This window comes from Macrosteles quadrilineatus, unplaced genomic scaffold (genome assembly GCF_028750875.1).
Source record: "Macrosteles quadrilineatus isolate MER2022 unplaced genomic scaffold, UCM_ALF_1.0 Scaffold_5__1_contigs__length_97177068, whole genome shotgun sequence".
Classification (NCBI taxonomy): Eukaryota; Metazoa; Arthropoda; class Insecta; order Hemiptera; family Cicadellidae; genus Macrosteles; species Macrosteles quadrilineatus.
The window spans coordinates 75462688-75606866 of record NW_026542598.1 but is presented as its reverse complement, the minus strand read 5'-3'; the positions used below and the strand labels follow the sequence as shown (position 1 = coordinate 75606866).

Sequence of the window (144179 nt, the reverse complement as noted above, 5' to 3'; positions counted from 1 at the left end):
TCTGAGAGCCATCTCCTTCTCATTAACCCTCTATAACGTAGTGAAAGTCTTCTGCGGCTCTTAGGCCTCCGGATGAATTCTGGAATTGTCATAGCTTCACCCAAAAACGATCTTTGGGCCCTCACTCCATTCTACTAGAGCCTGTCTGGAAGCTGACCAGGATGAACTGAATTGAAGATCACGTGTTTCTTTACTCTTGGAATTGAATGAACACTGAAGCACATTGACTGACTGCTGGTTGCAGCACAGACAATGGTTGTAGTCAGTGAGATGTTTCATCACCGTCATGCAGTTGTGACAGGAGGGATGTTTACGTTCGCGCCAAAATTAGCAACTCTCAACATTCAAACACAACATGTCAAAACGGTCAGTTAGCGATCACGTGTTTTTGCACTTGTAGAATGTCAGAGATGTACTAAATACATTTAATAATGGCAAAAAACAGTTTTAACCGTCCCCGGAACATCTTAGCGGATTAAAGTTTTACAAATAGTCACAGAAAATACAGCTAATCTTGATAACACTTTTGTTAGAAATAAGTTACTGTACAAGAAGGTCTTATTGCATGCCAAATGTATTGTATAAAATCAAATTATCGAATATTTTACACATGAGCTTGGTGGGTTGCCATGTTGATAAAAAAAACAACAACGATAATGTAAACATAAGAATCTAGTATCTACTTAGATTAGTAGCGTATCCAGTAAAGTGAAGTATACAATTTTAACATATACAGTAACACAGGCTGCTATTAGAATTACTGATGACTTCTACCCGAGCAAAGTCCGTCCCTTAGTAACTATTGTTTTAAGTAACTATACAAACACACTTCAATTAATTAATTGTGTACAACTAATTAGATGTTAATTTTTATTTTACCCTTGAGCAGAATCTCTCGTATATTTGCAAGCATAAAACATTCGCAAGAGATAGAGTCGGAAAACACCCTAGCAAATAGTTTATTCCAAACGAAAACTTAACCATATGTGTTACCGGTAGCTTATGAAAATTACATCCACATGGCATTAAACGAGGTAAATATAAGCCATTTCAAAGACATTTTTGGTCGTTAAGATGAGATTCAACACTAGAGGTGTAATGTCTCTCCACGACCGACATTAGCGCGGGAAGGTTGTCATTTTTGGCGGGTGATATTTGGTCAGCTTCCCAGTGGCGCTCTCTCCCACCCACTTACGTAGGGCCTATATTGGGTGGGACCTCTCTGTTTACATTGCTTGTTGACTTGTGTGTGTTTGGGGGGGGGGGGGGGGGTAAACATCTCGCCTCTGAATTGCCCGAACTTAATTACGTATGTTGACATTTCACGCTTAATTTGGGTTGGATACATTTTGTAATATGTTTTTTTTATTGGTAGTGCAAAGATTACTGCAATTGCAATGCACTTGGAGTTCTTTCAAATTCCAGAGTGAACTTTTACACGAAATTTCAATCAAAACTGAAGCCTCTTAACCTCCTTTTGGCGCAAACAGTTATTTTACTACAAAGTTCAGAGGTTACATTTAAAAATGTACTCTCAATAAACAGCTAACCCATGTGATTTGTCACTTTCTGATAGTCTTAGGTCAAACAAAATATTTAAAAAGTCTAATAAAATCAATCCATCTCTAAAAGTTGTAATTGTAGCTACAGTTACAGACTAAAGGCTCACCGCTGTATTGGTTTATCCGAGTTGACATTGTTAGCACGTTCACCAACCATATTGCAAGTAGCAAGACAGGTACATTCTGTCTGATACCTAATACAGCAGGGTAGAGTAGTCGCTCTATATGCATGGTTATTGCACTATGTTGATGGTGGTAGGTTAGTAATTATATTGTTAGTGACTTGTCTCATAGGCGACGTCTGAACCTTTATTCTTATTCAAGGAAATCGTAGTCGTGCGTTACCTAATTTAAAAATCTGTTATCGTAAATTGTCTGATACAAACATCGAACTGTTGTATAATATTTTAATTGGTCAGTTGTTATGGACAATTCAGTTGGATGTTTGAACAGTGTTTGTTTTAATAAGGGTGATTTTTATCACTGTCTAATCTTCAAACAAACATTAATTGGAATTTTCATTGTTCACTCCATAAGCGTTTTAGAAATATTTAATGTCACGATATATTAATTATTTGGATTGAGTCCAGCTGGTTTTGCCCCTCGAATTATTTGTTTAAATTTTGTTTCCTGATATTAAACGTCATCATGTCCCTACGAAGTGAAGTGCAATATGCACTTTTCACGTAGTTTTGTGTATTGTCAGGTGGGTGTGGCGCTAACCGATGACGTCACTACATAAACCAGAGTTATCCACCGTCTATCGGTCACGCCCTGCTTTACCTGTTGTGCCTGTATTGTATCTTCTTTGCGAAGATCTGCTTTCCAATTCGCTGAGTGATTACAGAATGACGTAGTTTGCCGATGTCAGATGGAAGAAAATCATGCAACTCGTTGTCTAGGATTTATTAAAATTTAAATTCATTAAGTTGCTGGTTGGGTTTATCACGCTATACATTGTACTAAAGTACTTAATTGCACATTTTGGGTAGTAACACTTATTCAAAGTTATTTTAATCGAAAAAAAGAATCTCTCATTTCTTGTAACTACTGTACCATTGATTAAGGAGTACTAGAGGTCGTCCAGTGGTCGAAAACTTGACCAAAAAGATGTAATATAGAGACTCGTCTATTTTCGCCCCACACTGTAAATAAAACTTGTGATTGGAATTTCTTCAATTTGTTTTGATTTTCTGTTTATCATTCGTTGTTATTTCGTCACCAGCATGGCAATCCATAAGGGCCATGTTATTTTTTTTTTAATTTTAAATTCATTTTTGTGTTTATTTTTGAGTCTATTTTAATTTTTATTAAGTGATTCTGCACATCTACAGGAAACTATCTTTCCAACAATAGGCGTAGATTTTCCCTGCGATGCACACGAACTCAGACAAAAAGATTAAATAACATGCTTGCCTACTAATATATAGATACTGTACTCTTAAGAGTACTCTAGGAAACATACACTTCACCTAATGAGAGTGGTTGCAATGATTTTATTAAACTTATATTATGACTAGACGAAAAATGGTCGTAAGGGAAACGTAATTGTTTTAAATTTACAATTACTTATGCTATTTTTCGTTTTTAATTACCACATTATTTTGCTATGACACATTTTAAAGTACGGAATTTGGACATCTTCTGCGATACGACTATTTTTTAAGTTATCTTCTCGCAATTTTAAATTTATTTACCTTCTTAGTGTTAGGTTTGGTTGGATTAGGTTAGGTTAGGTTAAAACCGATAACCTAAAACTTCTATTGAGCATCGTCACTTTCAAGTTATATAGTGGTATAACGCTTCCTGAAATAAGTATAGATACTATTGTACAATGTTATTTTTGTATTTGTTACTCTAATTACATCCACCACTCTGCAGATGCATTGCATTGTGTTGTCGTCACGGATGATCGAACAAAGCATTGTTCGCAGTACAGAAAGATCGAGTTTTGTGATTCGTACACTTGTCCATTGTCAGTACTAGTTTAATGAACGCCTGAAGATAATGTCGGGTTACTTGTCGATTCCTTTGTCTTCTTGTACAGTTATTATTGTGAGAGGCAGTCGGTGAATCAGCAAGTCCAGAGTCGAGATCTTTTATTTCCATCAGCATTTTCTTGTTGAAATTATACAGGGCGTCCCGGACCTCTCTCTACCGATATTTTAGACATTGTTACTGATTAAGAAATATATCTTAATTTCGTATTCAAATTGCCCGGAAGTCCTTAGTTACTCACACAGCTGCCATTTTGTTTTGTTTTTTTTTTACTTAGGCCTGTTATTTTTTTCTAAAAAAATGGTTAAACGCACAAAATTTAAACAATCATGCAGAAACGGCCATTTATAATATTTTTTATAGCTCAAAACCCGTTTATTTTACAAAAATTGTATTTTATGGCCGCCATTTTGTTTTATAGGTTTGGAAAATTTTCAATAATTTTGTTTAGCTTTGTCTAGTTGTCATGGAATGTTTCTGCAAAGATTAGATTTCGTACGTTTAACCTTTTTTTATCATTAAGTGATAAAAACAAAATGGTGACTGTGTGAGTAACTAAGGACTTCCGGACAATTATGATATTAAGATTATTTTTCTTACCCAGGACCAATGTCCTAAAATATTGGTAGAGAGTTCTGGGACACCCTGTGTAAACATTATACATGACCACCATACTTATTCTCAAACTTACAGCTTTTTATCTTGTCTTAGCGAGGATTATTATCTCGACGATTTAGAGTGCATTAATAAAGATCCTGACAAAATTATTACGAAGCGGTTTTTGTTCGGATTTAAATCAAATCAATCCTGACAAAATTTACGAAACAGGTTTATATGTGAGATAAGCCAAACACACCTGCTAGCTTTGATTAGGGTTTAATGGAATAATTTGCATAACAACTTCATTGTACTGAGCCTTGTCTGTTGGATTGGATTTACTCTGGATGCCATATGTTTTTCTATTTACGCCGTATGTCTGGGGTACACGATGATGGTACATTCTGATGTAAATTAATCACCAGTAAGTGTAGTCTATGTTTCTGTTGTTTATAAAACCATATCGTGAGTTCAAATCTTGGTTTGGACGCGTATTCACGTTTAAAGTGTTACACACAAATCGCTTCATGGATATTTTCAGTACCTAATTTTCTTGTACCTAACTTTTTGAGGGAGCAAGCTGGTCTAGTGGTTAGAGCACAGAAGTCCGGTTCCTGGGTTCCCGGGTTCAAATCCCGCCAAATCACCAATGGATTTTATCTAAGTGATAATGCCGCAACCACTAGGTCTAGCCTAAAGTAATGTGAAAAAACAATTCCGGGCTCGTGCCTAGCGTCCTAGGACAAAAAAGGTACCCAATTTCAAAAACATACAGAATAAAGGAGTGTGCAGTATAAACGTCTTTATTTTGGTCCTTTAATTGTATTGCAGACGTTGTTGCGCCAAGTCATTCCGTTTCAAGACAAAGTAGTTTTCTTTCTTGTTACATAAGGAATTTCTTAATCTTAATCTTAGGCTTAGCATAGCATAATTATTTTGTGTAAACATGAGATTGTTAATCATTTAAGGTAATAGAGTTTTGATAATAATTTCAGGTTTGATGAATTTCAAAAATATTTGAAGGAGTTCGATACAAAAGGAATTTATTTTCTTAAATTTATTTGCTTTTCATAGACGTTTGATAATTTCTGTTGTGTCGTGCCTTATTTTGTTAAATAGTTTGAAGAACTGTAGGCGTAGATTTTCTTTATTGATTTTTTTTTTAATATTTCTGAATGTTCTTTTGAGTCTGTGTAGTCATAATTTTGTTGTATTAAAGTTTTGTTCTTTAAAAGAAACGTTTGTACTAAATGGAGTTATTCATCATCATAGCAAACATTATTGTTTGTTCGTTCCATCCTTTACATTTCCCTCGATGTTTCCTGTATATTAACAACTCTAGACTCATAAATAATTCACCGCAAACCGCATCCTGACGAGTTACCGCACTCCGTGTTTTCTATCAACCATTGTTTGTCAAATCACTGGATTGCAAAATAACTAGCGTCAATCTTCCGCTGGCTGTGGAAAATGAAGGTCAAAACTGCCGCACAGTAGCTTTAAGTAACCTCATACAACAGCATAACAAATAAGTGCGATATGAAATTGTTTTATCCTAATTTGTGAACTATGCATGCATTGGGTAATTGGGCAGTTGCATCCACATTCCAAAAAGACCATAAAATTCGTTAAAAATATTAATCCTATTATTTCAAAAATGGCGGCAAACTTGAAAAGTGGAAAACTGTGTATTTTATGGTCTTTTTGGAATGTGGATGCAATTTTAAGACTTATTTGACTTATTTACTCTACGTATTTTCGCTATAAACCTACTTGTTTAGGAGCTACATGATGTAAAATGTACACCGGAAGACATTTTCCATAGGCTGTAACTCCTAAACGAGTTGATTTATCGAACAAATGTCAAGGATAAAAAAGTTGTTAAATTGATAAAATATAGGGTGTTCCATAAGAAATTTCAAAGTTGGCCGCCATTTTGGAAAATGGCGGCTGAATTTTGAAAAAATAAAATCATATTTTTAACTTCCACAAAAAATAAAGGAATGTCCCCCATTTAAAGTGTGCTCTAATTCTTACCGTTTCCGATATCCCAATGGTGGCCACCTTGAGTTGAGCACCCTGTATATAGATTAGATATTTAACGCGTTGTACAATATGTGCATTCATTCTTCAATGTGTTTACTACGAGAACAGACATGTGTTTTTAAATCTATTATAAACTAGATTTGAGGAAAATATCTCACAAAATAACCAGCAAGTAGCTATTTTGTATGTTGTTGAACAAATGTTGTACATCCGCTCGAACATGTTGATCCAAATCCCAAAACTACATTTATAAAAATTACCTACGTCGTATATTTACTATGGTAGAGCTTTTAAAACCATGTTTGTGTTAAATTGTCATGGCATGTTTACCATCAGCATACATTATACACGCCGCACCCGTGAACGTGTCCCATAGCCGATACACCACACTGTTTGTAATGTCAACACCTAGATCCATACAGACCTTAGTCACCACTCTCCTGTAAATCCTTGTTGTTGGTTGACGACAGCACGTCTGTTTATGCCAGTTAACACGTCGGAGCAATGCGCTGTGTAAAGCAAAACCTGCTATATAGCAGATTTGTGTAACATCTAGCAATGTTATATAACATTTGCTAGAAGTAGAAAAAGTCACTTTTCAAAAGTGCTATATAACACTGCTATATGTAGCAGATTCTGCTATATATAGCAAAAATTGTGCTATCCATCGGGAGTCGGTAAAGATCAAAAGAAATGCATGCTATATCTAACATTGCTATATGTAGTAATGTTATACAAATATTTTTCGTCTAGCATCTGCTATATGTAGCATTAAGTGTCAACAGTTCACAAAAGTTCACAGTGTTAGCCTCATGTGTACGGACGTTTTTGCTCGAGGATCTTTGTTTGCAATGGAAGGACTATAAAGCGACAGTGCGTGGGATCGGGATGCTATTATAAACTTTAATTGAACTGTTCCGTGGACAACCGGCGTTGTGGTCATACGTAAAACATTTTTGAATCTACCATCGTCTTATTTCGCGTTTTAATTATGGATCGCTTCCGTTTCTGACTTCCGATCACCGTGATAGCTGCCTCGAACAATGTCTCTTCGGCTCGATATTTTCGATACAGAATGTAAATGAGGTTGTGCTACATATAACTTATAGCACGGGCACAGGAATCACAAAATTGTATGTAGCTTTTTTGTATAGTAAAAGTTATATAGCAATGTTATATAGCAAAAGTTATATAACAATGTTATATAGCAAAAGTTATATAGCAGTTTTTGCTACATAGTGTAAACCCGGCTAAAGTGGTTAGCTGTGAACGACTGTTGTTAGAATTAGGACGAACAATATTATGGTCGTATGGTAAAAATTAATAATATTAATGAACATACATAATGACGTTTTCTGTTTTCGATTAGAACTGTTGTACATGTTTGGAGGTTGAAATGGCATTTATACAAATCCTGTTTAGGGTTAGGTTATGCTTGCTCAGCTAGAACCAAGATATATCCCAACTCCGCGCGGTGGTCACATCGGGTCCCTGGTGGATCATGACCAACTCCGTGCAGTGTTAAATAAAGTCCGTGAGAAAGAGTGACACATGTTCCAAAGTCTACAATACATAATTATTAACATACCCTAACCAAATCTAACCTAATCTATCCTGTCATATGAATAAATTAGCTATGAACAAATAAAAGTGTAACATTACTAGTTGGACTATCCCTAGAACTGAGACATATCCTCAAACTTCGTTGAAGGGTTATACGAGTTTGTTGTGCTCGTGTATGTAAAAGGGCTCAATAATGAACATGAATTTTATGAGTGAAAACATTAATTTGAATTAATTTACAATTTTTCATTGCTCTGAGTTACATTGAAAATAAATTATCTATTTTTTATGTGATATTCATTAACTTTATCACTAACTTGTAATCTTTTAAGCAAACCCTGAATATAACATTGTTATTAGATTTTCCACAACTAATTGACCATACTATGAAAACACAAAGTCTAACGCAAGTCAATTTCTTTAAATTTCAAACAAATTCATATCACTGTATTCTTGATTGTACTTTTAAAATTTTGCATCCATAAAGTCTTAACTCAATTCAGTAAAACTTATTAAACACAGGGGAAAAATACTATATTGAATCGTTCAAATGTTGTAGTCATCAAGAATGATGGTGCAGTGGCATTGTTCATGTGATGGCTAATATAACACTGGACAGTTGGACATGTCAGGGTGTGTTGGGACGTGATGGGACTGGACTGTACAGTACTGAGGCATTGTCAGACAATCAATACAATGAAGTGCTTAGTATCAGACGGTGTCCACTGTTCCTACAACACACACATCACTTTGACAAAATCCAAAACTGACGACTCAAATGATAGCTAATAAAAAGTCAACGTTTGACAACATCAAGACTAGAGTTTTGGATATAACCTAGACAAAATAAGTAAAAAGATTGGCAGAGATAAACACAACACAAAATAAATAAACAAAGACTGTATAGCTAATTCAATAAGAGATGAGAGATTGTACACGGGTTTGCCTTTGATAATATACGGCATTTGATAATAGGCCTATTACGACTTTTAACAATGACGATTTTCAAACCATATCATATGTTGACAGAAGACATATTCTCGTAAATCATTGCATTTCAACTGTGTGACAGAGATAAGTTGCAACAAGAATAACTTTAATACATATTGAATGCAATATTGTCAGCTACATATTGTAAATTTACTACCACGTCACAGTTTTTTCTAAGAAGTGCAAGAGGTGGGATACAAATGTAGGGATTGTTATGGACATAATTTGTTGGACGTGAAATGTGATTGAAATCAACAAGTTGTCGTTACCAATCCGACTGATATTTCCACTACAACGTCAGAATGTATTTGTGGATTATTGGTGGGAGGAAGGGGGGGGGGTAGTGGATGTGGCTAAGCTGATAAGGGGGATTGAGGGTTGAAAGTGGCATATGTCCAAACGTCTACATCATTTTGCACTGATTTCTCCTTTTGTTTCAAAGTGTTTATTTTCGAGATTTATTTTATAGACTTCATGATTTTTTTGTATTTTTCTTCACACAAAGTATATTTTATCCAAGGCCTATTTTTATGTGTTTGTCAATAAATGTCGAGTGTGTTTTTTGTTGTGGTAGTTTATTGAAGTAAAACACAACATTTGTATATTGAGTGTTTTTTCTATCAGTCCAAATTATGATTTTGGCTACACAGTATCTAAAGTCGTTGCCTGGTCAACTAACTTAAAGGAATGACAAATTGCTTCTTTGACAGGGATTGAACCTGAAACCTTCAGAACGAAAGGTTTTTCTATCGTATATACATGGGCTTAGGTGGTAAACCTATACCATTTCAAAGGCAACTTTCGGTCTTGCTACAGATGGCCATCTTCGAAGCAGTTCGGAGCTGCTGTTTCTTCCAATTCGACACGTATCCCGAAAACCACGATAGTGAGAAGAAGATGGTCATCTATAGCAAGGCAGAGGGTTGACCATGGAACTTTAGCACATCTAATTCTAGGTCTCGCCAGTTATTCTATGCTTCTAGTGTTTTTGTGTGTGTTCATAGCACCTCAACTTGACTTCTGTTTGCAGGTCTGAAGTCAGACACCCGTCCAAAGTACGAGTAACGTTCTTCGAACAGGAGAAGCCTCTGGTTGTGAGTTCTCCTGAGCCAGAGTTCTCCGACGACCTGGATGCTCCCTTCGTCCTTAGCATGACGTCACCCAGTCCCGTCGCCGACCATGCCGCCCCCTACCACAGACAAACCAGGTACGTTGGTTGATTTAGGGACTATGAATTCCATTCTTGTACTCCGAGACTGTTAAGTACTTCAACCTGAAGTACCTAGACTGTGTTCCAGATCAGAGATGCTTCAACTTTTTTTCACTCCCCAAAAACGCCCAGCCCCTCCAATCACTCCATTGACTAGGGTCAGACAGAGCAACTCATTTTTTTGCACTGTCACATTATTTATATTGCATCAATGAATAATCTGTCATGTTTAAAACATAAACTAAGCGATTTCACTACACATGGTGCTATGGAGCCGTGAAAACCATGTATGCTTTTTATGTGGAGACTTTTTGTGAAAAATTGAATCTTTTCAAACACCTCGACATTGTCTGATGGTGATTGCTTCTATATGTTTTTTTTTTACAATTTACCACCGTAATCTACCATTATTATTTCTTAATTTACACGTTTTGCCAACATTTTTCTGATACACGGAAACCCATGTCTACCAAACGTCTGCAATATAAACACTACGTTCACTGTTTCATTGTATTCCAAGCTTGGGGCATGTGTGCCATCTTTCTCTTTACATAATGAGATATTGTGCTATGGATCCTGTACTACAGTAACAGCCTAAGGGTGGGCAGTCAGAGAGAAAGTTCTAAAATCAGATAACCAAACAATGCGCTGTAAACTGTAACCGCACCACCCGCAATGTGACCACCATCAAACCTTGAGCAAATCTGAAAGTGCAGTCTCGGCTCTCTCACTTATGTAAATTATTGTTTTTGTCAAAACCTCTATAGAGCTTTCAATAACCGTCACTCTATGGGCTTCGCACAATAGTCTAATGACGTATGGACATCGCAGGAACCATTACAAGACTGTTTAGACATTTCTATAATCGAACAATTTACCGTACACTAAATGGAATTCTACTACCGCCTGGCAATAATGAGATTAAATACCTATCAAGGAACTTAACTTCCATTAACATTCAATCATCGATGTTTGATTATAAGTGTGGGTGTGCTACTCAACGGTCAAGTTTTTGGTTTGCATGCAAGTGTATACATTTCCTGAGTTCCCCCTAAGGTTTTCCTCGAATGAGCTCAATAATTCATGCCCCGCTTGGCAAAACCCAAGCAGTAAAAAGCTGCACCTGAGTGTGGCAGTACATAGCTAAATGTGTCCTACAAGTTTCTTGTTTTTATTCTCCAGTTTACTTTTATAGGCATACAATTTTCTTTACACACCAAATAGTTGAACTAAGTTAAGGTACATAGTTTTTTGTGAAATGTACTGAATAATTGGGGGAAATTACGCTTAGACTCTGAAAATCCATTACTGTACTATTTTGGACTGTTTGTCGTATTTTATAGTGTTTATTGACGTTCTATTGGCTAAAATTATATTGTTTTTCTTTAATTATCATTTTTTTTTCTTTTTCACTTACAGTGCTATTGGTATATAGTTACCATACAGTGCTATTGGTATATAGTTACCAATAAGATTAACACCTGCTTTTTAAGACAATTTAATCGTAAATTTAACTTCCACGCTATTTCTTTGGCCAGTTACAAAATCAACCTGAAAAGGGTATTTATCAATTTGTCAATACAATGACCGCTTTACTGTTTATTATACGCAGTGAGGGACAGGTCATATCAAAGATAAGTGACAAAGAAGAATCTGTGTTAAACAATCTGACCTTTGCTGCCCACGGCGACCGATGATGTCATCATTTCACATGACTCTGCGAAAGTCACAACTGTATTCACTTAACTTGCACGTGTAGTTCACTAGGGTTTTGTTGACTAAATGCATCTTGAACCAATCAACAGCTTATACTATGCAGTGTATCGAAACAATTAAATGAGGATGTCAAATTATGTGAGGTTGGTCAGACTATTTAAGAAATTTTAGTCGAAATTTGTATTTTGGAATTAAAAATATTATAGCATTTCATTCAACATTTATTTTTAAAAAAACTTGCCAATTTTTTACGGCTCCATTTAACTAGATTACACAATTCTCAATCAAATGTGTGGACATACACTAAGATTTTCCCTAAACTGATACTAACCAAGTATTAACTTTTCTTCCTTCGAGAATGTTTATAACTTTGAGTTGTTTCTGTGTTTGATGATTCCCAATGACGTTTGTTACAAATATATTCCTAATTTAAAGAAATCTCTGACAACCTGTAGCAACTGAAAGACAATCAAAGTCAAACAGGTATATTTTCGTTTGGTTAGGGTAGTCCAGGAAAGATTAACAAGACTTTTAACATTTTTGTAAATGCAAATACTTGGAAAATTCTTGTACCAACCAATACTCTACTTTCATATAAATTTACCTTGAAATCGTCCAATATCTCAACTGACTAGCTTAAAAGACTATCTTAAAAGACTAGCTTGACCCTAGATCGAATTTACATTTAATAACTATTAATGCTGGTAACTTTGGGGCTAAATCCTAACCGATTATGACTCAACATTAACCTCTGCCACTGTCACTAAATTGGTCAAGCATGCTAATTTCAGCCATGACTAGGATAGATACAGTTTTGCAACGTGGACATAGTAGTGTGACTTAAGTTTATTTGTCGAACTCGTTACCAATGAAAAATCGCCTACAAATGATATACCGTACAATCAGTAAGCCCCCAGCCATGCTAGAGGCTGACTGTAATGGAATCAACGGCGATCGGCGATACCGTCGTCTCTGCCTCGGATCAATTCTGCGATTGAGTTTTAATTTCCCCGAGCTATCCTTCCTTCCGATCCTGGGATGTTATTGGATGTTGACTCCTTCCTACACAGATCCCTTCACTTCAGTTAAAGGATAGGGGATGTTTTAAATTTAGGATAAAACGTGGTATTTAAATATAAAGTCGAAAATATTAAAATTAAAAATATTACGAAGGTAACGTAGCAAATTTGTACGGATGGTGTTTGGTCTCTAGGGATCTCGAAACGAAAAATTAAATCGGTCCCGGGTCCAGGTCTCACCATGAGTACTACGGTAAGCTTATTCCCTATATAGGAAATTCGCTAAAACAGTTTTTGTTCCTCGTTTTAGTTGAAGAAAATCTAAAACGAATCATTGACTCTCAAAACTATTTACAGTATATTGGTCATGGAAGTTTACAGAACTTAAGTTACTATTATTTTATGAAACTTTTAAAACCTAAACCTAATGAAACAACTAGAATTTTTTTTCGTCTGCAGATTCACTGCAATGGGAGTTTTTCCTTGTATTGTCAACAGTGGTATGAAAAAATTATACTACTTTGTTTAGTATTTGTCTTCCTGAATATGTGAAATAATCTCCAAATGAATCAAATACATTTCCGTAATTTATCAGTTAACTGTAGCGCGTTACTGTATATACCTCATGCTGGTTTTCGTTATGCACTGTTGAACCCATCAGACGTTATTGCATTTATACAATTTCCTAACTACTTTCTTTATCCTTGAAGTAATCCGCGTGTTATTATCTTTCTCACGTACTGAGCGCTTCATTGCTTTTTGATGGGCTCTGCTAGACATGCATTACACTTTTACAACAGCCGAGAAAATGCAACTGTTCCGTTGAGGATAATGCAAGTAAACTTATTATAATATCTTTTGCTATGTGCATACTATTTAAAGTGCATCAACTGTTTGTTAATGGCGACTAATTTTCTCCTCTCTTTTTTGGAGTATCCTCAAATTTCTTCTGTTGTAATATTCAATTTGCAACTTATTTAATCGCAGCAAAACTGAAAATATTTGTAGGATTAATTGTTTTAACTCTTGAACAAATCAAAACACCTCTAGCAATGCTCGGCCCCCTGGTACTATATCATTAACTAAACCAACACTTATGTCTGGTGAGGATAGTTTAAACATTCCCGTCAAGACGCTGCAGTTTCTGGAGAGGCTCTCGAGCACCTCTTGAAGAGAAAGAGTTTTCACCCCATTAGTTATCATCTCGTTTTTTTAACGTTGAACACTCTCTCGACTGTTTTAAGACGTTAAATATAATATATGCGATTGCTTCATCGTTGTCTATTTAATTTTAGTACGGAAATAGTTCCATAATTTAAAAGTTAATTTTGAAACCGTTTAAAATATGTGTAGGTTTTTTTGGGCACTACTGCTTTTGCTTGGTACAAAGCTAAAATTTCATTTAAACAATAAATACACCAGGGTTGGCAAGCATTTTTAAATAAGTTAGTTGATGTGTTATGGATGTTCATTATTTTTATTTTATGATTTATCTACTAGAAAATAGACTTCCACTGATTGTGTTGTCGTGCATAATTGACGAATCAGTCAAACTGCTATGATTTAATAAACATTTTCCCCATCAGGTTTTCCAGCTTTAGGTTCCCAGCTTTAGGTTTTCCTTTTTTCAATCAACTGAGCTCGGCCGGCACTGCCAGTCTGCTGTGCAAACAAACAGTTCAAACATGGTCTACGAACCATGAAAAACAAAGAGGAACAAATATGAGCAATCCAAATATCCCGTAGATTGTAAAGCAATTACTTATGTTATTACAGTTTAGATTTTTTAGTGTGCTGCCAACTACTTTGTTTTAAGTTAAAGTGCCAGCCTTTGACCTAGCCGACAAGTTTTTTTAAACTTGGCGAGGCCAAGCTGTTGTAATTTCCATAATAAATATATTTGAATTCGAATTATGTTAGGTAAAATACAGTCATATCCAAGTCTTAATATAATGTTACATGTGAATTCTTAATCATTCAATTTTTAGTGTGAGATCGTTTAAGATATACAAAAACCAGTACACTCATTAATAACCCACCACTGTAGTACATTTCTTTGTCATTTCGTCTCATTTCTGTTGTACTGTAGTGAATTGAGCACTCAATTGTCACCCGTTTAAACTTAATTTAGTTCACTAATAGCCGCCATTTCCCCAATAAAAGGCAAGGCTGCTATTGCGTCAATCGGTGAAACTATTCAACAATGGCACCGGAAGTTCCGGTCAATCAGGTGACTAGGATGGCTACCGGACGTCCGGTCTGGATCCTCCCGTCTGTCATTGGCAACAATGTAGCTGGTCCAGCGGTCCAGCCTCTCTGGGCACCGTCATCGGTGTCGTTGTTGTGGAGAGTGAATAAAAAAAATAAGCATTATTAATCAAATGTAGGTTAGTACCAACAATGAATACAGGACCTTATAAGGTTCTGTAATTCATTGGTACCAACGATGTACCACACCATAGATTAAAGAAGTAGTTTACCTACTCTACTGTCTATTATTTGATCTAAGGTACTCATCAGTAGTCTTTACTTCGTAGGTAGCAACTTCTAACTCACTTCTATGTAGTACTGCATTTCCATACGTCCTGGTTTCCCAGTTTTGCTACATCTGCTTCGGTGTACAGAAAAATGTCTATCAAGACGGTAAGGAACTCGTAAACTTCGTAAGTAATTGTTACGAATAATTAACACGAATAATCGTAAGTAATTGTCTCGGACTCCAAAAGAAAATACTAGTAGAATATCTGAAATTATTTTGCAAACATGATGACCTTTTAGTTGTAACAGATTAAAGCGTTAAAAGTTTTACCTCGTCTTGGTAAATAGTTAATGTGTATATTGCAAGTTTGGAAAGGTTGCGTTTTTATATGTTTCGTTTCTGAAATACATAGATTTTGTAGATAGTAAAGGTTTTATGTTGTCAATATTCATTCCTGGAGGCAAAGATGAATAAAGTAAACATTTTATTTAGTCGACGAGTAAAAAGGTGTAGAGTGTTTCTATAGTATTTATATTAATGCTAATTATTAATTTAAAATCTAAATGTGGGCACATGTATGGACTCCTATCCCTAAATTTCTAAATTGTGTGAATCATGCCCAGTTATGTTTTAGTGCTTTGGTGTCGACTAATTTAATTAAATGGTATTTTTTCCCATATACACTTTGTTTGTTAGCTACGAGAAGTCAAGCTAAGTAAACAAATTAGTTGAGGGTTTTCAAATTCGACAATTGGCAAAGAAAGAAGGTATATGTAGGCCTACAATATAACAAACTCTACGCATAGCATACACATACAGGATATGTGTATTCCATGAAGCAATAATTTTATAATAAAATATGCTTTGATATGTAACCTAAATAAAGCATTTACTTTATTCTCAGTATTTCTTAGGCGCAAAATATTACATTTCCATGTAATGCTTGAGATAAGACGAAGATGTATTGCAAAGCTGTAAAGTAAGCCCGGTTTACAACCCACAATACGTTTTACAGTCTGGAAATGTGAAGTTATTGCATTTACAAGGCGTGGCATGTATTGTATACATTTTTACGGCCGTCGTCTTAACCCAGTTTTCCTATCCAATCTCACATATTATCACATTTTAGTTACATTAAATATTCAATGTACATAAATATAAATATGTATAATAAATATTTAAATATATGTATAACTTGTAGTTTGACAATAATTGGTTTAGGGCTCTTTTAAATTGTAAGCAAATTAATGTTCATCAAAACAACACCCACAATTAATTACAAGTCTCGAAAAATTGTTTATGATCCTAGAACACACAATAGCGTTGCACTATTAAACAAAACGTTTTATTTAGTCTTTCAACAACTTTGATTTCAATGTATGAAAGGTTTTATTTTTTATTTTAAAACACTTATAAAATAAACACATACTTATAAATCCATGCCAATATCACTGTAGAGTCATTAATATTTGAAAAGTGATCCATTTTGTTATAGATTCATATACAATATAATTTACAATTATTTTGTTTATAAACATAAATAACATACAAAACAGTGCATACATTTTATTTTGTTTCAAAACCCGCACAGTAGTGCTGTTGTATGGTGTGCTTGGGCGGTACTCAGATATGATGGATTGCATTAGCTTGTTTTTCTTGTGAGCTTCACAACGTAGTTCAGATAAAACAGCTGCAACCTGTCTGGGTCAAGTGTTTATGTCAGATAAATTAAACCAGAAACCAGAAATCTATTGTGGGTGATTTTAACCAGCAAAATTGCACTATAGATAATGTACAGATGTATATTTCAATACAATGATTGTTTAATCACACGGGTTTTTCCATAGAACATAGAAGGGAGATTTGGCGTGTCGGTGACCTAAGCACAGAGAACATACTACTATAACCCAGAATGCCAACCGCATGGTAAAAAGCGTTAAGTACTTTGAGAGGGCTTTGCCTGTCAATTCGTACGCAGCGCCACCAGCGTTGCTAGTAGTAAGTTTTTTTGTGCTATTAGCCAGTAGCTTGTGAAGGCGAGTACTACAGGATGTCCCCAAAACTCTACCGACCCTTCAAGATATCATTCCTGGACTAAAGACAATCTTAAATATTACGTTAACAATTTCCAAAGTCAATAATTGCTCGTACAGTCGTAATTTTTTCACAACACGTTTTGTCGTAAAAAGAAACAATTTCATGGATAAACAAAACTACGATCACAATGTTTAAATTAGAAATTTTTCTTACAATTCTAACGAAACAAAATTTAAGAAAATCAGTTAATGAATAAGGAAGAAAACTAATTGTTATGATATTGTGTATATCAATATTTGCGCTGATTAGATAACTAACAATTAAAAAGCTGATTGTTTTAGCTCATTAGTAGTGATTTTACCCAAAGACCACAGATATTGGTTGATACACGGTATCATACAAATAAGCTTTCTTCCTTATTTATGAACCGATTTTCTTAAATTTTGTATCGTTAATTGTAAGGAAATTGCCTAAATAAAACCTTGCGACAGTAGTTTATATAATAACCTGGGCGTAACTAGAATGGAAGTGGACAAAATCATAACATAATGGTTCCCAGGAATCGAGGAATCTATACTCTGCGCCAAAGCTGGTGGCGGCTGAGGGATTAGGACCGCCAGGTAGGACTACATAGGTCGGACCTGCTCACCGACCTGGCCGTCCTAATCCCTCAGCCGCCACCAGCTTTGGCGCGGAGTATAACGGTCTACAGACAGATTATAGACACAAACAGACTAAATTACAGTGTCAATGTTTCGTGTGTTACATTACCCACAATGCAACACGCATTTGTAAACGTGAGCTTCGCGTGTGACGTGTGAAGGTAGTCACGTGATCGTTTATGGCACGTGGAATCTCGTTTATGACACGTGGAATCTCGTTTCGACTGTGGTGAGTAAACCTATTCCAGCCCTAAACTTTGTTTGGTTTAAGTAAAAAATATATAAAATAGGTAAATTAAGTTAAGTACCTTGCGGTAATGTGTAAAAGAACTTTTATTTAAACAAGAAAAACAAACAATGATACTAACTAGAGTTACTCTACATTTTCGTAGGCGTAAAACGGATAGAATATAGTTTGCTTGCTGATAATATGCTAAAGGGTGTCGGATCTAATTAATCCCATGAAACCACCTGTAACACTTACCGTGCTTGGGGATTCTCTTGACGTTTTAATATCAATCGTACTAGGTAATATGTTTAGTAATAAAGCAAATGATGGCAATTTCTTACAGCAAAGGTTGACTCTCTATGGATATATGTGTATGACCAGGAATACATATTGTATGCTAAGTTATTTTAGTTTTATTATCCATATATAAAGCCCAAAATACCCATGAACTTTTGGGAAAACTACAAGGAACACCCCCATAAACCATATACTTAAAATGTGCGTCATGACGAGACACCTTGCGCAAAACCACGAATACTAGAAAAATACCGGTATTGGATCATAAACTTAAACAAATGACGTTTTTGGCCCGAATATAAACATTATTTAACATTGCTTAAATGGAACTGCCAAAACTTATGTTCAATGCTATTAGTATAGGATTCGGGCCAACAACGTCATTTGTTTATGTTTATGATCCATACCGGTACTTTACTAGTATTCGTGCGCAAAACTATCCATTATTTCATAAATTGCCCTATAAGGCCGTAATTGCTTTCCAAAGGGAACTTTCCATATACCTAATGTTCAAAATACCTCTGCTGTACTTATTTGTCAGGTGTGATTATTTGTTTGCATTACTGTATTCTGTTTTGTTTATTTCAGCTTAACTTAACCAATCAATAGTGTTATTAATAATTATGAAGTCAAAAGTGGTGAAACCCATGGGTAACAGCTACTTAAAACTAAATATTGATTTAGTTTCTTTGTTCAATACACTTTGGCATCCAAAATAAATTTTCGTTCTTCGACCATGGTTAATAAGAATGGGCTATTTCTACTCCGTGCCACTACCACAAGTCTTAAATTTAAATGTTTCCGGCACAAAAAATAAATTGCCTGCAAAAAGTAATTTTCGTGTACTGTCGTGTCGTTCCACCCAGTGACATTTAAACTGCAGTGGCATCCTAATGGGTGAGGAGAGCTAGGCTAATGCCTGCTACGTCATCATCGCTCCGTGCTCGACGCCGGCTCACCTACCGTGAAGATTCCTTTCTCTGCTTGTGGAATCTCATGGCCAATGGGTCTCATTTTAGGTTAAAAATGCAGTCTAATTCCTTATGTTGTCCAATGTCCTAGCTAACAATAATATTTGACCATCGAGATGTGATAAATAAGTGTTTGAATTTTGTTCATATCATATATAGTTGTCATTTCAATTGGCTTAGGTGATGTTTAAAAACCTTTATTTTTACCTCTTTATATTTACCTTTTTGGGGAGAATCGAATACCTTATAGTTCAGTATCCAAGCTTCTTTTAGGGCCGTAAACTCGGTGATAAGCGCAAGTATTATTCAGGAACGAAATAATAACAGCGATGATACTTTCACATGCCAACTGACAACATTTTTGCGGCAGATGATGATGTTATAGCCAGATACTGTAGTTAAGTCTTCACGTTTGAATGCTCAATACTTACGAGAAATTTAAAGATGTATTAGTAAACTTTACTTCTTCTTGCTACCCGCTGTCGTAGTAAACTCATGATTCATTTCTTGTTCATTCCTAATGGCAGCCCTTGTTTTATACTCTTAAACTACTATGGTTTATTTGGCAGGTGACCTTATAAAATTACATAAAACATTTTGTTTTGGGGTGATCAGTAAAGACAGCGTAATATGCCATCAAAGTGACCTCAATTATAAATCTGTCCTGTGACACTGTAGTGCACTCGGTCAGACCGGAAGTGCATCTAATTGCATTCTGCATCTGGACCAGTCACGACCGCAACACGAACATCCACCGTTGCACGACTTGTGATTATATTGATTGAGTTCTGAGTCGTAGGTTGGGAGTTCAAAGATCAAAGTGTTGTTAAAAAAATATTGGAATTAGTTATTTATACAAAAAAACAACAGAATACCTGACACAAACCGGAAAGAACTAACGAAGAAATTACCCCATGGTAATGTTATATCCACGAAGAAGTGCGTTTTAAATTTATTTTTTTAGATCCCATAGATTTTGATGGTTCTTGAAGTTTCTTTCTATACTTTTAGTACAGTTGTACACCCCAAACTATCCAAAGCGTTAATAAAACCAAATAAGATTTAGAAGAGTATTTAACCATCAAACTGTTTTATCCGCCAGCTAATAAACCCATTATAACTTCTTGAAGTTAATTGCTAATCCTTAAGAAGACTTAACAAACTTGATAATTGCAAGTCGCTGTACAAATACATTAATTGCAGTGCCGTGCCTCCGTGTACGTGGATGTGGTTGGATCGATTCTGGTTGTTCAGCCGAGTTGCGTGATAATCCTGTCTTTATGGAGGTTGTTGCATTCGCTACAACGGCCATATACATGCGTGTATACTCCTATGTTGATAGCCGGTGCCTTTTAAATATATGTACTACCATGGAATATAGTGTTATTGGTGTCCCGTAAAGGTTTTTTTTACGTTTGGTTGTTATGTGTTTATTCGGATCAGTATCGTAAACAACCTCAGTTAGTATTTTTTTCTTAGGATCACTATCGAAAACAACCTCAGTTAGTGTTTTTATCACTATCGTAAAGAACCTCAGTTGGTGTTTTTCTCTTCGAATCACTATCGTAAACAACCTCAGTTAATGTTTTTTCTTCGGATCACTATCGTAAACAACATCAGTTAGTGTTTTTCTTCTTCGGATCACTATCGTAAACAACCTCAGTTATTGTTTTTTCTTCTGATCACTATCGTAAACGACCTTAGTTATTGTTTTTTCTTCCGATCACTATGGTAAACAACCTCAGTTATTGTTTTTTCTTCTGATCACTATAAACAACCTCAGTTAGTGTTTTTCTTTGGATCACTATAGTAAACAACCTCAGTTAGTGTTTTTCTTCGGATCACTATCGTAAACAACCTCAGTTAGTGCTTTTCTTCGGATCACTATCGTAAACAACCTCAGTTAGGTAGATTTCCAGTCGCGGGCTGTTTCTCGAACGTGTATAAGCCCCGCCCCTCGTGACGTCAAAATGACGTAGGCGTTTTTTCACGGGGGTAAATATCCGGGGGTAGAAATCCGCTACCCCACATCAACAATGGTGCTGCCAGGTGCATCACAGAACAGTCGCCGCTGATGTATCGTCGTCTGCACCACAACCAGTGCCAGTTCCCGCCAATCTTTATGGCAAGTCCCACCAAAATAACTTCAACGTCATATATCTAGAGATTACACTTGGCCAGCTGTTTTGTTTGTTTCCCAGATTTGTATTTGGGTCATGTCTCTTCTGTGAATGATTTGTACAGTGTTAGCCTTCTGTTTTGGAGCTTTATAAATAAACAGTGATGGTTTATTTGGATAAACAGCACCAGTAGTGTGTGTATACGAACCCTCAACATAGCGAAATTTAACTTGGTTTGTCCCTTTCCTTGAATTTGTTAAGTATATCGATTTTTTGCAGAACGTTTCCTTCTGTAATGTATTAAATATTAATGGAACACAAAGTATATCGTAGTTGGATCCCGTTATTTTTAACGTGGTTTAAACTAAAATTCTGGGTCCAAATCCTGCCAATCACTACTTTCCATGTGCTAAAGTGTGGTTATGTGGTTTAAAGTCTACAAAAATTAAATGCGATACAAAAAACCCTACTATCGATTTTCTGAACCAAGATCTGTTGTGATTTCAAACCGTTAACTCCGTCTGTTAAGATTATTGACAGATAACAGATTATCCCACGCCGGATACGCCTCGCAGTTCGCGTGCTGAGTCGGCGCTTCTACCCGCTATCAGCAACTATCAGCAGTTAATGCACCTCCTTCCTCTTTTAATTATCTAGTCATCATTTGCTCACCGCCCAAGTTACCTTTGTGCTTTTCGCTCTTTGCGAGTTTCAAGTGAAATAAGAGAATTTGGTCATCCAGTGGTCTATTCTTTCAGATGTGCTAAACGGTTCACTGCTATTTTATGGGTATGTTTTTTTGTCATTTGAGAAGTAAATACCTAATAACGATCAATAGACTACTATTAAAAGAATTTGAATGCACTGTGTGAAACATAATTTTTTTTCAAATACGAATTTACTAATAGCCTAATATCCCCATTGTGGAGTTCGTAAAGGAATAAAAATGAATACTCTCTAAAATATTCTGATTTATACGAAAATCTGGTCTACACCTAAAAATCTTATCACAATTTATATCACGCTCTACCATGAACTATATATTTCAAAATATTTTCCTCCACTTTGTTGAAAATATTTAGCAACCAACCAAAAATTTATGTTAATCTTTATGAAGGAATCAACAGATATGTCAATAAATACATTCCAAAATATTTAAGAACAATCTGCTTAAATTGTACTGAAACTTTAAGTATTGGAAGTCTACCATGTGAAGTTATCCATTATTTGTCGAGGAAGCGATAAGTCTCAATGTAGCCGTCAGATGCAATGTCGTGACGGATGACGGATAGTCGCCGTGTCCGGATGAGCGAGGTTGGACGTCGTAGCGTGTTGTCAGTAGTGGGGCCGGTAATGACGTTCTAATGTACTGTGTAAGTATTTGAAGTCTACCATGTGAAGTTATCCATTATTAGTCGAGGAAGTGATAAGTCTCAATGTAGTCGTCAGTTGCGATGTCGTGACGGATGACGGATAGTCGCCGTGTCCGTCGGATGAGCGAGGTTGTAGCGTGTTGTCAGTAGTGGGGCCGGTAATGACGTTGTACCTCGTGTAATTAATGGTTCCGCCATTGTCTTCACTTCTAGTGTAATCTTGAAGGTGGGAAGTAGGAAATCGCCGGAAACAAGAACTCGATTTGTCTGGAATCGTAATTAGTGTGATCCAGTTTTCGACACTGAATAATCATACACCAATTTGCATCTTACAAAACATCTGTATAACGAGATGGTAATGAGGAATACAGACAGTTCCTGGTACAAAGAATGTTTCCTCCTTTGAAACGTGCGTTGTCTTTCTTGGATTGTTGTGTAATGCATTTTTTTATATAGATTTTCACCATACTTGATAAGAACCATTGTGTAGCTTATAGCTGAACATATTTATATTGTACAACTCACTCATAATATATTTTCTGTTGCAGGTAAGAAAGAGTTGATCACAATTACAATGGAAACCTTGACACATGTAAGTATTGTACGTAATAATTCCTTAAAATTTAAAACTACAAGTTGGGACTGAAGTACACAATCTTTTGTAATGTCCTGTTCCATTAACAAGATATAAGGATTATCTAATCCTCTCTCCATAATTTTGTGATTTTCTTATTAAGTTGCATACATATTTTAAACCCAAACGTACACTATACAACCAGTGCTACAGTTACCGCTGTGGTGTACATTTATGGGGTGATTACGTTCGGAAAAAAATTATACAAATTTTAAAAAGCAATAATTAGAAAATATCCAAACTTGTGTCACTTTAATAAAATGTGTTACAGGGTGCAAAAACTCAATAAAATATAATAACTTTCATGTGGCATATTTATATTTTACGTGGAAATTAATTAAGTTATGTTTGAAAACTATTTTCCTGAACACATATAGATTGGTTGGGTCCAAAAGATTTGATCCATAGACCAACATCGATTTTTCGTTTCAAACGCTCTTTTATACCTCGTAAGTGCTTGTAACATCAAAATCATACCGCAAAAATAAACTTCGGCGAAGATACATCATTCGGTTCTCGCAAAAACAATCCGAACCGTTGTAATATTAAATAGTCAGAGATTTTACAATGTGACACGAGTCGATGGTAGATTTATCGGTCTACAGACAACCGCACCTGTGTATTGTGTATTGTGTAGGGGGGTTAACTAATCATTCAACTGTCCAAGGGGTCGTGCATGATGAATGATAGCCGTCACGTCATGCAAATGTTGCCAAGGGGTTGCATGACGACAATTAACACGGGAATGATGTAAGAAACCTAAAGAGAGGTTATTTCTTGGTATTCTTTGAGAACATGGACGAATGCCATATTTGTGACGCAGTTTTAAACTCTGGTTCTTGACTGGACGTGTTTATGAAATGGTTTAAGAAATAGGAGGAACTATTTACGTCCTTCAATTTGAACTATTTCATTGTACGTGAAATCGGTAGCTAAAGTCATAGCAACATTATTTTGTAAAAATGTTAACATTAAGTTATGTACACCCTTCATACAAATTTGAAAGCCGTTAACTCCTATCCAAGTCTTAAAATTATTTATTAATCCATCTGTACATGAAGCAGATCCTACATTGTATCGTCCAATCGGTATTTACGAAGTTAACTCCCCTTCCCCCTTCACAACAACAACCAACAACAACGCTTCTAAGTTGATAAATGATAGTGGTATACATCAATATTATTTTGGAGATACATCAATATTATTTTGGAGTAAATATTTACACCTAACCTGTTAAATAACACAATACCTTTACAAAGACAATAATGTAGGGGTTTTTAATTTTGTCTTTGAAGCTAATAACTTTTTATTGTTGTCAATATTATAAAAAAGGGATTGTGTGTATCTATGACTTAACCATATGATGTGAGTTTTTTCTTCTAATTGTTCAATAATTTCCTAGTCGTTTGTGGTGGTTGGGTAAAATTATGGTTGATGCTTACGTACATAAATCAATGTTCGGATATTATATTTATTTACTTTTTAAATATTTTTTCAAATATTTACTACTTTTCCGGCTAGTGTAATGCTCATTGATAATACATGTCATAGAACCATAGAACAATGGTTTCGCAAGCAGTTCGCCGCTAGCCATAGCAAATTCAGCGGAACGTAATGAATAGTTTCGTCCTGGCAGTTTGCCACTTCATTAGGCTAAAGATGGACAGTTATGCATTAATTAACCATCCGGCTCGAGGGACCAGAGTGGTGACGTAAGCGTCTGGTTGGTTATGCAGGCCCCCGCCAGGGCCTCTTGTCGCAGTTTCGCGCCAATGCTGTTAACTACGCGCCAAAACGCGCCGCTTCCTTCACAGAAAATTGCTCAGGATGTGACAATAACGGCGTGAAGATCACCGGGGGTGACCTCGTGGTTGCTTCATTGTTGAAACTTAATACTGTCCGAAATACGTCAATTTTAAGACAGTTGTCTTGTTAATCAATTTAAAATTAGAATGCTACCTACTAAACCATACCTTAGTGATTTTTAATGTTCTTAAGTCGGCGATAGTTTACCATCAATGTAATTATACTTGTTAATTTGTTGTCCCAAAATCTGTATAAAGAAGTACTTACTTATCCTTGAAGAAATTTTGTTATCCAATTTCCCTTAGAAGGTTTAGTGACTTTTTCAAATACTGTTCAAAGAAATAGCCGAATACCCTGACTGTAAGTAGTATAAATAAGTCTGTGGCAAAAATTAACTCACAGGCAACTCATTGTTAAATAAATTGTTTAATTAAGTAGGTCAGTGTTCTGTAACCTTTAAACTCGTTTTCTAACATTCTGATTAGACTCAGTTTTTACTTTGAAAATTCCCTACCTCACACAAAGAGAGCCTTGGTCAGTAGCGAGTAGCGCTCAGTGACCGAGCCCGTCACACACCAGTGATCTCACTTATCACTGCATCGCTAGCCTCGGGCCTCTTCTCTGTTCTTACTGTGGATATCCTACCTCACACAAAGAGAGCCTTGGTCAGTAGCGAGTAGCGCTCAGTGACCGAGCCCGTCACACACCAGTGATCTCACTTATCACTGCATCGCTAACCTCGGGCCTCTTCTCTGTTCTTACTGTGGATATCCTACCTCTCACAAAGAGACCCTTGGTCAGTAGCGAGTAGCGCTCAGTGACCGAGCCCGTCACACGCCAGTGATCTCACTTATCACTGCATCGCTAACCTCGGGCCTCTTCTCTGTTCTTACTGTGGATATCCCTACCTCACACAAAGAGAGCCTTGGTCAGTAGCGAGTAGCGCTCAGTGACCGAGCCCGTCACACGCCAGTGATCTCACTTATCACTGCATCGCTAACCTCGGGCCTCTTCTCTGTTCTTACTGTGGATATCCTACCTCACACAAAGAGAGCCTTGGTCAGTAGCTGGTAGCTCTCAGTGACCGACCCCTTCACACGCCAGTGATCTCACTTATCACTGCATCGCTAACCTCGGGCCTCTTCTCTGTTCTTACTGTGGATATCCTGAGTGTAGGAGTTTTGCCAACGGCTATCAGGTAGAAAGGGTCCCCATCCATGAATTCCACATACTGCGGAATTTTGCCAACGGTTGTGGGTTGCGTGAGAGGGGGACGGGGAGAGAGAGAGATTACACGTGACCGTGAGGGTGGTTTCCGCTAGGGGTGGACAAACCAGGCAGGATGCTGACTGTGTTCAAAGTAATGGAGTTATGCACCTCTGACTGTGAAAGGAAATGTATTGAATTTTTAACCTAACCTAACCTAACCTAACCTAACCTAACCTAATCTAACCTAACCTAACCTAACCTAACCCACTGCGACACGCGCATAACTGCCAAGCGTATACAACCCTGACAATCGCTCTCCTTCCCTCCGTCACACTCTTTCTCCCACCACCACCGTTGGCAAATCTCCGCACTAAGAGGTGGCCGAAGGCATCCCCCCCATCTACCTGACACCCGTTGGCAAAACTCCGGTTCCCGGATATCCTACCTCACACAAAGAGAGCCTTGGTCAGTAGCTGGTAGCTCTCAGTGACCGACCCCTTCACACACCAGTGATCTCACTTATCACTGCATCGCTAACCTCGGGCCTCTTCTCTGTTCTTACTGTGGATATCCTACCTCACACAAAGAGAGCCTTGGTCAGTAGCTGGTAGCTCTCAGTGACCGACCCCTTCACACACCAGTGATCTCACTTATCACTGCATTGCTAACCTCGGGCCTCTTCTCTGTTCTTACTGTGGATATCCTACCTCACACAAAGAGAGCCTTGGTCAGTAGCGAGTAGCGCTCAGTGACCGAGCCCGTCACACGCCAGTGATCTCACTTATCACTGCATCGCTAGCCTCGGGCCTCTTCTCTGTTCTTACTGCGGATATCCCTACCTCACACAAAGAGAGCCTTGGTCAGTAGCTGGTAGCGCTCAGTGACCGAGCCCGTCACACGCCAGTGATCTCACTTATCACTGCATCGCTAACCTCGGGCCTCTTCTCTGTTCTTACTGTGGATATCCTACCTCACACAAAAAGAGCCTTGGTCAGTAGCGAGTAGCGCTCAGTGACCGAGCCCGTCACACGCCAGTGATCTCACTTATCACTGCATCGCTAACCTCGGGCCTCTTCTCTGTTCTTACTGTGGATATCCTACCTCACACAAAGAGAGCCTTGGTCAGTAGCGAGTAGCGCTCAGTGACCGAGCCCGTCACACGCCAGTGATCTCACTTATCACTGCATCGCTAGCCTCGGGCCTCTTCTCTGTTCTTACTGCGGATATCCCTACCTCACACAAAGAGAGCCTTGGTCAGTAGCTGGTAGCGCTCAGTGACCGAGCCCGTCACACGCCAGTGATCTCACTTATCACTGCATCGCTAGCCTCGGGCCTCTTCTCTGTTCTTACTGCGGATATCCTACCTCACACAAAGAGAGCCTTGGTCAGTAGCTGGTAGTGCTCAGTGACAGAGCCCGTCACACACCAGTGATCTCACTTATCACTGCATCGCTAGCCTGGGGCCTCTTCTCTGTTCTTACTGCGGATATCCTACCTCACACAAAGAGAGCCTTGGTCAGTAGCTGGTAGCGCTCAGTGACCGAGCCCGTCACACACCAGTGATCTCACTTATCACTGCATCGCTAGCCTCGGGCCTCTTCTCTGTTCTTACTGTGGATATCCCTACCTCTCACAAAGAGAGCCTTGGTCAGTAGCTGGTAGCGCTCAGTGACCGACCCCTTCACACACCAGTGATCTCACTTATCACTGCATCGCTAGCCTCGGGCCTCTTCTCTGTTCTTACTGTGGATATCCCTACCTCACACAAAGAGAGCCTTGGTCAGTAGCTGGTAGCGCTCAGTGACCGAGCCCGTCACACACCAGTGATCTCACTTATCACTGCATCGCTAGCCTCGGGCCTCTTCTCTGTTCTTACTGTGGATATCCCTACCTCACACAAAGAGAGCCTTGGTCAGTAGCTGGTAGCTCTCAGTAACCGACCCCTTCACACACCAGTGATCTCAGTTATCACTGCATCGCTAGCCTCGGGCCTCTTCTCTGTTCTTACTGTGGATATCCCTACCTCACACAAAGAGAGCCTTGGTCAGTAGCTGGTAGCGCTCAGTGACCGAGCCCGTCACACACCAGTGATCTCACTTATCACTGCATCGCTAGCCTCGGGCCTCTTCTCTGTTCTTACTGTGGATATCCCTACCTCACACAAAGAGAGCCTTGGTCAGTAGCTGGTAGCGCTCAGTGACCGAGCCCGTCACACACCAGTGATCTCACTTATCACTGCATCGCTAGCCTCGGGCCTCTTCTCTGTTCTTACTGTGGATATCCCCACCTCACACAAAGAGAGCCTTGGTCAGTAGCTGGTAGCGCTCAGTGACCGAGCCCGTCACACACCAGTGATCTCAGTTATCACTGCATCGCTAGCCTCGGGCCTCTTCTCTGTTCTTACTGTGGATATCCCTACCTCACACAAAGAGAGCCTTGGTCAGTAGCGAGTAGCGCTCAGTGACCGAGCCCGTCACACACCAGTGATCTCACTTATCACTGCATCGCTAGCCTCGGGCCTCTTCTCTGTTCTTACTGTGGATATCCCTACCTCTCACAAAGAGAGCCTTGGTCAGTAGCTGGTAGCTCTCAGTGACCGACCCCTTCACACACCAGTGATCTCAGTTATCTGCATCGCTAGCCTCGGGCCTCTTCTCTGTTCTTACTGTGGATATCCTACCTCACACAAAGAGAGCCTTGGTCAGTAGCGAGTAGCGCTCAGTGACCGACCCCTTCACACGCCAGTGATCTCACTTATCACTGCATCGCTAACCTCGGGCCTCTTCTCTGTTCTTACTGTGGATATCCCTACCTCACACAAAGAGAGCCTTGGTCAGTAGCGAGTAGCGCTCAGTGACCGAGCCCGTCACACACCAGTGATCTCACTTATCACTGCATCGCTAGCCTCGGGCCTCTTCTCTGTTCTTACTGTGGATATCCCTACCTCTCACAAAGAGAGCCTTGGTCAGTAGCTGGTAGCTCTCAGTGACCGACCCCTTCACACACCAGTGATCTCAGTTATCTGCATCGCTAGCCTCGGGCCTCTTCTCTGTTCTTACTGTGGATATCCTACCTCACACAAAGAGAGCCTTGGTCAGTAGCGAGTAGCGCTCAGTGACCGACCCCTTCACACGCCAGTGATCTCACTTATCACTGCATCGCTAGCCTCGGGCCTCTTCTCTGTTCTTACTGTGGATATCCCTACCTCACACAAAGAGAGCCTTGGTCAGTAGCTGGTAGCTCTCAGTAACCGACCCCTTCACACACCAGTGATCTCAGTTATCACTGCATCGCTAGCCTCGGGCCTCTTCTCTGTTCTTACTGTGGATATCCCTACCTCACACAAAGAGAGCCTTGGTCAGTAGCTGGTAGCGCTCAGTGACCGACCCCTTCACACACCAGTGATCTCACTTATCACTGCATCGCTAGCCTCGGGCCTCTTCTCTGTTCTTACTGTGGATATCCCCACCTCACACAAAGAGAGCCTTGGTCAGTAGCTGGTAGCGCTCAGTGACCGAGCCCGTCACACACCAGTGATCTCAGTTATCACTGCATCGCTAGCCTCGGGCCTCTTCTCTGTTCTTACTGTGGATATCCCTACCTCACACAAAGAGAGCCTTGGTCAGTAGCGAGTAGCGCTCAGTGACCGAGCCCGTCACACACCAGTGATCTCAGTTATCTGCATCGCTAGCCTCGGGCCTCTTCTCTGTTCTTACTGTGGATATCCCTACCTCACACAAAGAGAGCCTTGGTCAGTAGCTGGTAGCGCTCAGTGACCGAGCCCGTCACACACCAGTGATCTCACTTATCACTGCATCGCTAGCCTCGGGCCTCTTCTCTGTTCTTACTGTGGATATCCCTCCCTCAAACAAAGAGAGCCTTGGTCAGTAGCTGGTAGCGCTCAGTGACCGAGCCCGTCACACACCAGTGATCTCACTTATCACTGCATCGCTAGCCTCGGGCCTCTTCTCTGTTCTTACTGTGGATATCCCTACCTCAAACAAAGAGAGCCTTGGTCAGTAGCTGGTAGCGCTCAGTGACCGAGCCCGTCACACACCAGTGATCTCACTTATCACTGCATCGCTAGCCTCGGACCTCTTCTCTGTTCTTACTGTGGATATCCCTCCCTCACACAAAGAGAGCCTTGGTCAGTAGCTGGTAGCGCTCAGTGACCGAGCCCGTCACACACCAGTGATCTCACTTATCACTGCATCGCTAGCCTCGGGCCTCTTCTCTGTTCTTACTGTGGATATCCCTACCTCAAACAAAGAGAGCCTTGGTCAGTAGCTGGTAGCGCTCAGTGACCGAGCCCGTCACACACCAGTGATCTCACTTATCACTGCATCGCTAGCCTCAGGTCTCTTCTCTGTTCATACTCTTTGTTTTATCGGCCAGCAGATCTTCAACAATAATTTACTGCATCGTGGCTCCGTTAGGCTTCAGCAGAGAATTGTGAACGGGGATCGATTAAAACGGGAAACCTCGTCGAAAATCGTTTCCTTGTTGATCTCAGTGGTTATTGCTGTTTATTCCCTGTTATTTTGACTTTCCGCTTGTTTCATTGCTTGATTGCTTTTAAACTCGTAAATTGTCCTGTGGGTAGTGTTTAGATTGGGATTTCATTTAATTTTCTCTCGCATAATTGCTGATCTCATACTTTAGAATTTGTTTAAAGTACAGATGTAGCGTCAAATCCGTGATGAATAATTATTTTTGAATGGATATCGGCATGATTATGTAAAAATCACGTTGGTACCGGAGTGTTGCCTTTGGTTTGGAATATTAATTAAAACATCTAGTTACAAATACAACACACACGAGCTTTATTTACATCACAACAAATTTACAAATACAGTATTTTGTTTTCAAAAATATGTCGTATAAGATTGCACCACAATTGATAATCAATACATTTAAAAATATTTTTTTTATATTATTGATACTTAATATAAATTTAATGATCTACTAAGTGACAAATTATTCCTACATATTACCTAAACTAACAAATTATGATACAGTACTACATTTTTACCAGGTAGCTTATTGATGTCACTATCTTATGTTTCATTAATATCGCAAACCACATCTTCTACGGAACTTAAGTTTTGTAAAAATTTAAGCTATCATTTATTTTAACTCCCTAGAACGCAAGGTATTTTGGGATTACTTATATGAATCTGGTAATGCGGATTTTCTAAATCGCATAAGGTGCCATTGACGCAGTCAATAGTCGTCAAAGCGATTTGTCAAGAAGATGGATTTTCATACATATCACTTTAGGTTCTCGAACTCGTTTGTAAATAAACTGCTTTCAATGTGATGAATAACACGAGACAATAACAAGGATTGATTTATGATAGTGATGAGGAATGTGCAGGCTTCTTCATAATGATATTCTTCAGAAAAGCTTCGTCTTGTCTTTCTTTACCCATACATTTATTTTTACACTATCCTGTTGTACTTCGTGCTTAAAATTACCATTAATCGATGAATGAGTTTTGGCTTCCCCCGGAAACCGCAACCGCTTAAAAAAAAATTCTAGATCTCAAGGTAACTTTAAAAACCCTTAAAAATTATCAATATATGTTTAGATGAACAGCGCTAACAGTTTGATGTTATAGAACTCGATGACTTTATTATATTTGATTAACACCAAAGTTTCACATTTAACTGACCAACCGTCAATATGTCAGGCAGGTCCAGAGTTGGAGGGCGTTGTTCTGCCCTATACCCCCCTTGCCGGAGAAGAGGGATTTGACAAAGTCTCGATCTCCCCTCACCAAGTTTGGAGAACTGATGGCCAATTCGTTTCCGTTTTGCGACTTTTGGATGACAAAAAAGTGCAAATCACCCTCCAACTTATTTGTTGCACCGGGAAAGGGAGGGTGTTTCGCAATTGTACAAATGGACCTAAGAAGACGTTACGGGCCCATTCAGTAGGAGGGTCCGTCCTATATACGTGCGTTCAACTAACTCCGATGTATTATGGTTTCTTTGGTTTTACGTTTGGTTAGTCAAATGTAGTTTTTTTGCTGAGTTTGTATCATCGTCAAAAAATATTTATACAAGCACAATACAAGACAAAACAAAGACGAATTGTTTATTTTGACTTTAAAACAAGAGGAAAAATTGCAATCGGTATTTAATCAATCATTGCACAAGGTGTAATTACATATATCCCGTTAATGCAGTATGACTCCTTGCCAAGCAGATTCAACGTGAAAAAACCACGTCTTGAGTTTTTTTTTTTTTTTTGAAAACCCATAAATCGTAGTGTTAGTCTTGAGTTGTGCTTAATGGTGCACACGAACGATCAAATTTTCACTCGATTTAAGTTGGTAGAAGCTGTGTTTAACATTTCATCTCTGGACGTGAGAGTTTTCACGTGATACAATATTTTCCGTTTGAAGCATAAGAATAGCGTGATTTGGCTCCATTCACGTTCTGTAGTTTATCTTTATGGTTTAACTAGCTGTACCCGCGGGCTTTGCCCCGTTTAACTTCATATGTGAGCTCGTTCGCATGGCTCAATCACGTCCTGGTTAAAGTTCGTTCGCTACGCTCACTCACCTTAGGTTGGGGCTCGCGTTCGCTGCGCTCACACGTCCTGGTTGAAGTTCGTTCGCTACGCTCACTCACCTTTAGGTTGGAGCTCGTTCGCTGCGCTCACTTGCCTTCAGGTTAGCTCGTTCGCTACGCTAACTCGCCTCCGGGTTGAAGTTCGTTCGCTACGCTCACTCACCTTTCGGTTGCAAATTAGCTGTTGTCATAAATTTAAAAAAATAATAGTGCTGCACTCTGTTGGTAATCCTTGTAACTTTAATGCTCTTGAACATCACAGAACAGAACCAACTTGTTTAATTGAAACAGCTGTTATGATTCATTAATTCCATTTAAATATGAGTATTCATTAGGTTAACATGGGAAACTCCAGAGCCACTGGGGCGGAGCCCGAGAGTCCGATCAGAATAAAAACCACTTAGTTTTCCTATTTAATGCCTAACGAATCAGTGTACCAAATTTCAGCCCCCTAGGTAAGTGGGAAGTGGGAGAATTAGTGATGAGTGAGTGAGTGAGTCAGTCAGTCAGTCAGTCAGTCAGTCAGTCAGTGAGGGCTTTGCCTTTTATATATATAGATGTGTGTTGTCTTCTTCTTACATAGTATGACGGCATTTATATATTTTTTAACTTGAAAAAAGATTACAGTATCTACATGATACTGGGTTAATGTCTGTACTTCTTTAACTGACAAAAATAAAGGAAACTGACTTAAATCTGGTCGTGTGCTATTTCATATTTGGACCTCTTGTTTTAAATATTTCCCATAACGACAAATTGCATTTGGGTCCTGTTGTATCGATTAATTGAACAATTCTTGTCGATAGCATTATTTGAGGTTTTTCTTTCATGGTATGAAAGCAAATTAAATAGAAGTAATTTTTCCTACATACCCTATGGCTTAAAAATGCGTTTTCCTCTTGGCCGTTTAGAAAAGTAAACTTTCCAATATTAATACGTTAAGTTTAATTGACCAATGAGCATTATTGATCGACTGAATTATTGATGAATATACGTGCGAAAAGAGTGGTTTTCCCAATTAATAAGCCTACACCTTCGTGGTTTAAAAATTATTATCCTCTTATAATTTAATAATGTAGTTTGCTCAAGACAGCTTGGTAGCTGAGTGTTAATAGTCGATGCTATACAGTACAGTATATAGCTCGGGTTACTGTGGGTCAAAGCGCTCGTCTAGTAATCAAAAGGTCGCTGATTCGATCCTGTGAAAAGTGGTTAGCTTTTTGATACGTTGACACTTGATTCAGCTGTCTTGATCAGTAATGAATAGCCCAGGCCGAAACAGCTGATCTTTAAGTAGTCGTGTCGTGATCGTGAAGATCCAGAGGGCTGAAACCTTCCCAGGCTGTGTTATAGAACTACGTCCTCTTCTTCACAGACTTCATTATATGCCCCTTTATTCATATTCAGCTGAAAATATGCACAAAATTGTGTCTTTTTCAAAAATGTAATTAAAAATTAAAGATTTTTCCATTTTGACAATCAAAACTATATCATTGACCCTCAGGAGAATCATCACCGCATACCTCCGCTTATGAAAGCCCATTTTCTCCAGAGTGCATTTCGCATTTCCCACATGAAGGTCGGTGGGTGTCGGAGGCGGTGGGGGCGACGGTGGCGCGCTCAGCGGCGATCGATGCAAACACAGTCGCTCAGTCTGTGTTGTGGTGTGTCGGTGGCTGTGTCGGAGTGATGTTATGGTAATGGCCAACTCTCACGGAGGCCTGCTGTACTACGTAGTGCAGGTGCCCAAGGAGGAACATTGGACCGCCACCCATGGATATCTGGAGGAGAAGCACACCGTCGGGGTCGCCACCTCCACACCGGCCAAGCGGGAGGATAGGTGAATACTTTGTGTGGTGTTTAGGGAGGATAATATACAACCCTTTAGTGCTGAGGATATAGCTACTTATGTTAGGGAGGTTTCTTCGTGCACCTCAAAATTTTTAGTTTTTTCATTAATCTCATTTTGGTAGACATCATCAAGTATTTTATATTATTCGTTTAATGGGGTAAAAATATCGTTCGATGTGTCAAGTTCCCGAATAGGTGCTGTTATGTGCTATACAAATACGTAAGGGAGGTTTTTTCGTACATCCAAAACGGTAGCCATATTGTGTATATTTAGTTATTCTGTTAATGGTAATTCTGTGAAATTGCTCACATTATGTTCCATTACTTGTTGGTATGGGGTTAAAAGACCATTCGTTATGTGAAGCTCACGAATAAGTACTATATCCTACACAAAACCTTAGGGAGATTTTTGTTCCCCTAAAACAAACTGTTGGATTTAGTTCCGTCATTAATCAGGATATTTTTCCGGGCACTCTATTGGCAAATTTGTTTCAGTATTATTTAATAGTTGGATGTGTGGAAATGTTCACCTATCAGTAATTAGTTGACAAGGGTAGGTAGGAAAACGTTTTCATCTAGAGCCGCCATTGTGGTGTCAGCTGTTTACGGAAACGCCCCTTTCATTCAACCCCAGCTCAAAGTTACCCCTGTACTTGCTAAATCGTTTCTCGTTGTTTTAAGAAGTGTGTTTGTTTTAATAGTGTAAGAGTGACCTCAAAGAGTTTTTTAATTTAAATTATTTTTCGATTTGTTTTTTTTTTTTAGAGGTATCCTGTTAATGTAAATTCAGTACTTGATCTGCCCTATATTAGAGTACGTAGGCCTATTAATAATTTTAATATACCCTTTAATGTTCCAATTACATAATACTTTATACATAATAAGGCTCTTATAAAAAAAGAATTAACTTGAAAACTACAAAATTAAGCCAGTCACATTATACGCATTATATTAATATAGAAACAGTAGGCCTAATTTCAAACACCTTTCTCTGTTATTTTAAGTTAGGTTTTTTATAACTACCAGACCAGCACTACCAACACATATTGTTCGTATTATATGTATTGCAAAACTAACCCATTTGTGTACATTAAAAAAACACACACACAAAAACTTGGTTTTGATCACCTATTGAATAATGCCCGAGAAATCATATTTTTGTCACATTTTTTAAGGATATGTTCAAGCGATACTTTATATTTCAGATTCGAACACGTAACCTAATTAATCATATTATTCAAACTAGATTTTACATTAAACCCTAAACTTTTACTCATAAATTATATTATTTTCCATTAATTCGCGCCTTTGACATCTTTAAAAATGTTTAAATTCCCACAACATTTCGAGTGCCAAGAGCCAAGAGCGTGTAGAAGTGAGCCAGGTCAGGGGCAACTGGTTATTGATTCATTTGGATCCATCGTTGGCTTTAGTCCATGTCCTCGAGTGTACGAAAATTGTCAAGGTTTAATTCATAGAATCAAAACATAAAAAATTATTTACCTTCTTCAATACACACCAAAATTTTAACAGTAGAGTAAAAAATACATAAGTCAATTATCGACCTATTTCCAGACAACGTGTACTTGCATTTGAACGGTTGACGTAAAGGTGTACCTTATTCGTCTAATTAAACATTTCAGGAGCTACAATGAATTACTATTACCAGAGGTATCCTTCATAATTTTGCAACTCAAAATGGCAGTCAATACAATACTGAGTTCATATGTAGTATAAGACAAACTTCTTTAGTCATGCAACGACGTTATCAAGGCTACATAAACCATGTAATTCGCACCATTGTTCTATTGTAAGTACAGCATGGTAATAACAGACTTAAATTCACAATCGCTGTATACTTTTATTGTTCTGTGTTTTGAGAACGCTGCGTTTTTTTTCTTCTTTTTTTTCAAACAATATGGGTCTGGAAAATATACAGTACAATATTGAACCTGGCAAACCTTGAATAGTCTCAACAATTTGTTAATTTACAATGTTCTGAATAGAAATATCAAATTACTACTCGAATATAAAATTTTTATTTAATTCAAATCCTATTTAACCTTATTTAGTTCAAACCAACGTATCCTAAAATACATTCCAGGTTTTATATCATATAGCGGCATTGTACTTACTTTAAGGTTCAGTACTAATCGTATTTTCGACACGAAGCCTTTTAAGTGTAGCCAAGAGCAAATTAGATTTTGGAAATATTTTCCTGAGTCAGTCGAAATCGAGTTGTTATATATTTCAAATTGTATCTAAAATATAATTTTGTCACATATGTAATCTATTACCGGTGATGCAACACTGAGGGAGGGGTGTGGTGTTTGGCTCCCTTTGTGGATGATTGGAGGGGTTCCCAAATCCGATTGTCATACAGGTTACTAGGGCAGTGTATCAAATCTTATTCGTTGTGTACAATCTGTGCTAGGATTTTGCATGATGATATAATTTTGTTTCTGTAAAATATAATTCATTCTCAAGTAAATATAAGCCTTTAAAAATTTTCAAGGGGGTACTTAACTTAGTTTTCGTTTTCCACACCCCTTATAGGATTTGTCAACCTTATTAATTTGCTAAACAAACTTCAAAATCATATCCTTTTACATCTTACATGGACGGTTTCTTGAATTTTATATCTTTTTTTCGTTTATCTCTACATGAATGTGTGTTTAAATTTTGAACAGTGGTTTTGCAGCTAGGAAATTGAATTATCGAACCAGCCTAGAAAAAATAGTTCGCAAAGTTCCTTCGAGTAGTATTATAGTTTACTCATTACAGCATGGTGTAGTAATAGTGTGGTGGCTTAGCAAAATGATCGTGACCTGATGGATTAAAGCTGCAGCTTTTGCACATTTCTTCCATACCCTAAATACAAACAATTTATGGGGGGGTGCCCGATTTTTAGGTCCGCCATCTTGAAATACGACGCCATCTTTGTTTTCTTTAGAGGAATTGAACTATTCATTGAAAATGGCCTAATATCACCCAAAAGGACACATTTACGCCATTTTGTATATAACATGTTTTGTTCACAATTAAATTTGCTATAAAATGAGATAAAAACCACTTTGATAACTTAAATAGTATTGAAGATATAAACTGTTAAAGTTGAAAATTTTATATATTCCTCTACGTTACATGTAGTTTTTGCTATATATCACCCAAACGGTCAATGGTACGTTTCTGTTATTATGATATATTTTATTCGTAATTAAATTTGCTACAAAATGAGATGAAAATCTCTAAATTAACTTAAATAGTTCGGAAGATATAAACCGTTAAAGTTAAAAGTTTCTTTAATTTCTGTATGCAATAGGCCCGTGTTTCTGAAAAGTCCCCGCGCCTTTTTTCTGCACGTATTGCGTCAGAAGACTGCAACTTCACACATCAATATTGGACCTAAAATAGTACTTTTTAAAGTACTTATTGACTTTTTTCCCCTCAGGGGGGTCGGCCCACAAGGAGTAAGTTGAAAATCTTAAATAAAAGCATAGGCCATGATGCATATCAAATTAAAGAGATTAACCTGTAGAACACTTTACCACAAACTGCACTTTAAAAGGACAAGTGGATCAAAAGTTATACAATTTTATAGTTTTGCTTATTTATTTATTAATTAACTGTCAACACAATCTTTTCTCATTGCATAACATATAACATACGTAACAGAACTTAACAGCAAGGATCATACATAACCAACAATAGTATTAACAAGCAAAACAATGATCAACAAGAATAAATGTATAACAAACTTAACGAGAATTGAATAAAAAAGATGTAAATAAATCTGGATTTTCATAAATTGATCGGTTTAAAGTGATAATATTTTAGAAATTCTATCTAAATATTCATCAACATTTTAATAAATATGAAAGCAAACAAGAAATGTACACAAGAATGTAACAAACTAAATCATAGGACCACTCTACTGTATAATGCACCAAGGATTATGAAAAACAAGCAAGCAGCTATTTCCTAAAAGTAATAAAACTTGAGGAGAAAAAGTCAAGATTTTTAGGAATACTGTTTCCCAAACGATGTAGTCTTGGTAGCGTGCTGTTGTAGGCCTATGCTGTAGAATGATATCCCGTTTCAAATATGTCCTGAGGTCAGGATGGTCTGGAGCAGCGATTTACCCTGCTCAGCAGCTCAGGAGAGTCAAGTTCTGCAATGAGAATCTTCCTCAGGGAAACCAGGTCAGCAATACGCCTTCGAGAACTCAAGTGGTTTAGCCGAAGATGCTGTCGAAGATCCTCAAATGGGTACATCCCTGAATGGGTATCCCAGACGAAGTCCTACGATTCTACAAAAAAGAGCTGCACTCTTTGGATGTCCTGTGAAAGACCAACTGTATAAATGGGGACCATACAGGAGAACAATATTCCAACAAGGGGGGTACAGCCCACACAGAGAACCCATTTCTGGATAATCTCAGAATGAAACCAAGGGCTGAGTTTGCTTTCCTTGTTAACCTGTTAACTTGATCATTAGGGCTGAGAGATGATGTAAATGATACTCCAATTTCGTTGACAGAGGTGGATCTAACAAGTGCGTTCCCATTTGTTGAATAGTTAAAAAGAGAGGTTGTTGAGGTCCTGTTGAATGAAACTATCATGCACTTGAATTCATTCAAAAGCATTTCATTTTGCATAAACCACATTGAAATTTAATTTATGCCCTGCTGGAGGCATTTTGATTCTGAGAAGAACTTTCTACATGGTTTGCGTTTGGGCAGGGATAAAATTGTTCGTACAGCCCATTTTTGGAATTTAAATAGAAATTTAGTTTTTAAAATCTCTTAGTCCCATATAGGTATAGCATACGCTATAGGAATAGGCTATTGCATACGCTAAATGAACATACATTAGTCCGTAATATACGGATGTTAGAACTTCGAAGGTAGATGTGTTCTTTAAACTACATAGAACAAAAATTTCAGAACTGACTTTTCTTGAAATGTGATCTGAGAAATCAAGATGTTTATCTAGTGTCAGTCCCAGAAATCTAACACAGTTAGTTGGATGAACTGTTGTGTCGTCCAGAAGTAGGCTGAACCCATAACAGAGTCTCTTTGAAATAAAAAAGTGCAAAAGTTGGGGGTTTTTCGGCATTGACGGAGAGAAAGTTGGAATCAAACCACTCGATTAAGTTACTGGCTTCCCGAAAAGTAGTGAGCTCCAAGCTTCCGATGTTGCGGCTGGAAATGGAGAGCGAAGTGTCATCAGAAAATAGTGTTAGTTTGGCGGTTGATATGCAAGATGGAAAGGTGTTAATGAAGAGTAGGAATAGGTTAGGTCCTAAAATAGAGCCCTGAGGCACCCCTCTCGAAAATGGTGGTCTTATCAGAGGAATAGGAGTGAATGAATCCGGTTGTTTAGAATCTTTGACAACGTCAGCCATAATGAATATTGAAAATAAAATTGGTCCCAGTAGAGATCCTTTAGGTACACCAGAAGAAGCTTCAAACTTACAAGACTTCGCTCCAGCAAATTTCATTGTTAAAAAGTGATTCCACAAATAGTCCTCAAATCATACGAGTATGATTCAGTGAACCCGATCCACCAAGCTTTGCCACGAGACAAGTGTGACTGACACGGTCGCAAGCCTTGGATAGGTCCAAATTGACAGAATCGTCCTTATTGACACGATGACATTGTTCAAAGAAAAAGAGAGTCCATGAAGTTAAGCAAAACTATAAAATTGTATAACTTTTGATCCACTTGTCCTTTTAAAGTGCAGTTTGTGGTAAAGTGTTCTACAGGTTAATCTCTTTAATTTGATATGCATCATGGCCTATGCTTTTATTTAAGATTTTCAACTTACTCCTTGTGGGCCGACCCCCCTGAGGGGAAAAAAGTCAAGAAGTACTTTAAAAAGTACTATTTTAGGTCCAATATTGATGTGTGAAGTTGCAGTCTTCTGACGCAATACGTGCAGAAAAAACAAAGCGCGGGGACTTTTAAGAAACACGGACCTATTGCATACAGAAATTAAAGAAACTTTTAACTTTAACGGTTTATATCTTCCGAACTATTTAAGTTAATTTAGAGATTTTCATCTCATTTTGTAGCAAATTTAATTACGAATAAAATATATCATAATAACAGAAACGTACCATTGACCGTTTGGGTGATAAAAAGCAAAAACTACATGTAGCGTAGAGGAATATATAAAATTTTCAACTTTAACAGTTTATATCTCCAAGACTATTTAAGTTATCAAAGTGGTTTTTATCTCATTTTATAGCAAATTTAATTGTGAACAAAACATGTTGTATACAAAATGGCGTAAATGTGTCCTTTTGGGTGATATTAGGCCATTTTCAATGAATAGTTCAATTCCCCTAAAGAAAACAAAGATGGCGTCGTATTTCAAGATGGCGGACCTAAAAATCGGGCACCCCCCCATAAATTGTTTGTATTTAGGGTATGGAAGAAATGTGCAAAAGCTGCAGCTTTAATCCATCAGGTCACGATCCTTGCCGATATTGTCTCTAAGCCACCACACTATAATCCAAGTTTAGCTGTTTTAACTGCATATTTGGACACGCTCGTGTAGCCATCAATCTTGGAAGGTCGCCAAAGTCCAAAATCTAATAATTATGCAGAGCTGCGCCACGGTTGCTTAATATCCAGTCTGAAATACAGCTTGTATTTCTCCCTTCATCTTGCTCTAGGGGCAAAGTCAGGAATAGAAATACCGATGAAATTTGTAGAGCCGTCTTTTCACTTCACAGTTGGCTAAGGGCTACGTTTGGAGTAGTCAGCAGCATAACTTAATGGGTAAAACTATCCATTCAAAGTCCATTCAAAGTTGTAGCGTTAAAATAAAAATGGACGTAATAGAATTGAACAAATGACATAAAAATTAAGTTGTTCTGTCGAATCGCTAACTTTTAAATCAAGTCAGACCGAAATTAAATAATGTTGGAAACGATGGTTTATGCTTTTATAAAATCAACTATCGCAGTAACAAAGTAAGGCTAAAAATACCATTTTATACATTAGTACACATTGAGAGCATCACATTCAACTAATGAATGATTTTGTTATGTTTACTACAGCTGGTCCATTTTAATGGATGTCTACCCAAGTATTTAGTCAAGTAGTCTACATCGACAGTAGAAGTCTCACTCACCCTTATACATCCCAAGATTTGTTATATAAAGAAAGGTTTGACTTGAATAATCACGCATAAAATAGTCTATTGCCACTTAAATTTTCTAAATTGAATTAACTTGAATGAATTTTTTATTCGTACAATTTCCTCGATATTTTATTAAGACTTAACTTGACGAAAAGTTTTTTAGTCACAGCTGTATATTAATTCATCATCAAAAATCACTGTAAATTATTTTTCACAGTAAATATTGCGTCATAAAATACTTATTGGTTCAATTATGGCAACATGCGTAACAATGCACGTTAGAAAGTAATATTTATGCATCAGTAACAGTTTATCCAGATTGCACTTTACTCCTGGAAAGTAATAATTAACTGTCTTCACTGAACGCGTTAATTTCCGCAGCTCAATACAGTAATTGCATTGTTGCATGGGAAAAGCCTGTATTGTCTTCCTTCTTAATGACGTTGTTGTTGGCATTCCTTTCTTTGAAATGCACAATTTCATTTCACAAACAATTTATGAATACTTAGTATTTTTTGTGCAGCATTAATCGTCAGTTTACAAATTAAAAATAATATTGATACCGGTTTTTGTATCTTACGTTTAAACTGGGACGGGTGGCATCGTCCTGTAATCCAGCTACTAGGAGGTTACGAATTGTGGATACTGTATTGATAGGTATGCACTGTGGATGCGATACTCCTTGGTGTGGATTAATGTCCGCACGAGTGAGTACTACGACTATCCGCAGTATCCTGATAATTAGACCAATTTGTATATACCAAGGCAAAAATGTGGCTCGGATTCCACTATAAACTGTAGGTCCCTTAGTTACCATTGGCTGTATGGGCTATTAATTAACAGCTGTGTCTCAGGAATACGTCGGCCTTAGTCAGTAACAAGACTACAATATCGCGCCACTCATCCTACACTCATCTCCATTCATACTTGGCTTAAAATACATACTTTGTATGGTCACCATTTCATAGAAAAGTATTAAAGTATTAATTTGTTGGTGTAAACTTTTTAAATCGTCGATACAACCTCTTGAAAATACTAATCACAAACTAATAACTTATCTAGAACGTCTAGTCCAATATATCCTAAGAAATTGCATGCTGGGAAATGTACTCGCTGGATGAGATCTTGCATACTCTTAAGTGATCAGATCTTGAGGGTTAGTCACGTTTCAGTCCTTCAGAGGATCTAAATATTGCAATTGATCGGTTAGACGATTTACTTTTTATTTTTTGGTTTTAACATGTTGCAATAGGATAGAAAATTTATCTCTTTTTACTTCTGCGCGTCAACTACCTTACTGCACTTCGTTTTAAATGTACCTCTAACCGATATTTATCACGCATCCACACACTTAAACATATACTGTTTTAACACTGAAAATGTTTACCCTACTGTCTGGCAATGTGTACATTTAAACTGCACGTTTGCTCTTGGCAATTAGATGTTGGCTCCACTGTACACTGGCCTACGTCCAAAGACCCAATTCCCAACGAATGCGAAACATTCGAGGTATAAATATCCTACTTTCCGTTTTATTTATTTCGTTTTCTAAAGCTTCGAGTCAAAAGTAATCGTTTCAGAAGGGATGTCTGCATTGCATGAGTTTAAAAACATTACTTCATTGTTATTAGTATATCTACAAGTGAAGCCGTTGTAAAAAAATATTTATTATAACCATAGACAAAAAGAATTAAATATAGACCGTCAGCTCTACTGCGGTTACCATAGGTTCAGGCGCATACCGCTGGGAGCGCCATGTAGTTACGACTTACGCGCTACGTAGCTATACGACGCTCCCAGCGGTGTGCGCAAGAACCTATGGTAACCATGGTAACCACAGCACCACTAACAGTCTATATTTAATTACAGTATAACTAAGAATATTAATTTGCAATATTTTACAATTATGTTTGGTAAAATGCTAAATATTAATGCATAAGATGATGTGATCTGAATTTATTGTTCTCAAATGAAAGTTGAAAGTACAAGTATGCATAATCCGAATCTTCAGTTATTTTGGTTAGATAGCACACCTTCTTTACGTAATACTCATTACTAACCCCCTCTAGACCTAATTGGAGTGAACAGAAAGAAATACTTGGTCATTAGTGAATATTAGGTAATAATATTAGATAATCCGGGCTATTATTGAGGTATAAAAGCAATCTGGCCCCCACTTACTAAATTAATATGCCGTAACCTTTATAATAACTGCATAGCATCATGATTGGTCATTAATTCTGGTGAAACGTCATTACTGTACAATAATTGTAGAAGCAGTATTAAGGGATACATAAAAATGATTGTACAATAAATGGAAAAAACCTGGTTCTGTGATACATATATTATTATCGTTTAAAAATTAAAAATTTTCCAGGTGGTATACGTATAAATCGTCGTTAAATAATCTTTGAAATAGTCCGGCTTTCGAAAATTATGTTACGAAAGTTATGTTTATGATTTACGTAAATTATGGCATTAGCCACATGGGAGTTGGACCATGCTATGGTTGGACGGACTGTCCATCGGTAAAATCGGATTTTAAACAAGTAAATCACATTTGGAACTAACTAACTGACAGAGTGTCACTGAGCTGGAGTTTTTTTTATCCATTTTCATTATTTTATGAATTAAATTAATTGTGAGGTGACATTAAACACGGTAATATTAAACACAATACCATTGTAAAATGCTATTTGTTTCATAGCTTGAGTAAAAGTGAGTTGAAGCAAAGATTAAACTAACTCCTTTTAGGCATCATTTTATGGACCAGTTGAAGACAATAATTGTAAGCTACTGTCCGGTACGTAGAGATCGTTCTGATGTTTACTCCCTATTTAATGTATCAAGTATCAATATGAGAATGAAGAGTCTAATCTTTATTCTGTGCTATAACGAGAGAAAACCATTTTGTTTATAGCACATACAAAAATGTCAACAAAATTAAAACACAGAACACTCCTCAATACAGTAGGACGACAATTTATTTTTGCACTATTTTAAAATCAACAGGTTAGTGTTACCATATACAAAAAAATTAGATATAGTCTGTCAGCCATGTTGTGGTTACCATGGTACCATAGGTTCTGGCGTACACCGCTGGGAGCGCCGTGTAGTTACGTAGCGCGTACGCCGTAACTACATGGCGCTCCCAGCTGTGTGCGACAGAACTTATGGTAACCGCAGCACAGCTGACGGTCTATAATTATTTTTGTCCATGGTGTTACGCTCTTAACCTCTTCCTATCACTCCTATCGACCAACCCTGGGACGTTGTTTTGGTGGTTTAGCAAGGCTATGTTTGGAGAGCGTGAAGGTGGCCTTCGACTATTTGTGGTTTTACTACCATACTGTGACGCCGACCATGTTTACAGCCAGCTCGTTCTGCTTTTATATGACTTCTAGTTGACAATAAAGTCAAACCACGCAACGGTTTGATACTGTATAGTGGCTATTTTAAAACCTTTTATTAGCTCGCTCTCTTGTCTGTTCGGTACTAATTTTGCGATTTTAAACTAACTTCCTGATGAGTTAGAGACTCGAAACTTGAAACATAGCTCACAAATTAATGACACAATATTAAATAATTTTATTTTTATGTTTCCCTTGGGCTGCGCCCCATGGGCTTCCAAATTTTTAATGTTTAAAGTCATATTATCAATTGAAGTCAGCTGTAAATACTTTAATTTGAAAGTTTGTTCAAAGAGCAGAGGTTAAGAGGTACAAGATTATTCCTGAGAGATTTAAAATAAATAAATAAACATTTAAAAGTTTTATAGCTTTGTTAAGTTGTTTCTTTGACCAAAATCATTTAACAGCTCATCGATCAAGCACATCTGGGTTACTGTTCCGTTCAATGAAAATACCCTTTGCCTTATTTTGTAACTGGTTAGTTGCAGAAATACATGCCTAAATTTTATGGGTGGCCGAGTAACTATAGCCTTCAAATCTGAAGGTCGCTGGTTCGATATCAATCGAGAACAATTCAAGATTCAAATGTCATCAATCATTCGGCTATCAGTCAATGATGCTATCAAACAAAAGGTATATGTTATATACAAACAACAACATGAATTTGTACCGTTCCCTCGCAAAAACAAAATGCAAAAGACGTAGATACATAAACAAAATAAAAATACCCCACATAAATAAAACATTCAGAATACGGAGACATGACAACATTAATTGTTTCACAACATATACAAAAGTATACTACATTTGTGAAGCTTATTGTGGGCTACGATTAATTGTGCAACTATACGGTACACGAATACTAGAATAGACACGATACGAAACAGAAACATAAACAAATTATCTTACCTGCCCGAATTATGTGTAATTAACCCGAAAGTAAACATTATTTAACATTGCATTGGGCTCCACAACTAAACCATAATGTTAATGTTATTAGTATAGGATTCGGGCCATGAGCCATACCGCTCTCTAACATTCGTGATAACGACGGGGTTTAGGCGATGGTAATGCACATTCTACTTGTACACTTTGGTCACGACTAGATGCTGGCACGAGGTGTTGTACACTATAAGCGCACTGATACACTATACACTATACACTATAGCCTCGTCGTGAACCCTAAACACCGCCTCTCACGTTTATCTCACCTCGTGGGAATGACCACGGAACATTCACCTAAGGTCACGCGCTCCAGTTATCACGCTTTACACGGTTTGCTAAATTATTCCGGAACTACTTTAAAGTGATACGGATTTTTCCCACTCGGACGCTTGTCTCGGTTCGTTTCACACATTGCTTCGCTAGGCCTTGAAGTCGTGGTTATCACATAGCTGAAGGTTATTGGTCACTGACTGGATTTGAACCTTTAAGTCTCACCTTCACAGCCCAGGATGCATTTCTCTAGCCTGGAACAGTTTTACACATTACTTCAGGCAGTCCTAGAAGATCGCGGTATTATCACTCATTGTTGCCGCGCTTGATACAACCTAGTCGAACGATCAACGATTATATCATCTCTACACATCGTTGACGTCAATTGTAGGACTACTCTACTCGAATCAATTTCTCATTGACAAGTTGCCGTGTTTAGAAGACCTGTTCGGTCACATTCGATCTTCGTAGCTTTCTCCCCTTCCGCGGTTCGTTTCGCAACATTCCATAACCGCTTACCTCACCGCCAAAACACACCCACGAACCACTGGGCTACCGCGTCGGTACCGCTTGATATGCAGGCCTCGTAGCGGTAGTGTCCGCCCGATAAGTGGCGGTTACCGCGTGTTAATACAGCTGGTTACGAGATATGCGTTACGTGTGTAAAACGAGTTTTCTAAATACTCAATGTATTTGTTTTGTTTAAGTTTGCGTTACTAATTGTGTGCAACCTATTGGTGGTTTCTTTCGGTCATTATATCATTCAGATCGAGCTGGTATTGTGTTAGAGCACGGAGCTCAATATTTTACTTTACATGGTTTGACTCGTAAGATAATAATCATGAACTTTAATCCTCACATACAAACTGAACTGATACTGATAATACCTGAGGGGAAGATTACACTGCGACCTGTAACATCTATTATTGTGTCCCCCAAACTAGTCTCCAGTCTTTGCCTAGATAACCCAGCGGCAGAAGTTGGGAGAGGAAGAGAGCAGAGATAGAAAGATGAAGACCGTTGGCCCATGCTTGGGAAGAATAAGAAAAACATAAAATGAAAGGACAGACCCTGCCGAGTTGAAGAGTAGGGAGTCAGGGAGGCTGATTGCAATGGTTAGCCACCGGGCGATGGGATCGACAACCCCTACGCCGAAATCAATGCTAACATTTTTTTTATTTATGCAGTAACACCTGAAATACCATGACAAAAACTTAAAAGTCAAAAATCATTATATTTCTTGTCTTGCCAGGGAAAAACTAACTGCGTTCAAACAACTTCGAAATAGTATGTTATATACACTTGTATACATTATTTTCATTTAACATCAATAATTAAAGTTGTAAAAGTAACCTACGTAGCTATATCAAAACTCGTTTATATTGTTTTAAAAATAAAGTAATAATGGTGTGAATGAAGGAGATCACCGCGTAAATAAAATACAGTCGAGTAATCTCCTTAACGGCTACCACTGAGAGTATTTAGCTAGGTTGGTTTGAGTGTTGGGTTTTTATTTTAGCGTAGGAGTTGCCTTTGGATATTTGCATTTTACAATGCCACAATTGCTTCAATGTGGTTCACAATTCATATTCAGGTTAACTTGTTCAATTAAATTAATGTGTAGGGGTTGAAATTGTCGATTTCAGGTTCTTCCTTGAGTGCTTCCTTTTTTGTAGCTGCAAAACTTTCTAGCTTTCAGGTTTATACATATCGAGAGGGTAACTCAAACAAATATACACTTGGTGCATTTTTAACAGCAGGTTGAAATAGTAATAGCTTATAGATTGACAATATACTCCCTTAACGCTTTATCAACCTTATAGTCATAAACATACACAAATTACGTCACTGCCCTTAAAGTAAACGTTATTTTATTAATATTTAAATTGATTGGGGGTCCAAACCATCTGTTACAGCTCTGTAACAGTAACATCTGTCAATAGTGCAGTAAAAATAAGAGAAAAATTCCATAAACCTAAAAAAAAATTAGCACAACCGGGGAATTTGGTACAGATGTTGGGTGTACCTTCCTTTTGAACATACTAAAAGTCCCCTAAAATTGAAGCTGTGCTACGGCCGACATATTGGAAAATGGCGGCATATTTCTGTATTTTTCGCTATAGTGACTTTATTATTAGAGATACAGGAAAAAGCTAAATATACAAAATGTAGGTAATCTAAAAATACACATTTTTTGTACTTACCATCTTTCTCTAAACCCAACGGTTTTTGAGTTATTTGTTTATTAAGTATAGATAGTTTTTTCTATTTATCAAAAATAGGTGAAACACATGGAAATTGTCAATTACTTTCAAGGATTATGATAATTTATCCTATTTAGTTAAATATTGTGATACTATAAAATCTTAAAATTTAAGCTTATTTTATTAGTAAAACAACTCCGCCACAGCAAACCTGCAGACTCAGCAAATTTCCTTTTGATTGGATGTTTTATTAATTGTACTTAAATAAAATCAGATTCAACAGGTACCTAGGTTTGCTACTACAGGTAGGTTATTATAGTGTGTTTTTTTAGTAAAATATCAATAACTTAGTATAAAATAATTAATTTTCCAAGTTTGATCATAATAAATCTATAAACAAACAAACTGCAACAGTTAACTAATTCATAATAATAGCATGGTAGCTTAAGATTTACAATTTACAAATTTAAATATACAAATTTTTGTTGTGTTTACTAAAAATATAGCGATTATTCGTCACGATTCGAATACTAACCGAAGGGGTTTTCAAAAGGAGATGAAGCAAGTAATTTAAGTACTGTAATATTAACTCGTACCAAGTATCGGAAATATTGTATGGAGTGAGGAAATCAACCATATTTTGTAAACTATGCATTAGTCATATTAATATTTTATACTCATTTGTACCCATTTAATAAATTAACATTTTAATATTGTTATGGCACTACCACTATCACTCTGATATCAACTAAGTGGGATGAATAATTGTCGTAAACCTTGAAAGTAACCGTCGATTGCGATGGGTTTCACCGATTTTTGATAAATAAAACTAACTATACCATGCTTAATTAGTCACCAACATGAACTAGACACGAAAAACACCCTTCCAAATTTACAATGGGATGTCAAGTATAGTTAGTTAGTGTGGTGGTGCCATCAAAATACTAAAATGTTAACTATTAAATGGATAAAAAATAAGATAAAATATTAATATGACTATTGCGTACTTTACAAAATACGGTAGATTACCTTACTGCATACAATATTTTCGTTGCTTGGTACGAATTAATATTACTTAAATAACAGGCTCCATCTCCTTTTGAAAACCCATTTGGTTAATATTCTAATCGTGACGAATAATCACCATCTTTTTAGTAAACACAACCAAAATTTGTATATTCAAATTTGTTTATTGTAAATTTAAAACTCCCATGCTATTCTTATGAATTAGTTAACTGTTGCAGTTTGCTTGTTTATAGATATATTTTGATCAAACTTGGAAAATTAGTTATTTTATAGTAAGGTATTGATATAAAAAAAAAACACTATAATAACCTTCCTGTAGCAGCAAACCTAGGTACCTGTTGAACCTAGTTTTATTTATATACATTTTTTAATAAAACATCCAATCAAATGGAAATTTGCTGAGTCTGCAGGTTTGCTGTGGCGGAGTTGTTTTACTAATAAAATAAGCTTAAATTTTTAGATTTTATAGTATCACACTATTTAACTAAATAGGATAAATTATCATAATCCTTGAAAGTAACGGTCAATTTCCATGTGTTTCGCCTATTTTTGATAAATAGAAAAAACTAAATATACTTAATAACAAAAAACTCAAAAATCGTTGGGTTTAGAGAAAGATGGTAAATACAAAAAATGTGTATTTTTAGATGACCTACATTTTGTATACTTAGCTTTTTCCTGTATCTCTAATAATAAAGTCACTATAGCGAAAAATACAGAAATATGCCGCCATTTTCCAATATAGCGGCCGTAGCACAGCTTCAATTTTAGGGGACTTTTAGTATGTTCAAAAGGACGGTACACCCAACATCTGTACCAAATTCCCCGGTTGTGCTAATTTTTTTTTTGGGTCAAAACATATTTTTACTGTACTATTACTATAGACTTTCGGGTCAGTGACGTAATTTGTTCATGTTTATGATCCAGACCGTTTCATTTCCAATATTCGTTGGGTTGGGAGTAGGTTATCCATACCCATGCCATGAGCCGATGCTTGCTTTTACAGTCCAATACATTGGGCAGATGTCACTTGATGGCTCAACATAAACCAGCTGTTCGGACACACCTGTTGCGAGCTACAGTTTAGGCGGGAACTAAACTCTTTTACCGTTTACCAAGAGGGAAGTGTTCTGGAACCATTGACTATGGATAAAACTAGACATTGCATTTCCACGTAAAAGATGTAACAAAATTTAGACTAAAAATGAACGTCACTCACAGACGGCGCTGAGGGAACTAAAGTTTTGCATTTATTAGCTTGTTCTTATCAACTTGGATTGTTGTAAATTCGTGCATCCTTTTGAGCGAAAACGGTCCAAAATCATTTGGTCGAAGAAGAAGAAGAAGAAGAATCAGGCAAAATCAGTAATGAGCTGCAATATTCCCGTCACGTTTAGACCTTTAAATGTCAACGCGACCTTCAAAGTTCACGGTATTGTTGGAGTGTCTTGTGCATTGTTTATTGTTTAGTATTGATGCTACTTGCTCGTACGATAATGATGTTAAGGCCGAATCTACGTCACGGTGATTCGTGTGAAAATGTAGCTACAGTATCATGATGTTTATTGTTTACACAGTTCCTTCTATACTTCCCAAGTGACTTTTGACTTCTTTTGCGTCTTTCAGCGTTCGCTCTGTCTGTAACCTTTTACACAAAATCTTTGAACATGGATATGGTTATTTTAGTATGTAGTATAGAAATTCGACCTTTGTATCGAGAAAGTATTCTTGTAAAATTTAAATCTTTATATCTCCCAGCAACTGGAAATAAAAATGATGATGATTACTAAACTGGCTACGGTTGGTTTATTTTGATGCGTCTATCGTATAGGACATAAATATTAAATTATTTATAAAGCCAGTCTGATACAATTTAAACTTATTCTTTTCGAGGTCTCAGTATCAACCTTCCCTCTATCGAAAGCGTTCGTCAGGCTCAACAAAAAAACAAAAAAAAAAAAATTGTGAGCTTTTGATAGATCCGCTCTGATCTTACATATTGATTAATTAACCCAACTTTTCCTTTTTGAATCCTATATATGCCCCAGTTTTAGTACATTCAGCCTAGCGTTATTTAACGTCACTGGAATAAGTAACGTTTTGTAAGAAAACTGTCCATACTGTCTGTGTTCCTATCCATCTTTGTCCTTTTGTTAAAAAAACATCATTAATTAAATGCTAAATGGTAAATGACACAGAAAATGTGCCTCTAGGAATTGAATCAGCAACCTTCATATTTGAAGGCGAGCATTACCACTTAGTTGCATTATTTTATTTAAAAATTCTTGTACAATGGTAATGATTTCACACCAATTCTAACATGTAAAATCAATATTGATACTCTATCGTATTTATTTTAAATTTAACATTTATTTGATAAACAAGCTCCCTCCAGAAGTGTTTTCTCTTTCAAGTCAAGCAGACGTACAAGACTCATTAAACATACAAGCGAGCCCTTACAACGGCGGAAGCCACATTGACATTGTAAATGGAATCTTAAGACGCTTTGTATGCAAGCCCTCTCCGGGCGCAGTTTGGAATTTGTTAAGAATGTGTGTTACTGAAATATAGAGGGGTAAGTGGTCCACTACCCCATAAAATAATGTTGGTAAATAAGGCCAAAATGAGCATAAGAAGTATATTTAGATCGTATTCCATATTTTGCCATATAAGGTTCCAAAATATATATTATTTAATCAAGAACAAGTGATTAGGTAGGCCTAATTTTCCCTACATATTTGATTAAAAACGTTGCTGATCAATTGTTAATCTAACTCCAGCCAGATGTAAGCATTGATAATGTGTATCATCCTACGGTCAAATATAAAGCTTGTTTTTTATGGTTTCAAATCCATTAACATTGCAATGTGGCGCCAACGACTTAGTTTGTCTCTTAGATTGAATAGGGCGGGTATTAATTGCGCCTACTGACCTGAGTCGGGTAGTCGGGTATTCCTGAATTGCGCCAACTACTCCAGGGAGCCACCCGATACGTTCCTTAACAAGCTAAGCGGCGGCCGTCTTTGACTGTATAAATTGAGTAGGTTAGGTAAGGTTAGGTTAGGATGACATGTAAACAAGGACATTCGTTCTGTCGGCAACTCAACCCTACCTGGCTCGGGCTTGGTGCAGCTAAGGAACATTTTTTGGGACCCTTTGAAGGCTTGGCGCAATTAAGGAACTCTTTGGCGCAACTAATGGACGACCATTGAATATTAGCGCGTGCTTTGTTATTTGATGAAAACATCAACCGACAAACAGGATTTGACACATTAATATTTGTTCGCAGTAGTTTTTAAATGTAATAGCAAGCTAACTATTTATATTAGGCTACTACCCTACTACCCTGTTAGGTAAAAGAATTCATCGACGTAATTCAGTAACCTGATTGGACATGATCATACCAAAAATTACCTTTAAAATGTAGCCTGTTGCATATGATGTAAGTTGGTTGCATTCGTCCCCTAGAGGGTAGCGAAGTCACGTCAAATTGACATTGCAACCGTTTATATTACTTCGTCTGATGAATAATTAACCCACAAATTAAGCCTGGGCACATAACTGAGGGAACTGTTGGAATGTACTATTGCAATTAGCATACAACTTGGTGTTTGGTTTTGGGTTTCCTTTCACTATTTTTTACAATTTAAATCATGCTTGGTCATTTATAACAAAAATAATTGACTGAAGTTACTCAACGAAGTGAATAACATTTTGTATCCAAAAAATTCCTACTTGTTTATTATTTTAATAATAATATTAATAATAATAATAATAATATTTTCAACCTTTGGTTTTTGGAAAGTACTTAAGAAGCTGTCCTACTGTACGTTGCATGAGAGAAGTTAGAGGAATAAAAATATAAATTTAAGTAGGTGTATTAGTTTGCATTGGATACGGAAAGTAGTCTTTTCAACTAGTTGTGTAAATTAGGTTTATGAATGTCACGTCTGGTTCCATTTGAATTCGCTTCTACAAGCTAAATGTGTTTCTCTTATTTTAGAGTAAACTTTACAGTAAGATTATCTGTTTCCTTTTTCATTCAAATACCAGAAGAAGAGAAAATCGTTTAGGTTTGTTGTAACTTTAAGCTGTTGAAAATGACGCTAAGCCTTGCAATTATTAACGTTTAACCTTTTTCGGACATAAATATTCTTTAAATTTATCTTCAGCTTATCCATCAGAAATATAAATACATAGGGGTGATGTTTAATCCATCTGAGTTACTAACGCGTCATTTTGTATTATAACCAAAAGGTAAACAGACAAATTGTAAAATTTACTCAATAATAACAGAAACAAAATTTAGACATCGAAGTTCACCAACATGAAACTCACATAAAACAAGTTTGAATTTTACAATAGTCAACTTGGGCTACTCAAAGTCACTGTTTTAACCTTGCATTGTTGTGCATGCAACCCTGCATTGTTATCTGTTAATTAAGTATAACAACTACGGACGAGTACCATTTAACTGTCCAAATCAATGAAGCTTCTCTGTCCGTGCCACTGATCCGAATATAATCCGTTGATCGCGCTGTGTACTGCCATCATTGGCCAGCCAATCTCTCATATTTGTTTGAATGAAACTCGATGTTTAATCATTTCCCTGAAATGTACATTCTATTCCTAAATAAAAGCCAATTCGCCAGCCATTTAACTTGTACATTTAGGCTAAATAAATTTGTATCTGTTGCAGCAACCCTGGGTGCACTATTTTTATCACTAAAGTCACTACTGCTCATTTATACCGTGATAGTGAATACTTTACCTTTAACAGATCACCTCATATAAGTGTAGTCCATGTCTATGATAACAGAAAATTTGGACACCGGTTTTAAATAAGGAAGGAAAAAGTTTTTTTTTTCAAATGAGACCCGAACGTGTACTTGAGTCAAGGGTTTCTACGTTGAATGGTTTGTGAGTAGAATAGGAACCCCGCTGTGGTGTTCTGTGTAGGCGTATTTCACTAACGGCACTGGCCATTACAAGGCCAGACGTTCTCCGGTTCACCGTTGTGTTGTCGGTTTGGCAGCGGAAGTCGTCGATGTAGATTGTAGACGGTAGACGGTTTTTGGAACGGCTAACGGACACAGTTATATCTGGAGGTAGCATAGCTGGTGTTAATAAAATCTAATACAATGTCAGACTCCTTATTGACGTGAGAACTTTTTAGGAGATACGCCTCTATCCATAGGCTGATTTATTGATTTTTAAAATTTGTTCAAAAGTTACATTTTTTGGATTTAGGATATTATTCTGAACATTTGTATGCAATTTTATGTCAATCTGTCAATATTTTTACAATAGAAAAGTCTAATTGCACAATTCAAAGTTAATGCTATTTACAGATTGACTGTAGCTCAACGGAGCCGCCTCACTATTGAGCTGCTGACCTACATACAGTAAAGTATACACACACACTCCATTGTTCTATGTTATCGCGTGTCATGGCTTGTGTGTGTTTAGTACTCAACTCTCACAGTCGTGCAAGAATGTTCTTTGATATGAACAAGTGAACGTGATTTGAAATAAATATCGTATCGTCGACGTTCTTTCGTCAGAAAACCTGCAGCTAATAGACTGTTAATACGCACTTGTCGGTTGAAGATGGTAAAATATAATGACCAAGGTAGTTGTCGGCTCTACCCTGAATTTGAAGAACCTCGATAACAAGACTCATGGGGATTTGAATAAGACTTGTTATCAAGGTTGACTTTTCATCGATGTATAACATGTGATTAGGGGTAAAATAATTCAAGGGGATTTGAAAATGACACTTGTTTTGAGGGTGACTTGTTATCGAGGGCCTTGCTATGGAAGTTCCACTGTAGTAGGTTTTTGATGGTATAAAATTAGACCCATATGTCCAAGAATATTGGGATTATGGTCTGGCAAAAAAAGATGATCTTAGTCAGTTCTTAAACTGCAAATATCATTTTACTCCACTTCTATTCTTCCAGTTCATTCCTATTCAGTTTGAAATATACAGTAATAGTATACACAAAGCACGTTGTTTTCCAAGAATTGGTTAAGTTGTTCCCGTCCAATACTCGGGCATTTCATTAATATTGGACAATTATAAAAGTGATTTACTTTTCTTGCGTGTTTTTATTTGAACCTCACATATTTTTAACTTTTAGGGTAGGCATAGATGAGAAGCAGACAAGTTATCCATTACGTTCCCAGCTTTCATGACCTCAAAAGAATTTTTACTTTCGAGAATTGTCGGAAGTTAGCAAATGTTGTCAATTTCGTGTTAATCGAGACATTGACTGCACAGTGTACAACGAAAGTGTAGAGTAGACTTGCAGACGGTCACTGCTATATATACCTCGCTATGTACATGCACGTCCGCCAGGATAATAATAGCCGTGATGTGTTCAATTGCGGTGGGAACTTCCCTGCCCTTGACTGCCACACGACAAGATTGATGCTCTGACTGTAGGCATTGATTATATATACATTTGAATGTATATAAACTTTGTATAGTCAGTGTTGGTCACCTCGTCAGTGATGGAATGGGATGTCAGTGTAAATAAATGCATGAAATTTGTGGAAATTAGCGTTTCTTACCTGTTAGGAAAACTTGCAATGATGCAATAACCTAAGAATGGTGAAATCTTGGTCTTCAGAATATTACGCGACATTAAATTTGCGAGAATTTTGACCGAACGTCGGTCAGTATTTTGCAGTCTTTAGTCCGGGAAGCCTTACTTTTATTTAAGAAATGACCCAACACATTACATCATTTGTTTTAAATCTTACAATGTTGGTGGTAAAGGAAGGACTTCTTGTATTGTACGATTAATCTTGGATGCCTCCTCGATAAGTCCAAAGCTATGTTTTTAACTTCACTTTATATGTGAGGATACAGTTTACACCCTATAGAAAATCAGAGGAAAAGTATTAGCCAATTCAATATAGTTTTGTTTGGTTGATATGCTATAAAATAAGTTATTTGTCTATCATAAATTGACTCGATGGTTATAATAGTCCGTAAACACCTTCAACAACATGGTTACGGTACTGTAAAAATTGTTTTTCCGTTGCCTATTTCTTTCTCCAACCTTTTGATGGTGTGGAGTGGATCACTCTCCAAGATGGCGTGGAAAGTGGAAAGATGAATAGAAGGGTTTTTTAAAATATTATGCGGTTCCGGTTGTCTTCGTCTAAATTTCAAATGAACATTATAAGCTACAAATATAGGATCCTTTCATTCTAAATATATTCTTATACATTTATTTTATCTACAAATGTCGAATCTGAGCGTATTTCAAAACGCCTTCAAAAACCGAGATGCAATATTGGTACATATATGTGTCCAATTTGCTGCTGGGATTCCACAACGTATTTTCAAAAGCAATATAAATTTCAGTACTGTACAGTAGTTAATTATAATATTTTGTTGATTTAATTTTTTTTATATAATATTTTACCTAACAAAGGACAAAAAGTACTTTCGGTGGGTACAAAAAATGTTTTATAAACATAAAACTTACAGTCCAGGGCCTTAAACTTTAGTTGTTTATTGCTACAGTATACAGTGTACAACAACTTTAAAATATCTATCGGCTGGTAGGGACATAAGTTCCTAAAAAGCTTAAATGTAAAACTAATTATTGTAATAAATAGTATTTAAAGAAACGCATAGTCAAATTTACTCTTTTATCAAATATATGATCGGTCATACATAGTTATACAAATATTTTACTTGTTATCAAATTTTCTGTTAAAATATTTAATTTCTAACTTTATATTTTTTTATGTAGCTGTTTACAAATTTACAAAGTACTAAATAATTTATGAATTAATGTATATACAATATTCTTGATTGACTACAAAAATCAACTTTGCAAAATACCAGAACCAAAAGAAACCCTTCAAGTACAGTAATGTTTAGCCTGTTAGCAGTTGAAGCAAGTAAACAGAAATATACTTGAAATTTACATTAACTTGATACTAGTTTGTCAACTTAACTTGTTTATGAATGTGACAATAACATTGTCTTAATATACAGGGTTAAGCAAATGTGTGGATACCCGCTCATAGCTTTGCAATGAGTTGAACCAGGAACACTAAACTCTGCACACTTTTACATGTTATAAAAGGGCACTTTTTGGTTGGTATCAAAATTTTACCTGGGACTCCAAAAAGAGGTATTTTGGGATCAGTACAAACATGTTAAATTTAAACCCCCCATCGGGTGACACATACTTTTAGAAGAGTGTCAGTGAAATCTAGAATTCTTAATTTCAATCAAGTATGGACAATGAACATTGTGGTAATTTAATGATGAATTGCAAAATTTAACAACCCCATTAGGGGTGAGATCTCTCAGGAAAATAAAAATTAAATTGAACGTCATTTTACTTTGCCTTCTTTGATTTTCTTGATCCTTACATACTGGTCAATTTGGATGGGAAAATTTAAGGTTGGAAGAGACTTTTGACTTCTTTTAATATTTATCGTTGTAGACACACCTAGCTCAGAAAAAATGAAATAGCGTTCACAAATTTGAAAAAGCTTTTAGGGTGGAACAAGTGTGGAGCTTGCCCAAGTTTGGTCATGGCAACACAAGTTTGATGCTATGTAACACAAAAACCAAGATATTTCCAACCTGTGTAAAAGTTTACCTTATTTATCTAAATTTTATATTAGTTCCATTTATCTATACATGCTACTTGATATAATAAAATGTTATTTACCTATCCTATCCTTATAAGAGCTGTTTGTGTTTCAGTACGGATAGTGGATGGGACAACCCGTTCCGGCCGGACGGAGATCTCTCAAGAGAGGCAGACGAGATCGTCGAGTTGATAAAGGGCGGAAAACCCATCACACCGACGCCAGGGAGTGTAGCGCCGCCTCTACCTTCTGTGGACGTCGCGCCACTCGGCGCCGCCCCCACATCACCCAAGGGCGCCAACGGCACCACTCCCAGCAAACCTGTGAGCACCGGGGCGCCGGGGGCGGTGGAGCTCCAGCGAGCTACGGTCTCCCCAAGTGACGCCAGCCAAGTAGAACATGTGGTTCTGAAGAAGAAGCCCAAGTGTCGATGCTGTGTGATACAGTAACAAACCGACTGATCCGTGGACCATGGTGCATATTGAGTGAGCGAACAGTGATAGCAATCTTTGCGATGATCCAAAATTTTTCAAAAAAATGTTTAGAAGTGGATGAAAGATAAAATTTACTTAACGAGTTGAAAACCTTAATCTGTGCGGGAAAGTTCCGATCTGGATTTAAATTGTGAGAATACTAAAACTAGTCAATTCGGCAGTGACATGCTGTGAGTGTTCTTCAAATAGGGTTCAAATCCGCTTAACTGCGCCATAGGCCTAGTTTAGAGTTATGTGCAGTGGTTTAAAAATCTGTGTTCAACTATATTTTATGTTTTAACTGTTGTGATACTACTTTCCGTTGCGTAGTTTAAAACTTTATAACAATTATTTTAGTTTACTTATTTTCTTTTTATGATCATTGTTGGTTTGCTGCTTCATGTGAGAGATCAAATGATTATACCGTAACCTGAGAGTTTATCCGAATAAATCGAGTATTTTTATATCACTTAACAAGCTGTTGTATTTGTCAGATAGAAGTATTTGTCTTTTACTGCTACTGCTTTGTCAGCTAACAGGTAGAGAACTCAAAGTTTGACTTGTCTTTTTATTCCATGTGATATTTATATTGTAATGTGATAAGTCATTAGAATATCTCTGCCCAAACACTGCACATACTCTCCTCACTGCATCTGGTCGGTGCGTTTAGTCAACCAACGACTATCATTGTTAGGTTTTGTTTAGTATCGCCTAAGTAAGTGTAATTAACAAATTTATATTGTCGATCGATCATTACCATTTTAGCCTTTTTATATTTTTAAGGATGTAAGTAGCTCTGCAACGCTGCATTGTCAGTAGGAAAGTAGGAATTGTGTATTTTCAATACAAGGTATGAATGTGAACAGCCTTAATCCAGTATTATTGATTTCATAAGGGTTATTTTTTAATTTACGCTACTACCTGAAAGGCAGTTTTTAACTTTAGTTTTTAACTCAAGATTATTTTGTTGAAAAAATATTATTATGACGATTAAATCTGAAGTACAAACTGTAATCTTGTTGATACAGAATCTTTATTTTAAAATTACAAAGCTGGAGAAATGTTTTGTTTGTACAAAATTTTAAATATATATTTATAAATTTGTGTACATATTGTATGTAAACTATCGCTATAAAAATTATAACTTTAATTTATTCAAACAATCATTATACAGCCTGTCAAGATGTGTAATTTTTGTAGCTTTTCCTTGGTTTCTTAAAGTTATTGATGTGTATATATATTTTAACCTCGATGATTGTAGTTGATATGCCTATCGGTCAAGTTACGATTGTATTATCTATCGCTAGATTATTCTTTATATTGACTAATACTTATGATTATGTTCGAGAAATCGCGTGTATCATGGTGCGTAACATGTTATTATCCTAAGCATTATTTTATATTATGTGTAAATAGTAAAACTTATTGAACCATCCTTTTTTAGTTTTTTAATCACCTCTTAATCACAAACTCCTTAAAAAAACTAGATGCAAGTGCATCGGCCATCTAGGTCTATATTTTATATTGTGTTTCTTCATTAAAACCCTTTGTAGTTGAATGGCGAGTATAGGTCGCCCCCTGCCATTTTCCTAAACGATAAAAAATGGCAACCTACCTATACTAAAAAAAAAATCAACAAATTTGACCTTTGCGGTTGAATGCGGGTATAGGTCGCCACATGCCATTATCCCGAATTCTCAAATGGCGACTTACACTCGCAAAAAAAGGGAAAAAAATTGATCTCAATGGGTTTTAATAATATTTGTTTCACTTTAAGTTATTTTTTATGAATAATTTTTAGCAAAACCAATTTCTCGCCTATTTGTTGGGTAGGAAATTGAACTATACAGTATAAATCCACAGATTTTTTTTTTAAATTAATGCAGTGTTACTTACATAACATGAATATTACTTTTATTTAAAACTACAAGCTAATAAATGCTAGCCAGTAACATTGGTGCTTTGGATTGTTTATCAGCCATGAAAATTACTTAAGAAACTTTTAAATCTGAATCCAGATTGCGAATGATCACAAATGAGTGTGCTGATATTGACTAAATAAATAGTTTTATCTACACTAATTTTAGAGTAAACTAGGCAATGATTTAGTCACAATAATTAATTATGAAACTAATGAAAATGCCACAACCAATTATAGTAAATAAGCACACTTGACATATACCTGAAAGAAACATTCTTTGGCTTCAGCTTATCTATAATGTGAAAAACAGACCTTATAGATGGTAAAAAGCGTAAATTTTGTATTTATAGATGATATGTCTCATTCAAAGAAATTAAGATATATCATATCCCAGTTAAAAGAGTCTTAATCATCTTACCTATCCTGGGTTATCTTATGAGGCCAGTTTCTCTATGCATGTGTACAAGGTGAACAACTACTGTGCTGCTATTATTTGATATCTCAGAAACTACTTATTTAACACTCCCAAGAAAACATTAAATGGGAGACCCCACCAATTTTTTTACGATATTAAAAAAATTAAATCCATAATTCTTAAAAATAACTGTAATTTTTTTTTTATGTGGCAATCTTATACATTTATTTTTAGAACCCTTACACTGCATGACTCATTCAGATTGCATGTATTTTATGACTTGATATTCTTTGCTATTTCTTTATATTTTTTTAATGATTTGATCCATTCAGAAATATTAAAAGGATATTAAACATACTGAATAGGAAATACATGGGAAAGTTTTTATCTTCTTTAATTTCTATGGTTAATAGAGAATTAAGCACAGAGAAATGAAGATATTTTCAAGATTCGTATGTGGTGGCAAAGGTTAAGAGCAAAGTGGGATGGGCTGTTAATGTAATTAGAAGCTCAAGAATATAATTAGAAGCTACAGTATTCCAATATGTTTGACCAAATTTGGAGAAGATACCTGCTGGAAGCCAAAATATCTGATTGAAAGACCAAGTCAATAATGACATTACTTAATTACCGCAAAAAGGCCCCTTAAAAGTCAATTAAAATTATTTTTATTTTTTTTAGTAAAGTAAGAGAATTGTTTGATCTTTTCTTTCAATCCAAGACTAAAGTGGGCTCATATAGGAAGTCTAACAAAAATTTGTGAACAGAACTCAAAGTAATGACTGGTATACTCCCGAGTTGTCTGGGCTAAAACAGGACATGCTCGCTCTGAAGGATAGGTTTTGTGAGACCAACCAAGTGGCAGAAAAGGCAGCCTACCTAACCTCACATGCTCAAGCTGAGGGCTGTGGAGGAAGACACAAGGTATAGGAACAAGTAAGTGGAGGCGGTGCATTGGTTAGGATGTGTTAGTAGGGACTCAGACATGGAAATAAGTAATATCATAGATAAAACATACTTCCTTAGTAGATTTCTCATCCTTATGGAACAGCTGAAGACAATTTTATTGTTAGTTCTGTACGGTTTATTGTAGAGGTCGTGTTTTGTTTACAATTTTTTCCCGTTATTACAGCCATTTAAAACCTCGTTTAACCAAATTATACAAACAATAACTTGTCCCCTAGTTATATAACCAAACAGTAAAGCACAAATCAAGAAATTAACCCTAAAATAATAGAAACAAAGCTTCGTCGACACTAGCACCCATGTGTCACGTACATGAACTAGACACGAAAAACGTGCTTCAAATTTACAATGGGATGAGAAGTCTTCTTGTGTTGGTTAGTCTATGGTAATATTCCACTTAGGTTGCAGCTGCAGTCTTGTATGAGCAAAGGGTTGGGGGGGGGTCCCTGCAGAAAATTTGGGGGAGCTCTAACCTTGTTCCAGAGGTCAGGAAAAAGGCCCTTCCTTTTTGTTTGTTAATGTATTGAGCATTAACTGTTTCCTTGTTAAAATTATTAATCAAGATTTTAACTAACCATTGATTAAAAATCTTAAAAAGAATTTCCATTTCCTACAAACTGATTGAACATATGGTTTGTATTATGTTACTATGATAATGATTTGATTATTTTGTTTAATTTTACTGTTGATAAACTAGTGCTAGAACATACACAATTTTAAAACATGTTTATATGTGAAATGTTTAGATTTATTGGGGTTTAAGTTTAAAATTAAATCAATTTAGTATTGGTCCTTCCCTGAATAACAATTTCAAGCTTTACATTGTGTCTTCTATTTCTAGACACAGAACATGCAGTGAAGCATAAAATTTAGCTAGGCTTGTCAATTGTAATTTTGTCTTCTGTTGAAAAATAATGTACAACTACAGATTCCCATTGTTTGACGAAGAGTTTTGCAAACTTCACGAGTGGTATGAAAGTAACCATATTCCTCCTCCAAGACCTGTAGATCATCCAAGGTCATATAGCCCATATTGTAGACCTAGCACCTCGACTCGTGTCCAAAAACGTCCCTGTAGAACCCAGGCATCAATCTACTCTGAGAAGCTCAATGATATGTTATATACACATGAATCCAAACCTTGTGCAGTTGAGGTTAAGTTACCTTTTGAATCTCAAGTTCACTCCAGCGGTAAACCCCATGTGAGTAAATTGAAGCAGTTTTTTACTGAATGGAGCCTAAATACAAGAAATCCGACGCCACAGTTTGATCAGTACACACCTACCTCAACTTTAATTTCTGATTATTGTAAGCTTTGTGATGTCAGACTGTCATCCACATGGGACAAGATTTTACACCGCTCAGGAGTCACCAGAAAAGACAATGAGGAGGGTTCTGTCAATATCAGAACAAATGGAAATTCCTGTGGTATCATGAACCTATCTCAAGCAGATGCCCAAACTAATGCTTACGTTTTGTCTGAATCCAAAGCAATATCCATATCCAATGGTGTTAAAGTGACAGGATATTCCTGTGGTTTGTGTGACGTCAAAGTTCCATACCTAGAAGAATTGAACATCCACTTCAATGGGAAGAAACACAGAAAAAGACTTAGAGAGGAGCAAGAAAGATTGCTGCGACCTGACAAAATGTACAAATGTGACATATGCAATGTTTCTTTTAAAACAAGACCTCTCTTCAATCTCCATTTGAAGAGTGATGAACATGAAGACAAAATTGATTCAGTATTCATAGAGAAGTCTTGTGAGTTGTGCAAAGTCGTCTACCCTACGTACAATCAATATCTAGATCATACAAATGGAAAGAGGCACAAGATGAATATTCTAAAGATTGCCTATCAAAACATGAGTAATGATCAAATGGAAACTCCGGATAGGTAACCCTGAGGACATGTCAAAGGGCATGTTGATTCCCTGGGAAATTAATGGGCTTTGAAATTAGTCTTCTTGGTCCCTTTGGTGGACTTAAGAACTAACTTCTGTTGTCTTGAAATTCAACAATCTAATTGTGTTTTCAGGTCAAAATCTTTGTAAGTTCAATTAGATGACATCGCTAAAACCTTAAAATTGTCAAAAGAAATAAATTAGTAAAAATCTGAAGAATCTATCTTGTAATCAATTTCTTAATATTTCAAAATGATTGTATCTTATTGCAGTACGTAAAATTTAGAAACCAAATCTAATGAAATCCAAAATCAATAAATGATAAAACAACGTGTTGAAACTGCAGTTTATATTTAAACATTTACAATTTCAGTTTTATAAAGTTTAAAGTGGTTTTATATGGCATCCCTGTTGTATTTGGTTGTAAAATTGATTCATCCTCAGGGCCTTACAAGACAAAGTTAAAACATGCTCTGTCCTGTTATTTTAAGTCACTTAGATCTCAAAGTTTTATATAGTGGGGCATTTTAGGTTTTTGTACTTCCGGGATGTCTGTACACTGGTAATACCCCGTAGTCAACAAAACTACCCCAAAGAAGTAAGGTAGGTACAGAGGTAACTAACTTGCTTATGGGACGACAGTGCGCTTTCAGTTCTATTATGTTGTGCTGAAAATATTCTTTTGACAAGCAAGGAACAGCCCATTAGCGGTGACCACTGAAGAGAAATGTCTAAGGCACAGGTCTTATGCCTGCATTATTCCATACATTGCAGTAAGTATATTTTATTTTAAAGAATAATACAAATATTATACAGAAATTCCAAAACAAAAACAAGATGTCAAGCAGATTTTGTTAGGTGCGACTGGTTCGAGCATTGACTATTGGACCAAAATAATCAAAGGTGCTAGCTTTAAATATTTTGTTGAATTAGACGTCCCATCCCAATTGTCGTATGTGAAGTGAGCCACTAATGATTGCACTGATGTAAATTACTGATTTCTGTCAAATATTTGGGCTTTTGAACCAAAAATCTTATTCAAACTTATATGTAGGCTCTAGGATTATTTAAAAGTAAAATATATCATAAACAAATATGAGAGAAAATAGAGCTTAGACCCTAAGCACAATCTTACACAGGCTCACAGAGATGTTCTTATTGAATGAAATTTTTGCAAAAGCTGATCCATATAGATTATACGTCTTCTTTTGTACCGCACCTATCCAAAAAGTCAATGGTACTTAGGCATGCCATAAATAATTTATGGATTTGTCACTACCTCACAGAAGTCATGTCCAAATTGTCATTCAAAAAGCACCTGTGTCAAGGTTACTCCGAATAACCAACTCATTGGCAAAATTCATTTTTATATTATTTTATCTATTCATAAAACTTGTCTTTTCTTCTTATTAAACATACCTACTACTACCGTAGATAAAACCATATAAAACATACTCCACCTACATTATATTGGTACTAATTTTATGTTTTTTTTCACACCATTATTCATCTGCTTTTTTGGGGGAACGGTCCAAACATTGGACATACTTGGATGGTCTATGGTTCTAACTTTGGTCATGTTGCAAGGCAGCAATCAAATCAATGTGCAAAGCCAGTATTAGCATAGATGAAGTAATATAATACTTCATCTATGGTAGGTATTAGTAATGCTAACGCACCTCTGGATTAACTATTTCTATTAACTAACAAGCCTATGCAACTAATGGTTAAAAAACCAGGATCAGTCAAATGACACCGGCATGTCAATGTAGTACTGATATACATCCCCACCACAACAAACCTGGAGACTAAGAAAATTTGAAAATTGGCTAGATTTTCACAAACATTTTCATTCTGATGTCTTGCCTATTTAAATAAGAATAGACCTTCATTTATTTATAAGAATCAAGAATTTTTATTCATTGTAAAGCGCTATATAAGTGCTTAGATTAGCCTAAAAACCTAATAAATTGGACTTTTAGAACCTCCTAGCCCTCTTAGATCCGACCCCCACGGGTAAGTACTTTTAGTTAAAGACCCTTCCCTACAACTGTAGCAAATTTGGCTTATAGATGAATTTTTCCTCCATTTGGTACATTTTTCTCTTTGTTGCCTGGACCTCATTCAAGTGATTCAAGATTCATGAGATTTATTATACCATTCAGTAATAATAATAAATAAAATAGGTAACGTCAAATACTAAAAATAAATCAAACCAATTAGTATAAATAAATGAAATTTTTACCATTAAACCATGCTGAAATTGGTTAATCTCACACAGCAAACCATGCAGTTATGGCAAAAAAAATGAAATTGTGACACATACCTAAGTTTATAAATAAAATTACAAATTAAAACAATGGCCAGCCTTTCAGAGCATCATAAAATTCAACCGATTCATAAAAATGATTCCTTTCTAGTCAATCTTTTACAATTTTGGTAAATTTAGACTTCGGCAACGACCGAACACTTTCTGGGAGAGCATTGTAAAACTTTAACAGTAATTTTGCCTGTAACAGGAAAACAGTTATTAGTTTTACTCAATCTATTTCTACTTAAATGTAAATTGTTTTTGTTTCTTGTGAGATATGAGTGGACATCCTTGTTGCAAACAAGATTTTCTTATCTGATTTTTTTTTCTTTGTAAATATAGACATTCACAACATTCATAATGTGAAGTTCAGCGAACAAATGCCTACAATGCTCCAGACAGTGAACCTGACATATTATACTCAGATAGCCTTTTTCTGAGCATGCGGGGAGTGACCCCACAGGAGTGTGCCATATACAATATGGGCCTGTAAAAAAGAAAAGAAAGCAAGTCTCCGAAAGTTAAAAGGTAGTTCAGAGGTCATCTATGTGGTCATCCCACGCAAGCTCCGAATCCAGGGCGAAACCCAGCAATCTTTCAGACTCATCACTGGAAATATTTTTACTAAGGCTAAACATGATTTCTTGAGTTTTGGCCGCATTTAAGGCCAATTTATTTCCATCAAACCATTGAGTCGTTTCATTTAACAATGTGCTAATAGAATTTTTTGCCATAATATGACCAATATGTGTAGCAAAAATAGTGATATCATCCCCGTACGTACATCAATATATCATTTGGGACACCATAATACAAGTCATTCATGGCAACAATGAATAAGAAAGGTCAAAGGATTGAGTCCTGGAGGACTCCATTGCTTAATCGCTAGAGATTTTGACTCATCCCAGCCCAGGATACAACCTGAAACCATAGATAAAACATATGTTTTATCTATGCTGAAACCTATTTTCAAGGTAGGACTCAAACATTTTGAGCACACAGGCTCCAACCAAGGCCCCACTGGGTCCTTGCTCCAACACCATACCTTGAAAGATTTTTGACAAGTAGGTCATGCGGCACACAATCAAAAGCGCGTGACAGATCATATAAAGAGATCACATTGGGAAGTACACTTTCTTCTGTGACATTACACTTCATGGTACGACTAGTACCATATTTATGTTGAAACGACGAAATGATGACATTGCATTGCAAACATAGATTAAACATAAACTTACTCCCTTATTGCAACTGCGTAATCGGACCAAATATAGATCAAAATATTCCAAATATACTACGTTTGTGTAAGTTGTTGATTTGTAAGTATAGAGCTGCATGGCACTAGTATTTGGCCTATGCACATTTATTGGAGGAGTGAAAAAATATATATTAATTTTTCCCGCCAGTTTAGTTTCATATTGGTTTTGTTTTGTTTTGTTTTTGTTGTTTCGTGTTATTTTATTTTGTGATGTGACAAGCAGTTTTTAGGTTAGGATATATCTCGGTTGTTTTTATTTTTGTTTATACCAAAAGATTGAAGTGGAAACATATTATACGGTTATTTTTACTACCAAATATTTGTATCCATACATATTTATCTTAATTTAGTTTGAATTATTTAACTTAGTTGTATATTTAGCCAAAACAAGAAAATGTGTCAATAACAACACCAACACCAGTGATAGCATTTCTTGGGACATTACATTACCATATTAATAATGAATGAAGGTGCTTCAACTCGAAGGTAACTTGGGGATTTCCCTTTCTAGGCATCAGTTATTGGCCAAATAATTTAGGTTTTGATTTTGGCTTTAGTTTGCACCCGTCCATAGTTTTAGATGTCGAAAGGTTTGCACCTAAGTTAGTTCATTTACTGTAGGCTATGGGTAGACTTCCGTATCTGTTGTCAAAAACAACCGAATAAAAATATAGATTGATATACCTATTATTTCATTCAACAGATACGGAAGTGTACCCGGCTATATCAAGTCTGTAAAACCCCAGATTTCATATCAGTCAGAATTACCTATGCAATATCCATAGGCTATAAAATAAGCTTGTTCTCCGCCCAATTTTACCCTGTTGCCCATTTCAAAGTCAGACTCAGTAAAAATTAGAGAATTTTAGGTCTAGCTTTTGTAAAGGCCATTTTGAACCCAACCCCTAACCTTACTGATTTTACCATATAAATGTTACATTGAGACGTTTTATTCTTACCTAGGCCAATTAACTTAACTTTGAGCGCTTTGGGGATTTTGTAGCAGCTGCAGGTTAGGGCCTATCTCATTTCTACAACTGCTTTGCTGCTACTAGGTCTTGGCAATTGCCAAAAACAAACAAAATATCATACAAACACTGACAAAAAACTTTTTACTCTATATTCAGTAACTTAAGGAGAACATTAACTAATTGTCAAGTGATGGGAAGATAGTGGACCTACCTTAAGGCAGTTTTTAAGTTATCTTGTTGTGTCCCACTAAACTTAAGCTTACCACATTGTAGGTTCTTTTACAAATTGCATTTATTAAGTTATTTGATAAAAGCATATGATTGGTACTTCTAAAGGTCAAGACGCAAATGAAACAAAACTGAAAGAATATAATTGCAATGGAAAATTTGGGAAAGATTGGTGATAAGAACAAGGTTAAAGCAGTAGGCCTACTTACTGTGGCTACTAAAGTAGAACCTCAATAACAAGACTCTCATGGGGTTTATATTAAAAGACTTGTTATCGAGGGTTGACTTCTTATTGAGGTTTGCAGTAACATGTGATTCGGTGTAAAATAATTTCAAGAGTATTTTAAAATTGCACTTGTTATCAAGGGTGGCTTGTTATCGAGGGTCTTCTTATCAAGGTTCCACTGTACCATACTTACATGCATACGGCACCTTTTGAGTACCTAGTCTAATAAATTCTGTCAGCAGATTTGCCGGCAGACTTTTTAAACTAATCTACAAGGTAGCCTAACATTGGGGATTTAGGTTAAAAATTATTAGGCTATCTACAGTAGAATGTATCAAAGTAAGGAAGCCGCAAATAATGGACACACCCCATCCTTGAAGCTGTAATGTTATGGTGGGAATACCAAATTATGCTAAAGAATTACAAATATCAACGTGAAATTTAAAATGGAGATATAGTTGCCAAACTTATTTAGTTTTAGCCAAAGTTATTTTTCCAGCTACGTCCGCAATGAGGAAGATGTTAAAATTATGATCAAACATGCTAAATTAGAAGAAGAAGATTTAAAGCCACTTTCTCAAGCAATTTATTTTTCAAGCAAATTTGACGAGTATAAACTTTTAGAGTTAAACTCTCAAATATTAAGTTCATTAACTGAAGGCCAGAGGTAAGTTACCTGTGATATTTAAGTCTTTTCTCCTTTGTTATTACCTGTGCAATACTAGTAGAGCTCTAAAGAAGAATAGTACTTAAGGTTTTGTCATACGATATTCCCGCATTTTACATTTATCAGAGAAGATAGAACCTGATTTAAGTTAGTTTAAGGAATGGTTTGGAACCAGTAGCCTGTTAAACCACTTCATAATTTAGTTCGAAGTAAGTTATACTAAAATTTACAATTTTATGAGTGTCTTATTTAGGTCTACCTACGTTTTTGTATTTACCGATTTTACAAGTCATTATCATAGCAGCTTTAGCTTTGCAAATATTGATTGGATTTGCACGATGCCAAGACAACTGGGTGGCTATTTCATCACAAATATGAATGTTGAACGGATTAGATGACAGCTTTGTCATTGACTAGGATCAGCTAGTTCATTAGCTAGGATTAGCCTATTTATTAAAAGCCCAATGACCAAAGACAGCTGGGGTCCAGTTTCGAACGATTAAAAATATTTGGACTTTTCTTAGGATCGAACTGGCAATCGTTTGATAACTTTGCGATTACTTAGCTACCTAGCTATATGATAATAATTTATTAAATATTTATATTCTATTGGTAATACCAATAGAATCTTAATATCCTACTGTTATTCTTACTTAATAAAATGTAAATTGCATTTAAAAATAATTTTTTGTAGGTCTATCAATTTTTTTCATTTACAGAGTCGTGTTTCGGGGTTGCAAAGATGATAAGGCAGTTCTTTGCACAAATGATAAAACGTTTGAGGTGAAAGAGGCTGAGACTTCTAACTCGTTGCTTCTTTTACCAACATTAAAGCTTGCAGTTGATTGTGAACCTGTTTCTGAAGATGGGAGCAGAAAGTTGGAAGAAACTGAGGTAGGTCTTTTTGGTTAATAAAAAACATAGGGCATTGTTCATCCCATGGAGTCCTTGTCCATCAGGAGTAACATTACAGAACCTCCAATTAATAATACAGTAGAGTCCCGTTAGTCCAAAATGGTTGGGACCGGGCCCATTTCCGATTACCGAATAATTTTTTTTTTGGATTAAGCGTACTTTCGGATTACCGGTACGGAAGTTCGGATTATCGGGACTCCACTGTACTGTATATATGTGAGCAAGTCACCAAAAGTTGTCTCCGGCCAGGAGACAGTACTACAAATTGAGAATTTGAGTACCTGACTCAGTCAGGACTGGTGTGCGACTCATGATAAGTTCACCAGTCTGCATGACAGAGCTTGGTGGATCCGCGCACCTAAAAAAGTTGTGGTCAGCTCAGATAGAATTAACAAAATAGGGCCTAGGCGGACTCTTTGAGAGTCACTCCTCAAATTAGGCTCTCTTACTTTTGCTTATTGTGTACAAATATTATTTCAGGCAATAAGAATTTGCATTGTCAAGTACAAAAATAATTGAATAAAACAATAAAAGGGATAAATAAATCAATGAATAATTCCTTAAGATTAAAGGGTTGTTGTCTCTCCCAGTTATCGCAAACATGGCAAACTAAACTTATACAATAGGGCTCCTTTACATAAATTTGTATTTAATTTGTTGTGTTTTCTACTCATTGACAGTTTAATGTCTTTTACTAGGGAACTGTCCAACCCCTGGTCTTATTCCTAGCTGACTTAAACTTTTTGCTGGATAGTACCATTATTTATAACCCAATGACAAATGGCAAACAAAACCGAATTACAATCATCAGATTTTAATGCAAGATTACTTGGCTACACAAACAATTATAGGCAAATGATTGAACTACAGGTATTTTCACCTTGTTTTGCTGTTTCAAATACATTGTGGAAATAATTTTCAAATGACATATCATGTTCAGATTGTGGGAGTGTTTCACACATACCTGGAGCTTCGGCTCACCAAGCCTCGACTACGTAGACTCAGAGCATTGTTGGAGCCGAGTAGTTACAGAGGCTCGGAACTAGAGGACAGTCTGCGAGAGTCTGGAGTGAAGTTCTACACAACACAAGACCTGCTGGAGGTTGTACAGGCCAGTGAAGAGGAACTGCTGCATGGTTTGGCAGAACTGGGTGTTTGCCAGATGGACGGTGAGTTGATAAAACAGTCATTTTTACGATGCTGACACAACAGCATGCTTAGTTTAAGCTAAAGATGAGTGAACGATGAGTATGTCAATAACAAATCAGACACCATCAAAATCGTTATAATCTAAAGATAGGCATATTTTGTACGTAATATATTCCATTTTTGATGTTAGCCTCCGGATTACGATGAATATATTAAATTGGTGTAAATACCTGCTTTGTTGTAATCCTGATTGTTGCTAGTGTCGCAACTAGTTTTTACTTTCTACAAAGTCATCTACAGGCATCAAGGATGTCAAAAGTGTGGTCACTTCATATGAAGGTCGTCGTTACATACACAGTACATAAACACACGAATACGAACATTAAAATGTTAAAAACGGTACTTTTAAAACGATTAAAAAATGAACAAAACATTCCTATACTGTACTTATGTAACTGTTTTGTTAGTTTTTTTAATCGTGTTCATGTTAAAAGTACTGTTTTTACCATTTTAATGTCTGTGTTTGTGTTGGTGTGTTTATGTACTGTGTGTTAACAACGACCTTTATATGAAGTGACCACCCTTTTGACATCCTTGACACCTGAAGACGACTTTGTAGAAAGTCGAAACTAGTGCGACAAGCAACAATCAGGATTATTACGAACAGGTATACAGGTATTGACACCAATTTCGTAATATATTCATCCTTAATTTTACTAATCAATGAGTTTGCACAGGTCATTGGAGACTGCTGGAGTTTGATTACCATTTCCGAGTTCTCTCTTACTTCCTGAACCTCGTAGACTCCAACTCTTGGAATGTGATGTGTATCCCCTACAAAGAGACGGTGGATAACTTGGAAGACCTAATGCCGAGACCAATACTCGACCATGTGTTTCATCAATATGCGGAGATGTCCGGGGATAGGGATGATGAAGGTGGGACTTTTTGGACATTTTTAATGAATGATGGGAAATAACTGTTTTGTCAGTCCGTATGGAAAGTAGACCTAGATAGTTTTATGATAGGTGATTTTAAAGGAAATAATTGTTTCCCAAGCTGTTTTTATAGCAAAGATATATCTTTGCTCACTTTATGCTCTCAAGTCTCTTGTCATTGCATTTTTTTTCAATTAAATCACAGAGAAGTAAGGTACAGAGGATACATGCTTATAGGACGACCGTGCGCTTCCAGCTCTGGTATGTTGTGTCGGAAATATACTTGTGATGAGGAAGGAAGAGCCAAAACACTGTTCGGAAATTCCTGTTGCAAAGGATTCTATGTCTTCCTCCACCGTGTGCGTCGTAGTACATGAGGGCAAGAAGGGCGGTGTTGGACTAAACAGAGACAAAGATTACCTATTTTTTTGCATTATGATGAAATGTATTAAATCCATAACTTTTACCAAATGTATTTTCTGGCTCTTGCACCAATTATTCATGTAAGAGATCAAATCACTTATATCCTTTCAAACTATCACATAGTTTTACAAATGATTAATTTTTTTCCAAACAGCTGTGTAACAATGCATTTATGTATTGGAAACGCAAACATTGTAGTTATAGTATTGTTCTTCTTGTCACCATTGAGAATAATCAATATTTATTTCCCAAAGCCCCACATCAGTACTTTGAAAGTATGGGGGGCAAAGCTTGAGGTTCAAAATCAAAACAAGAATAAACTTATAAAGATAACTTAGATTTACAGGTTACAGGTTAACAAAAATCCCAAATAACCATGTAACCAACTTACTCTTTCTATCTAGGTGAACCCTTATACAGTTTGAAGGAAGAAAAGATCTGCAGATTCTTGGCAGAAGTGCTCTTGCGGTCGGCTGGAAGATTTAATCTTCAGGAGTTTCTACAAGCTTGGCAGGAGAGTGTGCCTGAAGGTATTGATAAGTTACACAACATTAACAAACAAACAAATTAATTGTCATTCCATATCGTTGGAGTTGGATACAAATTAAAATTTTGTATTATTACATTTGCTGCGACCAGTCAATAGCAAAGTCAAACCAACCCGATTGCCTGATTAGCTTTCAAATATTTCGGTCTGACAAATTGCAAATAACGCGCGGTGATGTGCTGCGTTACGACGAGAGTCGACGTAGTTCGCTAAAATACCCACAGATAGCAGCACTGCTTGGAACGTAGCTGGTCCCATTGTATTTCCAATTTGAGGGAGAAAAATGGGACAACAAGTTTATTTCTAAGCTTGCCAGACGGGGATTTTACGGGGGGAAATACTACCAACCTACACGACAATAATTGATTATAGACTGGTATTAGGGACACAATTCTTGCGTACCAACCGTCCTCGGCTAGATCCTGAGCCATAATAACAGGGCTAACAATGTATTGTGCACTGTGCCCCCGGTGAAGCAGCCGCCTTACACCACGGCATGCCATGCGTCACCGGGGACGCAGCCGCAACAAATTTGTTAAAGAAAGATAAAATGCAAATAAAACAAGTGAAGTAACGGTTGAGCTAGATGTTTAGTGAGTCATTAACAGTCATAGTCCTCAGTATTCTTCTTTTAGTAACAATCACTGTTCATGCAGCAAATTATTTGTCTGCCATATTTTTGCCGCAGTGAAACATCTCCATGTTGATTAACCTGGCTCAGTGTGAATGCAGAGCTTAAGTAAGTTGGACTTTGAAGGATCTTCTCCAGAAGAAGGTAAATGTTTTGTATAATTCTGTTACAGGACTTAATACTGACTTGAAGCAACTGGCTGGGATGGCTTTGGTTGAATTGAATGCTAAACCTCAAGCAATTTGGTTTTATGCTGAAAGTGAACTCCCAGAAGACATACAAGAAAGAATCAATACACTGTTTCAAGTTCGGGAAAAGTGGACTTTTGATGAAATACATCCTTACATTGAGTAAGTTTATTACTTCATAATGGATTGATCTTGTGATTGTCGGTTAATGTTGGATTGATCCTTGGTAGTTTTATTTAACCCTCGAGCAGGCGCTTCTGCTTCAGCAGTAAAATAAGGAGCGGGCGTATGCGGAGTTTTATTCCGCAAACACTAAATAGCACTAATTTAACTGACACCGCGTCACTGAATTGCAACTGACAAGGAACATAGGGGAATTTGGGGGTAAAAATATTACCCCCTATTTTTGCCCCCAAATTCCCCTATGTTTCTTGGAATGAGGTATGTGAGATACAGAGCCGGACACGACTGCAAACACCCGTAATGCTTATTTATATATCAACAAAAACGTCAAGATGTGGAGGAAAACTCTGCAAGCGCCCGCTCAAGGGTTAACTAGCTGTAATATCATATGATGAAAGATAATCTTCAGGTGAGATACCATTAAGCTACTTAAAAAATACCTGGTGTTTGACAACGGTATTGAATTATTAAGAAAACAAAACATTACTGTATTTATTTTTTTGTGTTTATCGGCTTTAAAACTAAATACAAAACAAAGGGTTGATTCGGTGACACAGTTGATTAAAACATCTCATGTTAAATTTTGTATTAGTTCAACATTCTTTAAAAAGTTTGGTCTTAATATTATTATTGGAATGATGTTTCTAAAATAAATAATCAACGGGGAAAATCTTGAAAAGTGAATGACAGCATTAACAGAAAATTGATACGTTGGCATACATGACTTGTTTAGTAATGTGGTGTTATAAATAAGGTTTCACATTAGAAAAAATATTTTGATTTCAAATACAAATGTTGACACCATACTACAGTGGTCTGCTTTGAGCAATGCAATGCAGCGAGACAGAGAACCAATTGGTTTTTTTTAGCATCATCACTCAACATTTAAAATCCAAGCCACATGGAAAAAATGAGTTATGTATAAATTAAATTTTATGAGGGGCATGTGGTAAATTATTTGTGTTATATAACCTAATACAGTAGAACCTTGATAATAACACTCTCATAGGGAGTGTAAAATAAAACTTGTTATCAAGTTTAACTTCATGATCTTGTTATCGAGGTTTTAGTTTATATATATATTTTTTTTTCAGGAAATTAACAACGGAGAAACTGAATGCCAATGCTCTATTAACAAAATTTGCAAGAGCTTCAACAATTAATGGTGTCCGCTACTACAGTGCAAGGCATGGGAAGTGAAACTGCTTATCAAGAACTTTGTTCCTCGATTAATTATTTATCAGTTTAACTGTTAATCTTTACAAGAAAGCTGTTGGAAAATCTTTGCAAAATCTGTCTGTTTGGACAGAAACTATTAAACATCGAAGGACGTAGTTAACAAAACAATGTAAATACAAATTTGTGTGTACGAGTCCTATTGTACAAGTGATTTGTGTTATGTTTGCAATAACTGAAAAAGACAATACCCTTTTAACTTCAGGGATTTTTCATTGATTATCCACTTAATTGTACAGGGTGTGGAAAAAAACCGATCTATTTTATGTAGGGCATTGTTCAGCAACGGGTTGTCTGGGAGTGGTGGGGTTAGATTCGTTGGAAAGCCTACCTACACGATGCCATTATCTGTGGTCTTAGAGCAGTGGTCACCTGAGCATCGTCCGTTTGTTATCTAGTCATATTTAAAAAGTAATGATTCACGCATTGCAACTGAATGGCAATTTCATGCATTTATTTTTATTTTTTTAAATTAGAAGACGTCGATTCCGTCAAGAGGCACAATCATGTGGTGTGGGTTATAACATTAGAACAATGGCTTCTGCGTTCAAAAAGAAGCTGACAAGCCGTTCAAAGTCAGATCGGACGTCAGACAACTAACATTTGATAGAGTCCGTGCTGCCGTGTACAGTCCTCGTAGGCCCACCCGAAAACAAACATCTGCTTAGAACATGTATGACCGCTCGGTTAACACGTTCACTGCGGGCGTATCCGATCGGATACGGGCCGAGCGCTGTTCAGGTGCTGCCGTTACCGATCGGATACGCTTGGCGATGCCTTTTGTATATCATCGTTTTTGCTCTAGTGTCGGTCGAAGGCAGACCTATTCCACGTTAGCGTGTAGTGGGTGACTTGCTTTTTGTTGTGTTGTAGGTTGGTAGTAAAATTTCCCCATAAAAATCCCCGTCTGGCAAACTTAAAAATCAACTTGTTGTCCCGTCTTTCTCCCTCCAATTGGCAATACGATGGGACCGGCTACGTTCCAAGCAGTGCTGCTGTCTGTGAGTGTTTAGCGAACTACGTCAACTCTTATTATAAAACAGGACATCACCGCTTGTTATTTGCTATTCGTCATACCGAAATATGAGAGCCAATCACCCGGCAATGGCTACGCCTGCCATTCCTGCCATTTGATGGCCCGCAGCGAACGTGTTAAACTTGTTTTGAGGTTTGATCTTAATCCTTATCCCTGCAGATAATCGCAACGGAACCTCTCCATGTCGACCTAATTTAAAGAATGTATGGAAATGCCGCTAAGTTGCAATGACTAAATCAATAATTTTTAAAACAACTCGATAACGACTTGATGATTTGGTTGCCTGTTGCTCAGGTAACCACTGCTCTATGACTACAGATAATGGCATTCTATTTTTGAAAGACATGTTTTTAGGCGAGGTATATTATACTGTATTGGAACCCACCACTGAGGAAAAACCCATTACTACTGTTTGTATACCCTATATTAAAAATGTCTCAGATAAATTAAGGCGCATAAATTCAAAATACAAAATTTGTACAGTTTTCAAAAGTAAAGACACAATTCGTAGCCGTCTCACCAAACTAAAACCTGAAAATGAACAGCAAAACACAAAAAATATTATCTATAAAATTCCTTGTTCGTGTGGTAGAAACTATGTAGGGCAAACGTCAAGGCCAGTGACGGTGAGGATTAACGAACACGTTAAAAAGGTTAAAAATAAGGATAGGTATGGCTCGAGAATCTGTGAACATGTATTAGAGACAAAGCACACAGTAAAATGGGATTCCAGCAAAATTCTATACAAAGAACCGGATTGGAGGAAACGGAACATGGCAGAGTCGCTATTTATGGCTATTGAAGATGAGCCTCAATCACGACCATCAGTGGATGTTAGTACTGTTTATTTACCAATAATTAAAGAAGAACTAGAACAGCTGAGAGACAAGGCCAATGATGTCAAAGGCTTATCTACAATAACCAGTACGTCCACCAACCCCCCTGCCCTCCCCCCCTCTACTGGAACAGCTGATCCGGCAGTCGTGGTTAGGCGTTCGGCTCGTGTACGCGAGAGAAACAAAGTTTTTATTCCCTGAGGAAGCGGGACGTTATCTTGGTCCCGCGAAACGTCGGAGTAAATTAATCCAAGGACGATTTTTATGTGCGTGTATGTGTGTTTGTGTCTTCGTTGTGTTACATTTGACGAGTCCTGGATTAACAAATTAAGGTGAGTGAAGCCCACAAGCTGAACAATACAAGATAATGGCATTGTGAAGGCTTTCCAACGAGCCTACCCCACCACCCTCAGACGACCTGTCGATGAACAGTGCGCTGCAAAAATAGATCGGTTTGTTTGCCGCACCCTGTATACCATTTCATTATCTTATGTACTCAACAATGCAAATTCTGTTCGGCTAAAATAAATTTTATACACAAAATAAGCAAGTAAAAAAAACAAAAACCTAATTTGAGGTGACAAAAAAAATTACCAATATTGTTGAATACTGAGCTTACCACCATTTAAATACTTTAGGTGAGCGGATCCACCGAGCTCTGCCATGCAGACAGTTGAACAGTAGACCTGACTGAGTCAATGATTTAAATTCTCGTTGCTGTCTCCTGGCCGTAGAGATGATCATATAGATATTATTAAGTGAAGGTTCTGTAATGTTAGTCCTGATTTACATTGTACAAGGACTCTGGGATTTTTGCTCCCATCTTCAGAAATGAGTTCACACACTACTGACTCATTTGGTTAGTGGGCTCAGTTGATATTGCAACCGACTATGGAGTAAGGACAGGTAAAAATTTAAATTATGGTTGCCAACCTTTTAAAAAATAAATAACTAAAACCAATATTTATTTCTGGTATAGGCCATAGGTAGGTAGTATAGGTATTAATCAGAAATTTCAGTTCCAAACTTTTAACTGGCTTTGTGTATTTATTTATAAGTTTCTAGAATATGATTTTCTGAAGTAAGCTAGTTAAACTTTATCCCTCTGTTTGTTTGTAATGTATTATATTTGTATAATAAAATATATTTATTTTCTCAGTTTGATCTTTTGTTACTAAAAGTTTTCAGCCAATTTTTACTAAGAGGTTAATGCATATTTTTAAACATTTTTTATTCAGTTATTTAAGTTCTCTCTATCCATCCCTATGGTTTTCTGGGTCTCTATTTTGAAAACTCAAAATTCATTGATAGAGCTTATAACTTGTTACCAAACTGCAGTACAGGTTTGCAACCATATTTACCGGTAATTCATTATACTGATAAAGATAAAAATAAGAAGTTAGTTTATCACCTCACAGAAACCTCTTAACCCCCTCATGAGATCTCTAATCCAAGCTTGTGTTATATTTTCTGTTTTTTTTCTTCCTGACAACAAGAAAGCAAGTTTCTCTTTTGTTAATGCTTGCAAAAAATAGCAATTCAATATTTTTAGAGCTAAGCGAGCCCAAATAGAAAACTGGGATTGTAAATTAACATCAGGCTAAAAATCACTTTTTATTCAACCCAAATTAACACATAAGTTGAATAAAACTTCCTTACAACATACAGATCCAAATACACTTGTTACAAAATACAGAGCTGTAATCTATTTCTTCTGGCTGTAGAAATAGAAAATGACATCAGCAGAAAAAGTTAATCTTCTGGTTTCTCAGGAGGGGGTCCACAAGGTTGCAGCATTTTCTCCATTAAATTAAACCTGACTCGAGCTTTGGCCTCGTTCTCGTTGATAGAGAAGTAGTTGAGCATGTCGAAGTGACCCATGTAGGAAGAGAACGAGTCTCGATGTTGGTTCACCATCCATTCAAACTTGTTGGTGTCAGCATGACCTGTGCCGATATACTTGGACTGCAGATGTTCTAGTTGACTGTGGATGTTGTAACGGTCGCCCATCTTCGGCTAACCTGAAAAGAGTTCAACCTGTTAAAATAGACCAATACAAGCTTATTACAAACAAGGGCTAGGGGTATTTAAGTAATTTATTCTTATCTAGGTTTTGGTTTTGGTGGAGGATGTTCATCAATACTGAGGTTATTTTTTGCCTGAAAGATCCAACTTTTTCCAATAAGTGGACGAAGAGCTTGAGGTGAGATTTGAACCACTGTGTATCTGTAAGTTGTGATAAGGTATTTGAATTCAATTACTTACAAAAAAAGTTTGGTCTGCTTATACCAGCCACTCTTTAATTTAAAAAAATAGATGTTACATACCACAACTTCGTGGTTCAAATCCCACCATAAGTTGCTGGTTCATTTATTGAAAAAAGTCTGATCCTTCTCAGGCAAAAAATAACCTCAATATTAAACTCCCTCCACTAAAAGGCACAAAATAATATGATTTTTAGCCTATTAATTTGGTAGCGTTGTTGCTTGATTCTAAGAGAAATGTCAAACATTTGTTCAATCAATTCATTTTTGATTAATTTATTTTTTAAATAGCACCAGGCTTAAAGCCGGGTTTACACTATGTCAGTTGGCGAGACAATTGTCTTTGCCAATTGGCATCACGTGGTTTTGAAATTGTTGTAGGCCAGTCCAGTTGAACGCGGACCTGTTCACACGTGGCTGACAATTGCCTAGGCATTTTACATTGGAACATGGCTGAGTGCTCATCGTCTGTTGTGTCCCGAGAGGACGTAAAAATAATTTATAATAAGTTTAAATTACTCAAAAACGGCTGATTTAAAAACGTCAAAAACAATTTTATTTTGCATTTTTTATTCCCTATCAAACCAAGTTCCAAGTTAAAAAATAATATATAGTTGAAATATTATGATCTTTAATTAGCCTACGGAAAGTAAATAAAAGAAACGTCTTAACACTTAAAACATATATTTACGCTTATACTGTTACTCAGAAGACAATAAATATACAAAAAAGATGGTAAGTGGTGATCGATTTCGATTGGACACTCCAATCATCATCAGACCCAATAGGCGAATGACTTATTGTCCCTATTGATAGCCTAATTAATTGGGGTACAATTTCTTAACTGGGCTAATATCGATTGACAGTAGACTTCCGTATCTGTTGGCACAAACAACCGAATGAAAATATTGATTATTTCATTCGATATAACTTATCAATCGATATTTTCATTCAGTTGTTTGTGCCAACAGATATGGAAGTCTACCCTCAATTGAAACAATCGAATTGAAAATATTGATTAGGCCTAATAATCTATATGTTTAAACAAAGGCCTGTCTTTTATAAAATTAAACTGTCATAACCTAACCTAAATTGCTGATGATGAAAAAATCGCATGAAGGTTTACTAGCCTAATCGAATCGATAGTTTCAATCCACATTAGCATAGCCCAGTTAAGAAACTGTACTTGATACTTGATACTTGTCTTCTTTATCTTTGACCGTGGTTACGGATTGATAGCGTCAAATTTTTAATACTATATACAGTAATAAAAACATATATTTACAACATAAATACTAAATACTAAGGCTGTGGCGGAAATTTCAACCCGGCATGAGAGGTTCCTCTATTAACTCTTGCACGCTATATGTAGAGGGGCCTTTGCAAGAGAGAATTGCTCACTGTGACTTTAAAAGCTTTCATTTCTAAGTTCCTGACTCTTTCGGGCAGGGTGTTAAAAATCTTTATAGCAGAGTGCGGGTAGCTCTTTTGTGTTAGACTTAATATCTATAAGTATAAAAGAGGATGTTTGTATATATATTTGTTTGTTTGTTTGTTTGGGGGTGATAAACTCGGACACCGCTGAACCGATTGCCACGAAACTTGGTACATACGTGTAGAATGTCATGGAATAGGTTTATACACCATCAATTTCGTGATCCGTCCAATAGGCTCCGCCCCAGTGGCTCTGGAGTTTCCCATGTTAACCTTATGAGAAATGGAATTAATGAATCTTAACAGCTGTTTCAATTAAACAAGTTGGTTCTGTTCTATGATGTTCAATAGCATTAAAGTTACAAGGATTACCAACAGGGTGCAGCACTATTATTTCTTTTACATTTATGACAACAGCTAATTTGCAACCAAAAAGGTGAGTGAGCGTAGCGAACGAGCTAACCTGAAGGCAAGTGAGCGTAGCGAACGAGCTAACCTGAAGGCAAGTGAGCGCAGCGAACGAGCTCCAACCTAAAGGTGAGTGAGCGTAGCGAACGAGCTCCAACCTAAAGGTGAGTGAGCGTAGCGAACGAACTTCAACCAGGACGTGATTGAGCCATGCGAACGAGATCATCTTGAAAATTAAGAAGTTAAACGGGGCAAAGCTCGCGGGTTACAGCTAGTAGAATAATATAGAATTAGAATAATTAGACGGCAGCGAGGCATGTCCAAGTCATGAGCTCTACGTGTTCTGTGGTTGTGATGGCTACTTCTGCTATTAAAGCTGGTCAGGTTCTCTTTTAACAGTAGGCTGTTCAGGACATACTGGCTAGCAACGGTGAGGATACCCAATTCTTTAAAAAGGGGTTGGCAGTGTTCTCTTGGGCCGCAGGATGTTATGACTCTCAAGGCTTCCTTTTGCAGCAACAGTATATCCTGGGCAGAAAGAGATTGGCCCCAGAGTACTATTCCATACAGTATATGGCTATGGAACAAGGAATGGTAGATGGTAATCAAGTAGTTTTTAGCGATAACCTCTCTAAGCTTCCTGAGAAGGTAGAGTACTCTTGATAACTTGACGCAAACCTTGTCTGTGTGAATGTTCCAGCCTAACCTAGGGTCAATCCAGAATCCTAATAACTTGACAGCCTCGTCCTGCTCTATTCTCGATTGCAGAGTGCAGATTAGGGATTGGGTTTTCGCCTCATTAATTTTGAAGCAGTTTGTTAAAAACCAATCCTTAGCCATTTCCAGCAGGTTGTCTCCCTCTGCCCTCAATTGTTCAATGTTCTTCCCCCTATTGAACAAGGTGGTGTCGTCAGCAAACAATAAGGTTTGTCCATTTGGGTCCAGATCGTTGATCATTATGCTGAACAACAGGGGTCCGACCACCCCTGCGCCTCATCTTGAGGCACCCCTTGCGGGATAATCTGCACCCTTGAAGAAGTTCCATTCAAAGACACAAGCTGCTTTCGGTCTGCCAAGTAGCTACTTAGGGTGTTCAAAACTGCGCCTCCGATACCATACCTCTCAAGCTTGGCCAACAGTATGTCGTGTGAAACTACATCGAAGGCCTTGCTCAGCTCGCAGAGCCTCAAGAGAACCGACTCGTTTTCCTCGAAAGCATCTGTAATGGCACTAACAAGATTCAAGAGAGCAGAAGATGTTGAGCGCCCACTCCTGAAACCATTCTGAGCATTTGAAAATAGTTGGTTGCTTTCAAAATATGCTGACAATTGTCTCTTCATTATGGTCTCCAGCACCTTGGAGAAGACTGGCAGGATAGAGATGGGTCTATAATTTGCCGGGTCGGAAGGATCACCCTTCTTGTAATTGGAAATAGTACCCAATAATTGCTTAAGAGCTATAGACTAGGCCTAGCTCAAGCCCAGTAATAGCCTAAGTAGGGCCTAGTCAAATAAATATATCAAACCTTAGTCCAGAAGTGGAAACAACGAAGCTTGTTTACGTACGGTAGTAGGTCTACTGTGGTCAAAATAAATAAACGTTTCTATTTTCTAAATTACAGATATAACATAAATAGACACAAACTCGAAACTCATCTCCTGTTCACGTACCTAAATCAAATAATATCAATTTTATCAATTGAATTAACTTGAATTAAGAATTAAGTAAAATTAAAATATTTTGGTTAAGAGAAGAACAATAAAAACACTTTCGTAATCGTTTCATAGAAAAAGCTCACTTCACTCACAAGCTCTGTTATTACATCTCTGTACCATGTAGCTTTCACCGGCTTTCACAAGTATTTTTTTTTTTCTGTAGAATGAACTATTTTTATTCCTAAACAACAAACACTGCTGTAATAAGCAAAGAGCTTAAAAAATAAAAATGTATTTTTTTACAAAATGCACCAATTGAATACTGTATACAGTATATTTTCGTTATGATACTTTTATAAATCAACTTCTTCTTTGATTTAGTTCTCTGGTATTGCATAAGATTTTCTCATCATAAACAACCAAATCAAAGTCAAAGACATTCAAATTAAAATAATACATTTACACGCCTTTCCGGCTGCTACATATTGTTCAAATATTTTGAGGTTAATCTACAAGGGTTTTAATAATTATCTTAGTGAAATAGTGATCAATATTTCAGCCAAGTAAGTTTGCACATCTTTCAATTTCAAAGCATAACCCTTTTTAATTTCATAATATCGCATTCTAGGTATGTGTGTGTCCATACACTTAAATGCTTAAATTATGATAGCCTAGCCTATGTTTGCTGCAGTTGTCACATATTTGTCCAATTAAGTATATAAAAAGTTGCTGTATTATTTACAATATTTTATCGTTTAAACCTGTTTCTGTGTAGGTTAAAAAGTATATGGTTGTTGTTCAGTTTCTAAGAGGTCCCTATGTTCATCCATAGGGCCTAGCCTTTTATAGGCTCTAGGTCTAGCCTAATATCTAGAGCCTAGGCCTGGTCCCACCATAAACACTTCTCTACACTACGGTGTCCAGTATTTGTCCTCTGTCCACTGGAATAGGATGGTTATTCTTTTTAGTCCTTTTCAAGGTGTTTCTGAAAATTGTCTTAGGCCACTTACGTAGTCTACAGTACGGTCAGTTTTTGGCCATTTTTGAGATATAACAACTAAGCCTAATCTTTGGTCGACTTTTCTTTTGCTCATTTTAACTATAGGCCTATCTCTTTTGAAAATAATAAGAATGGTTTCATTCTAGTTATGGTTCCAAGCCATTAAGAAATCTAACCAATTTTTATTAGAAGAAATTGAATTGCAGTGTTATGTAAAAGAAAACACACATTTATGATTTTTTTTCCAAACTGTTCAAGTGTAAGTTATAGTAACTTCTAGCTTAATATGATACATAGGCCTATTTTTATTGTTCAACGTATTCAAAAAGTTAACCATAATAATGTCTTTTTATGTTTTTAGTTTTGTAGTCTAATTTGAAATCTAAAAAAAAAACATTGGACCTCTTACCTATTTTTTGAATATTTTCTCATTTTTTATAATCTAGACCCAGTACGGTACCTGGGACTAAGGTGATACCTATGGTACCGGTATCCTATTTCATAAGTTGACTCCATTCATGATTAATGTGACATTAATCGTGACATTACTTATTACTTTGTTAAAGTACTTAATCCTATTTTATGTACCGGTATTGCTAACTTGATTTAAACCACAGAAAAATGGACATTGTTTCTAGCTACGTAAGTTAAATACACTGTAAGACTTAGGCCTAAGTTACCTAATTTTATGTTAGTTTAACCAACCAACCAGTAATTTATTGATAAGTTTTATTGTGAATTCTTGTTTCAGAAATGCCTCTAACATGTCGCTTTTACAAAGAAAAATATCCAGAAGTAGAGGACGTTGTAATGGTAAATGTGAGAAGCATAGCAGAGATGGGGGCTTACGTCCATTTATTGGAATACAACAACATCGAAGGAATGATCTTACTCTCTGAACTTTCTAGGAGGCGTATTAGATCAATCAACAAACTTATTAGAGTGGGAAAAACAGAGCCAGTAGTCGTTATTCGAGTAGACAAAGAAAAAGGTTGGTATTGAATAGGATAGGATTATTTTTTCTTTTTACATATGAGTAGTTAAGACAGCCATTAACTTAATAGGTTTTGCTCAAAACTTACTTATTCTCCAAGAATAACATTTAAGAATTTTAAATTATTCAGTTTTGATAAAATTTTCTACAACACTTTAGTAGGGTGTATATCCTACTAAAATTTGTTCAAGCTCTACAAAATAGATTGAATAGAAACGGCTAAATTTTATGTTTTTGAGATTAAAAATGGGAAAAACCAATTTTTACCCCATAAAATCCCATTCCAATATTCTGATCATATTGGTTCCTGACCAAACTCTTCAGAATAAAATGTTGGTTTACACGTTTGTAGCAAATTTCATAAAAATTTTAATAATTCTTGATTGATTTATTGTGCTAACGGACATTTATCTGTAGAGATAGGGTTTTTGGGCTCTTATCACCAAGTTCTTTTGCTTGCAGGTTACATTGATCTTAGTAAACGTCGAGTATCCCCCGAAGACGTTGAAAAGTGTACGGAGAGGTTTGCTAAAGCGAAGGCTGTCAATTCCATCTTGAGACATGTCGCTGAGCTGCTGCATTACGAGACCAACGAACAACTGGAGGACCTCTACCAACGAACTGCTTGGCTATTTGAGGAGAAAACCAAGAAAAAGGCATCCGCGTATGATTACTTCAAGCAAGCTGTCTTGTAAGTATTGTCAAAGTGGGTGTATTTAATAATTTCCTTGTGTCATCATAACGTCCTAGACCATTAACTAGTTCCATTTTGCAGAAAAACCCAATTGGCCCTATTTAAGAAAAGTGTTGTATTGTCTAAGAATAATGTGTCAAATAATTGAGTAGTTAAATGTCCAAAACTAAAATCTTAGTGGTAGGTACCTATCATAATGTCCAAGACTGCCCCAAGGTTTTTTCTTAGCAGGTGTTTAAGTTCATTTGTTTCTAATGCAGACCCATTTGATCTTATGTTGATCTCTAGTCCAAATGTGAAAGGTTTCATTTTATCAAGTACCTAATATGAGGGAAATTCAAGTGGGGTTTAAAAAGATTTTTTTAATGATTGAGTTCACTAACCGATAGTTTGAAAAATTTCAGCGCAGGGGCTTGGGTAAGCAATAATGGGTCACATAACAATATTTTGTTCCCTCCCATATTCATTGTCTATTAAGCCATTGGTTTCAATGGCAGAGTGACACTAGTTGTCCTGGAAAAAACAGGGCCCACAAAATAATCTTAAACTTTTCTTACAAGATTTACCAGTACCTACAGTACAAGGGTGAAGTGTACTAATAAAAAGTAGTGGTATTTACCAGGATCTGAACCCACGACATTGCTGCTTGGGCCTGAAGTCCGTGGCACTGCCAACTAAGTTTTTCCAACAAAGATTTCATCCCGATTTCAGAAACTAAAGCTCTTTTAATTTCAGTCAAATCAAGTATAGAGCCACCAATCGACAAAATGTCCTATGGCATTAAATTTATCCCTTGTTCATGTGTTATACTCAATTACTTTTCAGAGATCCCTCCATTCTGGCTGAGTGTGGCCTCGATGAGAAGACCCAGGAAGTGTTGCTGAACAACATAAAGAGAAAACTCACCTCTCAAGCTGTCAAGATCAGAGCGGACATTGAAGTGGCTTGTTATGGCTACGAAGGCATTGACGCTGTCAAGGCAGCACTCAAGGCTGGCCTAGCGTGTTCTACGGAGGACCTCCCCATCAAGATTAACCTCATTGCTCCTCCACTCTATGGTAATTTTGTAGCCTAAATTGATTTTAAAAATAGTCTAAAACTAAACAAAAGCTATCTATGATTTAATTTTTGGGATAGCTGCAAAGATTTTTATTTTTATTTTAGCTAACCAAGATCTTAATAGTAGAGTCACGCCCGTTAGTTTTAATAAGCCCGAAAGAAACACAATATTGTACATTATATAATAGGGTATAATTTTGTATAATGTGCTTGGTGTGCCTGAGTATAATAGCAAACAAAATAGTCTTCTTTTGTAGGCTTAAGCAGCCGCAGTCATCACTAAATTCTCGGTTCTGGTGAGAGCTCAGAGTTTTTACACGGTGTACAAAACCAGACGTTTCGCCCATTGTGTTTCATCCTCAGCTTAGATAGAAGACATGAAGACCGAGAATATAGAAATAGGCTAGGTCGACCAGTGTTATCATTAAGTTGATTATTTGCTTTTTTCCCGTAGTAATGACAACAGCCACACCTGAAAAAGCGGATGGATTAAAAGCTCTGCAGACTGCCATAGAAGAAATTGAAAAAACAATAAAAAACATGGGTGGAGTGTTCCAAATCCAGATGGCGGTAAGTTTTCAATGTTAAATTGTGTTGTGAAACATTATTTTACATAAAAGGTAGCTCTTAATGCCAGATATATTAATGCTATGCTGCATATCAAAGCTGTATTAATTAATGCTTATACTATGTTACATAAATTGGCTTATGTGTAGTCCTTCTCATACTGAAGCCCAACAAAGTAGTGCTCATAATGAAATTGCCTATAGCAAGAACTATTTATACATAGCCAGTATCGTAAAAAAAGCTTTGAAACAATCCCTTAGGAGACCAACTTCCAATTTTTCGGAAGTTAGTATTTTTTGCTAAAAAGACGAACTTCCGATATATCGGCAGTTTAACTCAACAATTATTTCAACAACAACAAAATCTTTAAAAAAAAAATTAAGAACAGCATGCAAGAAATGTTAAAGAGGGCTGATAATCAAAAGTTATAGCCCTTTTCTATAACATTGCAGAAACTGTTAAAAGTGTCCTGGTCCTACCCAGCACGTCATAAACTATAGGGTCGGTCTCTAAAGGGTTGATAACAGAAATTTTATATCCAGAGAAACTTTTATCCTCATTGTTTATATATTGTAAATTAAACAGTTTTAGGTGTAGTTGAAAACTTGTACTGGCCGTGATATGCTGAAAACTTCACTCCAAAATAAAAACCCCTTCTAAAGGTGTGCTAGATTTTTTTCTGTGAATCTCGGGTCTTCTAATTTACCTGAAAATTTATCAATTAGTCTGTGAAAGACACTACTAAACTTAAACAATACGATATATTTAATCATATTTTTGTTGTTTTTTCAATTCTAAATGTGGTTGCAGCCGAAGGTGGTGACAGCCACCGACGAGGCAGAGCTGGCGAGACAGATGGAGCGTGCCGAGGCTGAGAATGCGGAGGTGGCGGGAGATGATGACGAGGAGGAGGAGGGAGAAGGTGAGGATGGGGAGGAGGAAGACGGAGACGCACCCAGTGGCGGAGAGGAGGGGGAAGATGAAGACTAGGGCAATATTTTGTTTAATTTCGCTACATAAACTGGCTTTCAGTATATTGTTTCTTGTGTTTAAATTCCATTTCCAGGATCCTCTCTAAACCGTACTCTGATCAACCACCATTACCCAGGCGAATGTTGTTTTTTACTTATCGGCTTGAGTAAAATTCATATTTATGTGCGTTTTTTATAAAGTACAGTGCTCCAATTTTCAGTAGTGAAAAGTGCTGTGTAGAAGAGACAAATCGTCTTTCTAGGGTACAGTTGATTGATACTGGTATTTGAAGTAGGGGATAACTTTGTGTACTGCCATTGCTGTTTGCGTTCAGTATTTTATATTGGTAAGTATTTTAGATTGGGACCGTGACGTCGTCCTGTAATCCAGCTACTTGGTCACTAATTGTGGATATTTGTAGGCATGCACTGTGTATGCAATACTCTCGGGTGTGGACGTTCACACTTGTGAGTACCACGACTATCCGCACTACTCTGATAATTACTAATTAGTCCAAATTAAAAATTACCAGGCAAAAATGTGGTTCGGATTCCACTATAAACTGTAGGTCCCTTAGTTGCTTTTGGCGTTATGGGCTATTAATTAACAATCCAATTTAAGGAACATGTCGGCCTTAGTCTGTACCAAGACTACAAGATCGCGCCACTCATCCTACACTCATCTCCATTCATAATTGGCTTAAAATACCTATCTTTTTATGGTCGCCAATCCAATTAAAAGTGTAAATGTATACGAAAACGTTTTACTTAAAAAAAACCATTGATATAGGCCTATGCATCTGAATTTTTGTTTATTTATTTTTAAGTGCACCAAATTAGCTCTATTTGATAACTTAGGTACTGAGGTTTGATAGGTTTGAACTGAATATATCAATCTACCTAATCTAGGAATATAAGGAAATAAAATAAAATCAATAATTTAAAAGTAATAAAGCTCTTTATTAAATAAATAAAACAACATTTAGACAAATATATAAAACCTTACAATTATATAGTGCCTACAATAATTTTCTAACTCTTGAGCATTGATTAAATGTAGTGGAACTGACTATAGAAATAAAGCTGCAAAATTGTCAAAAACACTCCACCTCTACCAAACCATCCTATCTAAAAATAGAAGGAAATAAAATCAATTATTAACAAAATAATAAAGCTCTTAATAAAATAACATACAGTAGGCTATAGATAAATATAACTCTTGAGCATTGATTGGATATGTTTAGTTATGCTTGTTAGTGTTAATAAGTGACTTGAAAAATTTGTCATTATATTAGTGGTGTTATTAGTTAGCTTCCTAGTATAAAGTTTTAATTGAATTTCAACTGCAGAACTGATTAACTAACACCAGAACATTATCCTTAGCTACAATAATAGTACTGTACTGTGAAACAAAGGTTAAACAATGATATAGGGGTACATTACAATGAGTTATAAGTTATAATTACACTGTATTAGAAAATATCACACATTAAGAACTATTTATGAGACTCATTGGGAGATCAAATGTTTTAAATTATGTTTTTAACATTCTTATCCATAATACAAAAGAGAATTGGAGTAAGCAATAAAAACGAACATTAGTTCCAATCCAACAATAACATAGATGCCTGGAAAAATAATAAGTTATTGTCAGTTATAATATCCATTTTGGAATTCTACAAACAGAGATTTTAAAGGTATGTTTCCATTTACATGTCCAATTAAAGCTTTTGAAAGGTACTAAAGCCATACACATTAGTTTAAATTACTTCTCTTAGAGAGTTAACTGCCCACCAGCGGTAAAAAGGAAATACTAAGAATATATTACAAGTATTTTGCTCAAGTGAAAATATGTAAAAAGCCATCTTTTATATAGCACCTGTTACGGAGTATGAAAAAGCAGAGCTGTGTCTAGTTTGATTCTGTGGATGAGGTACCATTGAATATTTCAACATCTTGACTGGCAATTTGTGGCGCAAAAGGAGCCAATCGGAGAGCTCTGTCAGGCAAGCCAAAGGCTGCTATGAATACGTTGAGTATTGTTATAAGAAATATCCCGATGAGTGTGAAGTTGTTTATTCTGTTGGCTCGGATGATATGATGTTCTTTGTTGATGTTGAATCTGCTGTTCCACAGCAACAGAATACCAACTGACACCTAAAAAAAATAAAAATATGTTAAACTTAGAACATGATCTAATGTATGAAAGTTATATGTGTTATCATAGTTAACTCTGTGAATAATATAGTTACAAAATTACTAAATCAATCTATTAACTTTAAAAGTTCCCGAGTGGTTATGGTGCTCGCCTAACAATCTAAAGGTCGCCAGTTCGATCCTGAGAAAAGTCAGTAGCTTTTTAATGGTTCAAAAATGGAACCAGTTGTTCCTGATGACTGGGCTTCAATTCAAATAAATGATAATCAAATCTAGAATTTCCTGTAGGCCTTCACCTACATCCAAACTAAAACACAAATTTGACTACCTGCAATAGAATGCTGACAGCAATGAATGTCAAACTGACGTAGTAGTAAGCATGGACTGGGCCTGCGTCTAGCACATACCGCAGCTGATTGGCATTAGCCGTCAGTAGTGCCAAATCCATCATACCTTGAGCTAAAGTCTTCTTCTGCTGATAAACATTGACATCTGGGAGGCCTTTTGGGGGAATCTGAAACACAAGTGTTTTTGCGTTGAAACAGTGGGGGATCCAGAGGGGAGGCGAAGGGGGCGACCACCCCCCTTCGGACATACATATATACATTTTGTTACTGCATGCAATACAGTACTGCATATACACATTGTGTAAAATAATTTGTCACACTAACTTTGGCCAAAGAAATGGTATAAAACTGCCATTTTGGAGACTTAGTTAACACACATTCTTCAAACCCCCCGGTTCCCCCTCCCCTTGTTACTGTTCTAGATCCGCCACTGCGTTGAAGTGATATGCACAGGAAGAGTTAATGTCTTATTGCCGTGAAATTGTTAGTATTGTTCTACCCAATTTTGTAATTTTGGTACTACAAAGGAATCTTCAACCTTGGGATCACAGTATCATGCCAAAGAATACTGATAATGCGGATGATCAGTATCCTCCGTCACCAACACCAGATAACTCTTCTGGCTTGTCCACTGTGCAATCGTTGACCTTTCGCCCACACACGGTTCAAAATGAGTCACTAGATCATTATTTTTACTTTTTAAAATCATGTAACCAATTTATTTTGCAAGTGTATTTTGTCAGAAGATGATACATTTCCTTTACTGCAAAAGAGTTTGTTGCTTGTTTGCCTTCTTTTGCTTCTCCGACTAATAAACTTTTTCACATTCCAGCCACCAGTGGTCAGGCACCTGACCCCAAGATATGAGACACTATGACACATTTACACAAAAAATAAATAGCCCAATACCCCTAATACCTAACACCTAATATTTTGAAATACTAACATGCACTGGGTCGACGGGGAGGGGAAATCCACCTTCTCTCCTAGGTATTGGGTCAACAGGGACTGGAAATGCACCTTCCCTTCTAGGTATTAAACCGTCGTCAACACCAGGGAACTCTTCTGGCTTGTTGTTACGCCTGCGAGGCAGCAGGTCATCTACCTCAGAAGCTCCAGAAGGTCTTGAGCTAGGGTCAAGGTCATCCATCTCAGGGCCACTTGTGGGCCTTTCAGGGGGAAGTAGTGCGTCATCTTCCACAAGTGCAAGAGGAGCACCTGAAAAATGTGGACTTAAAGGTAAATGAATTTCAAAAATATTTTACGAGGTCTATAATCATTTTTAAACTTCCTCTGGACACTACTCAGTAACAGAATTTTAAAAAATCTCTGATCAGGTATGAAACTTGCAAAGAATTTAGTTCAACTTCCTCTTAAAAGCTGTTTGCTATTTATCTATTTATTTAAGGTGTATGTTTACCACCAAATCACACATAGCAAAGGTAAAGTTCCCTTTGATTTTCATACCAAAATTGACAAACAATATAGGATTTGATTTCTCAAACCCCTGGCTGAAGAAAAATCACCTTTTGTCCTCTCTGTCGCTTATCAGACCACTCAACTACACCCACACCGTACTCTGAACGATGATGGTGAACCAACCACCCAAGACGTTATATTTAAGTTTGTAATCTTAATACAAAAATGTGTCATCCACCATCTTCGGATTATCTGATCAAGTCATCTAGTAGGCCTACTTATCGTTGTTAGTTGATGTTTTGATGATAGTACTGTAAAGAAACATCAACTCTAAGAAGGTTATATCAAGCCATGTAGTATTGTTAATATTATTATGATTGGAATATTTCAAAATTAAGTTAGGTACTTACCTGATTGTTTATATTGCTTCGTGTGTTAGTAGGCCTCAAAAAAATTAATAGAAACATGCTTTAGAGCTTATGAAGGTTAAGAACCAATCTCCAATATATCTTGCAACAAACCTTTGGTTATATTTATCGTTAGATTACTTGATTAGCTGGTGTTTCTTAGTTAAGCTGTGAATCAGTAAGTACATCTAGGTAAGTTCTTTGAGGCTTGATAACCAAATATAACCTGCATAGTTTCTCCTGGGAGCATCTAGATGTTTATTGGAATTATTTTTATTGCGTTCATCACGAGAAAGTAAATTGAGCGGCATCGTTTCAGACATCGTTTTTTTTCACTAAAAGAAGACTACAGTAAGTTTTGTAGACAGTATTATTTATTTGATTAGATTGAGGTTATTTTGATTTGAAACTGACAGTTCGTCGTTTGACACCATGACATGACAGTTCGATCGAATCGAAAGAGTCTGCTCTTGCTGCAATGTCTTGGATAGCGCTGGGTTCACAACGATATGGTAGGCATTCGGTTAAATATTGAGCTTGTTTTCTACCGGATGACAGAGATCGACTTTTAGTATCGGCATCGGCTCTGGCTCACCGCACCGGTTGTCTCATACTCATGGTGGAATAGTAAACTATTGCCTTGGTGCCTTCTGCTGCAGCTGCTCCTATACCGGTAGCTCCTATGTCTGTCGTCAAACGTCATAATGTGGCCTTGACGACGGAAGGCCATAATTTTATTCACAATATTACAGTGAGAGTTAATGCAAATAAATAAGTACAACATAATATCTGAACCTGGCATAAAATTTGCCAATGAAAATGTTTATTATCCAATTACAGTAAGGCTGATAACCAGCCTGATGAATATATAAGAACTTAAATTACGGAGGAATTTTAAAATTAATATTCCAGTAGCTTGCGCAATTAACGCCAGATAAATTACCACCCCCTTACTTTTAAAAGCGTTTAGATGACCTTTGCATATTTCCTCCATAATAATGCACTATGCACCATGAAACTGATCAAAAGGAACAATGTTGGAATAAATTAAATCAAATATTTTCCTCTCCTTTTTGGCTAGTGCTAGTAGTTTTTGTAATCTCTTGTCTTCTCTCTTCTGTCTGTCGGTGTTGGTTGGTTTGGTTTTTTTTAACAAAGTTTATTTACAATCTGTTTTACATTAAACAATCAATAATTAAATACGATGACATTTTTATTAATAAAATAAAAATTGGAAAACATGAGTTAGCAGCTAAACTGGTTTGTTTACGTTTTGGTTGGTTGGTTGGCGCTATGGAAGCCAATCGATTTACGATATTCGATAGTAGTTGTTTTCATACTACGACGATCGATACTTAACCGTATGCCTACCATATCGTTGTGAACCCAGCGCTATCCCAATGTCTTATGTTTTTCTTTTTATCTTCTAATTGCCGATTGGCTCTTGGCTGGCTTAGTCTTGGTTTACCATGAAGCCAATATCACAACTAATTAATTTATTAGATTTCAGGAGCTCTTTTGCCGTGGTAGTTCATTTTGATATGTTATGATTTGGTTATGACTCATAGTACCCCTTACCCCCGAAATACGGATTCAATTTACATATTTTCGTAATGTTACTGTTTAATTTTACATTTTTGAAATAGTGTGAAATGGAATTGGTTTAGATTACTTCTTAAAATAATCGATAAATGTACGATATTTACAACCATTATTTTTACATATCTTGATCCCTTTGTCCCGAATACAGCCTCAAAATTGAAATTTGTACAGTCTTTTGGGGTTCCAGCTGTACCAGAGTTAGTAGGCCTAGTTAATGTAGTTTATGAAAGTTTTCCAGGATCTTGAATGGATGTGTTTTAGAATAGACTATAACCACAGTATGTTTTATTTGCGGTTTTAGTCTGTTATTTTTATTCGCTTACAATTTTATGTCTGTCCAGTGTCCTCCATTCGTTGTCACAAGCACAAGTGGCAACATCGCAAGTTGGATTGTAACGTATCTGTTTTGTTTGGAGGCAGCTAATGGTATCTGTGTATGTTTTAAGAATACGAAAGCTTGGTTACTGGTCAATGAAAATATTGAATTCTACTTTAAATGTACAAAAATAGATTTTTAATTGAAATATTGTTTTGGTTTTCAATTCTATATGATTTTTTTCAATCTTTTAATAAATTTATATTTTAATGAATAATATGTGAATTAATGAGCTGACATCACCTGTCTGCCATGTTATCTTATGGGACGTCTGGCGCTAGACAACACTACTTTGTAACGTTGCCAATTCTCAGGCCGCGGCCTGGAGTTAGGTAGCCGTGCCTTTTTTTAGTGCTTATCCACTTTCATTCCTTAAACTTTGCGATGAATAAATCGTAAGTGATAATCTCTAGCTAATCTCATATACTGTTAACCCATCTGTTAACCGTAATGATATCTTAAAATACGTTTAACTTTTTCAGACCAACTTACTTAGACCTACACGCACATAATACATGGATAGGTTTCGTCCTTACTGTCTGATTTATTTATTTATTTCCATTCAAGCGGCCAAAGAACATTACAAAAATGATAGGCAATAATTATTACAATCTTATACTAATAAATAAATATGCAGAGAGATACAATTCAATAAATAAATATTTAACAGAAGAAAATGTATGATAAATAACAGATAAATATATAAATAAACATTTTAAGAGTTTAACAAGAGAAGAGAACAAGAAACACCACTCAGTTTACATGCGCATTGATTAATAAATATTCTAACCTATCTACATAACAAAATATAACAACAGATCTTGTAAACGGGTTCTAGAGAAGGCACACGGAGGTCCACTTGGGCAAGTAAAGCGGGGCAGTCAATTTGGCCATTGAGAAGTTTGTGAAGGAAAACAACGTCTGCCATACAGCGTCTCAAGTGAAGATCTAGCAGGTTTAAACTTTTTGGAAGATGGCCACTGGGACTTCACGTTACTGCATGTCTAGACGGACACCGATAAATCTGATGTAATTTTCTGGATACCTCCGAGTTTGTTGATGGGCCCTAAGGTGGAAGGGTGACCAAACTGGGCTGGCATACTCCAACAGCTGTTGAAAAAGGGAGCAATACATAGTCTTGAGAGCGATGAAATTTGTTAGTCCACGGGTAGCCCGAAATAGGAAGCTCAGCAGCTGGTTGGTTCCTTTACATATGTAATCCACATGCTCGTCGAAGGAGAAGTCTGATGAGAAAATCACTCCCAAGCTTTTTACCATTGAGACTCTCTTCAGAGGTTAGTTCATGATGGAATACTCTGCCATATGGAGCACTAATCTTACTGAAAGTCATACTGGAGCACTGAAACACGTTCAGGATAATGTAAGAAACGCACCAATCGTGGATAGCGGTTAGGCTAGCTTGTAGACTTGTAGACTTGCTTATTGTACTACTGATGTATAAATGTATAGCCAAAATTGTTTATTATATTAAGGAGATGATGCTGCTTATTTAAAATAGACTACAATAGTGACTTACAGACGTTAGATTGTTTATTATCTAACCGTTAGATAATAAACAAATGAAGTAAGAGACACGATATGTAATATGATGGAACAAGCCTGGGGGAAACTGCATTAAAGAGCCTTTGATAGCAGAAGGCAGTCATCTAAACGAACCTGCAATAAAAGCTGATTTAGCTTGTAGAAGCGTATGGGAGACTCAGATGGAGGCATTGTTTGATGTTCGTGTCGTTGACACTGATGCTCCGTCTTATGTCTCCATCCATCATCAACGAGTTATAAAAAATACCCCCGCCGCAGCAAACCTGCAGACTAAGCGAATTTCCATTTGCCTGATTTGATTTTCAATTAAATCTATTCAAATAACATTAGGTATAACGAGCACCTAGGTTTGCTGCCTACAGTGTAATAAAGTGTGTTAAAAAAAACACATATTTTATAGTAAAATATTAATAGCTTAGTATAAAATAAATAGATTGGACAAGTTTGATCCAAATATATGCATAAACAAGCAATCTACAACAGTTTACTTATTCTCCATAAGAATAACATGGGAATTTTAAATTTACAATTTTCTCCGTAACCAATAACCATACAAAACCCCCGCCGCAGCAAACCTGCAGACTAAGTGAATTTCCATTTGACTGATTGGATTTACACTGAAATATCTACTTAAAAATATAACATTTATTCCCTATTTAAATAGAATTAGTTTAACAAGTACTTAGGTTTGCTGCATCAGGGAGGGTAAAACTGTTTTTTTTTTGTAAAATGTTAATAGTTAGTAAGAAATAAAAACATTTTCCAAATTTGATCAAAATAAGTTCATAAACAAGCAAACTACAACAATTTACTTATTCTCCATAAGAATAACATGGGAATTTTAAATTTACAATTTTTTGGAATTTTCTCCGTAACCATTAGGCGCATAATAACGCTTCAATGTACTAAATTATTTGTTTTTTTAAGCTCTACAAAATGGTTTGGAAAGAAATTGCTAAATTTTATGTTTTTTGGGTCAAAAATGGGAAAAACCTATTTTTACCCCATAAAATCCCCCGTAAACCCCCGTTCCCATGGTCCGATCATGCTGGATCGCAAACTCGTTCGAATAAACATAGGTTTACACGTTTGTACCAAATTTCATCAAAATCGGATCATTTTTGCTCGAGTTATCGTGCTGACGGACACATATATATATATATATATATAAATATATATATATATATATATGAATTTGAACGGATGGTGTTTTTGGCCTCTAGGGACCTCAAAACGAAAAAAAAATCGGTCCCGCGTCCAGGTCTTACCATGAGTACTACGGTAATAGCTTATTCCCTATATGGGAAATTCGCTAAAAAGCAGAAGATGAAAAAATGAAAGTATACAAAAGCTTGCGAACAACGACATGCACCACCATATAACCATTTGACATTCCTCTTGCCTGTCACAAGTGTTGATGGAATTTTTGGGAATGAATTCCAAATGTTTTTAAGGGTTATGGACGAAAAAATGTTCAGAAAAATTGAAAAAAAAAACATTTTAAGTTTGGTAATTAATTGGATACGATCAAGAAACATTTTTGCAGTTTTAAGGACAACCTGAATGTTTCGGACGAACTAAAGAGAAATGGTAGTCAGCGAGGGAATTTGAAGATGGAGTGGGGATTCCACATTTTTTCAGTGTTCAAATTAATTTTTGAATTCTTATTGTACCCTACTCTTTTTTGTGAAATTCACATTGTAATAAATTCCCATGCTATCCTCTTTAAACAAATAGAACACACTGATGTCTGTTGTCTATACAGTATTATACATAATAGTCTGTGAGGATCGAGGAATCCAGAATGTGTTGTAATAAAATAGATTTGTTGGTCTTTGCAATGCAAAAGAACCCTTTTTTGCGTTCGCGTCAACTACCACAATTCCTTTCCCATATGTTACTCACGTCGTCACTCACTCTTCTCGTCATCGTCATAAAGGAGGCAAACCGAACCAGAACCCGACAAGATGAAAACTGGAGGGAAACGAAAAAGTGCTCATATTCCAGCCAAAAATTCTGAAGATTGCGAATTGGATATGTCTCCAGGAAGGTAATTTTGCTTCATTGTGTATCAACCCTTCATTGTTCAATATTAAATAAATAAATATCGTTAAATTTTTGTAAAAAATAATTATAAAATGCATTTTAGACTTAGCCCGCCAATATTTTGCCAACTAGGCTTTGCCCTCTATTTTTAGAAATGCTGAATATTTATAATTATTTTCTCGCACCATTCTATTTTACTGTAATCCCTCATCATATTAAAAATCAAATTACACTCATATCATACCCTGCATCATTGTATTATTTCAGTTTCATTACTTTTATTGGAAGGAAAAAATACTTATGCATCCCTATTTCAATTCTGTAAGCCAAAATATCTTCTATCTACGTCTGATAAATAGATTTTATATTAATTGAAATTTATAATTGAATCATATTTTACCATTTTGGGCAGTGAATATTTTTGTTCCTGACCTAACCATCAGAAAAAGGAAAATTGTGTACTGAAAATGAAGAGGTTAGATAGCTTCAGGCAATGGTGAATCTAGGCTAGGATTAGGCTTTTGAGGGGTCTTGCTAGGATATAATATTTTTTTGATTGTTGGCAGGTTTCTCCTTTATTTTTAGGGTTACGTAAGAGCGACCTGGAACACCTGGCCTAGAACTTTTTAGTTAAAATCATAAATTTTTAAAATGAAAATCGAAGCCTATATTTCAATTGCCTCGATTCTGTTAAATAGTATAGTAATTAATATTTTACATTAGACTCTCAATTGTATTCCATTCTGGTTGTATTCAATTTCTTTCCTATGAGGATTTACCTTTTTCCCAACCTTTACCTGATTAGAAATGATAACCCAATGACTAATAAGTTAGTATCTGATCTAGAATCAATCACGTCGAAGCAGCTGTTTTCAGATTTGAAGACGAATTCAGATTTCAGATTTATCACTCTATTACCCAGAATGAATCTCCATATAAAAAAATACTATCCCTGGGAAAACTGGCCTGGTGATAATTTAATTTTGTAGATTGACTGATTGAGTAGATACAACGTGAAACACTATGCTGGTTTTTAGCCATAAATTTCCCAGTGAACTTCTGAGTTGTGCCAATGAAATGCCTGTAATAAGTTAATTAATTTATATAAAACTTGCCGTATTGTAGACAATTTTGCATAATTGATAATGGGGAGTTTCATTGCTCTCTAGTGCATTCTAGTACTGCATCACAAGTTGGTTTATCAGTGAGTTGAAAAGTATCATTAGATTGTATCAATAAAATACGGCTGCATCGGTGGAATACTATGTGATGCATGCCACTGCTTAGCCGTTCTACCAACTATCGTTAGACTACAGCAAAACCGGATTGGCCAATAGTCAGTATTTTTGGGAGCCTACTGAAGGCAAGAGTGAGATTAGTAAAAAATGGTAGTTTAGAAAAATTGTTCCTGCTTATGCGTTTTGTTGAAAAGAAGATTAACTTAAAGTGAAGGAGGACAACTTATATATGTCAGAGTGTCTACCGGTCACATAAACCACGGAAGTCAAAAAAAATTAATGATTTTGCTAGGGAGTACGGAAAAGTTACAGATTTTCTTTTTAAGGTCCCAAAAGACATCCATTAAAATTTTGTCATTGGTTTTTTTCAATTTTGAAAACAGGCTCCCCAAGATATTTCAAATTCGATTTTAAATTTGTGTCTCAGGGTAGTTCACGAATGTCTCGTTATTCTTCGATCACATTGCGTATACCTCATCATGTGACCACGGCTTATGGCAGGGCTTTTGTTGTTACCGCTTGTCGTCTGTGGAACGGCCTACCCCTGCACATTAAGACACTTGAAAAACGTTCCCAGTTTGTGGCGGCTCTGAAAAAAGCTCTATTTTGAGAAGATGGTCTCGGCTGGCGTGTCCTAGGGCTACCGTTGCTTTGCGCGATTGCTGATGCATGTATGCGAGAGTGTGTAAATGTGTTTTTCTATTTGCTAAATTTGTATGTTTTTTCTTATGTAGGTACTTAAATTGTTGAATATTTTATGTTTAATTAGATTAAGTTATCCCAATGTAATATTATTTTTGTTATATTTTGAATGTCAGGTTAAGTGTAAGAAAGGGCCATGTGGCCCTAACTTTGCCTGAAAAAATAAACAATTTTTCATTTCATTTCAAAGACACTGAAAAAAATCGGGCCTTACCAAAATGAAGTTCCTCAGACCTAAGCTATCTTTTGTTTTGCAAAGTGCAGAACATTTTTTAATTCATAATGCAGAATTAGTGTGAGCGAAGTAGTTGTACTCTCGCATAGTAACCACATTGAAGCAGGCAACGTCTCCCCCCCCCCCCCAAAAAGTCATTGAAAATCACTGAAATTTAGTTTGATTAAATGGTAGACACCCTGATACCTGATATGTGCACGAGTTAATGGTTCAGGAATTTCATTTATAGAAGGGCAGAAAAATGTCTGGCAAAAAAATTTGTTGCGTTTAGACCAATTAAATGTTAAAATAGTCTCATAAATTTCTGTAAAGTCTTTATTTAAAATGTCAATGAATATACACCGATTTATAGAACCCCAAATTACTTGCAATCATCTAGAAGTGATGAGAGGAAAGCGGGTGATATCTTTCTCTCATCAGACAACAGCTTAAGCCTACAACTGTGTCTATTTGTTGTTAAGTTTGTAATATAGGCTATTTAATATTTTATTAAGTATACAGGGTGAGGTTTTAAATGAGTTCCCCCCTACTTTTTTGTACATTTCTTAAGATAACTCCGGACCACGTCAGATGATTGTAGAGTAGTACCAAGTACTTAATTTTGACTAGGTATAAATTTGTGGAAACCCCATAAAGAGTTCCGTTATTGTGAATTTTCAAGTTTTACGGACTTCAGCATCGACTTTTTCGACAAGTTCAGGAGTCACAATGCTGGGTCTTCCACTTCGCCCTTCGGGAACGTTAGTTCGGCAAGTTTTAAATTTTATGACTCACTGACGCACTTCACCTTCAGTAATAATGTTTTTCCCATAAACTTCACAAAGTTGCCTATTGATCTTTTGCAGTCAAAAACCTTATAATTGCACGCACTTCACAGTTCGCGGCATTTTCAATTAACACAGACATTTTAAACTGACACAGTAACTCAATGGAGTACAGCAGATACCTGTCACTAGCACAGCTGATTTACTTGAATTTGGAAATTGGAAGAAATTGCTTTTTAAAAGGGCAATTACAGGAAAAAATGTATAGTTTTCCCATAGACTAACCAACCAACAGTGGACTCATCCCATTGTAAATTTTGAAGCTAGTTTTTTGTGTCTAGTTCATGTCCGGTGACACTAGGTGGTAGTGTTGATGAAATTTTGTTTCTATTATTTTAGGGTTAATTTCATGTTTGTGCTTTACTTTTTGGACCAGTTTAAATGACATTGGTTTAAATTTGAAAACAAAGAAACTAGATTAGCTTATTGGTCAAAATTCTAAATTATCCATTGAAAATTAACAAATTAATGGAAAATTGGAGGACCACTCCAACATAGAAATAATTCAAAGATTTCAATCCAAAAGAATGAAATATTTTAAACACCCTGATGTGTTTTAAATAAGGTTATCTATAAAGACACAAAAATTCTTTTTATCAGGAAAGAAATAAAAACACAAAGTGAAATATATCAATTAAAATGGACACCCCTTTCTTGATATTTTAATATTAAAGTTTGCATAGTGTTATATATAGGCCATATAGGGTCCGTATAGGCTTCTGCACAGCTAAGTTTCAAGAATACGTCATGGCCGCTTTTGGCGATGCTCTCCAAGTTGACTGTGTTTACCTTGATCTCTCCAAAGCCTTTGACAAGGTCAATCACAACATCCTTGTGGCAAAGCTTGCCGGATATGGTGTGGGGGGGGCCCTGCTTGAGTGGTTAAACAGCTACTTGACCAACAGAACCCTTGTAGTCAAGTACGACGGGTGCCTTTCTACGCCATTCAGTGTCCTATCTGGAGTCCCGCAAGGGTCCCACCTCGGTCCCTTGCTGTTTAACCTGTTCATGAATGACATTGGCAACGTCATCCTCACCAAATTTCTCATGTTCGCCGATGATATTAAGGTGTTTGGCTCGGTGACATTGGCTTCTGACTTTGAGCGCCTCCAACTTTCTCTCACTAACATCGACGCCTGGTGCAAGGAAAACTTCATGGAGCTCAACGTCTTGAAATGTGTCGTCATCTCCTACAAACGTGGTGCAGCCCCACTCCAATATGACTACGTCCTCAATGGTTCTACACTGAAGAGAGTGGACAGGGTACGAGATCTCGGAGTGACAATGACCCCTTCGCTCAACCCTCACGAGCACATTGCCCACATTACAACCAAAGCTAGCTCCCTGCTTGGTTTCATATTCAGATCAACAAGGAATTTCAACTCACCCTTCACCTTGATCACGCTCTACAAGTCCCTGGTACGCCCGCTGCTGGAGTATGGGTCAATCATCTGGTCTCCCTTCCAGAAGAACCACGTCAGCCAACTGGAGAGCATACAAACCCGCTTCATACGGATGCTTGGACCGAGACTTGGTTTTACCTACCGCACTACCCCGGTTGACGATGTGGAGAAGTCCTTCGATCTTCTGCCTTTGTCACTCCGACGTCATCATGCCGACATATTCATGCTCTACAAGCTGGTAAACGGGTTTGTCGATTGCCCCAACATCCTGAGTGGTATCGACATTACCACGCCCAGAGGCACCCGCTCCAGGACTATATTCAGCAGACGCTTTCTCCCAGCCTACTACTCTTACAACAGCGGAATTAGCCGTCTACTCAAGGCTGGTAGCACGGCGGCTGCTCAACTGGATTTCTTCGGTGAGAAGCCCCTCCAGTTCAAAAAGAAGGTCTCCCTGATCACTTGAGCAACCACACTCCAGCACATCTGCACATTTGTCTTCTCATCGTTGAAACTTGCTGTTCATATTCTTTGTTGATACTCTTTTTAGTTTATTCTTCTGTTATTAATATTTGTTATTACTTTGTTATTACTATTGTTATCACTATTTGTTATTACTATTGTTATCACTATTTGTTATTACTTGCTATTACTATTTACTATCACTTTGTTATTACCATTGTTATTACTTTTCTAGTTAGTAATATTGCAAATGCCATCTAAATTGTAACACACATTTTGTAAAAAGGTGCAATCCGTTGGGAAATAAATAAATAAATAAATAAATAAATAAATAAATTAGAAAACTATCAGAATTTCATGGCAGTAAACCTTCCTATACCAGCTTCCAGACTTAAATAAGAACAGATATTTTTTATTGGGCAAAAGCACACCAAGTTGTATGTAGGTATATAAATTATCAGCAAAGTCATAATGAGAATTATTTCATTGCCTTTTTTGTACTATCTTTTTAACTATTTTAATATATTGTTTCTTTCATTCGGGATAGAACAATTAACACTTATAGGTTGTGGAAACCCAACAATAATTTATAATAATTATACAGTAGGTAGGCCTACTAAAATCATTGGCAACTAATGTATGTATGTGACTTGGTAGCTAATGTTGATCGATCCATGTGATTTGAATTTAATTAAAAACATTATTTGTTTGTATTATTGTTTACAGTACATATAATTTTTCACTGATTATTTTGGTTAAAGCTAAGTTAGGGTTGTCTAGAAAGTTAAAAACATTTCACTGAAATCTGGCATGAAGAGGTAATAGAATATTAAATTGACTTGATATTTTAATATTAAAGTTTGCATAGTGTTATATATAGGCCATATAGGGTCCGTATAGGCTTCTGCACAGCTAAAATAGATTTCTGTAAACATTATCTCACGGGACCTCAATGTTGTCTACAGCCTCCAAACTCCCTTCGTCACTTAAGCCGACACTCTTATTTTCTACCCCCAAATATCTCTTTTCACCCACTTTTTCTCCACAAACGTCTGTCAATTGGCTATATGCATTTCACTACGGGTTGATTCCTTTACCCTTGATAGGGGACTTCACAGAGTTTTCTCCAGGCACTTTGTGGTTTAGGTAATACGTTTTTTTTTTCGTTATTTAGCAATCATAGAAATCACAGTCTTTACACAAGTCTTCCTAGGAACCAATTTGACCTCATTTTACTCATCAAAATCCTTCCTTACTATATCTTTCTTACACTTAGATAGAATGTTAAGGATCGCATTAAGGCACATTTTATACTCTTGCACACTGCAAAAAACAGCATAACAACAAAGACTGTTTTAAAAATATATATGTACGGTATTACTATAATATTAACGGTAAAAATTTTTCCTATTACTATTATCAAAAACGAGCTAACTTATTGTGTTATATTAAGCCAGAGTCTTGGGATTTAGTGCGATGCTCCACCCAGAAAGTATTATTTGAATTGAAGTATTTTACTGGTTTTAATCCTCCCATCACTACAGTAACTGCAAATCCCTTATAGCAGTCAATACAATCCCTTAAATTAGTAGCCATTATGCCCCCACTGCTTCCACGGCCGCCGCACAAACTTACGAGGCGCCATATAGTATAAAAGGGGCCTATAACGCAGGCACAACCAACTACTCTTGTGCCCTGAGTTGCCGGAGTTTAATCCGCGTGTCACCTCTTGTGTTTTGTTTTCTGTCATTATGTTCATACTTTTTAGTCTTACTAGTTTAATTCGTATTCATCTGATGAAACTGTATTTGAATACTGTATTATAACTAACTGTTAGTCAGTGTCTGTTATTATTGTTACTGTTTAGGTTTTCAGGCCTAATTACCTGGAAGAAAAACTCTGTGAGACGTCTCTTGTGTTTGAAAATCAAAGTCGCCCATGGAGTATTAAACAATAAAATTGTAATCACAAAACACAATCCATATCATATGTTTATTTTTTTCCTTCCATTGTTTACAGGTATAACAATACTAAGCGTTGCATTAAGGTGGTGGATCAGATAGAAAGTGGCGAAGAAAGTAAAAAACATTGCTACTGTTGGATTTTAACTAACTTGCTGCTTCAAGACAGATGCTCGTTGTGAGACCTTAATTGACAAATAATCCTCGTAATGCTGGAAATTGTTTCAGGAAACGTTCAAAACTAGAAAACAACAATACTTACAAGAAATCAGATGAGATTTCTGTAATGTACGTGAAACACTTGGATGAAATGGGAGTTCAGGAACTTCCGAGCAGTGATAACGAGGGAACCAGTGATGGAGAAGAGGTTACATCACTTGTCTCTAAGGTAAATGAATAAAGAAAATATATATTAGCCTAGATTGCTTTCTTTTATAAACATTCAAACTATTACCCCCTAACCCACTGGTTTTTGTTAAGAATTTAGTTTCCTACTCCATTTCATCGCCGTTAAACTTAACATTATTTACTTAGGTACTTTACCATAGCCATTTATACCCTATAACGTATTTTCACCAACAGTGGCAGCGCTAGGTTCCCCATAGCAAATTCTGTTTGGGGTTCTTATTTAAGCTATGTTTATAGAAATCATAAGTCTGAAAAAATCTAAGTGAATTTCATAAGAAAACAATTTTTTTTATCGACTTTGTAGTTCATGACATAAAAGTTAAACATAAAATTTGTTTACGTCTTCTGATCTTCTTACCTCCTCTTAGTCGGGAGACCCATCACTTGAGTCTTGTTAGTTTTTCAAATGTGTTTGACTTGAACATTCAAAGTGTGTGTTCATAATGTGATATCTTGTATAAAGCTGCATATTAACAAGTAAACGGGCAAACTATTCTTTAGTTAATTCCAAATAAAATGTAAGTGGCTGATAATAACTTATGAATGTGTCAAACCCTGTATATTTTATTGGACTCAGTTTTTGACACTGCAGTCTGGAGTTGTTGAGTAAGTTTAATGACAGGTGAGTGAAAATTTAAAAACGTACGTTTTCATGTCCCTGGCCTTTTACTTCGTAGATACTGGATTTGTAGTTTATTATTATGTGTTTTAATATTTTTTGGGACGGGGGCAACATGTTACACACATTTATTTAGTTTTAAATAGGTTCAAGGTATTTTTTTCGTATTTTTAAAGTCTCGAAATTCACGACCATGACGTGTCCCTAGGGTACATTTTCCAACTTTCACGCTGTTTTTAGACTAATTATTCATGCCGAAATATATAAAGTCATATTTTTATGTTATCAATGGTTATTAAACTTACAAAAAAGGAGTATATTATAATTTTATTGTCATTGCAGACTGACTACCATGACAAAATAAGTCTGTCCCTCGATTTGGCGTCACGACCATTTGGGAAAATTTTTCAACTTTGGAGCACGACAGTGGCAAGCCTGGCGTCGATGGAGTCAGTTGGTTTTAGAGACTAGTTCGGGGTGTACGTCAGGATTGTAGTGCCGGTCGTTTTGAGTTGAAAGGAGGAATTACAAGATTAATAAAGGAAAGATTGTGTTTTTTGTAATTTTGGTGTGTCCATGACCGTACGTAGTCATTCGATGAAGTAGACATGGTGTTAATTTTTGTTTATAAGATATTTCAATTGCTAGATCAACCTAGAAGTCCACTTTGTATCCTCGAACATGAGGTGCAGGGCTACCGCCAGAACAGAGCCAAATAACACGTAATTTCACGACCAAAGTTTCACGACCATCGCGGTTTTTTTCACGACCAATCCAGCCTTATGGATTATAGTGAGTTTGGTCGTGACAATAACTTTAATATAATTGTAAATTGAACAGTTTAGTTCAATTGAAACACATAGTTTTATTATAACTAACAGTATAATTGAAGGATTGTTTGGAAAGATTTAGATTATTCCAGACAATTCACGACCGTACCGCTTGTCCCTGACCATCACGTTTATGATTTCTATCATAAAAATTTCAAAAATTAAAATATCGTCATATTTCAATGTTTTATACACAAAAGAAGCACACTTCTATACAAACATAACGATTTTTCGGGTCTCAGGTAAGTTTTTTCGGAGTTATACAAACTTAAAAAGATTTTATTGGCTTTTTTCTATTTTTTGAGTTTTTTAAATTTTTTTCTAGAAAGACCAAATATACCAAAAGCTCAGTGACCTTTTTATTGTATAATGGTCATAAAAGTAAATTAGTTTATAGCAAAACATAGTTATAAAAATAATATTAACTATTTTTAATATTCATTTAAACGTCCGTTATGGTCGTGACAGGATTTTGTGTTTTTCTACTAAAGATGCTCTTTAAAAAGAAAACTACCAAAGATATTGCGTTACCATGGACATTTTATGAAACTTAAAATGTTAATGAAATAAAAATAATAATAAAAGTTTTGAAAAAAGGGGAAAAAAATTTGCAAAGTGCTTTTCCTGAAAACGTACGTTTTTAAATTTTCACTCAGGTGTCAAAAGCTTTTAACTACTTTTAAATTTTAAAACGCATTAAATGTTTTGGTTTGTAGTTGTTCTCTAAAACATTATTTTCTCTTGACAAAGGTTTCTTCAGATAAGTCTGATGAATCATCCATGGACTCCCTTGTACATAAGTCTCCGTTGAGGGACCTAAAACATTCAGAAACCATCATGGTCACTCCACCGGACCAAATTCGATCGTTCCGAGTGAGACGATCTGTTCAAAACACATGTAAACTTGGTAAGTATTTTATGGGACTGATATGAATTGCTAGCTGAAATATTTTGTCATGCAAGCATTGAGTTTTCAATTCGTTAGGTGTGGTGGTAGATTTGTTCACTTTTTTATTTTGTCTTTGAATCAGGTTGTTGCTGCAACTTAAAGTGTAGCCTTAAAACCATTTAAAAATAATAATAATTTCAAATGAAAAATAATTTTAAAAATTTCATGCTATTTAGTTGAAGCAGTTCTCTAAAACGGACAATTAATTCTTACTTCTGGTCTATTTTTGTCAATACAGTAGACACTAAAACTTGAGGTGGGCTTAAAACCAGCATTACGTTTCCATCTTTGTATCATTGGTTGACAAGTAAAAATGGCGGTTTTAATAGTGTGCTCACACCAACTCATTGTTGCAGATCTCTTTGGCATGTTGTCTGATGAGATTGTGCTGATGATCATGCAATGGTTGCCTCGTCAGAGTCTGAGTGACTGTGCGCTCGTGTGTCAGCGCTGGCGACGTATTGTCTACGATGAGTCACTTTGGCAACGCATCGACTTGACATGCATGTCACTAAAGACAGACCATATGGGATATGTGCTGCAACGAAACCCCGTCATACTGCGCATGGCCCAGGCTGAGGTAAAGGAGAGTCCAAATTTGATAAAAGATAAAATTATTCTTTCAGTTTAAATTTGCTTGTGTGAAGCTTAAGTTTTAGTTGTGCCACCTTACTTACTTGTACTTCAGTATTTGCCATTCAGAAATTAATTCTGTTCACCTAAAGATTTATTGCCAATAATCAAATCATGGTAAACAGTCAATGGTGAAGGGATGAACGCTATTGAAGAAAAGTTTTTTATTATTTAAGAAATATTTGCAATAACTTATTTCTGTGGTAATAGCACTCAGTTTACATTGGTGGAAATATAAATTAACCAACACATCTACCATTGATTATCATGCGGTTAGGACCATTGTGCAATTGTTTAAGGTTTAAGTAGTTTGTTAAGGAGTTTTGGGACCCACATCATATTTTTCTGGTAAACTGACAGTACCAATAACATTATTTTGTCAAAAAATCAGAATTTGATGAACAAATTTCCCTTAACAGGGACCATAACATTTATAATAGTTAGTTACTAACTATACACTGATATACATTGATTACATTTTTTTTAGGTGGCAGAGCCCATGTTGTGGGAATTGGCTCCTGCTATGGAGAACTTTTTCTGTGACCTTCAGTATTTGGATCTCAGCATGGCTCTAATCAAGGCCAATGGTAAGATTGGGCAAAATTAGTTGTTAACATATATATGTAAGACTCATCTAAATTTAGCAGTTAGTAGGCTATGAATTTCGTTGGTAAAGTTAATCATAACAGTTGCTAGCCTATAGCTCACAATAAGTCATTCCATTAATTTTACTTGTCAAAAAAGTATTCAACAGAAATTTGCAATTTAGATCAACATAATCAGCCGGTGGCTCACATCAACTATGATTTTGATTAAAATACTGGTGACAACTGTAACATGGAGATGAAATTACTAGTTGTATAAATAGCCAACGCTGATTTCGACCTTTGGTTACGTAACCCATTAACTTAATCATTAATTAACATCTGGATCCTGAAAGTATCTCGTTTGTAAAACCTTGTAAAGTGTAAACCCAAACTCCATCTGCACTAGCACATGTCTATTACTTCTTTCAGCCGTTTTAGTTGGGTCATGCTTGTATAAGTAAACTAGAAGGCTTAGTTAAATTACATTACTCTTGTTGGTCGGTATTTCGATCTCTAGAACATCTAGGTAATTTACACTTGTTGCGCAGACCTGGCACATCTGCTCGGCATGTGTACAAGACTGAAGAAGCTGAGCGTAGAGCATTGTGACACAGACGCAGCTGTTTGTGCTAGCATTGCTGCCAACACGGAACTGGAGGTGCTCAACATGTCTCAGTGTTACCAACTCGATGCCGCCGGTCTGGAGGAGATACTAATCTGCTGTAGCGAGTAAGGAACTTGATTGATAACACTTATTTTTGTCTAATTGTAGTGACAAAGTCAGTTTCAATACATTCATTGTGGGACTTAAGTAGTTGTTTAGAGTACAAAAACATCAGATAGAGTTAAGAGGAACATCAGCTGTGCTGTATGTTTTTCTTATTTTTAAATTTGTTCTACTTATTTTTGTCCAGAAAATAGTTCCAGTTTGTCAATTTTATTTTATTGTTTACAACCCCTTATCCTTTTATTACACTCGGGGTGTATATCAACCAGGAGAACCGGGTAAAAACCTTGCATATGAAGGGACCTGGAAAATGCCGGGGAGAATCCGAGATTTTGGAGCGATTCTGGGATTTTTATTTCAGCTCTGTAGAAGATTGCAATTTTAAAACGCGTCTGCAAAGTTCGTGCGATAGAAAAATACACACATTTGCCGCAGTCGTGGAAGACTGTGATGAAGTTTCCGTGACCGTGGGAGACAATGTTAATATCTGCAAACCGCGGAAGATGACCAGGATTTTCCCGCGATTGCGGAAAACTATGATGACGTTTCTGTGACAGCGGGAGATGACGATAATGTCTACATACTGTGGGAGATGCCCCGGATTTCGCCACGATTGCGGATGACAATAATAATTTTTCCATGACCTTGAGAGACGACGATAATGTCTGCAAACTGCAGGAGACGTACAGGAATCTTCCACGATTGCAGAAGACCGTGATGACATTTCCATGACTGCGGGAGATGACGATAATGTCTACATACCGCAGGAGATAGACAGGATTTTTATGCGATTACAAAAGACTTTAAAGACGTTTACGCCAACGTGGGAGTTGACCACTCGACCAAGGGAGATATTCAGGATTTGGCCGCCGTTGAAATGATTACTATAATAAGGATTATTATGTTTTCAACACTAGCTCACTGAACTTTGGAACAATTCAAAATATACAAATATGATGTACATTGATGTATACTTAATTCTTAAATTGGCTGTAGCTTAGGTGGAACTAAACATTCACTGGGATTTAATATAATGTTCACGTAAGAAACATTACGTATGAACCTGAAAAAACTTTGTAAACCAGGAAAAAACCTAGAATTTCGCTAACAAAATAGTATACCCCCTGTACAGTTATCCCTAGGTTATCCCCTGACTGGTTAGAATAAATTTAAAGGTATTGGCAAACAACATTAATGCTCAATGTTCACCACTATGCCTAATTAAAAGTAGAGAACCCTATATGGAGAATACACGAGTGTCAATCCTCAACAGATTAGTCTGACAACTGTTGTAGGATTGGAATTGATATAATACATTTGTATTTAGTAAAATACATTTTCAGAAGCAGAGTCTCTAATTGTATTGTTTCTGTCGCTTTGCAACCTAAATGAACTGTTGATAATGAAGTCGTAATTGTTTGCCAGATTAGTAGAACTCAATCTCGCCTGGACCAGACTGAACAGCGAGTGCATCGACATTGTGTGTAAACTAGTCAACGAGAACGTGCTGAAGCTCAACCTCAGCGGGTGCCTCAAATCTCTCAGGAACTCACGTAAGTAACAAGAGTCAGGATTTGGAAAGGGAAGAAAAATTTGGTTTTGTCGGTTACATTGGAACCCAACAATTTGTGTGCGGTTTTGAATATAATCGTGGATATCATGATTACCTCAAGATAGGGACATAAGTGGAGTGTACTTATTTTGAGTCATTATGATTTTTTTGTGATGTATATTATGATTTACTAGTTTTTCAATAAAACTAGTAAAACCCAGTTTTAATTCAGATGTTCCAATTGATGGTTTAGATGTGAAGGAGCTTGTTTCCCGTTGCACCTGCCTGACGGAGCTCGATCTCAGTGATTGCACCGAAATAACGGAAAACTGTGTTGATGAAATCATGAAACACCTGTGCGATATTGAGGAGCTTTCCTTCAGCCGCTGCTACAATATTTTGCCCACAAAGTACATGTAAGTATTTGTGTTCTTCCATGATTATAAAATTATGAACTGGTCAGAAAACTCTCTTTGTATTCATTTTTAAGCTAAGGTACACTGGTGGTTCAGAATACGTTCAATCAATGAAAACGCTAGGATTGCAAGAAAAACTTGTTATGTTACTACAACTAGTCAACATTTTAAATGCATGTGTCTAACAATTAAGTCATTTTTAAATACCTCTGGTCCAAATTTGGTCTTTACCTAAAACAATGCCTTAGGATAATTTGGATGATCCCCACAATATCATATAGCTAAGAAAAATTTGAATCCTTAACAATTAAACATTGAAACACTAGCCAAATAAAATGTACTTGAATTAGGCTATATAGAACTCATAGTTTAACTTGAGGGTTTTAATCTTCAACCCTACATTGTGGTTTGTTAGCACCCAAGTACCTCATGGCATTTTGATTTTGTGGTGAGGTAGCCTGCAAGTGCTAATGTTCAAGCTGTAGTGGCACTCCCTTCCAATGTCAATTTTTTGGGGAATTACAATTAAGGATTTTGTTTTTGTTAGCAAGGTTACTTGAATGGAAAAGAGCCCAAACTGGCACAAGACACACAAAACGTTTGAATATTTCACTGTTACTGACAGCATTTTGAACGAAGGAAGAAAGAGATTTTCCTAACCAAAAATCTCTTCCTTCGTTGAAAATACTCTCAGTGACAGTGAAATATTGAAATGTTTTGTGTATATAGGGTGGTAATAAAGTCCGAAGACGGTTAAATATTTTAAAAAATAATGTAGATAGACCTACAATACTTGGTACAAAGTTACAGAGCATAAAACATTATTTTAACACATATTCAGTGATCCAATTACTCTTCAGGGAGTCGGAAGAAAATCTTAAATGGAAGTATAGGTCAATATGCACATCAAATTAAAGGTCTTTTTTAGTAGAATACAATGCCGCAAAACGCGCACTTCAAAAGGTTAACCCTGCGCAAAATGGCAGCCGTTCAAAGATTTCTTGAATCTGCCATTTTGAATCTTTGAACGACTGCCATTTTTTACTCAGGTGTTGTTTTTAGCTTGAATTTACGGCATTGTAATCTACTAGTGAAGACCTTTAATTTTATGTGCATATCGACCCATGCTTCAGGGCCGCGTTAAGGGTCAATGGAGCCCTGGGCAAATTCAAAATCAGCGGTCTCCTTTTGTCTTAGAGCGGGCGGGCAGTAGTTGTACGGCACCCGCCAGGCGCCCCTCAACCACTGACGCCCCTGGGCATATGCCCAGTCTGCCCGTTTATAAAAGCGGGCCTGCCATGCTTACGTTAACAATTTTCTTCCGATTCCTAGGTCTGTGCCCCCTGAGGAGTAAGCGTATAATAGCAATGCAAATTAAATGAATCTTTGAAAAATTGTCATTCTTGGCTCGGTTGTCCGTTTGAGTTCAAATTTGTGGCATTATACTCTGCTAGTAAAGACCTTTAATTTGATGTACGTGTCAACCTATTCTTCTATTTAAGATTTTCTTCTGACTCCTTGCAGGACGTCCCCATGATATGACAGAAAATTGCTATTTCCTAAAAAAAAGTAGATTTTTAGGTGTGGTGTTGATGTACCAAATCTTATTGATTTATTGTTGTCGTTAAGAAAATATTTTACTGTCTTCGGACTTTATTACCACCCTGTATAGTATTAAGTTGTGTGTCTCTGGTGCCAGTTTGGACTCTTTCATTCAGGTAATCGTGCTATCCTCACAAAAATCCTAAAAATCTGATGAGTTATTAGTGTAAGATTTACTCTACTAACCAATACAGATATAACAAAAATGTCTTATGATTTGTATGATTTTTCAGAAAACTGCAAGCTTGTAAATCATTACAATTCCTAAACATTTTCGGGTTGATGCCACCCAAACAGTTGGAGACTTTTACCAAGGCCATGAAGTCTATTCAGATCAACAAACATGAGTTCTCCACAGTAGCCAGGCCTACAGTTGGTATCAGACGAACTTCCATTTGGGGTCTTCGAGTTCGAGACTGAATTATGTAGTAAGTATTAAAATTACTGAATATTTCTCAACTATTTAAATCTCTTAGTGATTGATTTAGTCAGCTTCAACGTTTTTGAATGCCTTGCAAACCTTTCAAAGTGTTGTTACTTATTGGTCTTTCAGTTAATAATTTTCACTAAAAAACACATTTTTTGTTTCAGATGTGATGTTGTATTCTGGTCAACGGTGTTTTTTTCCTGTGGTTGACTCCGTTTTTTTCTTGGTTGTGTTAGATTATTCTTCGATTCCATAAACTATTTTTGAAACGTTCCCTGATGCTGTGTTTGTTATTTTAGTCATTAGATGTACTAAGTTACATTATTACTACCACATTGGTCGCTAAGTATAACAACAAGAATATTTTGGTGTTAGTTCTTAGTTTAGTTATAAATGAATTACAATGGCATGTAGCGTTTTATGTTATGGTTTTTGAGTTACATTACTTTAAGTTTTGTACTTATGAGATTTTTCACAGGGTTGAATTTTGTTTCCAAAGACTTTAAAAAAAGCTAAGGATAGTTTTTACGTTTATTTAATCTTTCCCGCCTTTGATTTTGCTCCAAATTTTATGAGTTTTTCAGTTAGTTATTATGCTTTTTTTACAATCAAAAGAAACATTTAAGGGACTCATCATTTTCTTTAAATGTATCACTACAAAAAGTAAAAAAAGCTTAATTTGTGTTCAAGCTTGTAGGCCTATCCTCAATAAAATCTATCAGTAAGAAAAACTCCAAAAAAATCTTTGCTTGTCCAAAATGTAGTTTTACATTTCTCAGCAAGGTTGAAATTGCCGATTATTGTTGTTAGTAGACAAGATACTCAGGAACGAATATATGTATATGTGCTGCCCTTAAGTGCTATTCTAAGCCGCTTCCTCAACCCATTAAGTAGGTTTTCCATGGCAAGGTCAGTGAATAAAAGGGAACCATGACTTGTTTGATTTCAATAGTCACTGCCTCATCCAACCAAGCCTTCCTTCATCTAGATCCAGTTTCTTTATATTTCTTTAAATAGTTTTATGACTGATTTTTTTCATCCGTTGGAAGTTAAAATAAAAATAAACAAAACGTGCATCAAAAAGGGAAGTTCAATTTCTTATCTTTTGGCGTTCTCAGTCAGACGTAGGGTTTTTTCACCTTTTTATTCGGCATCCTCATGAAGTACAGTCCGCATATTCTGCCGTTACTAGGTATGTTGCCTAGCAGGAACTATTCCCTAAACATACTTCTTACCATACACACATTTTCAATCAAAATCATCCATAAAAATAAACAAAAAGTTTGTTTCCTCAAAAAAACACAATTTAAAATTAAAAAATAAAATTTTCTCTCAATCCATTATGTTATATTAAGCATATTCTTTGACGGTTATTTAATTAAGGATGAATATTGTGGATAGTTGAACTGTTAACTCATTGAATAGTTAAAAATGTATTTTAGCACATATTTTGGTTTAGATATACCGCCTTTCAATGTGCAAGTTAATGGCAGGTTATTTCTAGGTGAACCAATAGGGTTATTTATTATTTTATTTACTGAAATATATGACCCACCTAGTTTAATGTAATAAACATGTGTTAATATGTTTCTTAAACTCAATTTCGCACAATACAAGCTGCTGTGCAAGGTATTATATTGGTCTCACAATTTCCATTAGTTGTATGGCATATATGGTTATGTATTTAAAAACTTCATGGCTGTATTCAAACAAATTATGCCGGTTTGGTTTTCTATTATTATTTTTTACTATATTAAGGTTTCATATATAATTTATATTTGTAAAAGGCTGTTCTGATTTTGTAACATCTTAAGTTTGCAAACATCGATGCATATCAGCAACGACTGATTGAAATTTGTAGATAATTTTGTATTATTTTATGTATAGATGTATTTTTGTATATTAGATTAGATATTATATAGGCTAGATCCATGTGGCCAAGAAGTCTGATAGGCATAAGAGATATGCTATGCTCAATGGATACTATTTGTTTATGACGCTTAATAAATTAAAGCATAAATAAAAACTTGTATCCTAAGAATATGAATAAAAGTATTAAGTTAGTAATATGTCATTCACTGTATAATATTATTTTTTTTACTGTTGTTTAAACACTTAATGATGAAATAAACAAGGGATGGTAGAGTAACAGAATTACAATTAATTATTTGGTAAAGTTGATGTTGGCCTTTTGTAATGTCGTTCTGTTATTCTACCATTCCTTAATCACTTAGGTGTTTTCAAATTGGAAAACTAATAAATAGTATCAGACGGCTTAAAACTTTTTTATAGCTTATTTTTTGGGTAATGATGTTTTTATGGATTTACAGTGTCCAATTCTATATTTGATGGGAAATCAAAACTTATGTTCATGGAAAAAATAAAATCTTTTGTTATTCATACCTATGGCTTTTTCTCACTCCTCCAATTCTGTGGATCTCTGAAAAAAATACCCCCGCCGCAGCAAACCTGCCGACTAAGCGAATTTCCATTTGTCTGAATTTATTTTCAGTTAAATATATTTTAATAACATAAGGTTTAACGAGTACCTAGGTTTGCTGCTACAAGGAAACTAATAAAGTGTGTTTTTGAGTAAAATATTGATAGCTTAGTACAAAATAAATAAATTTGCCAAGTTTGATCAAAATATATCCATAAACAAGCAAACTACAACATTTGACAATATTCTCCATAAGAATAACATGGGAATTTTTAATTTACAATTTTTTAAATTTTCTCCGTTACTAATAATCGAACAAAAATACTTTTATATACTAAATTATTTGTTTTTTTAAGCTCTTTAAAAAGGTCTAAAGAGAAATTGGGAAATTTTGTGTTTTGAGGGTCAAAAGTGAGAAAAACCAATTTTTGCCCCATAAAACCCCCCGTAAAGCCCCGTTCCCATGGTCCGATCATGCTGGTTCGCGAACTCATTCAAGTTTATCCCGCTTTACACCTTTAAACCAAATTTCATCAAAATCGGACAAAAATTACTCAAGTTATCGCGTTCACGGACGTATATATATATATAAATCTATAGTACCTGGGGACCGAGCTTTGCTCGGGGAAAATCATTCCCCCACTCTGCGATGCCACCATTTACATTCCTTCACCATTTCCTACGTCATGGACCTGTTTACTTCCCTTATCATAGCATTTAAGAATTACAGATACATTAATCTATCTGCCACAAACGGTTCCCAGTTCCCACAATCTGCGATGCTAAACTTTACTACTTCCTACGCCGTGGAACTATTTTCATCTCTTTCCATAGCATTTTAGTATTTTAAATACATTAATCTGATTGCCACAAACATTTCCCACACTCCGCACTGCTAGCATTTACTACTTCTTTCACCATTTCCTATGTCTTGGACATGTTTCCATCCCTTCTCATAGCATTTCAGTATTTCAATTTCAGATACATAAATCTAACTGTTACAATTAGTTTCCAGTTCCCACACTCCAGACTGCTCGCCTTCACTACTTCCTTCACCACTTCCTACGTCTCAGACCTGTTTTCCTCCCTTCCCATAGCATTTTAAGATTGTAGATACCTTAATCTAATTGTCATTAACAGTTCCCACACTCCGGACTGCTCGCCTTTACTACTTCCTTCACCACTTCCTACGTCTCGGACCTGTTTTCCTCCCTTCCCATAGCATTTTAAGATTGTAGATACCTTAATCTAATTGTCATTAACAGTTCCCAAACTCCGGACTGCTCGTCTTTACTACTTCCTTCACCACTTCCTACGTCTCAGACCTGTTTCCCTCCCATCTCATAGCATTTTAGGATTGTAGATACCTTAATATAATCGTCATAAACAGTTCCCACACTCCGAACTACTCACCTTTACTACTTCCTTCACCACTTCCTTCACCACTTTCTACGTCACGGACCTGTTTCCCTCCCTTTCCATAGCATTTTAGGATTGTAGATACCTTAATCTAATCGTCATAAACAGTTCCCACACTCCGGACCGCTCACCTTTACTACTTACTGCCTTCACCACTTCCTTCGTCGCGGACCTGTTTCCCTCCCTTCCCATAGCATTTAGGATTGCAGATACCTTAATCTAATCGTCATAAACAGTTACCACACTCTGGACTACTCGCCTTTACTAATTCCTTCACCACTTCCTACGTCGCGGACCTCTGTTTCCCTCCCTTCCCATAGCATTTTAGGATTGGGTATACCTTAATCTAATCGTCATAAACAGTTCCCACACTCCGTCCCGCTCACCTTTACTATTTCCTTTACCACTTCCTACGTCACGGGCCTGTTTCCTTACCTTCCCTTAGCATTTTATAATTGCAGATACTTTAATCTAATCGTCATAAACAGTTCCCGCACTCAGGATAGCTCGCATTGACTACTTCCTTCACCACTTCCTATGTCGCGGACCTGTTTCCTTACCTTCCCATAGCATTTCAGGATTGCAGATACCTAACCATCCTTATGGAACAGCTGAAGCCACTTTTATTGTTAGTTCTGTCTGGTTTTCTGTAGATGTCGTGTTTTGTTTACAATTTGTTTATATTATTTTTTGGTTAGTTTCTCATTATTTGTGTCTCACTGTTTGGTTATATAGCCAACGATAGTAATATAGTAATATAGTACGGTAAGATAGTGAACGAGTTATCGTTTATGATTAAATATCTTTATTTGGTTAAACGAGGTTTTAAATTACTGAAATAACAAGAAACAAATTGTAAACAAAGCACGACATCTACAGAAGACGGACAGAACTAACAATAAAATTGGATTCAGCTGTTCCATAAGGATGGGAAATCTAGGCCTTAATCTAATCGTAATAATAGATCCCACACTCCGCGCACTGCTAAGTTAACATTTCCTACAATGTATCGAATAAGCTTCAGTATAATCATTGCTCAATAGTAACAAGTGATGTTTTTGCTTTTGTACTGTATTTTATAATTTCTACTACACTGTGGGTAGATGCCTTTATGAACATATGTGTTACAACTTACAAGTCTTTTGTTTACTTTTTCCTTGTTATTTCATTCAACCAACATGGTTACTTAGCAACCCATTAGACTAATGTTAAAAAAATGTGACTTTCAGTTTCATTTTTCCACGTAATTAGATTTTTGTTGGCAGTTATAACTGCAGTAAACTTGTTTTTAGGTCAAAATTAAACTATTTACAAAATTTGAAGAAAATCGTCGGAGCCGTTTTCAAGATCTTTGTGCAAGCAAGCATACATACATACATACAAGCAAACATTGCTCGTATTAGAGTATAGGATATATACATACATATATAAAAATTTGAACGAATGGTGTTTTTGGCCTCTGGGGACATCAAAATGAAAAAGTAAATCGGTCCCGGGTCTAGGTCTTACCGTGCCACCTACGGTAATAGCTACTTCCCTATAGGGAAATTCGCTAAAAACAACACTACAAAGGAACGTATGCCTAACATAATTGCATACATTTAAATTTGTTTACCTACAACAGTTTTTTTAAAGTATCCGTTTCAGTTCAGTTCTTAAAATTGAAAGTTTCCCATAACCGGTAATGGACAAATGAGGTTCAAGGATTGAGAGAGAAGAAGTAAAATTGTAAAGATTCAAAATTCAACTAATCAGCTGTTCAGGCCAATTCAATTGTTGAATGGTGCAATTAGTGTTTGGTACAGTGTTGCCACTTTTAGGGTAATTACCCTTTTTTAGGGTAATTTACTAGTCTTAGGGTAAAGTTTAAGGTAATGGTAGTTTTAGGGTAAAACAAAAAGTTAGCATAACAATGAAAATTTAACTAAAAACATGAAAATAAACTTCAAAATTTGGCAAAAAACGTTCATTACCTACATATTATAGCCAAACCGTCATATGTGATTCAACCGGTTTAAAAATTGATTGTTATGATGCAATTTTTATTTCAAGTTAATCGATGGATCCAATCAATAGTAGTGAATTATCTGCTTTAGATTGTATTCAATTCTATTTCTATAACACGTTATAATAAAATATGACATATTATTCATTACTTCTTTATTTTTAATTATGTGATTGAATTGAATCAAACTAGGATTATTTTACAAATTGTGTCAAAAAATTTCTGCTAAGTATAGATTAAAGCTTTGGTGTTACCGTACTGTATTGAAAAGATATGATTAACCAAAAACAGTAGTAGGCTAATGGGTCGACACAGTAAGAAAATACGATAATTCTTGATTCGATATTTTTCGTATATAATAATAGAGCTGGATATCGACATTTTGTTCTTCTTTTTCGGGTTTTTTTTTAAACGAGTATAATTTTACGTATATTGATTGATATTGGAACCTTATTTAGTTTAATTAACCACCTTATGTAAGATTTATATTTTTTTAACGATGATTTATAGCATTAAACGCAAATATTAACATTTAGGGTAACTCAAAGTAGATTTAGGGTAATTTTAGCCCGCCTTTAGGGTAAAATCACAACAACGAGGTGGCAACACTGGTTTGGTAGAAGCAGTAGAAGTTTCTTTGCATCACTGTCAGTGGCAATGAGAGGTTATAAACTAAAACATAACCTCTCTTAGAAGTTATGAGTAGTTATTTTTTAGCTATTTACCTTACAAGTGTAGTAAGAGCGTTTTTACATCACGCAGGTGAATATTGTGCAACGAGCGGAAGCGAGTTGCATAATTTACCTAAGTGATGTAAACACGCTCTTGCATAACGTGTAACGTACAAGATTTTACCTGACCCGACAATGGGTACAGGAGGTTACAAACAATATTTTTCACTATCTATTTCACTCATCTTCTAACATAACGTTCATTTACAAACAAAAGCTATTTTAGGAAAATTCTTCAAAACATAACGATAAAATTCAAGCGCACAGCTGATTTCTAGCGTTGAACGTCGTTGGCTCCATAGAGGTATATTTTTTAAGTTAAGCACTCAATTTAAATGGTTTTCATTACCTCACCGAGTGAGTTTTTTTTTAACTTTACATCACTCGAGAAGTAAGGAAGTTCCATACATCACGCTTGGGATAGGGAAGTTTAACATGGCGGGTTAGGTAAAGTAATTTAAACACTGTCGTAGGTAATACCACGCAACTCGCCAAGGCTCGTACCACGATTACTAGAAAAATACCGGTATGGATCATAAACATAAACAAATGACGTTTTTGGCCCGAAAATAAACATGCGAAAACATATGTTCAATGCTATTAGTATAGGATTCGGGCCAACAACGTCATTTGTTTATGTTTATGATCCATACCGGTATTTTTCTAGTATTCGTGGCTCGTACCATAAATTTTCTACTGTGTCTACGTGTCGTTAGCATATCTTTACGTAATCGTTGTGTAAACTACTATTTCGGTTGTTATACTGTATTAAGTTTGAAAATAACCTCTATTTTATGTGGCAACCTCTATTTTATGTGGCAATCTTGAGTTCAAAAATTGTTTAATAACCCTTGTTAAAATTGTAATAAATGGGGAATGAATGAATCTATATATTTAATACGCTAAATGGAACTTTGTCGGTTGAACTCCCCCGCCATTTCTTAACCGATTTTATCCATTAAATAAATATTGAATTTGGGATTCCTGAAGGCTCAATTTTGGTCCCTTAATTGTTCATAATTTATATCAACGTAATTACCTATTACGGTACCCCAAAAATTTCATACTCTTCATACTTTTCATAAGGTTTTTTTTAAGTAAAACATTTCCCTATACATTTTTAATTAATACTTTAAATTGGAATGGCGACCATACAAAGAAGGTATTTTAAGCCAAGTCGTATGAATGGAGATGAGTGTTGGATGGGCACAAAAATGCACAATCATCATGATTTGAGTTACGAAATGCCATTGTCGGCTGACTCAACAGTAATAATTTCTTATTTTGCTATCAACAGCTGATTGCTTTTAACCACTAGTTGTCAGCTGGCTGACTTGACATTACTAAAGAATTCCTATGCTGCATTGAAAAATGTCCAATCTACATAAATTTAAAATAAAAATTATTTAACAAATGTTTACTCGTTAGGAGTGATTTTTGAGAGTAGACTTTATCGTTGACAATGACCACGTAATCAGTTAAACGTGGGCTTGAACCTTCAGTAGAGTCTGAACTAACTCTGTCTTCGTCAGAAGAAATGAAATAAGTCAAAAGTCGGAACAGAATATCAGCAATAGCGAACAGCCTAGGATTCACAGACTTTGGTCCCAAGTTATCGATTGTCAAAAACACTGTCCTATCCTATTCTAATGAATGTGTCCATAATAGCATAGACTAACCAACATAATAGTTAATAGTCGTATCGTATCGTAACGATAATCTAGGTTTAAGAGAACCCTCTTGTCGTATTAATTGTATTCGAGATTCCAGATTCAACTCTTTCGAGTCACTGGACTGGAGACTGGAGACTAAAGCTTGTGAAGCTGGGCTAATTTAGGGAGCGAGGGCGAGCGAGAGCGAGTTTGAGTTTGAGAAATAAGAAGACGGAAGTTAAGGAAACGTCAACAAGCTATTTTTATCTAATCATTGGTTCACAACTAAACAAGTAGTGCATTATACAATCAGAATCAGAATAAAGTCCAAAGTTTAATTTTGACTTCCCGTTTGTGAAAGTGAAGCAATCAGTGCAGTTTTTTTAAAGCAATATTTGATTTCTTAGTCAGTATACCCCTAGGTTTCGGTAAAGAATAGTGAACAATTAGACTACGCACTACAAGTTTGCAAAATTCAGTATTATACATGTATTCTTAGTGTTATTGTGCTTTCTTTTAATTTTCTCATAGACTTAAAGCTTTTACTAAGGAAAAGCGTGTAGGTTATTGTCTCGATATGGCCAGCATCAAACAAGTAAGTAAAATAGGCCTACAGTCATTTTAGATAATTTTATTTAACTTAAGTTAACTGTTTCCCAATTTAGACAAGTTAACTTAACAAGCACAATTCTAAACTTATCGATAGTGATAGTTCAAACAATTTGCATACATATTATATGTATCCTTCCAAAAACTTTACAGCTAAACTGGTTTTCAGGAAGACAATATTGGGAACTATCTTCTCGAATCAGTTGTTTGTAAATGTAGCCTATTTTGTATATTGAAATTCTGATGCCATCAATCCCTTATTGGTTAAAAGATGAAGTCATGGTAATAGGCCTAAGGTAAATCTTGGCTTTCTATGGCATAGGCCTAGGCTAGATGCAGGCTACAGTTCCGCAGAGAACCTGCGATAGCCTTTATTAAATTGGATGAACTTAAAGGTTATTGTTTCTGACCACCAAGTCACCTATGGTAATAAATAATATAGGCTAATGTTAAGTTACCTTCTAACGTTCCAAAATAGTCTAACTTAGTCTTAAGTACGACGCGTTTCGTCAACCCAGGTTGACATCTTCAGGTGATCCGCTATCGCTTCGTTTTGAACTTTAACACAAAACAGTCATAACACATATCACGAACACATATTTACTACATTTAAGGACCGATCGGTATTGTCGCCGCTGTGGCCACAACTCGCGTACGCACATGATTCACCTATGGTAAGCCTATAACTTAACGTTCTAAAATCGCTTTTAAACTACCTACCGGAAACAAAAACTAGGTAGGTAGCTGTCGCGATCTTTTGTTTTAGGACGGCTTACATCTGAATCACACTAATGAATGTTATATCATTTGAAAGGAAATTAAAAAGAGAATAACAATTAGCAAAAAACAAAATTTGTGTACGGTAACCTAAGTAAAAAAAAATTGGTCTGGCTCCCCTAAAGTATGGTAGGCTACCTATTAAACTCTGTCATAAGTTTGTCTCTAAGACAAAATATTTTATGTTTTAACATTGAAATAGTTTTTTCGGCAGCACTTTACTTTAGGTCCTACACTCATTCGAATGAAAATATCGATCGATATATCGAATGAAACAATCGAATACCTAATTGATATTTTCATTCGGTTGTTTGTGTAGGACCTACTGTAAAGTAAAGTGCAGCCGTTTTTTCCTTCATGGTCTGGCTCTAACGCATGTCATAGGTTTTTTAACCTTCCGTCGGGCGCATTGATTTTCAAACACCAAAGGGCGCTCACGGAAGTTATCTCCGGGAGTATAAAAACTATGCAATGATGAGTAAAAAACATTTTAATAGCAATAAAACTGTAAGAAAAACATTTTTTATGAGTTATTAGGCTACACGATTACCTAAGTAGCCTAGTACTGCGGTATATCAAATAGAAAATGTAATAAAAACAAATAAAAATATGTAGCCTAAGTGTTGTGGATAAAAAAGTACTTTTTGTACTTATACAACTACTATCGTATATTAGAAAACAAATTTGAATATTGTATGACTATAACATAAAAAAACGTACCAATCGAATAAAAATAATAATTTTGTACAAGAACAACTCATTCAATCAAAGCTCTTAGACAAAAATTGCATCAGTGTATATGACATAAAAACACCTATGGTATTATGAAAAAAGATAATTATTTCATAAGGACAACTTACTTTGTCAAAGCTCTTTAGAAAAAATTGCAATGGTGTTTTAAATAAAACACTTAGCCTATAGTCAAATGCAAAAAATCATTTGTTAGAAAGACCACACATTTTGTCAAAGCTCTTTTTCATGAAAAAAAGCTTACCGAACTCACGCACCGTTAGTTCTTTCTTCTAAATGTTGTTCCTTGTCCTCCCTTTCAACACTAGCCAACAATCTCGCAATTAAGTTCTTCTTCATCCTTTTTATAATATCGCTAAATACGGTCAAACAAGGGTGCACACGGAAGTAGGCTCCAGGAAACCTGTTGCATCACAGGGCGCTCACGGAAGCTACTTCCAGTAGCGACGCAAACCACTCCCCAAGGTCGACTGACAACTGGGAAAGGGGTAAGAGTATACAAAACCGATTCCGCAAAAGTGGTTCGTGAGGTAAATCAAGCCACAGCCCTGCTGAACTCATACTATCGGTTTTTATAACAAAGTAATGACCTGGAGGTAACTTCCGTGATGCGCCCGATAGAAAGTTAATATTAACATGTGCTTTATTATGGTATTATTGTTGGTTATAATGTTCTGTGTTCATGTTGATGAAAAATAAAAGGTTGTAAGTTTACTCATTTATTTTTTGCTCTTGATTATTTAGCGATTTTTCTCTCTATCAAAGTATTCAACCAAGTTTTCCTCTCTTTTCACTAAAACTCTTAATATCTCAAAGACACATCAAGATTTACAAAGAATAAAATAGTTTACTGTAAGGTAAAATCTCTTCCTTAACAAAAATATCATTTGGTACCTAATAATCAAGACTGATGCTAAATTTTATTCAAACTATTCTAATTCTCTCCTCTCTAATCATTTCAATGTATCATTACCATATTTAATGGCAGTTTCTCTGCGGAACTGTATCCTATGAGTTAATCTGAATCAATTGTAAATATTGTGTCTTCATTTTACATTTTTTAAGTTCTATTTTCTCTCTATAACTTGAGTTATTGCTAGACATAGTCATAATTCTTTATTTAGGCCTACAATTGATCTTCAAGAACAGCAAGCTTACATGAGTCGATAATACAAATAAGTAATGAGTTCATGTATTTCATATGTTATTCTTCGATTCTTAATAAGATTCCCTCATGGTGTAAAATGGTCTCTGAGGCAGCCACTTGTCTAAAGCCGACTTATATCTTCACCTCGTAGAGTCTTCATTGTTTTAGGTAGAGCGTTGCATAATCTACGGCCTGCGTGTGAATGCTTCTTCTCAAGCTGAGCTTATGTTTCATAGCCAACATAACAATTGATAGTAAATCAACAAATTCTTTGCAGGTATTTCAGTCAGCTATTCGAAATGGAGGCAAGACAAGTTCTCGAATGCTGTCAAGTGCTCAAGCCCAGGTGGAGCATGCAGCAGAGCACAAACATGCCAGTGGAGTTAAATTTGGTAGGTGAAAATGAGTCTATTCTCTTTTTATGAGCCTCGGTTTATTTGTTTAACTATTCACAAAACCCAGACAGTTCAATTAAGTAACTTTATCACGCAAACCTTGGGAAATGAGTGTGGTCAAATGGCACCTCCCATTTTACCACAATTTAATTGCGTACAATCAAGATATGGTATAACATTTGTAGGCCTACCGCCTCCTGCTTTTTAGGTACTCCATGCACAACTTTTAAGTCTATGCAGTCCTGCAAATGTGAATGTCCAAGGGTACCGGTAGGTACGCTTTTAAAAGTCAAATGTGTTTAGTTGTAAAAAAGTTTGAGTAAAAAAAAAAAATTAAGATGTAGCTTAGTTGCAAACATTTAAAACTCTAAACAGTCAACACCTTAAATGACTGGGTTTTCCTCATTTTTTTGGCAAACTCATTAATATTATCATTAAAGTTCATTTTCAGGGTTAGGCCTACACATCACGTTCGCCACAAATGATTTTTAGGCATAAATTATTTTTAATTATGCTGTGAGCCTTTTAACTTATTTATTATTTTAATAAACTTTTAACTTATTTTAGGAACTTTTTGTAACATATTTTCACTGTCCAAAAGCTTTTTCCCGCCCTCTTTTTAGACACACTAACTTACCATTTGGTTTTTTGCTCCTTTCACAAAAAAGGGTGTGATATTAAAATGTAAAATTAAACTCGTTGAACGTAAATAAAATCATAATCAAAAACACAGTCAGTAACTTTATTCGCTTACCAATTGATGTTTTTCACCCGATTTGACAATAAGGTACACACATTGGCGGATTAATGAAAAATGTAATAAAAAATTAATAGCGTACAAATAAGGTGGAACAAGTAGTGACATGATATCATTGACAATATAATGTATAGTTAACGATAATATGCAAGCAGTGGCAGTGATGAGTCATGAGTGGGAGCCGAAGTGAGGAGGACTCTATCGTAGCGCAATTTCAGATATTTTCCAAATCGTGTCTGTTGCTTGCGCCCCAACAAAACAAAACACTTTTGTGTAATCCTGGTACTGAGTTTAAGCCTAGTAGTTTAGCTCACTTAAAAGGTTAAGGGTTTTAAAATAAAAAAAAAACAATGCTGGCCCCTTCTTTCTACTTGACTTAGGCTAAGTATCAGAAAATCTACACTTGTTTACTCACTTAAAAAGGGGAAAATATGTTTTGTGTTGGAATTTTACTCATTTTTGACAGCACGTAATGTTTTTATCAGAACTGAACGAAATCCAAAGGGAATTTCAAGATCTTGCGAGAAGGTTTGCAGAGGAAGAGATTATTCCCAAGGCAGCCCACCATGACAGGACAGGAGAGTTTCCTTGGGAGATTGTCAAGAAGGCTCATTCTCTTGGGCTGATGAACGGCCATATCCCCTCTTCCTGCGGTAAGTTTCAAAACAATTTTAATTTCCTTTTTATGTAAAAATATTTCAAAAACGCTTAAATTTAAAATGTCATCACAGTTTAAAATAGATACACTCCTAAGTTATCGTAAAAACATTGATGAAACCTTGAATATCAAACTGATATAAGACAGGATTCCAGTATGAAATATTTGTTTAGTTCTCTCACAATGGCTCAATATTTGCTACGGATACTCTTGTTGTGTCTGTTTATTATATTACAGTTGTTACGTTGATTTGAGAATACGTAGGTTAAGTTAAAACTGCTGCTTCATACATTTTAGTTCCCATTCAGATAGTCCTACGTTCAATATTATTTGTTATGTGATTATTTAGCTTACATAAATAGAATCTGTAAAATACTAACTATTTGATCAGTGGTAGTTTCCAAATGTCATGTAGCCTAATACTTTCTCCGTATTCAGTGGTCATAATAATTTTTTTTTTCCTTTTTACTCTGTTTATCTGTGTATTGACTTGATTTTAAACATGCTATGATTCTTTGTTTTCATTTTCGTAGTTATTTTGTAACCATCATGGCAAACCATAAGCCTAATGTTAAAATTTAAAATGTTAAGTTACTTTAAATTGTATGTGCATTACCATATTAAAATTGTTTTTTTTTTCAAACCTTTCCATAATTTGTCGAAACAACCTGGTTAAAATATGCTCAGCTGTTATTGAGTGATAATGTAAGAAAGTTTGCATTGAAGCCGATAAGAGCTTTACTTTGCTCTGCTCAATCATCAACTGTTAAGCTACATGGAAAGGTTTGAATAGCTAAACTAATATTTGTTTAGTATGGTGATCATTATTTGTATTACAAACAATGGAGGGCACAGCTCGGAAATTCAGAGTGTCTTATGGTTATGAAGTTATTAGGTAAGAGAAAAACTAATTATGGGCCTACCTCAGAATTGAGTAGGCTTATTCAAGAACACAGCAGTACAATCCAGCAAAAATACATTAATTTGAAAGTGTTACTTTACAACTATCAAACTACTGTTTATTTTTGGCATTAAAAATATCTCTGCTAATCTTCAATACATAATTTTAGAGGTTGACAATTTGTGTGGAATTACAGCGTTTGTTAATAGAAAATTTTGACATATAGATTTTAGTTTGCATAACTTGTAACTTTATTCCCTCTGTAACCTATTATCTTGGTCTGTATGATAAAGCTTGCCCCTTGACCTCATTAGCATACTCGTCTTTGCCAGCTCATTATGTTGACTGAACATTTTTGTCAGAGGACTTCAGACAAAAATATTGTTGTTATGGTACAATGTTTTGTACCTTGGTTTTTGGAACAAAATGTATATTATTTTTGTATGAGAATATAATATTTCTCATTATGTTAATGTGAAATCCGAATTGATTGGTTAGGTACAAAATTGTTCAAGATTTTGGTTTTTACTTTTTGTACCTTTTTATTCAAGTTTTTGATTTATCGATAGGCCTATGCGTTTTAAAATCAATTCTGAATTATGTAGACTCAAAGACTTACATATTTACATCAAAGGATCGATTCCCCAGGTGGGCTCGGCCTGAGTGTGTTTGAAGGCTGTTTGATTGGTGAACAATTTGCCCGAGGCTGCAGTGGTATTAATGGTTTTATGTCAACGGGTATAGCAGTGAGTAGCATAATAGAAACTATTTTGCCTGGCGACTTTCATCTTTCGTTTCAGTCTTGTTATGAGAAGATGGAACATTACTCTTGTAAAACTATAACTAACCAAACTTTCTGCCAACATTAACTTTGAAATTATTATTTTGTAAATTAAAATATTTACACTCCTCGCAAAGTTATAGTAATCTATGCAAAATAAATACTACATCAACTCATATTCTTCAAGCTAGTGGTCAAGCTGTCAGATCACCTTTCACAATGGTTTCCCTCATCCACTTCTGTAAAAAAGGTTTATTCTGTAAAAATTAAATCCCTACTGATTCTGAATCTAGTGATTTCAATACATTTCTTACCAGGTGGACTAGATATGAGTATATTTGACGGTTGTTTGATCGCGGAGGAACTTGCCCGAGGATGTAGTGGCATTATGGCTGCACTTACAATTACCGTTGTCGGTGTAAGTTACTTCTGTGGTGGTGAAGGTGTGTTGTTGTGATTTTGTGATGGTGTCGGTGTGTTCTATGTGTCTTAGTACCTAAATGTCTTCAAAAGCAAAGAAGTTCAATTTCAGTTTGGAACAATGTTGGACACAACCGCAACACAAGAGTAACATAATATTCAATCAATTGGTATGCTGTTTTATTCTTTCCATAAGCCTACTTCCCTTGCACTTCCAGAAATCCAGCTATGTACCAGTCGTTGGGTACCCATTTTTTCATTTTAGTAAGACAATATTTCCATTTGCGCAAATGCACACTACCAATCACTGAGTACTGCTCGATTACTGACTCGAGTCAAAGAAGAATTGAATAGACTTTACCTTTGTCTATTCATACAACTAGACGTTCCGCCCCATGTTAAGTTTGTCACCAGTTAGTTTAGTTGTGTGAGCCACCAACGGCACCAACAGATTGTGCTGATGTAAATTACTGATTTCTGTTAAGTACCCAAAGTTTTTTACCAAGTCAAACTGATGGAACGACTTATTGTGAGCTATAGCAACTATGACCCATCAACTATGTCAGAAACAAAAAATAAGGTAGAAAAAAAGATTTTTAGACACTCACGCTTTCTTTGAATGGTTCACACAACTGTTCTTTCCTGATAAAAATTGGCAACACCTGGTCCATATAGATGGAATGTCGACTTCAGTACCCAATAGTCGATGATTTTACTCAAATCAGCCAAGTACTGCACTCATTAAATGCCTTGGGCATTTTCCACACATTGACCAAGTATTTTTGACCAGGTGGTCTAGGACTGGGCGTTTTTGATGGTTGTTTGATAGTAGAAGAGCTTGCTAGAGGATGCAGTGGTATGATGGCAGCTCTCACAGTCACTGACATTGGTGTAAGTTCCTCAAATTAATCAAATTATTGACATTTTGTAATGCTTGGTACAGGCCTGATGCAAGATTAACACATTCCTGAGGAAAGTAGAAATGGATGTTTTACAAAATTCAACTACTGGTGCAACTTCTCGACTGAAAACTGATTCAATGCAGTTTCTCATAATTTTGTTTTTGTTTTCTTAAACTAGGCTATAATGTGTTGTGTTGTTTTGACCGATTTCACTTCATTTCAGAGATGATTAAGAGATTTTAGAAATGCAAGGAAAGTTTTGTCAGAATCATTTCTGGTTATTATACAGACCTAACCAAATTCTGTGTGAACTTGGGTTATATCGCTTTGTGACAGATCTCATTACCTCTTTGGAAATAGAGGAATTGTTTTGTTGTTAGGTTTGTCTACCCTGTTCCTAGGTCTCGGTATAACTATGTAAAATGTGATTTTCTATGCTTCTAAGTCTTGTTGACCTTGTTGAGTATGAATAATTTGTGTGTAATATCAGTTAGTATATTCTTCAGCCTATATCTACTAGTCCATTAACTTTAAATGATCTGCAGTGTAATACAATTACAATATAAAATTGCACTAATTAAAATTATATTCTTTCATTCACAACCCTTGAGATTTTATTTTAATTAATTCCTTATTTAAATTTGATTATGGTTTATAATTGCATAATCAATACTGTAGTTAAACATTATTTTCAACTCATCTCAAGTTGAAAAAATAAATATATCACTCAAATGATTTATGATTGATGTTTAGGCCACCATGGGTTGGGTCAAGTTTTGTCCGAATTGTTTACTTTCAGAACCAAATATTCTCGGTAGTTCTGTACTGGAAATAATGGTAAATTATAAGCTTATGAAGTGATATCACTGAAGTTATTTTGTATTTCAAACTACGCCACGCCTCAATACATGGTCCGAGACAACGCTTCAGTAAGGTTTGCCCTTAGGTGGATTGGATATTGGTGTCTTCAATGATTGTTTGATATGTGAAGAGCTGGCGAGGGGGTGTACAGGTATCACTCTAGCTATCCACGGCACCTCCCTGGGAGTAAGTATCCGGAATATCCTCGGAGGCAACTGTGTACTTTGGGACGGAGCTTAGTCATTCTTCACTAACTAATCCATACTTTCTTAAATCACTACCAGGGTTTGTAATTCTTAATCTGTGTTTCATGTCGTCTAATTGGTCAACAGGGTTGTTGATAAACTGTGTCTCTTCTAAGTCTCAAAACTAAATATAATACATGCTTATTATCCTACATATTTAACCCTGGGCCTCAAAAATAACAATTTAGGATACATTCATTCCTCTACCAGCTCCGAATATGACCTCAACTTCCTTAGATTGGGTCTCACTTTGAAATTGAGGTCTTTGCAGTGGCCGTTGTTTTTTTTGGTTGGACCCGATCCCCTATCCGTTGCCAAGGCAACACATGCTGAGGAGAGAAATTAACTACTTGATGACAGACACTTACTAAGCATATTTTAAAACCAATATGTTTTCCCCCACCTTTGGACATTAAATCAAAAATTATTTTTCCTTGATATCACTTTTAAATACATATTACTCCCTGTAAGTTTACCTCTGTGATTCTGTACAATGCCAAGCACTCCGTAGTTTTTATGTGTTATACTTGAAGTTGACAGCATCCGTATTGGATTACCCCAATTCGTCTTCAGATTTGCATTCAATACTATTGATTTACGAGTTTCCATTACGGTTCTCTGTCCACCGCCACGTCATACTTGTGACCCTGTCTTGCCGCCCACTCACTAAGTTGTGGTTGTAGGTGGCATGGGGATGGGTGTATTTGACGGGTGCCTGATTGCCGAGCAGCTCGCTTACGGGTGCACCGGCATTATGACGGCCCTTGAAGCTAGCGGCCTCGGTGTAAGTTTTTGTTTCATCTTTGCACGACCAATTAGAAGCCAATAACCGAAAATTTTTGACCATTTGGAGAAACCAAATAACCAATTAATTTTGTTTAGAATAACCAATATAGTTAATCTTTCAGAATGAAGAATTATGTAGTTTGAAGTTCATAATATTTTTAAAACAACGTTCCCTAATTGTAAATAGATTTTCATCCACTCACTTTTTGCATGGCTTACTAATTGTTAGTAGATTAGTTTTGTAGAACAGCATGCTGTTAGATTGTGAGTGTCAAGTAGTGTTAGATTTTAACAGTTATATTTTCACAGTTGTTGTCAAATAATTATTGACCGCAGTTAGTTTTTGCCAACAATTTAATTCAGTTGCATTTATAGCATATAGGCTAGAAATCTCATGGTTCTCCAGTTTAAAATTGTAAAAATTAGTGCAAAAAAAAGTGTAAAAATTCTTCTAAGCTTGCAATTATGTTTTGGCATAAGCTCTACTAATAAGAATCTAAATCTAAATCTCATTTTGTGTCAAGGTTGGCTTTTAAGTTGGTCGTAAAAATAGAACAGGACATTGACAAAAATATGAAAAATATTGGTTACTAACGTCACTTATACATACTACCAGTCATATTATAATATTAATTGCTTTTACACATGCCATCTTGTAAAAAATTAACCTAGAATTCAAATTCAAGAAAAAAGTGTTCAAGTTAGACAATTGATTTAGTCGATGAGAACTATAACTTTTACACTTCTCCTTGCTTGTCTTGTGTAAACACCGCTTTAAAATAAGTTGGTTTATAGTAAAAGTATCTTATTTAATTTTCTAAAATTTATTTTTACAGCAAACTCCAGTGTTAGTTGCCGGGAGTGAGGCTCAGAAGAAGAAATATCTCGGAAGACTCGTTGATGAGCCTTTACTAGCTGTAAGTATTGTTTCCATTTATTGAAAATTTTTGGCTTACACTTTCAAGGTTTCTAGTATTTTTTAACAATTTGTTTACTATTTACAAACACTGTCTCTGTATATAGACTCTCGCCGATACACAGAATTTTGTTGTTTTCTTGGGTATGTGTATTTCTTTACAAGTTAAAAGCAAATTGTTTTCGTTAATTACCAAAAAGCTATTTAAGTTTTGATGTACATTGTTAACTTGGAAATAATTTGTTCTTTAGATCCTAGTAATAGTTGTAATCTATTGTATTACTTGTGGAGGAATAAATATTTATTATTATTATTATTATTATTGTTATTGATAATGAGAAAAATGTTGCAGGCGTACTGTGTCACTGAGCCTGGGGCAGGTTCTGACGTTAACGGAGTCAAGACCAGAGCAGTCAAGAAGGGAGACGAATACATCGTTAATGGTCAGAAAATGTGGATTACCAACGGAGGTGTAGCTAACTGGTTGGTACACGTTTGATTTAATAGTTACTGTAACTGTAGTAAAAATCGCAAAAATTGTCTTTAAATATGATTAATAAACTCATTATTTTCAAATGATAAACCATTGAAGCCATGTCGTAACAGCCAATTATTCATATTTGTCAGTTATAGAACAAAAGTAGATCTGTCGGTTGAAATAACTGTGTGACATTTTGTAGTAGTGTAATGAAACCGTGTAGCCTATATACCGTATGCTGTTTTTAGTATAGATATAGAATATAGAATATCATCTATTGCAGGTACTTCCTGTTGGCTCGCACAGACCCGGACCCCAAGGCTCCTGCCAGCAGGGCCTTCACTGGCTTCATCGTGGAGAGAGAGACCCCTGGACTCACCCCTGGCAGAAAGGTATAATCTATCTCTTGTCTTGTCTGGTGGCCAAGTTAAAATCTGGCCAAACAATCTAAGCTTTTAGCTGTAGTCTGATGATCAACCTTTAAACAAAAATATTGGTTTTAAACACCACAAATTTTGATGATCTTCACCCAGGATGTCTACTGGCTAATAAATTCCTCAATTAAAAGTCACTGATTTGACTAAGAGGCCACAGTAGACACTGATTTTAATTCAGAGGCATTCTTAGTGACAATATTAGGCTATATCGGAGCCTTATGTGTTTTTTACATCCACTGAAATTAATAGCAATGATGAACAAAGAGATATATACTCTTTTTTTATAATGTAAGCTAGGTATATAAGTGTAAAAATAAGTACTAGCTAATAATACTATGCATTCATACATACACTCCCATTGATTAATTAATAATTGACTCGTGGGTTTTGAAGTTCAAAGTATTTTTCCCTATTGTACATTACACATAAACGATGCATTATATACTTCATCATGGCAAAAGGCACTTAAAAATCGTGAATTTTTATTTAAAAGCACTGATGAACACGTTTTTTACTTTGGATTAGTGGAATTAGCAATCAATAGGAAAGTATTCAAAAAATGCTCTTGAAAACCCATTAAAATAATTAACAGGTATTTGGCTAGAGATTTTTAATGTATCTTATGGACTTTTCCCAATAATATGTATTTAATTTCATACATTATGGCTAAGTGCACAGTCATATTAAATCTTATTGCAAATGTTTTTCAGGAAATCAACATGGGTCAAAGAGCATCTGACACCAGAGGAATTACGTTTGAAGATGTTCGAATCCCCAAGGAAAACGTACTCGGGGCCGAAGGTCTGGGATTTAAAATCGCTATGGAAACTTTTGACAAGACCCGCCCACCCGTGAGTACAACTGAACACTGGACCTATAACATTGATCAACAGTGGTTGTTTTTATGACAGTTTTATCTCAAGTGACACCCATGACACAATTCTGTTCTGGTTATCACTCGACCCCAGTTCAATGTACAGGCTGATAATAAGTAATAACACTAGGAAGTGAAGCAAATTTTATAACCTTTGAATCTTTGCTGTTTATATTTGGCGCTATAGAATAGTATGTTTATGTAATTAAAAGATTACGAGGGCAGTATGAACTATTTGATGTAGCTGAATTAATTGAAGATATAATAATGACATTGAAAAGTCATTTTTACATTCTTGAATATGTGTCAGTTTTGTACATTTTCATGAACGTAGTGGAAACATTGAAGGTTTCAGCTGCTTCTGACCCAGTAATTGACTTGTTCCTTTAAGTGGCATCAAGCAAATTAAATTACATTGTAGGGTTAAGGGTGTAGCATAGAGCACAAGGGCCTAGATTTTTTAGGATTTTTTGAGGGGATAGCAGGCTTACCTGAATGGGAAAGAGTCCAAACTGGCACAGGAAACACAAAACAAAACTTTACACTATATACACAAAACATTAGAATATTTCACTGTCACTGACAGCATTTTCAACTAAGGAAGAGGAAGAGATAGTTTTCTAGATGTCCAAAATGGTGGCCAGTGAGTTGTTGAGTCAGTGTTGCCAATAGTATGAATTCAAAAATCACAGTTTCAGTTTATCTTTTATGCACTATATATATATGAATAAATATGTAAGCCTGCTAGTTGGGTTGGATATTGAAGTGGAGTGGGTTAGATTAAAGGTATTATCTCAGGTTTAGGTTTGGGGGTTGTCTAGACTTAGTAAACCATTGATAAGACAATTCCCATCTTCTCAGTTGTGACTGGTTACATTGAGGGGGCAGTGATTTGACTATTTTGGTTGTAAAGCAGTCATTGAAACTAGGGTTGTTGTGGCTCTGGGCATGTTGTACAACTGGTTTGTCTTTGTATCCAGTAGATACATCTTGTCTATGGCCATTCATCCTGGTTCTGAGGCTATTGGTGGATAGGCCTACATACTGTGCCTCACATTTGTTACATTGTAGTTGGTAGATAATGTTAAATTACATTGTAGGTCGCTCAGCCAAGAACGGCTACCAACAGTATCTGACTGTTAGTATCTAGTAACAGTATCTCTGACTTGCAATTCTTGAATTCCTTTACTAAATTTTATTTTTTAGATAGATAGTTTTTACTTTTTACAGTTAATCACTCAATAAAGTTTTAGTAAAAAAAAAGAAATTATATTTCGGCTTAAACCTTCTTCAGAAACAATGTAAAGATTTAGTGTCTAAAATTGTAATTAACTGTACTTATTGTTTTATTACGACCATATCGCTCAGAATAACTGTTTTCATGATATGGTTTGAGCTTGGAATACAAGAAGATATAAAACTTTAATAAGATGTTTCAAATTAAATTTTTGGCATTAATTTGTTTGCACGTAAATTTTATTTTACATCTAAAATTTATTCTTAAAAGCGTTAAATGTGTAATTTTAGGATTTGTATTGAAAGACAATAAATGTTAACATTGTCTCCCCGATAAATAGCCATGGGCAATGGAATCGGCTCTGAAACAAATTTACACACAATAGTCATTATATGTTAATGAATTTTATTCTTCTGTGTTTACTAGTGTGCATAATTTTTCTTTGGAAAATTAAACACACCCATCACTTTGCGTGTAAAAAAAAGATAATGAGCTACTATTAAAACTAATATGACTCATCCTAAACATAACCTAACCTAACTAACCTGACGTGTAGTTTTGTCATTGGTTTGGTAGAATGTTAATTAGATAATAAACATTTCATTGTAAACTAGCATAAACTAGCATAAACTAGCACCAAATAGCAAAGCATCATAAATGAGTACTTAATTCTAGAAGAAAAAATATTTTTCGGAAAAGAAAAACTTTTATTTCTAGTGACGAGGATCACACCTTGGAGACCGGAGCTGCTATATCAATGATAATAATAATAAGTGCTGGGATATCTCTGCAAAAATTACTGACACATTATCTTAGTATAGTAAAATCTCGATCTGAAATAAATGGAGAGAGACAGTTTTGTATAACCTATATTCCAGTTCAATGGTATGAATGTAAAGGCTATTTTATTTCAAAGAGATCTAAAAAATTTAGTTTTTTACGTTATTTTAATTACTTTTACCTTGTTTAATTGTTTACAATCATTTGCACAATGCACTACATATTTATTTGAATAATTGACAGTTATTCTCTGAACTTCATCCCTATTACGTTTTTAGAGAAGACTATCGTCTGCTCTATTACATTCTGTTGATCGACGATGCCTGTCTAGCTAGTTTTTGATTTGACTTTTTTGTAGTTTCAGTTATCCTGCATGTCGGTTTAAGGGGGTTCGGTTGTAAAAGGTTTTACTGTAGTTGTCATGTTTTCAAGGAATTTAAATTGAATACCCACCATTTTTGTTTTCACAATTTAACTCATTATGACTTATATGTTTTTAATTATGTATTTGCAGGTTGCGGCTGGAGCTGTAGGACTAGCTCAAAGAGCTCTGGACGAGGCTACTAAATACTCCCTGGAGAGGAAGGCATTCGGTATCCCCATTGCTGGACATCAGGTACATAATTGTAATATATCTAGCACTCATTTAATGAAGAAATAATCACAGTTTTGCTTGTTTTAAACTGAATATCAGTGGGGGCTGATGAGATGTAGAATGTAAGAGATGGCTTGTGAATTGGTTACTGACTACATGACCAATAGTTTTGTTGTTGAAAAATGTGTATTAATAACCCAATGATAAAGGATAGCTAGATTTAGTTGCACACCATCAAAAAGGCTAGTGAATCAAACCAGCCACCTGCTAATTACCAAACGAACACCATAATATTCAGCTATCTTTCTAAACTTTATTAGACATACTAGCTGACCCGGCGAACTTCGTATCGCCTAAGTTATAGGTTTCCCCTAAGACAGACTGATGGAAAGAAAGTACCGTTACGTTTAATTTCCAAGATGATCTCGTTCGCATCGCTCAATCACGTCCTGGTTGAAGTTCGTTCGCTACGCTCACTCACCTTTGGGTTGGAGCTCGTTCGCTACGCTCACTCACCTTTAGGTTGGAGCTCGTTCGCTGCGCTCACTTGCCTTCAGGTTAGCTCGTTCGCTACTTCGCATCGCTCAATCACGTCCTGGTTGAAGTTCGTTCGCTACGCTCACTCACCTTTGGGTTGGAGCTCGTTCGCTACGCTCACTCACCTTTAGGATGGAGCTCGTTCGCTGCGCTCACTTGCCTTCAGGTTAGCTCGTTCGCTACTTCGCATCGCTCAATCACGTCCTGGTTGAAGTTCGTTCGCTACGCTCACTCACCTTTTGGTTGCAAATTAGCTGTTGTCATAAATGTAAAAGAAATAATAGTGCTGCACCCTGTTGGTAATCCTTGTGACTTTAATGCTATTGAACATCATAGAACAGAACCAACTTGTTTAATTGAAACAGCTGTTAAGATTCATTAATTCCATTTCTCATAAGGTTAACATGGGAAACTCCAGAGCCACTGGGGCGGAGCCCTTTTAAGAGTTTCAAAACGGGAAATAGTTTACGTCCGATTCGCATACCTACAGAATTTACACACCAAATTTCATAACGATCGGTGAAGTCGTTCCGGAGGAGTTTGCAGACAAACACTGTGACACGAGAATTTTATATATTTTATTAGACATATTTCAATTCCTCTAACCAATTTTACCCTAAAAAATTATGAAAATATGACATAGTGTAGTCTGTGCTGATTCTTAACCCTTTCAGTGCTATGCAACGATAAGTCATTGTGCGTCTTTTTCCCGAAAAGTGCTATGGAACGATATATCGTTGTTCGCGTTTCTTCCAAATAGTACTAAGCGACGATATATCGTGCCGACGCAACTTTCGATCGTGTGAGTTTAAATGGGCATATCTGTTAACTCGGTTATTGTTTCAAAACCAAAACAGCTATCTGTATTTTTGTGGAATGTTTAATTGCACTTTTGGTTGTATTTCTTTAATGATGCCAGATATTGACAATATAATTTGACAAATATAAAAGGTTTTGCATGATTTATAAACTCAAATCTCTTTATGAACTTATTTTTGTCAGCAACAGTATGTCAATTTCACAACACTGTGTTCTGCAGGCTGTAGCCTTCATGTTGGCAGACATGGCTGTAGGTGTTGAGTCTGCTCGTCTGGCCTGGTGGAGGTCTGCATGGGAAGTAGACCAAGGTCGTAGGTACGTTCACTAATAATTTACTACAACTCTTTCGCAGATAAGGCTGGTAAGAATTGTCCGTGATATCACAATTAGTGGATTGTGTGTATTGACGGTGATATATTGTTCTTTTAAAATCCTATTTTGAACTTGATAACATTTGTCAAAAGTTCATTACTAAAAGAAAATCTTAATGGATGTACATACAACAAGACCTTAGGTTTCGATTATTGTTAAGATAGCAAGCTTACCTAAATGGGAAAGAGTTTACTCAGGCACAAAAATATCTGTGTGAATGGTTTGTACAGAAAATGTATTCATATTCGTCTGTCAAAATCAGCAGCCACCCAAACTTGCCTTTTTCTGCAAAAGGTTTTTCAAAGAGGTTAACTATAGATTACCACAGCCTTTGATCATGTTAAGTTTTTTGGACTTGATATTAAGGACAACTTTGATCACAAATAAGTTTGTAATAGTTGACAGTTAGTTTACTGTATGTGAGACCTCTGTTCTCTTAATAATCAGTGACACAGCAACTAGGTTCAAATCCAAACCTCTTGCAAATTCAAGGATTTATTATAGAATTCCTCTAGCAACATTTCTAGGTTTAGCCTATGTATTACAACTTTACAGGTACAGACTATATGTCAATGCATACATTAAACAGCACACTTTCAAAAGTCAAAAAGTCCGTCTGTTTCAATGTTACCATGTGATTTACAGGAACACCTACTTTGCTTCCATCGCCAAGTGTCTCGCTGCTGATGTCGCCAATAAGTGTGCCACTGATGCTGTTCAGGTAAAATTCCACCTAAATGTAATTTAAATTAATCAAACATGACATGACGTTAAATCTTGGTCTTCAGGAGATGACAACCTTTTTGAACTTGCGAAAATCCTGGGCGTTAAGCTGAATTGCAACTTGCCCTTAAACAGGGTTGCTGCAATGCATCACAAATGTTGTTCAGTATGTTCGCCAGTTCAACGATATTACCTTTTAGTTTGATAATGTATACTTATACCTTAATGGTTTAGGCAATAACAAACCACAATTTAGGGTAATTAGAACAGTTGTTTACTGATCTGGATCTCATGGTAAATGACAGTTGTCCTTGTCCACAAGGGTAGAAGAGGCTTATATCTACCCTTGAATGTCTTCCAATACATGGCTTAGGCCTTCTCAGTTGTGTAACTTTACTATTGACTTCTTGTTCCTATTCAAATGCTCATAATTCTTAACCATCAACCAGGAGAAATTTAAAACCCAGAGTAGTAAGGTACAGGAGGAAACAAGCTTATGGGACAAGTGTGCGCTTTCAACTTTAGTATGTTGAACGAAATATACTTGTGACGAGCAAGGAAGAGCCCAAGCAGCAGGCACTGTCCAGAAATTTCTGCCCACAGGGTCTTCTTCCTCCAACGTGAGCGTTGTAGTACATGAGAGCGACGGGGGCATGTTGGACTTGGCCCTAGACACCAGTGACTACTGCTAGATGCCACTTAACTGTACCATTGAATGTTTCTTCCGTACCTTACGTCACGGAAGAAAATATCAGCACCACCAGCGTTGCTATGCTGAGTGCATAGCAACGCTGGTGGCGCTGCCTACGAATTGACAGGCAAAGTTCTCTCAAAGTACTTAACGCTTTTTATCATGCGGTTGGCATTCTGGGTTATAGTAGTATGTTTTCTGTGCTTACGTCTCTGTGGCTACAGTTATAAGTAGGGATGGACGGGATTGAATTTTTAGTTCGGGACGGGACGGGACGGGATTTTTATTTCCTTCCCGATTTTCGGGACGGGACGGGACGGGATTTTTTTCTGTGCATAAAAAGAAAGTACTGTATTGCAGTTACCAAAAGAGACATACGAAATCAATTTTTACCATTTGTGGCACTGATCTATAAAAACCAAAAAATGGGTAACCTATAGAAACTTGTGACTCGCGGGTCACGGGATGATCGTCTGTATGACTCACGGTCACGGCGTGATCGTCGTCATGACTCGCGGTCACGGCGCGATCGTCGGTATGACTCCACGGTCACGGCGCGATCGTCGTCATGACTCGCGGTCACGGCACGATCGTCGGTATGACTCGCGGTCACGGCGCGATCGTTGGTATGACTCCGCGGTCACGGGGTTATCGTCGGTATGACTCCACGGTCACAGCGCGATCGTCGTCATGACTCGCGGTAACGACGCGATCGTCGGTATGACTCGCGGTCACGGCGCGATCGTCGGTAGGACTTCGCGGTCACGGGGTTATCGTCGGTATGACTCCACGGTCACGGTGCGATCGTCGGTATGACTCGCGATCACGGCTCGATCGTCAGCATGACTCCGCGGTCACGGCGCGATCGTCGGTAGGACTCCGCGGTCACGGCGCGATCGTCGGTATGACTCGCGGTCACGGCGCAATCGTCGGTAGGACTCCGCGGTCACGGCGCGATCGTCGGTATGACTCGCGGTCACGGCGCGGACGTCGGTATGACTCGCGAACACGGCGCGGACGTCGGTAGGACTCCGCAGTCACGGCGCGATCGTCGGTATGACTCGCGGTCACGGCGCGGACGTCGGTAGGACTCCGCGGTCACGGCGTAATCGTCGACATGACTTCGTCTCCTGCGTTCGCGGACCTGTCGCTCGCAATAACGGCGTTATCGGCACTCGCGAAGCGGAAAAATCGCCGACGATCGGACCAAATCCCGTCCCGAAAAATTCCCGAGTCAAATGTAATCCCGTCCCGATAATCGGGAATATTTTTTTCCCGAAAAATTCCCGAAATTTCGGGACCCGTCCATCCCTAGTTATAAGATTGTGTAAGTTAGAACTTAAGAACTTAGTACTATTTTTTTTTATACTCAGTATCCTAAAATTCTTTTTATAGATTTTCGGTGGAAACGGCTTCAACAGCGAGTATCCTGTAGAGAAGCTGATGAGAGATGCCAAGATCTACCAAATCTACGAGGGAACCGCACAAATACAACGTATGATAATCTCACGTGCCATCTTGGACAAGGCTAAGGGAAAGTAAACGAAACGTATGGTTCTTGATTGAGAAAAATGTGCCTTTACAGCTACCCAGCACTTGATATTATATCCGTACGAATTTATTACCAGGTGGATAAGACTGAAAGAGAATGCATGCCAAGGTAAATGGTTTTCATATTTTAATAATCGCTTGTATGGAAATAATTGTTTATAACATTATATTTTATTTGTTTTTTGGTAGATTTGTGAATTTTATCATGTATGTAATTATTGTGTATTGATTTGAAATATATACTCGTATACATTAGTTGTAATTCTTTAAAACCTCTTTAAACTGTAGGTTATGTTTATCAATAAGGTGAATTTTGGTGTGAGATAGAGTGGTTTAATTTCCACCATATCCACAAAAATGTTAGGGTTTAGACAGTTTTGTTAATATCTCCACCATTTCTTCAAAAATGTAATAGATTTGTTCTTATAAGTGTTTATTATATTTTATTCTCAACTCATTCGATTATTTCATACAAAGAATCTTGATACAAGAGTTCGAAATTGGAGGGTAATCAAATTTAAACTATCAAGAGTTTTGATTTTTTCGGTAAATTGAGGAGCTTTGTTGTGGATAAAATAATAAAATTGTCTAGAGATAAGACAATTTTAAAATTTCTGGCGTTTCATCTGTATTTACTGATACTAGCCATTTATTAAACAAATCAGTTAGACCAAGCCATTTTTGTTTTACCATTGGATGACTGGATGCGTCTAAAACATTATACTGTGTGCCTTTTCCAATGAGTAAACACAGTTAACCAGAACGCATTTTTATTTATGGCACAGGAAAAGGCTTGTGTTTAGTTTGCTCAATCTTCATTAGAAGATGTATTACACAATGAAAATAAACACAACCCTACATTAACAGCTGTCCCACAGCTCCACAAACTATGAATACCGTACATTTAAGTGAAGAAATTGTCATGTTAAATTTATTCTTCGCCTTTAAGTACTAAGTTGACTTAAATTGTCAAGAACAAAGGTGAAGGCATTTCACACGCACACACAGACATAAGGTAAATGTCTACTTATGCAACACTGTGCTATCTTCACTATATGTTTGTTGAAGCTGAACTAAGGTAAAGTAGTTTGTTGCTCTCATTACTAAACAAACACATTAACACTGGTAATTATTGACAGAAAAATGACAGGCTCTGTTGTTAGTTGGAGGAAATATGTTAGTATAATCACCATACTGAATATTTTTCAGTAAAACGGATAAAACATACTCCGTAGTATAAGAATATGGTATGGTCTTAGATAGATACTTCATGATGGCCGTAGGGGGTCTGTGGGTTGTTTAAAAGTATAGAAAACCTCCCTGCCAATATTTTTTTTTAATTAACTCCAAAATGGTGTTTTTAAAATTTTTTGTGCTTTAATGGTTTTTA

At 36.2% G+C, this 144179-nt stretch overlaps 7 protein-coding genes across 15 annotated transcripts in view; 5 read left to right on the top strand and 2 right to left on the bottom strand.

The window, feature by feature from the left end:
* LOC128995094 (uncharacterized) overlaps positions 1-60491 on the top strand; it is a 176995-nt gene extending 116504 nt beyond the window's left edge. Inside the window, exons 4-5 of the mRNA XM_054419984.1 lie at positions 9787-9963; positions 58699-60491. Coding sequence (XP_054275959.1) covers positions 9787-9963; positions 58699-59032 — 511 coding nt within the window. The 3' untranslated portion in view covers positions 59033-60491. The remainder of the gene's footprint in view (positions 1-9786; positions 9964-58698) is intronic.
* A 7280-nt stretch (positions 60492-67771) lies between these two features.
* LOC128994822 (sister chromatid cohesion protein DCC1) lies at positions 67772-76703 on the top strand. Of its 2 annotated transcripts, none has more exons than XM_054419621.1 (8): positions 67772-67877; positions 69756-69923; positions 70643-70817; positions 71779-72007; positions 72725-72925; positions 73753-73878; positions 74699-74876; positions 75992-76703. In XM_054419621.1, the coding sequence occupies exons 2-8, from the start codon at positions 69787-69789 to the stop codon at positions 76095-76097; spliced, it is 1152 nt and encodes a 383-aa protein (XP_054275596.1). In that variant the 5' UTR covers positions 67772-67877; positions 69756-69786; the 3' UTR covers positions 76098-76703. The 2 variants fall into 2 exon arrangements, with proteins under 2 accessions (XP_054275596.1, XP_054275594.1); XM_054419619.1 differs by lacking the exon at positions 67772-67877 and adding an exon at positions 68061-68317.
* Positions 76704-79606: 2903 nt separating this feature from the next.
* Positions 79607-83908, bottom strand: LOC128994194 (splicing factor 3B subunit 5). Of its 2 annotated transcripts, none has more exons than XM_054418571.1 (2): positions 83782-83908; positions 79607-80026 (listed from the first exon to the last, which is right to left on the bottom strand). In XM_054418571.1, exon 2 carries the CDS (start codon positions 80013-80015, stop codon positions 79758-79760), a length of 258 nt encoding a protein of 85 aa, XP_054274546.1. In that variant the 5' UTR covers positions 80016-80026; positions 83782-83908; the 3' UTR covers positions 79607-79757. The 2 variants fall into 2 exon arrangements, with proteins under 2 accessions (XP_054274546.1, XP_054274547.1); XM_054418572.1 differs by lacking the exon at positions 83782-83908 and adding an exon at positions 83637-83765.
* A 288-nt stretch (positions 83909-84196) lies between these two features.
* On the top strand, positions 84197-89119 carry LOC128994193 (eukaryotic translation initiation factor 2 subunit 1). 2 transcript variants are annotated; one of them, XM_054418569.1, is made up of 6 exons: positions 84197-84329; positions 85518-85757; positions 86223-86451; positions 87280-87512; positions 87968-88083; positions 88891-89119. In XM_054418569.1, exons 2-6 carry the CDS (start codon positions 85520-85522, stop codon positions 89068-89070), a joined length of 996 nt encoding a protein of 331 aa, XP_054274544.1. In that variant the 5' UTR covers positions 84197-84329; positions 85518-85519; the 3' UTR covers positions 89071-89119. The 2 variants fall into 2 exon arrangements, with proteins under 2 accessions (XP_054274544.1, XP_054274545.1); XM_054418570.1 differs by having other exon boundaries at positions 84244-84394.
* Positions 89120-89990: 871 nt separating this feature from the next.
* Positions 89991-93792, bottom strand: LOC128994954 (ninjurin-A-like). The gene is made up of 4 exons (XM_054419806.1): positions 93608-93792; positions 92502-92773; positions 91537-91722; positions 89991-91208 (listed from the first exon to the last, which is right to left on the bottom strand). The coding sequence occupies exons 1-4, from the start codon at positions 93702-93704 to the stop codon at positions 90963-90965; spliced, it is 801 nt and encodes a 266-aa protein (XP_054275781.1). The 5' UTR covers positions 93705-93792; the 3' UTR covers positions 89991-90962.
* A 5051-nt stretch (positions 93793-98843) lies between these two features.
* Positions 98844-116941, top strand: LOC128994855 (S-phase kinase-associated protein 2). 2 transcript variants are annotated; one of them, XM_054419670.1, is made up of 10 exons: positions 98844-98972; positions 106022-106181; positions 108401-108557; positions 108956-109179; positions 109720-109819; positions 110368-110548; positions 111972-112099; positions 112352-112514; positions 114350-114544; positions 114708-116941. In XM_054419670.1, exons 1-9 carry the CDS (start codon positions 98890-98892, stop codon positions 114534-114536), a joined length of 1383 nt encoding a protein of 460 aa, XP_054275645.1. In that variant the 5' UTR covers positions 98844-98889; the 3' UTR covers positions 114537-114544; positions 114708-116941. The 2 variants fall into 2 exon arrangements, with proteins under 2 accessions (XP_054275645.1, XP_054275646.1); XM_054419671.1 differs by lacking the exon at positions 98844-98972 and adding an exon at positions 104565-104650.
* Positions 116942-123068: 6127 nt separating this feature from the next.
* LOC128994328 (medium-chain specific acyl-CoA dehydrogenase, mitochondrial) lies at positions 123069-143044 on the top strand. Of its 5 annotated transcripts, none has more exons than XM_054418786.1 (12): positions 123069-123385; positions 126351-126465; positions 127711-127878; positions 129883-129983; positions 133616-133696; positions 134048-134178; positions 134457-134565; positions 135321-135461; positions 138016-138117; positions 139673-139767; positions 140470-140545; positions 142634-143044. In XM_054418786.1, exons 1-12 carry the CDS (start codon positions 123368-123370, stop codon positions 142778-142780), a joined length of 1284 nt encoding a protein of 427 aa, XP_054274761.1. In that variant the 5' UTR covers positions 123069-123367; the 3' UTR covers positions 142781-143044. The 5 variants fall into 5 exon arrangements, with proteins under 5 accessions (XP_054274761.1, XP_054274760.1, XP_054274762.1 ...); XM_054418785.1 differs by lacking the exon at positions 129883-129983 and adding an exon at positions 131834-131934 and having other exon boundaries at positions 123070-123385; XM_054418787.1 differs by lacking the exon at positions 129883-129983 and adding an exon at positions 130776-130876 and having other exon boundaries at positions 123070-123385.
* The last annotated feature ends 1135 nt before the right edge of the window (positions 143045-144179 follow it).

Coding starts and splice junctions, on each gene's coding strand:
- LOC128994193 (XM_054418569.1), top strand. CDS start 85,520: ATGCCTCTAACATGTCGCTTTTACAAAGAAAAATATCCAGAAGTAGAG. Junction 86,452..87,279: donor TACTTCAAGCAAGCTGTCTT/GTAAGTATTGTC, acceptor ATTACTTTTCAG/AGATCCCTCCATTCTGGCTG. Junction 88,084..88,890: donor TGTTCCAAATCCAGATGGCG/GTAAGTTTTCAA, acceptor ATGTGGTTGCAG/CCGAAGGTGGTGACAGCCAC.
- LOC128994328 (XM_054418786.1), top strand. Junction 135,462..138,015: donor TTGACAAGACCCGCCCACCC/GTGAGTACAACT, acceptor ATGTATTTGCAG/GTTGCGGCTGGAGCTGTAGG. Junction 139,768..140,469: donor GAAGTAGACCAAGGTCGTAG/GTACGTTCACTA, acceptor TGTGATTTACAG/GAACACCTACTTTGCTTCCA.
- LOC128994822 (XM_054419619.1), top strand. CDS start 68,292: ATGAATGAAGGTGCTTCAACTCGAAG. Junction 69,924..70,642: donor TCATTAACTGAAGGCCAGAG/GTAAGTTACCTG, acceptor TTTCATTTACAG/AGTCGTGTTTCGGGGTTGCA. Junction 70,818..71,778: donor GAAAGTTGGAAGAAACTGAG/GTAGGTCTTTTT, acceptor TATCATGTTCAG/ATTGTGGGAGTGTTTCACAC.
- LOC128994194 (XM_054418571.1), bottom strand. CDS start 80,015: ATGGGCGACCGTTACAACATCCACAGTCAACTAGAACATCTGCAGTCC.
- LOC128994954 (XM_054419806.1), bottom strand. CDS start 93,704: ATGTCTGAAACGATGCCGCTCAATTTACTTTCTCGTGATGAACGCAAT. Junction 92,774..93,607: donor TCCCAGGAGAAACTATGCAG/GTTATATTTGGT, acceptor CACATTTTTCAG/GTGCTCCTCTTGCACTTGTG. Junction 91,209..91,536: donor CTGTCAGCATTCTATTGCAG/GTAGTCAAATTT, acceptor TATTTTTTTTAG/GTGTCAGTTGGTATTCTGTT.
- LOC128994855 (XM_054419670.1), top strand. CDS start 98,890: ATGAAAACTGGAGGGAAACGAAAAAGTGCTCATATTCCAGCCAAAAAT. Junction 98,973..106,021: donor TTGGATATGTCTCCAGGAAG/GTAATTTTGCTT, acceptor AAATTGTTTCAG/GAAACGTTCAAAACTAGAAA. Junction 112,100..112,351: donor CAAATCTCTCAGGAACTCAC/GTAAGTAACAAG, acceptor TTGATGGTTTAG/ATGTGAAGGAGCTTGTTTCC.